Source organism: Phocoena phocoena, chromosome 8 (assembly GCF_963924675.1).
Source record: "Phocoena phocoena chromosome 8, mPhoPho1.1, whole genome shotgun sequence".
Taxonomy (NCBI): domain Eukaryota; kingdom Metazoa; phylum Chordata; class Mammalia; order Artiodactyla; family Phocoenidae; genus Phocoena; species Phocoena phocoena.
The window spans coordinates 61,830,427-61,971,734 of NC_089226.1; the positions used below are offsets into that span (position 1 = coordinate 61,830,427).

At 46.0% G+C, this 141,308-nt stretch overlaps 7 protein-coding genes across 8 annotated transcripts; 1 reads left to right on the forward strand and 6 right to left on the reverse strand.

The window, feature by feature from the left end:
• Positions 1-10,151: 10,151 nt before the first annotated feature.
• On the reverse strand, positions 10,152-13,762 carry RRP8 (ribosomal RNA processing 8). The gene is made up of 7 exons (XM_065883087.1): positions 13,578-13,762; positions 12,008-12,377; positions 11,351-11,804; positions 11,131-11,260; positions 10,866-10,972; positions 10,685-10,781; positions 10,152-10,456 (listed from the first exon to the last, which is right to left on the reverse strand). Exons 1-7 carry the CDS (start codon positions 13,674-13,676, stop codon positions 10,337-10,339), a joined length of 1,377 nt encoding a protein of 458 aa, XP_065739159.1. The 5' UTR covers positions 13,677-13,762; the 3' UTR covers positions 10,152-10,336.
• Positions 13,763-13,942: 180 nt separating this feature from the next.
• Positions 13,943-20,516, forward strand: ILK (integrin linked kinase). Of its 2 annotated transcripts, none has more exons than XM_065881327.1 (13): positions 13,943-13,990; positions 14,445-14,557; positions 17,683-17,848; positions 18,031-18,126; positions 18,314-18,410; positions 18,509-18,592; positions 18,704-18,789; positions 18,923-19,032; positions 19,143-19,270; positions 19,362-19,483; positions 19,583-19,682; positions 19,791-19,921; positions 20,105-20,516. In XM_065881327.1, exons 2-13 carry the CDS (start codon positions 14,469-14,471, stop codon positions 20,252-20,254), a joined length of 1,359 nt encoding a protein of 452 aa, XP_065737399.1. In that variant the 5' UTR covers positions 13,943-13,990; positions 14,445-14,468; the 3' UTR covers positions 20,255-20,516. The 2 variants fall into 2 exon arrangements, with proteins under 2 accessions (XP_065737399.1, XP_065737400.1); XM_065881328.1 differs by having other exon boundaries at positions 13,952-13,990; positions 14,322-14,557.
• On the reverse strand, positions 20,485-21,893 carry TAF10 (TATA-box binding protein associated factor 10). The gene is made up of 5 exons (XM_065881329.1): positions 21,641-21,893; positions 21,347-21,501; positions 21,042-21,106; positions 20,839-20,953; positions 20,485-20,655 (listed from the first exon to the last, which is right to left on the reverse strand). Exons 1-5 carry the CDS (start codon positions 21,870-21,872, stop codon positions 20,566-20,568), a joined length of 657 nt encoding a protein of 218 aa, XP_065737401.1. The 5' UTR covers positions 21,873-21,893; the 3' UTR covers positions 20,485-20,565.
• A 2,353-nt stretch (positions 21,894-24,246) lies between these two features.
• TPP1 (tripeptidyl peptidase 1) lies at positions 24,247-29,303 on the reverse strand. Its single transcript, XM_065881597.1, has 13 exons — positions 29,260-29,303; positions 29,072-29,143; positions 28,669-28,808; positions 27,687-27,837; positions 27,353-27,480; positions 27,074-27,252; positions 26,687-26,885; positions 26,351-26,539; positions 26,042-26,111; positions 25,493-25,613; positions 25,250-25,408; positions 24,956-25,081; positions 24,247-24,782 (listed from the first exon to the last, which is right to left on the reverse strand). Exons 1-13 carry the CDS (start codon positions 29,301-29,303, stop codon positions 24,642-24,644), a joined length of 1,719 nt encoding a protein of 572 aa, XP_065737669.1. The 3' UTR covers positions 24,247-24,641.
• Positions 29,304-30,123: 820 nt separating this feature from the next.
• DCHS1 (dachsous cadherin-related 1) lies at positions 30,124-50,810 on the reverse strand. The gene is made up of 20 exons (XM_065882860.1): positions 49,026-50,810; positions 43,109-43,297; positions 42,787-43,018; positions 42,420-42,656; positions 41,064-42,089; positions 40,649-40,842; positions 40,342-40,438; positions 40,082-40,239; positions 39,047-39,911; positions 38,712-38,951; positions 38,492-38,617; positions 37,490-37,699; positions 35,581-36,459; positions 35,343-35,456; positions 34,960-35,171; positions 34,716-34,870; positions 34,394-34,524; positions 33,995-34,278; positions 33,530-33,668; positions 30,124-33,198 (listed from the first exon to the last, which is right to left on the reverse strand). The coding sequence occupies exons 1-20, from the start codon at positions 50,808-50,810 to the stop codon at positions 30,587-30,589; spliced, it is 9,885 nt and encodes a 3,294-aa protein (XP_065738932.1). The 3' UTR covers positions 30,124-30,586.
• A 33,334-nt stretch (positions 50,811-84,144) lies between these two features.
• MRPL17 (mitochondrial ribosomal protein L17) lies at positions 84,145-85,683 on the reverse strand. The gene is made up of 3 exons (XM_065882725.1): positions 85,470-85,683; positions 85,085-85,153; positions 84,145-84,719 (listed from the first exon to the last, which is right to left on the reverse strand). Exons 1-3 carry the CDS (start codon positions 85,641-85,643, stop codon positions 84,444-84,446), a joined length of 519 nt encoding a protein of 172 aa, XP_065738797.1. The 5' UTR covers positions 85,644-85,683; the 3' UTR covers positions 84,145-84,443.
• Positions 85,684-123,743: 38,060 nt separating this feature from the next.
• On the reverse strand, positions 123,744-131,042 carry LOC136126956 (interferon-induced very large GTPase 1-like). Its single transcript, XM_065882399.1, has one exon. The coding sequence runs from the start codon at positions 131,040-131,042 to the stop codon at positions 123,744-123,746; it is 7,299 nt and encodes a 2,432-aa protein (XP_065738471.1).
• Between the last annotated feature and the right edge of the window lie 10,266 nt (positions 131,043-141,308).

Sequence of the window (141,308 nt, forward strand, 5' to 3'; positions counted from 1 at the left end):
CTGGGGGACAATGCCACAAGGTAGCAAAGATATGGAATAAAGTGAATTCTCACGTGGATGAAGTGAACACTCATTTCCCTGGTGAAGGGAGTATAAATTGAAAACTTTGTAAACAGTCTGGCATTAAGTATTAAAGTTGAGGATATACATACTTTCTGACCAGTTTTCTCCTAGTTATATTCCCAAAGGAAGCATGTGCACACGCGCAGGAGGCACTTGCGAGACTGCTCACAGCAGCATTGTCTGTAGGAACCACAAACTAATCATTAGGCAGTTCACATTCTGTTTCTCTTCCTTCTGGGTACACGGTAGGCTTGGACAGGAGGTATATATGGCAATGAGACTTGTTTTGGCCAATTAAACGGGGCAAAGAGGACATGTGTCGCTTCCAGGGTGAAGCTTTTGGTGCCAGGGTGTGATCTGTCTTGTTCCCTTTTCTCGCCGAGTGATTACGGAAGCATGTATTGCAGTGGAGTTTCATTAGCTTGACCACCTTAGTGACTACGAACAGAGTCCCTGCCAACCTACAGCAATAGTAAAAAATTATCTTTTGTGGGGATAAGCCATTGATATTTTGGGTTTTTGTTTCCTGTAGCATGATCCAGCCCATTCCGATGGATACATAACTCAAATGTACATCAACAGGTGAATCAATCAATAAACTGTGGTTTCTTCACAGAATGGGATCTATTTCTACAGAAATAAAAATGAATGAAATTCAGCTGCACTCAACACATGGATGACTCGCATCCATGGGATGGGAAGAAGCCATACACATGGAAATATATACAATTTGGGTATGGACGCTCAACTGGTAAGACTATAAAGAGAAGCAAGGAAATCAATGTCATGAAAGTTAGGATGGCGGTAACTTGGCAAAGTCAAGAGAAGAAAGTTGGGAGGTGACATAAAAGAGGCTTCTGGGTGTTGACAGCCTTCTGTTTCTTAGTCTAGGTGGCGCGTACACAGGTACCGGCCTTGTGATAAACCATTAGGCTTAACATTTTTGTTTACTTTTCTGTATGGGTGTGTGTTTTGTTTACTTTTCTGATGTGTTCAATTAAAAGGGATTTCAAAAAAAGATTACTAGTCGCTGTAACAACAAACCAAGGGTATAATGGCTCAAAAAGATAGAGGTTTCTTTTTCACTCACGTGAAATCCAAAACAGATGTTCTTAATTGGTGGGTGGCTCTCCTCTAAGTGACGTTCAGGCTCCTCCCACCTTTTGGCTCCGTCATCTTCAACGTGTAGCTTTCAAGGTCGTATGCTCAAAGGCCAAAGTGGAAATAAGATGGGGGACTGTGCATAGGAAAATTTGAGGACCCAAGTCACAGAGGTAACACATCTTAGTTCCACTACCATCCAATTGGCTAGATTCAATCACATGGCCAGACTTAAGAATAAGGGAAGCTGGGAAAGAGTACAGCTAATTTCCCAGGAAGAAGAAAATGGGTGCAAGGAACAGCTGGCAAGTCTCTGCCACAGCATGCATATACCAAAACCACCATCTATTTTGCCAAAGATACACAGGTGTCCAGGGGCACACAACAAACACATTGTGGGGTACAAGAGGAGCAGAAGTATGAATCAGGAATAAAGTAAACAAACAAAATAAAGAACAGGAGAGGGGCCTTTCTGAGCCGGTCCTAATACAGCGCCATGAACATAGAGGAGGATTATCTCAATTCTCAGCATCAATCTATGTACCCAGAACAGTGAGAGTAAAGTCAAGTAGCAATGGTGACAGCAGTGCCATCCTAACCAGACTGACTAAAGTTGACCTTAGATTTTGCACCTGTTCATCCTCCCCTGGCTCCTGTCTGTCCTCTAAGCCTCACTCCCTGGACTTTCCATTAGTTCTCTGAGTAACGTATTGACACCCTTCCAATAATTTTTCTTCTTAACCATCTTATTAAAGCCAAAGTTGTACAGAGCAGATTTATTTTACCTACTGAACTTCCAGAATATGCTGACCTTTCGCCCTTACAGCAGGCACCCTATTTTGTCCCTGGCTTCGGCGGGACGCTGCTGCAGAAAGCCCAGCGCTTACACCTGCCTCCAGCAATAACAGCCAAGCGGCAGGAAGATGACCCTTACCTCCCAAATCTCAAATGAGTGCATCTAGTCGGGGGCACTTATTTTGTACGCAGAACGCTAGCTGCAAGGATTTTAATTTCTCCAGATGGCAAAGAATTTGAGGCAACCAGGCCAATATATAAGTTTACTATGGTGGATGCATATTATGGAGTACTTCACAGCTGACGGAAGCAACAATCTAGATGCATGAGCAGCTACATGGAATAGACTGGCTATTTACCTATTTTCTTTTGGCTTCTACACTCTCCATATCTCCCTCTGCAGCACACCTCCCTCTCAGCCCCCACGTACACACCCTCTGGAGTTGTGTTGTTGCAGCTGTGACTCTGCAGAGTGTATTTCCCAGAATCCACTGGCAGGTGGTTCCATTAGGTTCTGCCAAAGGGATGCCATAGAGGGAAACTGAAAATGAAACATGGGGGGAGAGTCTTCATTTCTGTTTTCCAGTTGCTGTCACAGTATTTCAGCTGCAGACAGTTGTCTCTGGCTACTAGCTTCTTTTGCACTCAGCAGCAGCTTTGCTACACTTCTGAGACACCAGCAGCAGATCAGCTCCCCCCGTGGCAGTCAGACAACAGTCAGACCTTGCCCCCTCACCCTCAAGGCCGTTTCCTTCCTCAGAAGTCCAAGCACCAGGTATGTGGAGGGAGCCTCCCCATGAAGATCTGAGTACTGACCCGTTAAAAGTGGCCCCTTTTCTGAGCTCCTAGTTTCTGGTAATTATTTCCCTTCCTCCCTTTTGTTTTCCCAGGCCTTAGGACATTATCTGATTTCTCCAGTTCTTAATTTTTAATTACATCAAGCATCTTCTTTTGTCTCAGCCTCTATCACTTGTAATCAATTCTCTGCATTAAATGCTCTCTATTTGAAACACTTAGTATGGTTTCTGTTTTCCTGAGTGGGCCCTGATTGATAACATAGATGAATATTAAAAACACAGTTGAGTGATGGAAAAAAAGAAGACAAGATTTGTTGACAATACTCTATAAATAAAGCACATGCATGAGAACAGTTCACATTTTACAAGAATACTTGCACAAGTAAGAAGATGTTAAATAAGGCTGCTAGATATACCTACATAGAATTTACTCTAAGGTAATAAAGCTGATCCAGGGCCCACCAACCTTCCTATTGTACGTGAAGTTAGAAATGCAAGCTTCATTGACGGGAATTTCTAGGAATAGAGAGAAGTTCTCCCCGAAAGGTAAAGAAGCAGCGCTGTCCCCTCCATCCTAAATCAAGCGAGGAGGGCTCCAACACAACCGCTTATAGTCATTTCATGTTTCCAGGAGAGGGAGGGGCCTTATATTCATCCAGCATTACATTCTCTAGCAAGACGCTTGCTACACGCAGAAACTTATAGACCCGGCTCCATGTGGCCACTGGGGTGGAGCCTGGGGCAGAGGCTTCTTGGGAGAAAGTAACCTGAGTCACTTGTGAGGGTCTGGAGCCAGAGAGAGAGATATGGAGAGGTCAGAGTCAGGCTAGCTGGGACAGGACAAGGGGAGTCAGCTGCCGGCGGGGCTGCACTTCTGCTGTTTGGCAGGACAAACATGCATGAGTTTCCCGGGAGCTCCCAAAAAGGTAACCACTCCTAAGGTATTTGTTGGAGCCTCTCCCAGGAGGGTTGCCCGCCAGGGTGAGGGACTTCAGCACTAGGACGCTGTGCATACGCTGTCAGTGTCAGGAGCTGAAGAGCCAAGGGGGAGTGTGGGCTGAGTATTGGAAGGAGGGAACCAAAACCAGTTAGTCCGCAAGTGTCATGGCGGGACTCCAGAGAACCCCAATACCTCACACACTGAGCCAACATTTAAATGCCTGTCTTAGTAGAACACACTGATGAAGCTAAACTAAATCAAAGTTTAGCCTTTGTGCCTCTAACATGCCTTCCCCCATCCCAGTCCTAGAAGTGATAGAGGAGGTAGAGAATGAGTGAAAAAAACAGACCATGAAGGTTTACCCACCCCACTGAGCTGCAGGGAGAACAGCTTTGAATTGGATGAGTTGCTGACAGGCCACTGAGATGTGGGAAGGGGCGGGGGAGACAAATATATTTAAAATAGTAATATTTCAGATTGGTCTCAGCCATGTTATAGGGAATAAATGGAACATATTTACACCAGAGTACTAACAATGTAGAAGGACCCTTGAAGTAAGGCCAAAAAGATAGGGGCTGTGGCTACCTGTGAGACTCCTGAGAAGGGTAATAGTAAGTAGGGTGTCTCTGCTTAATCAAAACACATCATCTTGTGACCATGAGGATCAAGAGTCACACAGACCTAACTGCTAACATCCTTGAATTCCTGAACCAATGCCAACAACCACCAACCATCAGGTTTCTAGTTTTAGAAGAAGAAAAATCTAATTTGTTTAAGATATTCTTTAGGGGGATTTCCTTTTTTTGTTGTTGCTTTTCTTTTGTCACAATCAAAATGTAACTGATAAACTGATAAAATCAGTATCTCAACTTCCTCATGTGAGCATTTTTTTCCCCAGTTAGGAGTCCAATTCATAGGACTGGGGAAGTGTTGACCGGCATCTGGTAAGCTAATTAAATGTCTGAAGCACCCTGAAGGAAACAGAAAGGGTTCTGTGATCAAGACAAGGTGGACAGGGTGGCCAGAGAAGCTATATTAGCCAGGGCATATCATGCTAAACACTAATGCAACAGAGGTTATTCCTTGTTCAAAGAAGTGTGGATATTCTTGATCAAGCAATTCTCCTCTAAGCAGGGACTTAAATATCCAGAGTCCTTCTATGCTCTGACTCCATCTTCAAAACATGTGCTTCAAGGTCACCCTGGAAGGCAGAGGAGGGGGTGGAGAACACGGAGAAGGCTCGTCCACTCTTGAACTGTCTTGGTCTGGTAGTGAAACGTCATTTCTGCTCCCTTTCCACTGGGGAGGACGATGCACACAGCCCCACCTTGATGCAAGGTGCTGGGAAATGTAATTTAACTGTGTGTCCAGGAAAAGGACATTTTGGTGAGCATCTAGCCCGGTTTTTCCACGGAGGAAAAGGTGATGCTGGTGTGAAGATCTGGAAGATGAAAATGAACTCACCAGGGAAAAGTATCCTGAGAAGATGGAGTGGCAAATGTAACGACCCAGAAGTAGAAATGGCTTGGAACACTTGAGGAATGGAAAGAAAGCCTGTGTGGCTGCAGTGTCGTGTGGAAGCAGTGGGTTAAGGTGCAGTTGGAGAGGGAGGCCCGGGCAAGATCACATAGGGCCTGGGAAGGAGTTTGCCTTTTGTTCTCAGAGCACTGTGAATCCCCTGAAGGATTTTCAGCAGAGAAGTGACATATCCGACTTACATTTTAAAAAGCTCACTTGGCTGAGTGGAAAATGAATTGCTCTGGGGACAGGAGTGGAAGCAACTGGACCAGTAAGGTGGTTACTGCAGTAGTCGAATGTCCTAGAACCAGGTGGACAGCCTGGGAGGTCACCAGGGATGGAGGACAACGTAATTAGAGGTCTCTGTGAGAATCTGTAAAGGGCTTCGTGAAATTACGTAAGTGGTTGAGTGACTGGAGCCGAGCTGTGTCTCTGCCAAGACCATGTTGCTTCTTCGGGAACTGTGCTCCCTTAGAACAGTGTTACAGGAACAAAAGCTGGAGCACCCCGATGACTGCAGGGGCAATAAGCCTCTAAAAGGGATGCTGAGGAAGCATAAGCACAGACTGCTAGCCAAACCCAACTTTATTCTCGTCTCTCACCACCCCTCCAACCCTTTTTCATTTAGAGAAAAGCTGCAGCAAGCCTGTGACTTTTCAGCTCATTCTTAGTTCACAGATGTCTCAGAATCAGTTTCAGATACAAAGCCAGTCTCAGATGATTGCAACGTCTAATCCTACGTTACAATAAATAATTTGCACCTATTGTAGCTTTAACTATTTTCGCCTCCCAGCTCTGTCCCACTTAAGTCAAGGAGCCTGCACTGGGGAAGGGAGGAATGGTCTGGATGCTCTCTGCTCTTCTCACCTCCTCTCCACCTAAGAGCTGCTGACTGCTCTGGGCCCAACTGCAGAGAGGAAGGGGATAAAACAGTGCTTGCCTGACTGGGTGTTTCTGTGCCCCACGGGCCTGCTAGATATTTAAAGGGAGCATCGTGCTGTGTCTTTTCTGCAGTCCCCTTTACCTTGGTGGATGCAGCTTTATTCTGGGTGGTTTCCTGAGACTCCCTCCTCAGCCCACATGGCACACTCCTAGCTTCTTTGTGCTAAGGTCTCCTTGCCTCTTCAAATGGTCCTACCGGACAGGACTCGAGACCAGCTGACACCTCCCTCTCCTGCAAGGTGCAAAGGATACACTCATGCATGGCTTACCACGGCAAATTCTGGGAACACAGCCCAATGCAAAAGCAGCAGCACTCCCCTGGCTCCACCCCTGAAACAGTTAATGAATCTCTGTTTGCCCTCCGCATTTCCAGGGCAGGAGTCAGATTCCACGTTCACCATTTCTTGGCTTTAGGAATAAATACCTCAGGCTTCCCAAATGCTCCCAGTGGAATCTCCAATTACACTCTTTCCCACTCTTGTTTACTTCTTACTATGACTGCACTCCTTCATTCTGTTCTCCAATTATTCCTTAAACTGATCTCACTGTTCCTTAAACAGCTGGCATGCTGTTATTTCTTAAAGAAATATATATTATTCTCTCTTCAGTCTAGGCTCTTAACATTAGACACTGAAGCCCAGGCATGGACTTGAAGAACAGCTTGTCCTGAAGCTGACGATGGAGCGGGGGGGACCCAGATTCAGGAAAGTCCTGCTTTCAGAATTGACAGAAACGCAGATAGAGGCTTGGCTGAGTTAGGGGAGCCGGGGTCCTGAGTGAGACCCAGAAAGATGTTCATGTAGGTGGCTGGAGCCAGAACAGGCAAAGAAAGAATCCAAATTTTAAGTAAGGGAGGAAAGCAAAAGAGGGAGGAAGGCAGACCCCAGCTGTCCTGCTGAGCATGATAATAAAGCAGGGAAAATTAATCAAGATCTAGGAATATAAATAACACTTGGGAAACAGAGATTTATCGCCTATAAAAAGGCGATGTGTGCACTACAGTGAGACAGATGCCCTGCTACTCCAAAACATCCCTTAGACTTTATGGCTTGCCTCCCTCCCTGTTATCCCAGGAGACTCCTGTCCCATGGAGCTGCCACAACAGTTGTCTCCCCAACAATCCCCAGTGAATCCTACCAAGCTGGAGAGGACTGTCAGGGTATTTTGTCTTGGCTGCCTGGTAGCCAGCTCCACTCACCAGCCTCACCTCACCCCCAAGATGGAAGTCTCTCTAGTAGGCTGTGTGAACCCTCTGTCCCTTTGAAATTCACGCTATCCCGCCTCTCCTACTCTTTGCAGATCTCCTGGATCTGCCCCCTTCTTCAAGAGGTTGGCACCTGTTCCACGCTTATGTCTACCATCATACTGGAGACCTTCAAAGTCCACGCAGAACCTCTCTCAATACCTGAGGCCTCCATGCATTAACCAATCTCCGGGCAACCTCCCTTGCACACCTCTCAGGCACTCACCCCTATACCTACACTCTAAACTTAGCCATTGCCTGGAGCTGCTCTGCTTCCAATATGAATTATTCAGGCATTCCAGTTTCTGACCACAGTCTCCCATCCTTCTAGGTTACTTGTTCAGTTACCCCCAATGCAACAACCTACTCCTGTCTTTACTCCACTCACCTGTTCTACCAAATTCCATGGTCCAGCATAGCAATCACTTACTTACAAACGGTCTGAAATTCCTTTGCTCGTTTATTTCAATTGCATGGCAAGTTTCCAACTCTGGATGATCCCTCAGTACTCATTTTTTCCACAGCTACACCTAGATTCCTGAGTACGTAGAGAGAACCACAGCATTGGGCTCACTATAAATTCATGAATAATACCACTATAAATTCAAACCCCAGGCCCTCAACACTATGCAGCAATCCTCTCCCTGCTGCGACCTGACCTCTCTCTCATCTTAATAGACCTTTCAACGGCATCTGTCGGCCGAAAACCTCCCCACTCCTTCCACATTAAGAAATTCATTCTCCTGGTTTTACTCCTCCATCTCTGGCCCCACCTTCTCTTCTTGTCCCCTTTATTGGTTCATTTTCCTTTACTCATCCATTAAATGCTCCTGAGAGTTCTATTCCAAGCCACTTTCTCTTCTCGTTCTCTTACTTTGGATACCTTATCTATTCCTATGACTTGAGTTACCTCCTCCGGCTGCTGAGTTTCTGTCCCACTTCCAAGTGAACATCAAGGTACCAAAAACCCAACCTTTTGAATGGCGTCATCAGCCCAACCAGTTGCTCAAGCCAGAAACCCAAGACTTGCTTCAGATTCCTTTCTCTCACCAAGCCGCAATGTCCCACCAGTTCTACTCACTGAAGTTCTCCCAACCACCTCCGCCTATTCCACCGTCACTAGTTCACAGTGCCCTCATCATGTGCCCGAACCTGGGCTCCTGCAACACCCCTGCTTCTCATCGGTCCCACTCAACTGGACCCTGTCATCCTTATCACCTCCTTAGATGGATCTCAAGTGACCAGCTCAGGAATACAAAGATAAAGAGTCGAGAAGACTGCAGCCTAATGCACAAAGCAACTGCCACACAGTATTTAAATGCTGAAATTGCACTCTTCACGTAGCGCTTTGGGAGTGCGGATGAGGAAGTTAGTTCTGCTTTGGGAGTAACGGAGTAGGAAACAACTAGGCTGTTTGGAAGGATGAGTAAGACTCTGCTGATCAGATGAGTATTCAGCAGAGAGAAGCACATACAAAGGTACTGAGCAGTAGCTGCTGGATGGTTCACAGCCCAGTCTCCAAACATGCTCTCTGGCCTACACAGCCTGCCTCAAAACACCCACCTTACTGGAGGCACCCAACTGGCTCAGAGCCCTGGAACCTGTGTCCCAGTGGTCACTCTCAGTTCTTGTTCTTTGAAATAGGTAGAACAGGCTATATCTTTATACCTGGGCCCATGGCAGATGCCTTCTGGAAGGGGCCAAGGACCTATCATCCCAGTTCATCTTCTCCCAGCACTAGCCTTCCCTGCCTATAGCTTTCCTAAGACATGCTGATTTGGGCCCACTACAAGGCAGAAACAACAGACAGACCCTTCTGCCAATGAACAGCCCAATCTCCACCCCAAATAGCATCAATCAGCTGTGATTTATGAAGAGGCCCAGCTCCTTCACCACCCCCCCTCCAAGAACAGCTCACAATCTGTCAAGAATCTCTAAAAATCCTATAAAATAAGCCTGTTGAAAGGCCTACCTTGAGCTCTCCCAGAGTCTTCCTCAGTCAACAAGTCCATTCTTTACTCTTCAGCCCCTAACCCTGCCTGGAGAAGGTCTTTAGAAAGCAGTAATGCTTACGACACACATCAGCCACAGCTACAGTCTATCGTGCACCTCCTGTGCACCCAGCCCTAGCTACAGATTTCCTCATTAACCCACACCACACGACAATCCCATGAGACAAGAATCCTACCATTTTCCAAATGAGTAATACGACATTCAAAGATTAAAAGACTCAGCAATCAGTGGCAGGTCTACCTGATTCCAAAATTTGTGCCCTCAGCCAGACACACACCAGGGCCCTATGGGACAACAGATACTAGGAGTAGTTTGGGCCATACGGCTCCAAAGATGGAGATAAGGATCAGGGGAAAGAAGCACTCAGTACAGGGACAATCAAACCATCTTGACCTAGAAGCCCAGACTGACGTGCTCAGCCAGGATGCTGGTGGGCTACCAGCTGCCCCAGAGCCAAGAAGCAATGCCTGCCCCAGGCCTTCAAGGCCTGGGCAGACCAAAGCTGTAGAAGCTATGGGTAAGCAGAAGGAGCTGATGCGCAAACAGGAAAAGGACAATAGAGGAGAGTGGAGATGCTAGGACAGAAAGCCCACGTGGCTCCTGAGAGATGGAAAGAGGAGCCACACCCAGGGATGCACTGAATTCCAAACCATGTCGTTTCCATGACACTAAGGGCGCATCCCCAATTCCCAGATACTCCTGCGTTCTCACAGTAACTCCTTATTCTTTAGCTAGCCCAAATGACTTCATGCTTCCTGGAACCAAGAAGCCTTCATTAGAGCAGGGCTGAGCCAGGGGTTTCATTACATCTTGTTCTTGGGATGGAGTAAGGGTGGTACCAGGCCCCGGGTCACAGCCTGAGTACTTCAGAGTACTGAGCCTGGAGTTTAAGACTTGCCTCCCCTTTCAAGGGGGGTCCAGAGGTCACCTGCGCTTGTAGAGACAAGGCTGGAGCTTCAGGCCTGAGAGTTGAGCCTTGGGCCCGACCCGAGGAGGCCCAGTCTTTTGAAAGTCAAACAAGAAGAAGTGGCTGTTGGTCAGGTCCTAGGGACAGAAAAGACCCAGTGAGCTCTAAATCCTCACCCCAGCTCCTCAAACCACCTCCGTCCACATCCCGTCCCTGCCCAGAAAGCTTCCCAGGGCTCTCCCACAAGTCATGCCTTCAAGGAGCAAACATCTGTGTCTGATTATGACCTCCATCCTGAACACCACTACTACCCTGAAGGGCCACACATGTGACAAAAATACAGACAGACTTCTTGGGGCCCTCACCTTGGAGATGACCTTGAAGCCCAGTTTGGTGACAGCCCCCAGAAAGGTCCGAACATCTTCAAAGCGGCTGCTGACCTCAGCCACTTTCAAGAGACCCCTGAAAAGGATGGAAAGTTCTGGGTAAATGCACAGACACACGCATGTGCACATATGCATGCATCTGTTTCCTGGGGACTCCTACCCTGGCTTCAGCACTCGATTTGCCTCCTCTAGGAAGTCTCTGATGTTGGTTCCCATCAGTGAAAGGCAGAACACAGCCACGTCTACAGATTCATCCTCCAGAGGCACCTATGGAGGGTGAGAGTATTGTATGAAGCACACACTACGGGGAGGAGAAAGCCAGCACCGAGTGCTAGGGGTGCCGGGCAGAGAGGGCATGTTAGAGATTAGCCCATGAAGTTTGGGCCTAGGGCACAGGCCAGATACGTGGAAGGAGTGGGGTTTACCTGGGCCATGTCACACACAGTGACCCGGGGGTCCAGAGAGGCCAAGTCGAAGCAGTGCACAGGGTTCCGGATACTTGAAGCCAGGCGGCAGTCCCCACAGCCAAAGTCAGCCACCACCAGGGACGCAGGCCTGGAAGTGGAAGGCAGGAACAGCTCACTGGTCTGGTCTGAGCCCGTGACTGACACACCTCGCTTCTCACAATGCCCAACTCCCACTCACCGCTGGTGAAGATCCCTGGCAATGCGGTCCACTGGCTGCAGTGGCCACTTCTTGACTTGGCTCTGGAAGCCACGGTGGTAGAGGAGAAAGGCCTCAGGGTCTTCCTGGAAGAGGCGCTGCGCAGCACTGCTGGGCCCTGAGTACAGCTGTTCATTGAGGTAGCGGAACCGGGCACCATCCAGCCGCTGGGCCATGCGGGCTCGCAGAGCCTCCGCCCGGGCTCCATGGCTGTCTGGACTTGGGGCAGGAGGCACCTCTGTCTCCTCTGCGGCGGCTGTGGCTGGGGCCTGCTCTGGCACCTGAGGAAGCCGAAACTTGTTCTTCTGTCTACGCTTGTTCTTCTGCCGGTTCCGCCACTGCTTGCGACTCAAGGTATGCGGAGGATTAGAGCAAGGGGTCTCAGGGCTTGGCTTGGTGGAGTCATTTGCAGCACTAGAATTCCAGGCTTTGGAACCTGCAGGGAGTGAGATGGGAAGGCATATTTGGGGCAATATCCCCTGAATTCAGAGGCTTAGCAAGAGACTAAACCTGAGACAGAGGTTGTGGCCTAGATGAAAGTACTTCTTATTCCCTAACCCCAAACCTAGTGGTGGCAGATAACCTCTGTCATATTTAGGATCAGCCGATCCCCCCTCCCTGTCCCACATGCACTAATACCAGTTTGGTCAACATTGTCCAGGGGCTGGGCAGGATTTGAAGGGTCCTGTTTCTGGCATTTCCTCTTTCTTTTCTCTTCTGCAGCAAAGTCATTGCCAAGAAGAGCCCCTTTGTGGCACTTCTTCCTTTCCACTTCCTCTTCCTTGGAGTCACTGCTAGGTGGGCCCTGTTTTTGACGTTTCTTCTTCCTTTTCTTCTTTACTTCAGGAGAAGTGCTGGCAAACAAGACCTTTTTTGGGAGTTTCTTCTTTCTTTGCACCACCTCCTCCTCGTCCTCCTCGTCACTGCCAGGCAGACTGGGGGGCTGCTGGGGAATAGATGCTGCCTCCAGGGCCCGTAATGTGGCCAAGAGCTGGCGGTGCTTGGAGCCCTGGGGGAAAACAAGGTATGAGAGCAGGGGCGAGGAGAATGGATGGGGCCTGGAGAATAAGAAAGGAGAGATGGGGACCTCATTCAGACACTGGTTAGAGGCATATGGATTATTCCCAGTCAACTTAACTTGTCATGAAGACTGCCAGACCCTGAAGAACTTTCAAGTCGCCATCCCAAGGAGGGCAGAGAAATCATCCACCCCACTTTCTTCATTGTGCAGATGAGGTAATGGGGTTCCCCAGAGAAACGTTCTCTGCACGTGATTTTCCTTCCAAGCTACAAGATCAAGGCCAGGGACCAGGAGTTCCAACCCTCACGCTCAGGCTTCTACCTCTAACTAATATCTTTTTATAAAAGTTAGGAAGGTTTCTGAAAACAAGAGTAACGGGATCACACGTGTGTGTATTAAAGGTGCCTCCTTTAATAGTTGTAGTGTAGAGAACAAACTGAAAAGGACAAGCTGTAGACAGAGGCCAGTGGCACGGACTACAGCAATGGGTTGAGGGGTTGAAGAGGAGGGAATAAAGCGGACAGATTCCATGTTGGAGGCTGACCGAAGTGTAGAAAGAGCCTGAGCAAGTGCAGCAGCCCTCACATCGGCAAAAGCTTAAAGGAGAAGGTCTGCTGTCTGGGAGGCCATTCTAGGTTGAAGTCCTACTGGGTGGTCCTAAGCCAGGCACTTATCTTGGAGCTCCCCTCAGCACCACCTCCCTTTGAAAGGTAGTACTGACAACCCTTCAACGTCGTTCACTCTTCTCTCTCCAGTCTCCACACAGCACCCAAGGACCTTTTCAAAATGCAAATCTGAAGAAATCATTCCTCTGCTAAAACACTCCACTGGCTTCTCTCTATCTTTACCGTATGCAAAGCTTCTAATCTAGCTCTCCAATTTCTACAGCACCCCCTCTCACTCTCTCCGTTCCAACTACACAGATTATTTCTGTGTAGGTGTGTGACCCTAGCAGAACGTGCTCTCTCACACCAGGGTCTCTGCACGTGCTTTTCCTTCCAAGAAACCCTCTTTGCTTCACTAACTTCTACTCACCAAGTCTCTCTCAGTTCCAACGTCACTTTCTTTCGGAAGTTCCGGGATTTTCGGGCGGTCGCAGGCGCCCCCCTCCCCCTAATACACATGCGGCGCGCCCCATCTCTGGGATCCAGCGGGGTCCGTTCCGAGTGCCCCTGCGGGTCCACTCACCTTGATTTGCGAGTCGGCCGTGGTCCGAGGCCGTAAGGCTACAGACCCGAGGTCCGCGACTACTGGGGCCTCCTCGGCCCACTCCGGCTCCTCGAACATGGGGTTGGGGAGAACGAGGTCGCGCGGTCCACCAGCCTCTCCACGTGCCCAGCCAGTCTCCAGGAGTCAAAGCGCTCAGAGCCTCCAACACAGGGCCGGAAACCAAAGAGTGAAGGCTAAGGCGGCTAGAGCAGCCGGCTCAGCGCCGAAAACCATCGAGTTTAGACACTGGTGGGCTAGAAGGTCAAGGAAGGCGGGCTGGAGGGCTGGGGGAAGGAGGCCCGCGCTAGCCAGAGAGGGCCAGGGGCGGGGCCGGGCGGCGGGCGCGGCCGGACGGGAGTTCCCCGCAGAAGGCTCCTCCAGCCCGAGTCCCGGTGAGTGTGGGAGCACCCGTGCCCCCTCCCCAAGTCTCGAGCTCTACCAGGCGGTCACCCCTCACTCCGCCTACTCCGTTCTGAGTGGGGAACGAAGGCCATCCCCGGGAAGGACCTCCGATCCCCTCCCCCAGGGTATAGGGCGCCTAAACTCCCCCCTCCCCCCAGCTCTGTCCGCGGGTAGGGTCTCTGTGCTTGCTCTCTGACATCCCTTCGGGAGGTACTGCCTCTTAATCACCCCCTACTTCGCCCGACCCGCCTTTCCCTCGCGCCCAGGGGACACAGTACGGGATCATCCCGCTGCCCCCCTAACCCCTTCACAGACCTCCAGTAGCCGGGGACGCAGACCCCCACCCCAACACAAACACTTCTCTCCTTTAAGGGACAAGGCTTGGGGCTCACCCCCCCCCCCTTCCCTGGATCCTTCTACAGTCCCCACGCTTTCCCAATCGAGGGGACTCAGCGCCGGGACGCTGCTATGGACGACATTTTCACTCAGTGCCGGGAGGGCAATGCGGTTGCCGTCCGCCTGTGGCTGGACAACACGGAGAACGACCTCAACCAGGGGTGAGCTGAGGTGGCTGGTGGGGGAGAGGAAGGGTAAAGACATGCTCCTCTCCTTGATGTGGGGTGCTCACGTCTGGTGCGGGCTGCTGACTTTCCTATCCAGTGTGATGAGGGCTAAGCACAGCCAGTCAGCGGGGCAGAGGGTCTCCACACAGGAAGCTGTTGTTTGAGCTGAATCTGGACTGAATAAGAATTTCACAGGCAGAGGCTGCAGAGAACTTTTCTAGCCTCAGTAAACTGCATGGGCAAAAGCTAGGGGGCAAGGGCAAGACACCCAGAAGAGGGTGCCCAGAAATTGTCCGGAGTTCCATATGGCTAGAGGATAGAAGACCTCTGTGGGCTTCTGTGGGCTGAAGCACTGGGTACAAGCGGAGAACGACAGGAGATAAGATTGGAAAGGTCTGCAAGGGTCAGCCAGATCATGCAACAATATTTAGACTATAATAATGCATTTATTCCAAGAACAAGGGTTTAAAGCCATGTAATGATATGATGAGACTGTCCATTTGTTAAGTGTCATCTTGGATGCTTTGTGAAGAGCAGGTGGTGATGTGAAGAGTGGCAGCAGAAGTGGTGATAGCTTGTACTGGAATTGGGGCAGGTAAAAAAGAAAAAAATGATCAAATTCCTGAAATCTTTAGGATAAAGAATTGGTGAGACTTGGTGTGGGAAGTGAGGAAGGTCAAAGATGATGACCAGGGTTCTGGCTTGGGCACTTGGGTAGATGGTGGTTCCTTTTACTGACATGGACAAGACTGAAGGGTGATGAGTTCCACTCTGGACATGTTAAAGTGACAGTACAGTGAAGTGGAAATGTTGAGTAGGCTGTTGGATTTCAAGAGAGCGATATGACTTGGAGACAGATTTGGGAGATATTAGCATGTAGGTGGCACCTGAAGAGGAGGGTGTGAAACAGAGGGGATGAGAAACCTACAAGACCAAAAAGGAGCAACTGGAGGTTGAAGGAGAAACAGGAAAATATGCTAGTAAGGCTTGGAGAAGTGAATGTTTCAACAAAAGGGGAGTGGTCAACGGTACTATAGACTGCTGAGAGGTCAAAGAACTTGAGCACTTTAAAGTAACCACTGAATTTACAATTAATTATATATTTGATGATCTCTGTGAGGGCTGTTTCAGAGGAAAACAGGTGAAGAAACTAGACTAGGTTCCTTCATTTAAAGAACTATACTGAACTTTTGTGCTGGGTGCTAGAGGTCCAGAATCAGACATAATGCTTGCCTTCAAGGCAGCAGCCCTGTGACAGGTTGAATGGGAGGTAGAGAAAGTGAATGTAGACAAGTTCTTTAAGGCTGGCTGAGAAAGGAGGACAAGAAAAGCAGTAGTGATGTTGATTCAGGATGGTGGATTTTAATTTTATTTTAAAATTTTAGTTTTTGAGGTTGGGAAGATTTTATTTTTTAGGTTTGAGAGGTAAGGATCACCTGTCATCTTCATCCAGGCTTTACAGGTTTCCATTAGGCTCTATGCTATTTCTCCATAATTCGCAGTCACTCCTTCCGTTTTTCATATAATTCTTCAAAGGGTGCTCTGATAAAGACAGCGAGCGCAGTTAGTATTTTGTTGGTGGGGTTATAACGGGTCAGGTGAGGTTGTCCAGTGAGCCTGGCATCTAGGAAGACTCAGCAGCCAAAAGGTGAAGGGGTGGCATTAGCGTAACTGGTGCTGGTTTGAGTAGATAGGGCCCAACTGGCTATATGCTGGATATGAAGTGAGGGTGAACTTCCTGCTGGCCTCTTCAGGACTAAAGTTCAGGTTCTGAGGTGACCGGCGGCCTGACAGTGGGCAGAACCCTTGTGCCTATACTCTTGCTCTTGCTCTCAGGCTCTGGCCTGCTCTGGGGCTACAGACTGCCAGAGGCTGATAAGCTGGGGCACAAATTAAAGAGCTGGGATGCAAAACTGACTGATAGGCAGGGGGTGGTGATTGCTTTAGGAAGAGGAAAGGGAAGACCCACCTCCCAGGAAAGGTTTTGGCTATCTTTGGGAGCAGAAGAGGGCAGCTGTGGAGGGAAATCTAAGTTAAAGGCCACACCCACCACCCACATTGGCTGTGTGGACATCTGGGTGGCCCGCGGTGGCGGTTCCAGGCCCCGCCCAGAGCCCGCACACGGGAAGTGACCACAGCACTAAGGCATCCCGAGGCTGCCGGCCCAGACCACGGACTGCCCCCCTGCTCCGCCCCTTGGATCTGCAGCCCAGGACTGGAGGGAATTTCCTTTTATGGCCCCGGGCTGTCAGGCCGGCCTAGCTTCCACACAGTTGGGTTTTTTTTGTTTGTTTTTGTTTTTTGTACATTTCTTTTACTTTATAAAATACAAGTTCTTGAGAAAAGAAAAAAGTCAGATGTAGCTTTCTTTCTAAAGAAGCCATTCTCATTTTCTTGTTTTCTGTGCCCAGGATTGCTTGAGTAGAGGAATCCTGTCTTATGTGGTGGTATCTACTTCATCATGAATGACTTATCAAAAGCATTTCTCCTTTTCATTATAAACCCTTCCAAACCATCATTTTAATTCCATTCCCTTTTTAGATCTTAATTTCAGTATCAGAACCAATCAGTAAGCTTGCTTCCTCTCCCATGAGCTGCGGCTTTCCTTTTCAAACCTACTCCTCCTTCCCACTAACGTGCACTGAACAGCTGCCGTCACTCCTTTCTCTCAAGAAGCTTACAGTCTAATAGACAAGACAGGCCACTAACAGATTTTTACAATCCAGTGTGACAAGTACCGTAGTAGGGGGATGTGCCAGATGCAGCGGAAAATAGAAAGGACCAACAGATGTTGCAAAAGGGGTGCAAAGGAAACCAGATGCAGAATGTTACCATGTAATGAGGGCATGCCAGGGAAGAAAGGCTAGTGGGAGTTGGTGATGGAGACAATGAACCATGTGGATTTGTTGGGATTTCAGGTAGTGGTTGGTTGGGTTTGAAGCTCAGGGGAAGGTCTGAATTGGACAGCTTTGGGAGTTGCTGGCATGAATGAGAATCAAAGTCCTAGAGGTAAAGTTTCTCAGGGAGAGTATGAAGAGTGACTATCAGTTTTTTTTTTGTATCAAAGCCTTTGCCCCCATCCCACCTCCAGATCAATGACCATTGCCCCTTCCTCAAAGGGACGATCATGGCTTCTCCCCCTTGCACTGGGCCTGCCGAGAAGGCCGATCTGCTGTGGTCGAGATGCTGATCATGCGCGGGGCACGAATCAATGTGATGAACCGTGGGGATGACACCCCTCTGCACCTGGCAGCCAGTCATGGGCACCGTGATATTGTACAGAAGGTACGTATGAACCCCTGCCTCTGTCATCTACTTGACGTACCTGCCTGGAAGTCAGCCATAGGCACTATAACATACCATAGGAAGTATGTATACTCTTCTCCCTCCTTGCATGCCTCAACACACATCTCTCATTTGGGACTGACTGTACCTTCTGCCTCTTTCCGTTTGGCCATGGGGACCAGCTGCTGCAGTACAAAGCTGACATCAATGCAGTGAATGAGCATGGGAATGTGCCCCTGCACTATGCCTGTTTTTGGGGCCAAGATCAGGTGGCAGAGGTGAGTACTCAGGCCCAGAGTTCTGGGATGGGTGGGAAGCAAAGTCTGAGCTTGAGTGGGAGATTCTAGGACCCTCAACCCATCCTATGAGTACTGCCCAGTACTCTCGACATTCACAGGGTTTGTACTGCATCTACATTGATGGTTGGTTGTGACTGCCCTCATCACAGCCACCTCTTAATTACAGGACCTCGTGGCTAATGGGGCCCTTGTCAGCATCTGTAACAAGTATGGAGAGATGCCTGTGGACAAAGCCAAGGCACCCTTGAGAGAGCTTCTCCGAGGTCTGTCCCCACCCACCGCTCGTGTCTTATCATGTTTCAACCTATCTCCTCCCACCACACAACAGCTGAGGCCAAGACTGTTTGTCTCTCTTCCCTAGAGCGGGCAGAGAAGATGGGCCAGAATCTGAACCGTATTCCATACAAGGACACATTCTGGAAGGGGACTACCCGCACTCGGCCCCGTGAGTCAGTTGTGAGGGGAGGGGTGGTGATAGAGAATAAGCCTGGGCTCCTGGGGCTGGGTGAGAGGGAGGGTGGTTAGAGGGAAGTACCTGACCTGCCCGTACTCTCAGGAAATGGGACTCTGAACAAACACTCCGGCATTGACTTCAAACAGCTCAACTTCCTGGCGAAGCTCAATGAGAATCACTCTGGAGAGGTGACCCCTGCCCTTGCCCTCCCACCCCCCGACACATTACCTGCTCTGCACTCATTTTAAGTTTTTCCTCCAGTTAGTGGGCAGGAAAGCAGTGGCCTTAGTTAAAGCCTTCTAACTCATATCTGTCCCTCAGCTATGGAAGGGCCGCTGGCAGGGGAATGACATCGTCGTGAAGATGCTGAAGGTTCGAGACTGGAGTACAAGGAAGAGTAGGGACTTCAACGAGGAGTGTCCCCGGCTCAGGTGCGGCAAGGCCTAAACTGGAAGCCTGGGTTCCAAGGAACCCTGCCCAGCACCCAGAGGGAGATCTTTTATGCTGGGTCTCAGCCAGGGACACTCTCTCCCTCTTCCAGGATTTTCTCCCACCCGAATGTGCTCCCAGTGCTCGGTGCCTGTCAGTCCCCACCTGCTCCTCACCCCACCCTCATCACACACTGGATGCCATATGGATCCCTGTACAATGTGCTACACGAAGGCACCAGTGAGTAGGGGATGCCAAATCTCGTCGTGGCGGGGGAGGGGAGAGAAATGTAAGCCTCTCCAAACTATTTAACTCTTGCCTTCTCTTTTAGATTTCGTTGTGGACCAGAGCCAGGCTGTGAAGTTTGCGCTGGACATGGCAAGGGGCATGGCCTTTCTACACACGCTAGAGCCCCTCATCCCACGACATGCACTCAACAGTCGTAGTGTAATGGTGAGGTCACAACTTCGCTCCCGGCCCAGGCCCCAGAAGCCCTTTCCCTATCTAGAATAGGACTTACCTCCTTCCACACAACTATCTTCTCCTCCTCAGATTGATGAGGACATGACTGCTCGAATCAGTATGGCCGACGTCAAGTTCTCCTTCCAGTGCCCTGGACGCATGTATGCACCTGCCTGGGTGGCCCCTGAAGGTGAGTGAGTGCATTATATTGGGAGGCAGAGAAGGGGCAGCTCAGTAGTAATGGAAGGGAAGCAGAGACAGGATAGGCAGCTGGAACAGTTAAGTCCTGTCCTTCCAGCTCTGCAAAAGAAGCCTGAAGACACAAACAGACGCTCAGCAGACATGTGGAGTTTTGCAGTGCTTCTGTGGGAACTGGTGACACGGGAGGTACCCTTTGCTGACCTCTCCAACATGGAAATTGGAATGAAGGTGAGAGCACAACTGGATATACTTGTGTTGGGGGAATGGTGGTGGTAGTGACAATAATTGTAGTGGGGCTGGGCTCTTCCTACGTTTGTTCAAATATACAGAATCCTGTCCTGAGGGCTAGAGGCCGCTCCCCACATGAGACTCAAGTTCTGAGACCCACGTTGTTTTTCCTTGTGCTTGCAGGTGGCACTGGAAGGCCTTCGGCCTACCATCCCACCAGGCATTTCCCCCCATGTATGTAAACTCATGAAGATCTGCATGAATGAAGACCCTGCTAAGCGGCCCAAGTTTGACATGATTGTGCCTATCCTGGAGAAGATGCAGGACAAGTAGGGCTGGAAAGTCCTTGTCCGAACTCCAGAGGTGTCAGGACACGGTTAGGGGAGCACACCTCCCCAAAGCAGCAGGCCTCTGGTTGCCTCCCCTGCCTCTAGTCATGGTACTACCCCAGCCATGGGGCCCATCCCCTGCCCCCATCCCTACCACTGTGGCCCAAAAAGGGAATGGGCTTAAAGCTTTGTCACTTGCCACACGGTGTCTCCCAGCACGGGAGGGATCAGCCCTGCCTGTCACAATAAAGTTTATTATGAAAACAGGCTGGTGTGGGGACAAGGGGATGGACAAGTACATTTAGATTGGGTGGCTCAGGTGAAGTAGTGCGGCTTCTTCACATTGATGCCATACTCGCTGAGGGCAGGGGTCAAGTCCTCCATGGTTAGAGTGTACTTGCGGTCCTGAGGGAAAAGGGAAGAGCACCAACTGAACACAGGAATTCCAGAGTTCAATCCCAGGTGGGTGACCCTGAGTAGGTCTTTCACCTCCCCTAGGGCTTAGTTTCCCTCAAAGGGGTTTCAGTATAATTTAAGCCTCTGCTGCTGTAGGAGGTAATAACTGACTCAACGAGCCTCGCCTCACACCTTGCTCTTGCTTCGGGAACTGCCAGAGGCTGTGCCCTTCATTTTGCAGTGCTGTAGGGCATCGTTGGCAATATCTGAGATGAATTTCTGGGCAGCTAGGGAGATGAGCCGAATTCTAGAGAGAAAAAGATGGTGTGAGAAGGAGGTGGACAACAAACTCCACACAAGCACCCAAGGCTCTAACCTGCCCGGAGTTTACTCACATGCGTGGATCCGAGGCCTCAAAGCCAGCACGGTTCAAGTAGTAACCAGTCACTGCATCGGGGATCTGAGAAGTCAATCAGACGACTGTCAGTGTTAGCCCTGTGTACTGTGGGGCTGAGAGTGGGAGGGTAAGGGAAATGGAGGGCAAGCCTGGCTACCAGGAAGCTCCTCATTTGGGTGGGCAGAAGGGATAAATCACAAGAGCTAGTAGGGGAGTAAACGCAAGAGGACGCTGCAAATACAGGCGGCGTGGCAGAAGCTGACGTGACAGCGGGCCAGCAGCCTGTTCAGGCGGGAAGCCCACCGTAGGCGTGTAATCCTCCAGCTGCATCAGGAAGTCCACCAGAGGCGTGCTGGACACCACCGGCTTCACGTCTCCGTTGGCCGCGCTTGGCAGCACGTAAACCCCGTTAGACATGGCCCCCTCCGGGGGCGCCGCGCCGCCCGCCGTCACCGGAGCTGGAGGAGAACCAGCAAACTGAGACATGGAGGTGGGAGGCGCGGGGGCCCAGCTAGGTCCGCCTTAACCCTCTGCCCTCACCCGCCGCTGGGGCCAGCCCAAGGCGCGGCCCTCGCCCTCACCCGTCCCGGCCCTCACCCGCTCCGCGCCGCTCGGCCGGCTCCCCGGCCCGCGCCGCCACGGCTCCCGTGCCCCCTGCCGCGGCTCCAGCCCCAGGCCCCCCAGCTGTCCCCGCGGGGCTGGCCTTGTTCTCCGCAGCGACGCCGGCGGGCAGCGCGGCGGGGGCCGAGACCGCGGGTGCCGGGCCCGAGGCCGAGGCGGCAGAAGCCGGCGCCGCCTCGGGGTCCGCGCCGGAGCCGCTGCAGCTCATCGGGCCGGTGGGAGAGGCGGCGAACAGAACCGCTTCCGCTTCCGTTCACGTTACGCACGCACCAGGGTTGGCGTCACACGCCTCGCGACTCGCCCCTCCCACGTCACGTTCGCTCCTCCCTTAGGCTGCTCGCCTCTTTCTGCGGCCCCTCCGGCGGCTAGATGACGGAGGCCGACGGGCGGAGACAAAGTGTTGGAGAACCGCGATAGCGCGAACGTTTCTCCTAGGCGGATCCGCTGGGATGGGAACGCTTGAATGTCGAGGAGTCTCTTCCGTAGGTCTGGGACCCCTCACCCAGCCTGACGCCCGAAAACCTTGCTTTGGGGCCCATCGCCCCGACACCTCTCGACCGTTGGTCGCCTGCCAGTCTGCATCCTTCCTAGTCCCTTTATTCAGCCTTTTAAGGGTTTGTAGTGGAGTTGGATAGCCTCTCTCCCTGGCAGCTGCCCAAAGAAGTGAGGGCAACAGGAGAAAGTGCTGCTGCAGATGGGGAGGGAGGTACAGTCCACCCTCCGTATAGGTGGTGAGGGGTGGGCAGTATTGGTTCCAGGACCCTCCCCCAAACCCCCTTTCCCCCTCCCCCCCCCCCGCCCCGCCATGGATACCAAAACCCATGGATGCTCAAGTCCCGTATATGAAATGGCATAGTATTTGCCCTGTATACTTTAAATCATCTCTAGATTACTTATAGTATCTAATACCATGTAAATGCTATGTAAATGGTTGCTGGTAAGTTCAAGTTTTGCTTTTTATAACTTCCTGGAATTTTTTTTTTTTTTTAATATCTTCAATTCATGGTTGGTTGAATCTGTGGCTGTGGTATGTGAGGATACAGAGGGACGGCTGTCTTTCAGCCTGAATAAACAAGATCTGAAAAATCACAGCTAGTGAAAGAGTGGGTTTTTCAATGCAGCAAACATTTATTTAATTCCTATTTGCCAGTCCTGATGAGCTAGGGCCTGCAAATACAAAGTTAAGTAGGACAAGGTTCTAGTCCTCTAGGCACCAATAGTCTTGGAAAGGGAGGCAAAGAGTTAACTGGCCATTTCAACAATATGTGGGGGTTTAAATACTGGAGGTAGACACAGAGCGTACAGTGCAAGGGAGGAAGGGAACTAACAGCTGCTGCCTGTATCTGTGTGTTAGGCATTCTATTAACTTTATCCCATTTGATGATTCCCTGAATATCAGAGGCAGGTATCAATATCCTCACGTAACAGATGAGGAAAAAGCTTCAGAGAGTTGAACTTACTTGTCCAAGGCTCTCGCCTAGTCTATATCAGAACCAAGAATCAAACAGGTTTGTCTTCAAGAATCTAGGATTTTTCTGTCATACCAAAATCAACTAGCTTCAGGGAGCCAAAAGGTTCACACAAGAAGGTGACTTCTGAGCTGACCCTCGAAAGAATTCTGGAAATCAACCAGGCAAAGGGAGCCAGGTGTGATGTTAGGGCCCAGAATATCTTGAGCAAAAGTGAAAGTGTCTGTGGGGAGGGCAGGAAAGGATAAACAATTTGTTACTCAGGAACAAATGGCAAGTAAGGGATTAGGTTTTTAAGTCATGATAAAAAGCCTGAGCTATATCCAGTAATCTTTGAAGGGTCTTAATCAAGTAAATGACCTTACGGGATTTGCATCTTACTCTGGTAGATGGTTTAGGGAAGGGCAGAAAGTAAGGACACTTCTTGCAAGGGCCTCCTCAATTCAGAGGAGAGGGAATATGGCTCAGGGCTAATGTCGTAGCAGTAGAGATGGAGAGAATTCGATGAGTTCTAGATATACTTAGGAAACACAAATGGCAGGACTTGTGGATTGGTAAAGATATATTTAAGAGGTAAAGTCAGCAGGACTTGTTGATTGAAGATGATGATGGGAGGAGTGAGGAAAAGGGAGTCTAGGATGACACTTTAGGTTTCTGGCTTGGTTGGAAGAAGCATAGTGTCATTTACAAAGAAGAAACAGAAGAGAACAGTTTGGGATTGGGAAGAAGGGAGATGAAATATTGAGTATCACACATATTACTTTTGAGGTATCGATCACTGTTGGATAAAAACTCTGATATAGTGAGATGGTGATGGCTGTGGATGCCGGTGATTGATTTGTTCCAGGGTCAATGAGTAGAGTGAGAAGAGCAAAAGACTATGGATGGAGCAATGAGATACAACAACATTCGATGAGGAAGCGGAGAAAGAGAGAGAGGGAAGAAGGAATGAAGGAGGAATAGGGAGTGGTCAGAGGAGAAGTTAAGCCCTGGGCGCTAAGGAAGGAGAGGCAGTAGACTACCGTGACAGCCCACAAAGCAAAGATTGGGAAGTGTCCACTGGATGAAGCAGCAGGGAGGCATTCATTTCTCAGTGTTTCTCAGGGGAGGAAAGAGTGAAAAATAAGAGCAGAGGTCTCATGGCAATGAACTGAGGAGTGAAGATGAAGTGAAATAGTGTACTACACAGACAGTGTAAACAACTGAAAAAAAAAGTTGAAAAAAAAATAAAAGAAGAAATGGAAGAGGGGGCGGTGTGCGGAGGACGCTCCCAAACAGTGCAGGTTATAGCATCTGTAGAGGAACCTGGGCCAGGGGCAGGGGTACCTGAGTATAAGGGAGCAGGTAGCGTTGGGAGTCAAGTCAAGCTCACAGCATTTCTGGGTTAGGGAGATAAGCTGCGGCAGTCAACAGTTGAGGGTTTAGCAGGGCTCCCAACAGTGCAGAACCAGGGACCGAGCCACCGGCTGTGGGGCAGTGGACAGGCCCACTCTTCTAGCAAGAAAGGATCAAGGGTTAATTAGTGTCTTCAGCAGAGCTGGGAAGTTGGGTGTTCCCCAGCCTGTCACAGGATCCCAGCCAGGGCCAGAGCAGAAACCTTGACCCTCCACCTCTTCATTCAGACAGGACTCATGGCAGCCACGTGTTACCTAGGGAGAAGGTGGGCATCAGATCCCGGCTTGCTGATACTAGGAGACTGCAGCACCTCACCTTGTATTCACATTCCAGAGGCTATCCCACCCCATCAGAATTGTCCTCAAGTTCATCTTAGCACTCGACATACTCTTACGTAAGTGGCCACACCCCTGTCTTCCAAACTCACATCAAAGAGTCCTTCCCCATGCTGCTGGTAGAGCCGGGGGTTGAGAAAACCAAGAGGGGGGAGGCCTCTGAGGATTCTGTGTTCATTTATCAGGGATAGGAGTCCCCCAAACACTGGAGTAGAGGCCTGCAAGGGTGAGGGTACAAGTAGAGGTTAGGGGTTCAGAGTGATTGGACTTTTTGGGAGGGATGGATCAGAGGTCTCTGAGGAATCAGGGGTTCTGGGTGTAAGGTCTTGGGGGTGGAGGGTGAGGGTAGTCCCTGGGTGGGGGTTTGGAGCCAGGCTAATTCTCACCGAGGTGCCAGACACCCATGGAATGGGCACATGGTTGCTGACCACCCAGTAGCCATCAGAGAGTGCAGCCACGTCTGGGTAGGCACGGCCGCTGGCATTGAAGTAACTGGATGGTGGCAAGTGGGGACTGGAGCTCAGGTACTGGGCTACAGCTTCCTCCTAAAAGGCGTTCTTGAGTGAGTACCATCTGCCGAACTGAGGATCCCACCCGTCCCCCCTCCATCCACACAAACACACACATACCTGGTATGAAGGCCGTGGGAACACATTGCTGAAGCCGCCACCACTGATATAGTCAACAACCTCATCTGTGACTCGGAAAGGATTCCGGAAGGATGTGCCTCCCACCGTGGTGACATAGGGGCTGAGGACAGAAGACAGCATTCAGATTGCAGGGTCCAAAGGGCACCTCCAAAATGCATGGGGATGGGTGAGTATGGGTCTGGGTCTTGCTGGAGGGACTGGGGAAGCACTCTGGTGAAGTATGTACATGGGGATGACTGAGAGATCTTGGGTCCTCAAAGCATGGCCTGAGGTGACTGCACACTTTTTCCTACGGAACGCCCACCAAATCTCCCCCTAAAATGCCTGGAGACTGAGGAAGTGGAACACTGGGAGCTATGTCCTACTCAGGAGACTCGGGGCCTGCGACCTACAGGAAGAAGAGGGGGGTGCAGGTAAAGTTGAGGGTTGGGCCACAGGAGCACCTGGTGTGATCAAGACAAAGGTTCCAGATCATGAGGACATAGATGAATTGGTGGCCACTGGTAAGTGGTGGGCTGGGGTGCTTACCTGGAGGCAGGGAAGCTGGGACGGAACCGGTGTCTTCCCGAGACAGACCAACACCCAGCCCCACTGTCACCTGGGAGAGAGACCAAGTTTGCCACTCAGTTTAATTGGTCAGAGTTTGGAATGTGGGTTCAGATGTCGGAGAGGAAATTCAAGTGTTAGTCATTACTGCAAGAGGTCAGAGTTGAGGTCAGGTCAGTGGTCCCTGTTGAGTTCAGATTATGAGAGAGAGATCAGGTCCAGGAGTCACTGCGGGGTCAAAGTTCTGAGGCTGGGTGGGTGTGGGAGTCTAAGTTTAGAGTAGGAGGTCACCTGAGGCAAAGAGCAGAGTAAGACCCCGAGCAGCAGCCTTCATGAGCTCGGTGTTGACCCGCTGGATGTAGGCGCTGCTGAGGGAGTCCTCATCATCTCCGTAGCTCACGGTGTGCACGTGTGGCAGGGCTGACTCATTACTGAGCAGCAGGAGCCACTGCAGGAAGGGCTCCTGTGACTCATGCCGGCCTGAATTTTTTTTGGAGAAGAGGGCACAAAGGCAGTCATTTGGGAGGTTGTCAGGATCTCCCTGGAGCTCACGGGATTCCCTTGGGGAAGCAAAGACCACCACTCACCCCCACCTCTATCCCCACCAGCCAGTCCCCTTGGCAGTACCAGGGCTACTGTAGACCCAGGTGGAGATGTTGGCGCCAGCACTCATCAGGTACTCTACGTCTAGGCTGGCCTCGATTCCGGCCTGGCCCCGGCCCTGCTGTCCGACCACACGGGCTACTGATGCCTGGTGTGCAAAGTTCCCACCAAAGAGGCGCATGAACTCAGCCAGGTCTGACTCATGGAAATACTGCTCCAGGAACTATGGAGGGAATCAGAGCAGATATCATGGGTCAGAGGACACAGCCCCGAGGGTCAGGTCAGGGGATACTGTCCCAGATCACAGGACTGGGGGTGAGAGCCCAGGGGTTAGAGTCAGAGAGTCAGCCCCAGGCTGGCCAGGCACCTCGGGGAGGTGGTAAGGACCCTGAGGCTCTCCGCGTGGCTCACCTGGGCACAGGCTTGACTGTTGTTGGTCGTGCCAGAGCCCACGTCTTGTGCCGTCAAGTTGTACCGCTCACGGATCACAGATGGGGTCACCCCCAGGTGTAGGCCAACAGTCCCTGGCCCCTGTGGCTCGGGGCGTTGCCTCAGGGTTGATGTGGGGGGAAAGCGGTGCAGCCCCCCCACTGTGGGGAGGAGTCAGCCTTGAGGAAGAGATCCTTTAGCCTCCAACCCCCCATTTTATCACTGACCCCCCCCCCCGCCACCAAGCCCACTGGGTGTTACCAAAGTCCACGTGGGAGGCCAAGGCCTTCGGGAGCCGGTAGGGACGTGGGGACCTTACAACATGGGTCTCTGCAGGTCCCCCCATATAGTGATGAAACTCAGCCCCAGAGAGCAGCAGCTCTGCTTGTCTGAAGTCAGAGATCAGAGAACAGAGGTCAGAAAGCATGGAACAGAGCTGAGGAGGCTGCCTGGGCATCACGGGGCAGTTAGTCGTTATCTCCCCTAGTGTTTTCACCCACAGGCCCTGGCAAGCTCTCAGCTCCCTTCCACTGCGGTGACGAGTCTTCCTGATGGGATGGTTGGTGCCCTCCATGAGGCAATTATTCCCTCTTACCGGACACTCAGCCAGCAAGTCAGAAAGTCCTGTGTGGTCACTGAGTGGCAGTTCCGGGCTCCAGCAGCCAAAAGCCATTTTTGGACTGTGTGGAGGGTCAGTGGTGATGGCCGGACCAGTTCAGCCACATCCTCTAGGGTCAGGTACTTTCCTGCAGGGATTCAGTAGAGGCTCTCGCCCTCATTCCTTGCTTTTCTAAGTTGCCCTTTTTGAACTTTAACCAGGAGACACTGGAGCTTAACATGATGGCAAGTCGCTGCTCTCCTGTGTGGATCATGCATACACCTCCCGGGTGAACCTCAGACTGCCCCCCGCACCACGAAGGGCTTCCAGCAGGGGAAGCCCACAGTCCAGCTTGACCACTGGAGCAAACCATGGACCTTCTGGAGCATAGTGGGGGGTAAAGTGGGGAGAAGAGTGGAGGGGAAGAGACTGTAGACCAGCGAGGGGGCTGGCAGCAGTCCAGGTGAAAGAGTAATCAGCTGAGTTGGTGGCAACAAGGAATGGTGAGACAGTGGAGTATTTCAGAGCTAGAACCGGCAGCCTTAGGGTCGAATGGAGGAGTACATGAGAGTGAATTTGGTGGGGGGAGGTGAAATTTGAGGTAATGAGCACTATATGTACTGGATGCTACTTCCCCATTTGTCCGGTAGTTGGTAAATAGTAGAGTCAGAATTTGAATCCAGATCTGATCACCAAGCCCGTGCTCTTAACCATACCCACTTTCAGTTTTTGAGCCTGATGAACATAGGTGGAAAGTTTTGGAGGAAAGAATGTGAATTAGTTTTGGACACTCTAGTTCCAATTCACCTTTTTATTCAGAAACTCTTTAATGAGGGTCACTGCCATTCATCTGTCCTACACCACCCCCTCGACAGGCCCCAAGAGCACATCCCTGACATGACCTGCACCGTCCCACACACAGCCCAGTCCTGTGTCCCTTTACTGCATCCCACATCCCGCCCCCAGTCCCATCAGGCACCATAGCGAGAAGAGCCGGGATCCGACACAGCCTGCACCAGCTCGGACAGTCTCTCCAGGTTCTGCTGTCTCAGGGCAAACGTGAGACTCAGCTCTTCCTCAGGGTCCGCACGGCCCAGAGACACCCAGCCTGGTGGCAGCCTGTAGGGTCAGGGGTCAGGCACATGGCCTTCATTAGAGTAGGGATGGGAAGGTTCACCATTAGAACCTAGAACTTGGGGAGGATTCCAGAAGCAGATATGGATCACAGGAGGTGGATTATCGGGGACTGAATCTGGGAACCTGGGAATAAGGCTATGGAGTGGGTACCAGGAGCTGGTAAGGGGGGTGAGGGAGGCTAGAACCAGGAAAACGGGTACAGGAGAGGCCATGGGGTAGGGGTTGTCAGTGCTAAGTCAACTCACGTCCACTGCTGGTCAGGCTCCGGGCTGTAACTGCATTTGCCGGCGACAAAGAGGGCAAGGAGGCCTAGGAGGCTGCAGGGGCAGCACATGGGTTTCAGCAGGAGCTGGACTGTCATTATGTTCCCACCCTCCAACATATACTCCCTCCAACATGATTCCCTTCTCCCAGGGCCCCCCTGATTTCTTACCAGGCTCGGGGGCCCATTCTGCCTTTCTGCAGATCCGCTGTCATGTGACAGATCACATGAGCCCTATAGAGCACCACCACCTCCCGTCTCTGCCTAGAAACTAGTGACGATGCTGGCTCCTCCCTTGAATGGGTGGTCCTGAATGCTGAAGAAGGGGAGGGGCTGCTCCTCGGATTCTCCCTCTGTGGACTGTCAAACACTGGGTAAGCTCAGGGCTCCCCACCTGCTGCCACAATCCAGGACTCACCACAGTGTAGGGGGTGCTTCAGAAAGGCGCTTTGGAGGCCCACAGACCCAGGTTCTTACTAGCTGTACGGAGCCTAGGTTTCTTCATGTAGAATATGGAGACTATTGTGTTAAAAGTGCTCTGCCTCAGAGGGTTGCAGTGAAAATTTACAGAGATAAAGCAGGTGGACCCCTCAGCAGAGAGCCTCACATGGCAAAGGCTCAACAAATGTGTGCTCTTATTACACGCGAGTATATAGGGGCCCCACGGAAAACAAATACACCACGTGGCTGCTCTTGTACCCACCCCCACCTCCCTGAAGACCCTCAGGCCTAGAGCTGGTCATCTCCAAGATCTCTCCCCAGCCAGCCAACCCCTCTCTAGGTCACTGCCACAAGCAAGCCCCTGCTGTCTGCTGTCTTCTGGCCTCCTGCCCACGTTAGAGGGAAAGGTCAACTGCAGAGATGTCATAGCCTCAGGTTGGGCTCGGGCTCCCAGTGCCATCCCCACTCGCTCCCACCCTAGATGCCCCTGTGTCCACCAGCTTCTGTGACTCCTGAGGTGTCCACAGTGTGCCAGGTGGCTTCCCATCATCCCCCCACCCCTACGGCCCCCACAGAACAGAGCCGGACACTGGGTACAAACTGCAGTTTATTAAGGCTCCAGAGTGAGAATTGGCACTTGATTCTGGGCAGGGGCAGGGGTGTCAGTGGAACCCAAAGGAGCTGGGCCCAAACAAGTTAGAGGGACTGCCCCCATTCCCCCTACCCCCCAATAAATAAAGTCTCAGCTCCATCTCAGGGTGCTGGCACAGGGCGAGAAGCCCTCACTGAGGAGGACCCAGGGTGGCTGCCTCCTTCATCATCTTTCTCTCCACACTGGACCCGGCCACAGGTCAGTGCCCAACAGGGCCTCGTGGTGCTGGTGCTCTGACAGGGCCGGGGTGAGACGTGAGACCTGTCCCCACTGGAGGACTCTGGGGTGGGGATCTGGCCTCCCCCGCGGCCAATCATGGTCCGAGGCTGCCCAGGGCAGGCTCAGATGGGGCCTGCATTGGGGACACTGTGCGCATCCCAGGTCGGGGCCCAGCCTGGGCCACAGCTAGATATGCAGCTCCGTGTCATCGGGTGGCTCCAGGCCGGACTCTGCGCTCAGTGCTGAGGCTGAGGGGCCCTGGGCCACCCCAAATGGTGAGACAACAGGTGAGCGAGCAGCCAGAGGAGACAGTGAGGGTGAGAAGCTGGGGGACATGGCAGCTGAGGACAGGGAACCTTCATGGCTGATGGGGGAGCGGTGAGAGGCTGGTGGGAAGATGGCCCGGGTTGTAGCCGTGCTGGCTGGCTTGGGGGGCACAGACTTGGCTCCTGGGTGGGCCACGGCAGTGATGAGGGGTGGTGGGTCAATACGGGGAGCCGGGGGACACGGCCGAGCCTCATCCTTGAGCCGGGCGATCTCTGTGAAGACGCTGGCCAGCGGCTGGAACTGAGGGCACCAGCTCAGCAGGTAGTCCCAGTTATAGCTGCCACGGAGCTCCTCCTCCCCAGCCACAATGGCCGTCAGTGCTCCTGCCACACACGGCTTGCCATCTGCTGGAAAGCCATAGTCCCCAGTGGGTGCAGGGCTTAGGCCACAGCCCCCCAAGAAGGCTGTGGCAGCGGCTGGGGGGCCCTCCTCTCGGTACAGAGTGGCCCCTGCACCCGGCAGCAGCAGCCCTGCCTTGCGGCCCTTATACCAGGTGTCGGGGGCAGGTGGCTCGCAGGATGTGTCACTCAGTCCATCTGCATCCTGCTGGATGCCGGAGTCAGGGCCACGGGCAGCCAGAGAGGAAGCCACACTGGCCACACGGGGGAACTCGTTGATCATGCGGATCTCGTCATCCTCTGCGGCCTCCGCTGAGCCTCGGCCACTTGAGTGTGAAGGGTCCAGGGAGCCACCGCGGGGGTAGGGTCCTCCAGCTCCTGGCCCACCATAGCTGGGGAGAGTCTGGTGATACAGGTGCTCTGAAGGCGGTGGGCTGGGTGGCTCTCGGCCCAGCTTCTGTAGAGAGCCACTGGCCAGGGGTGCTGCCTGTGACATCGGGCCAGGTGCCGCCTCAGCCTTGCGGCTCCGGGCCCGCACCAGCCCTAGGACCAGGGCTGCCAATGCGAGCACCACCACGACTCCCAGGGAGGCCGCCACAGCCCCCACCAATAGCAGGTTGAGGTCAGGTGCCAGGCCCAGCGCAGTGTGGGTGATGTCCACAGTTACGGGCACTGTGGCACTCCGGGAACCAGGCAGAGGCCCCCGTGCTACCACCTCCAGCCTCAGCTCCCGTGGTGCCTCACGTCGGGTCCGGCCCCCACCCCCAGAGGTGCCTGTTCCGCTGCCTGGTGCCCGGCTGTCCACCCGCAGGTACAGGGCACCTGTAGTCTGGTTGATACCAAAATAGGGGGAAGAGGTGGCAAGGGAATAGAGCACCAGGCCATCAGCACCTCCATCCTCGTCTGTGGCCTGCACGTGACCCAGGCTGTGGCCACGCCGGGCACCTTCCGGCACTTGGAAGTGGAAAGCTGGAGCCAAGAATACTGGGTCATATTCATCCTCACCAGTCACCAGCACTGACACAGTGACTGAGGCTGACAAATTCCCAGCATCGGTAGCACCCACCAGCAACTGGAAGCTTCCTGTGTGCTCATAGTCAAAGGCCACTCGTGCCCGCAACTCCCCTGTTGAGCTGTTCAGCGCAAATGCCTCACGGCCCTCAGGCCCTGGCCCAGCCTCCAGCAGGTGGTAGCGGAGCCTTCCGAAAGCCCCAGCATCGCCATCAGTCGCATGCAGAGTAGTCACGAGAGTGCCTGGAGGTTGGTTCTCTGCCAGGCTGGTGCTGAGCAAGCTCAGAGGGAAGGCTGGCCTGTGGTCATTCACATCCTGGACCTCGATGGTCACTGGTGCCAGAGCAAAGTGTGCCCCGGCAGGGTCGGCAGCCCGCACGACAAGCTGATGTCGAGCCTGGGTCTCACAGTCCAAGGGGTGCGCCAGTCGCAAGTCACCCGAGCTCTCATCCAGCTGAAAGAGCCCAAAAGGGTCGCCTGAGCTGAGGGTGAAACGCACAAGGCCATGCGGGCCTGGGTCAGCGTCGGAGGCCTCCACGTGCAGCAGCTCGGCTCCAACAGGTGTGTCCTCGGGTACTGCCACACGGTAGGATGCTCGGGTGAAGACAGGTGGGTTATCATTGACATCCAGCACAGTGACAGTGACCGGCACAGCCGAGCTTCGAGGTGGCTGCCCCCGGTCAGCTGCAGCCACAGTTAGATTGTACTGGGTTAGGCTTTCGAAGTCTAGAGGCTCAAGCAACACCAGGCAGCCCAGGGCCCGGGGGCCTAGTCCATCACCCTCCCCAGTCTCAGCCAGCCGGGGTTCCAGCTGGAAGACTCGGCCCCGGTTGCCACTGACAATGCTGTAGTCCACGGTGGCGTGGGTGCGGCTTCCGTCGGCATCTGTGGCCTCCAGGGTGAGCAGGGTGGAACCAGGGGGCAGATCCTCAGTTACTGCCACACGGTAGTGTGACAATGTGAAGCTCGGGGTGTGGTCGTTCTGGTCCTGCAGCTGCACGTGCACTGTGGTGCGTGCTGCCCGAGCCGGCGTCCCATGATCTCGTGCTTCCAGCACCACGTCCACCACTCCTGGCCCTTCATGGCCCAAGGCCATTGTCCCCACTGTTGTGAACAAGGTCCCTGAGATGAGAAGGGAATGAAGAGAAATATGCCATCAGCAGAGGCTGTGGGTGAGCAGAGTGACCCTTCGAGGACTGGGAAATGGCCTCTGAAGTCAGACTCCAGGGAGTGGCCTGTGTGCTAGGAGATTACAGAGGGGCCTCCAGGACACAGAGAATGGCTTCTAGGCATGCAGTCAGGACAGTGCTTAAAATAGAGACAAAGGGCAGAAAATGTCCTCCCTGGGTCAGAGATCTAGGAGTTAAGAGTTCAGGCAAGAAATTTCAGGAATGAGGTCAAAACATGGCCCAGCACAGTCAAGGATAAGGGGTAGATCCCAGGAAGGACGCACCATTGTTGGGGTCAACACTGAAGCCCTCAGCAGGGGAAGCCAGGTGGTAGGAGACGTGACCATTGGCACCTGAATCCCGGTCAGTGGCAGAGACGGAGAGAATGGCACTGCCTGGGGGGGTGTGCTCAAGCAGCATCACCTGAGGTGTGAGGACAAGGGTTTAAGGCCAAGCGTCCCAGCTGCCCACTCAGCCTGTGTTCTGGAGCTTGGTCTCATGAGCTCTGCTTGGCATCCGTCCCCGCTTGGAGCCCATCCACCCCTTAGAATTTGGATCGTGCACCTTCCCCCATTTGTGGGCACCGGATGAAGAACCTGGACACAGTTCCCAGGACTTATAAGGCTGGTCTTATATCCCCAAAGATCCGTCCCCACGTCAGTTGTGACATCCAGCCCACCTCAGATCCTTCTAGCCTTGTCACTCCCCGCCGTTGTGAACCCTGGGCCCAGAGGTGGGGGCGTCAGTACCTGGTAGAGGGTCTGTGAGAAGGCGGGTGCATTGTCATTGACATCTTCCACGAGCACCGTGAGGTTGGCACGGCCCTCGTGAGGCCCGTCATGTGCCAGGAGCTGCAGGTGGTAGCGGTCATGCTGCTCGAAATCCAAGGGGCCCGTGAGGGAGAGGCGGCCACCATAGCGGCCTACACTGAAGGGATCCTGGGGCCCAGAAGGGCTCAGCACATACCACAGTACCGGTCCTGAGTCCACATCATTCCCTGTTACCTGTGCAATCTCTGAGCCCAATAGTGCGTCTGCAATACATGGGACAAGTGCGTTTGGCGTGGTCCCAGAGGCCCCTGGAGCCCCAGAGTGGGGAAAAGTGCTTCCCTACCGCCCTCTGTACCTCTCACTTTACCCAGTCCTCACCTTCCGACACTCGGAGCTCCCAGGGCTGGGGGATGGTGGGGCGATTGTCATTGGTGTCGATGACCATCACCGTCAGGGTCGCTGAGCCCACCAGGGCTGGGCTTCCTCTGTCTGTGGCCATCAGCACCAGCCTGAACACAGAGCACAATCGGGGTGGGGCCTGGGGATAAGGGAGAACCTTGTGCAGGGATAGGAGGGCTCAGGACAGGCTGGGGGGTGGGGAACTCAAGACGTGGCCTAGGGATTGAAGGGGATTCCATGCGGGGCTCAAAACTGGATGGACCTGGGATGGAGTCTCAGGGTCTACAGACCCAAGCCTCACCGTGTTTCGGCCCAGATCTCACGGTCCAGGATAGCTGTGGTAGTGATAGTGCCTGTGGCTGAGTCTACATGGAACAATCCCCGGGCTGGCTGGGATGCGGCCAGACTGTAGGAGATCTGTCCACTGGGGCCTTGATCCAGGTCATCTGCTTCGACCTGGTGAAAGTAGGAGTCTGCTGGCACTGGGCTGGCCACAGACAAAGTCCGCCCAGCCCTGCCCCCCATCTTCCCGTCACACCCCACACCTGCAGCAGGGGTCCCTCCAAGGGCCTGGACTCAGGCAAGAAGGCCACGTAGTGGGGCCGCAGGAAGCGGGGAGCATTGTCATTGGCATCTTGCAGGGTTAGGGTCAGCACGGAGAAGGCAAAGGCTCCTCCACTCTCCGCCTGCAGCACCAGTCGCAGCCGTGGGTTTGCCTCAAAGTCCAGCCCCTCTGCTGAGCGAACCGTGACGGCTCCTGGAGGGAGGTGGAATGTATCACTGACAGACCTCTTGCTTGCCCTAGAGCCTCCTGTCTGAGGCCCGCTACTCAAGGGCAGCATCTCCCCAACCAGAGACTCCTCGGGCCCAAAGAGGAGCCCCGCCAGGAGCCCGTCCCCTCACAGAGGCCCCTGCTCCCGCCCCTTACCTGTACTAGGCTGGATGGAGAAGGTCCCTTTCTCATTCCCACTGAGAATGCTGTATGTGATGGGTCCACTTGAGCCCCCTGTGTGGATAGCCTTGGGGGAGACAATGGGAGTCCCTGCAGAGGGGATGATATTGGTTGAAATGTGAGCACTAGACTGAGGGAGTCTGGGGACTATTTTTAGTTAGTAACCCCAACCCATCCAGGGGTACAAAGCCGGGAGACATGGTTGGGCACCCACCTGGGGGTGCATTCTCACGGAGCATGGCTTCGCTACTAGCCCGGGGAAAGCGGGGTCCACGCTCAGACTCTCCCTGCAGCCCAACAATGACCACACCAGTGGCAGAGCGAGCTGGACGGCCAAGGTCGGTTGCCACGATGAAGAGGACACGATCCTGGGGACCCAGGGATACAGGGGAGCGGGCCACACGGATTTCACCAGTGTAAGAGTCCACAGTGGTGCCAGGAGGTGGTGTGCCTGCCAGCCGGTATAGGATAGAGGCATTGGCACCAGCGTCACGGTCTTCGGCTCGCAGAGTGGCCAGAGCCAGGGTTGGGGTACTGAGGCTAGGGCCTGGGCGGGGCAGGCGCAGCCTCAGGGGACTGGTGGGGAAGGTGGGCGCGTGGTCATTGACGTCGCGCACCATGATGGTGACAGGCACCGTGGTGCTTAGGGGTCCAGCAGCCGCACCATCCACTGCATTCACGGTAAAGGCATAACTGGGACACTGCTCTCTGTCCAGGGCTGCGGCTGTGCGCAATTCCCCAGAGCTGGGCTCCAGCAGGAAGGCTCCTGCTGCACCTGCACCCAGGTAGTAGGTCACGCGGCCATTGGGCCCAGCATCAGGGTCATGAGCCTGTAGCTGCAGCAGCAGGGTCCCTGCGGGTGCATCCTCAGGCACCTCCACAGAGTAGGCAGGCACAGGGAAGGCGGGGGCATGGTCATTAGCATCCAGCACTGTCACTGTCACGAACAGAGTAGCACTGAGAGCTGGCTGGCCTCCATCCCGGGCTTCTATCTGCAGCTGGAATGCCGGCTCCACCTCCCGGTCTAGTGGCCTCATGGTGCCAAACTCCCCTGAAGCTAGGTCCAGAACAAAGGCTTCTGATGGGTCCCCATCTGCAGAGAAGGGCATGCACACATAAACATACATGTGTCAGCCCATGGGAGCGGGGGTGATTTACAGGCAACCTGGCAAAGAAAGAGAAAGAGAGAGGGAGAGAGAAAAGAGGGAAAGTGGGATAAAGGCAGAGAAGCAAAGAGAAACACAGAAGGTAAAGAAGATACCGCAAAGTAGCTTTTCTAGGAGTGTGGTCTGCAGACCCCAGGGATTCCCCTGAGACCCCTTTGGGGAGTACATAAGATCAAAACTATTTTCATAGTAATACTAAGACATTATATGACTTTTTCATTCTCATCAACTCACAAATGCAGAGTGGGGTCCGGATGCTACGTGACATGTGATGACATCATGACTTGGATGGTTAATGGAATGTGTGTGCTTGTGTAGTCTTGTGTTTCCCAGAATATTCTAGGTAGAAAGTTTAGAGCATAGCTATGTGTTGTTTTCAGAGATTCACTCGTTTTCGCTGGCTTGCGTTCGGTTATACATGCTGCAATCTTTGTAACCTCATTACTGTCCAACAAATTGCTAGTTGAAACCCTAACATTTCTTTGGGCCTGCGCAGAAATACGGCAAGTGGTATATACTTCATTGGCTTGTTTTGCAATGATATTTTAAAATTTTCTCATCTTTAATATCAAATATTGTAAATACTGATATAATTTGTTTACTATATATTTTATATATTAAATTATTATTTCACATTTTATTATATCAATAAATGCTGATATCATATAAGCCAAAGTTCTTTACAGTTCTCAAAAATTAAGAATGTTAAGGGTTCCTGAGACGAAAAAGTTTGAGAACAACTGTTCTACAGGGAGAGACAATCAAGAAAGAAAAAGAAAGAAAAGAAACAAAAAGATAAAAAGAGACGAAGAGGAGATCAAGAACTGGAGGGGCACAGAAATAGATGCTTGGAGACACAGAAACATAAAGAGAAGGAAAAGGAGACCCGGGCACGCTGGGCCTGACACAGGCCAACAAGGAGTACACCTGGGCAAGTGGGTGCGGGAAGGTTCTCACCCAGGATGCGGTACTGCAGCTGCCCGTTGGCTCCCACATCCGGGTCAGAGGCCCGCAGCGTGGTAAGGGTCTGTGGGTCCTGGCCCTCAGGCACCTCCAGGGAGAGATGGGCACTCCCAAAGGTTGGGGCGTGGTCATTCTCATCCTCCACAGCCACTCGCACCGTGACATGGGTCAACAGCGGAGGCGAGCCCCCATCCCGGGCATACACTATCGGGAAGCAAAATCAGTGAGATCCAGCCTGCTCCCATCCCATGGAGGAATCCACACCACATAGTGTTCACCAGGTGCACACAAAAATCAGACTATGTCCCTCTCTCCACACCCCACAAGCACACAGGCACACCTGTCACACAGGTGGTGGTGTGACAGAAAAGGCACTAAGTGAGGCAACAAAAGATCTGAGTTCAAGTCCCAGCTCTGCCATTTCCAAGTTGTGTTAGCCTAAGCAAGTTCCTGAATCGCTTTGGTACTCAATATCCACTTGCTCCTCTGTTAAACGGCTGCAGTGTAATCTGAGGGAACCCTAGAGGGCACAGCTGTGACATTATGCATTCGAGAGTTAGTGTGATCACACTGGTGACAGCCTAGACGTCAGTTCAACTTGCACTCTGCCAAACTCTTGACTCCCCAAAAGGATTAAAAATATATTAGAGGGCTTCCCTGGTGGCGCAGTGGTTGAGAGTCCGCCTGCCGATGCAGGGGACACGGGTTCGTGCCCCGGTCCGGGAAGATCCCACATGCCGCGGAGCGGCTGGGCCCGTGAGCCACGGCCGCTGAGCCTGCCCGTCCGGAGCCTGTGCTCCGCAACGGGAGAGGCCACAACAGTGAGAGGCCCGCGTACCGCAAAAATAAATAAGTGAAATAAAATAAAATAAAATAAATATATATATATATAATAGAAACTGTGCTGTAAGCTTATAAAATGTACTTTGCGGGTCCTGCCCATGTAACACTGCTGTTTACAGCGCCTCAGGCTTTGGGGATCCTGCAAACGCGCACCTGTCAGATTGATCTCCTCCTGCTCCTCCCGATCCAGGGCCCGAAGAGTTGTAAGAACTCCAGTGTCTGGGTCCAGGGAGAAGCTTTCGCCAGAGATGCCTCCATAAGTCACTTGCCCATTGGCCCCTGAGGAGGGGCAGCGTGGGGGAAGATCAGAGGGTGAATATACCCTTTCTTGACCCAGTCCATCCCTCTTTCAACCCATCCCCCCAGGCCTTACCCAGGTCTGGGTCGGTTGCCCGCAGAGTGAGCAGAGATGTGCCAGGCGGGCTGTTCTCACGCAAGAGGACGCTGTACTCCCGCTGTTGGAAAGTGGGTGCCTCGTCGTTGACGTCGGCGACACTGACAGTCAGGAGCTGCGTGGCTGAGCGCGGCGGGGAGCCGTGGTCGGAGGCCACCACAGTCAGCACGAACTCAGCTCGCTGTTCACGGTCCAGGGACCGCACCACGGACAGCGCTCCTAGTTGAGCGGTAGGGCGGGTTGGAAGGAAACCTCAACACTCGCCCCACATCAGCACCCTCCTCGTCCCCACCCCCACCCCCGGCCCAACTCACCGGTACTGGGGTGTAGCCGGAAGTAGCCGTCCCCGCCAGCTGCCAGGCGATAGGACACGCGTGCAGCCTCGCCCAGGTCCGGGTCCCGGGCTACCACGTGCAGCGCTGCGGGCCCCGGCGGCTGATCCTCAGAGAGGCGCACACGTGAGGGCGACGCAAAGACCGGAGCGTTGTCATTCTCATCCGTGACAAAGACGCGCGCGGAAACGCGTGCTGCGCGGCGGCGGCTGGCATTGGCAGGCCGGTCGGTGGCTTCCACGAGCAGCAGCAGAGCGGGAGTGGTCTCCCGGTCCAGGCCTCTCGGGGCGCTGAGCGCCCCGGTGCGTGAGTCCAGGCGAAGCGCGGGCACGGGCGGCTCCTGGCGCAGCAGACGGTAGCGCACGTCGCTGTTGGGGCCCGGGCCGTCGGCGTCCGACGCGCGGAAAGTGTACAGCGCCGCCCCCGGCTCTGGGTTCTCCGGCAGCGCCAGAGCCAGCGGGTCACGCGCGAAGGCCGGCGCATGCTCGTTCTCGTCCTGCACGCGCACCTGCACTCGCAGCAGCCGCGCGCCCGCGCCTCCCGGCCCCTCGGCGCGCACTGTGAGCGCGCGCCACGCCGGGCCCGCCTCGAAGTCCAGGGGCCGCGCCAGGTACAAGCGCCCGGAGGCCGCGTCCAGCGCGAAAGTGCCCTCCGGGTCCGCGCCGCCCACCAGTGTGTAGGTGAGTGCGCCCACTCCCGCCGACTCTGGCGGCGCCACCGAGCCCAACAGAGAGCCGGGCTGGAGGCCCTCGGCAGCTGTCACGGTCAGCACGACAGGCACAGGTGCGGCCGGGTCTGGGTCTGAGGGTTCCGGCGGAGGCGCAGCCGAGCGAGCTGAGGGAAGCACCTGTTGTGGACCCAGGAGGGAGTACGGAATCAGGCGGACCCATGTAAAAGGGAATCTGGGCTGGCCTGCTGAGCAGCAGGAAGGGCGGTCAGAGTGGCCTGACTAGAGGAGAGGGTGCCCACACTGGTGACCAAGGAGACGTGGACAGATTGGAGGAGGGGCAGCCATACCTGCACCAGCAGCTGGAGGCTGGAGCTCCGAGGGGGGCTGCCTTGGTCGTGAGCACTTAGCGTCAGCACATAGTGAGGCCGCTCTGCTCGGGTCAGGGGTGCTGCAGTGAGCAGCTCCCCTGAGTGAGGGTGCAGAGAGAAGAGCTCTGAGCCAGGACCTGGGGACAGGCAGAGGAAGGGCGAGGCCTTGGGTTCCAGAGCTGGGCATGTCATGAGGGCCTGCCAGCACCCACCAACTCCCTTCTCTCCAGCCCCCGTACCAGTTAGCATGTACAGGATTGTTCCATTCTCCCCCTCATCTGGATCCCTGGCCTGCAGAGTTGTCACCAGTGTTCCTGGAGGCACACCATCTGGTACCTGTGGGAACACAACTCATCTACAGTTGTCTCCTTCCTGTTCTTGAGACAACTCGGGATGGAGTTCCCATCACCTATGTTCAGGCAGAGCCCCGTTTTTGCTCTCAAACCTGTTCCAAGACGCAGACTCTCTTACTTACACCTACAGTTCTAAGCGGAGACCCACACACCCTCTTATTTCTTCCGGGCAGAGTACTGCAGCTTCACATACCTGTACGGGGAGGCCCCCACCAGCAGCCCCTGAAGCCTGCAGGAAGGTGGGGCTGTTGTCATTGAGGTCGAGCACTGCAATGTGTATGGTGCCTGTGACACTGCGGGGTGGGCTCCCCCCATCCTGCACCTGCACCAGGAGCTGGTAGCTGCTCTGCCGCTCACGGTCCAGAGTTTGGAGTGTGGTAACCTCTCCTGGGAGTGCAGGACAGACAGAGATCATGTATGGGGTAGCTAGGGATGCAGAGCCTGAGGTCCATGAGAGGCCGGGGTTTGGGGAGTGTGGAAGGGAATGCCCGGGTAAAACTCTAGCTCAGTCCTGGTCCTCATGGCCAGGCTCTGGGGAGCGTGTCTGGGTGCTCACCCAGTCAGAGGATGAGGCTATGGGGTCTCAGATTTTGGGTCCCAGTGCTCACCAGTCTGGGGGTGGATGCGGAAGGCCTTGCTGTCTTCTGACAGCTGTCGCAGGCTGTAGGTCAGACGTCCGTTGGGTCCTGAGTCTCGGTCAGTGGCAAAGACCCGGCCCACACTGGTCCCTGGGGGCTGGTTCTCAGCTACAGCCAGGAAGGTGGGCTCCTCAGACAAGCGGGGACTGTGGTCATTCTGGTTGAGGATGCTGACCCTCACGGTGGCTGTGGCTGTCTGCTGCCCCAACTCAGCTTTGGACCCAGACACTGCCATTACTTTCAGTGTGTATAACTCCTGGGCCTCACGGTCCAGTGCTGCTCGCACCCATAGCCACCCAGTCTGTGGCTCCAGGCCAAAGGGGCTACTTGGCCCATCTGCTGCAAGGCGGTAGGTGACAGGGCCCCCATCTGGTGCCCGAGCCTGCACTTGCAGGACTTGAGTTCCAGGGGTGGTGCCTGAGGGCAGGTCCACACGGTAGGTAGGGCTGTCGAAGTGGGGAGCCAGCCCACGGGTCCCCAAGTCCTGTACCACCACCCGCAGTCGAAAGTGGCTGGTGCGGGGTGGGGAGCCACCATCCCGGGCTTCCAGCTCCAGTTCATGGGCTGGCCCCCCTGGAGGCCCCAGAGGTCCCATAAGCAGTATGTGGCCTGTGGTGGGGTCCACAGTGAAGGCCCCACCACCCCCAGCAAGCAGGGTAAAGGTGACTCGACTGTTAACGCCTGAGTCGGGGTCCAGAGCCCGCAGTGTATAGATGGGAGTCCCTGGGGCAGTGCTTGGCGGCAGCAACACGGTGTCTTCAGGTGCAGGGAAGGCAGGGGAGTTGTCATTCACATCATCCAGAAGCACACGCACCCGAGCTACGGCGAAAGCCGGGGGCACTCCACTGCCTGCCCGAACCTCCAGCTCTAGCACTGGTCCCAGCAGCTCCCGGTCCAGAGCTCGAAGCGTTTGTAGCAGCCCTGTGGCCCCATCTAGGGAGAAGAGTCCTCGGGGATCCCCACCTGATAGGGTGAGGGTCACAGGCCCCAGGCGACCTAGGGAAGAGGAAAGAAGGGTCAGAAAAGAGATGGGGGGCACCTATTGAGTTGGAGCCCAGACTCTGATCCCCAAAAGGGCTAGGCAGTGCCCACACCTGGGCCTTTCGAAGTATTAGGGGGAGGGGCAGGTGTTGGCAGAGAAGCTGGGTGGCACCAGGGTGATATTCATGTACCTGGGGATGAAGCAGAGTGCCTGTACCATGCCCACGGAGGTGGCGGGGATTGGAACCAGAGTGTTTTGTATTGGGGCTATCAGTGGTGTGATACTCGAGGGTTATGTTGGGGTGTCTGGGTATGGCACCAAATGGATATAATGATAAGTGATACCTGATGGATTGTGTGCTTGGACTACACCCACACTGGTGCCTGGTGCCACATCCTCTGGCACAGAAAAGACATACTGTAGTTGCTCAAATACTGGTGGTATGGGAGTTCCAGGCACAATGCTGATGTTGACTCGGGCACTGGGCTCTGCCTGCAGGCCACCTCCATCCTGAGCCCCGATCTCCAGCTGCACCACGGAATTGGCCCGTCTGGCCAAGGGCCAGGCTACCGTCAACAGCCCTGGGAGGAGGGAGAAGAGGAGATGTATAAGGAAACAGAATAGAGCTGGAAAGGTTGGGGGTTGGGGGGGCAGGCAGTATTTCATTTAGGCAGATGGGGAGGCAAGCCCTGGGAATGTGAAGATCCTCACCTGAGTGCTCATCCAAGGCAAACAGTGGGGGGCTATTGCCAGCCAGGATGTGGTAGGAGAGTCGCCCATGGGGTCCCTGGTCAGGGTCATGGGCACGCACCCTCAGCACAGCTGTGCCTGGTGTACTGTGGGCGCTCAGACTGGCAGCATACTCCCGTGGATAAAACTGAGGTGGGTTGTCATTCTCGTCTGACACAAACACCTTCACATACACCATAGACTTGAGGCCTCCCTGGTGAGACATGCAGCCATTAAGTCAGGTGGCCCTTGATTGGCCCTGGTGAATGCCCTACCCCAGTCTGCCCACAGACTGTCCACTCACCCCATCCACAGCTGTCACTGTGAAGTCGAAGCTTGAGGGCCCCTGATCGCGGTCCAGGGTCCGGGTCGTGCACACGTCGCCACTGTGGGCATCGATGCGGAATGGGGGAGACCCCGAGGCCCCAAGTCCGGCACCCAAGGAATAGGAGAGGAGGCCAAATGGGCCACTGTCTGCATCTGTGGCTGTCACCTGGGGAGAGGCTGGGGTGAGTAATGCCCCATCTTTTTGGCCAGAAAAGCCGTAACTAAGTGGCAACTGGAAGGAGCAGGCCCTGGGCCAGTTGGTGCCCAGAGTCTTGGGATGGTGGACACACAGAAGGGACTAGTAGGACACGGGCCAAAATCCAAACCCAGCTCAGACCTCACCACTTGTGTTAGGTTCCTGTGAGACTCTGATCACAACATTTTTGTCAACTGGTCAATATAGAACTTTGTTTTATGTGTGTTTCTGTTTAAAGGCACCTTATTTAATATATATTGTTGGTTCATTAACACTGAATTCATGGCCAATGGCACAACTCATAACTAAATGAAACTTATCTAACACATGTATTTTCTCCATAAGGCACAGCACAGCCTTCTTGTGTTTAGGAAAACAGACAACCCTTCAGCACTACAGTTGGGGACAATTTTATAGAGCAAAATCACCAAACAAAAAGCACAAAAATGCAAAAAACGTGGCATTAAACAGACCACGAAAAGGACCCTTGTTTACCATATAAGAGCTGTAACATGAAGGCAGAGCATTGCCTTGTTCGACCTCAGCCGGGAATGTGCTTGTTGAGAGACTTGAATTTTCCATCCTTCTGCACATGTCTGGGAATGACTGTGAAAGCTCCACGAGTATTGATTCAAGGGTTACAAATAGATTTTAGAGAGTTGGCGAATTCACAAATACAGAATCTGCAAATGATGAGGACCAAGTGTACTTAAAAGGAGAGTGCTAAGGGCTAAGTGCTAAGGGCCACAGGGAGTTAATAACCATGGCCCAGTCTCATCATCACTCCAGTCAGAGAACTGGCTGACCGATAGAGTCATTGAGACTGATGTTATAGGCCTGCCCTTTATTGCGTTTGGTTATAACGTGGGATCTGATTGGTACCCAGATCTGGTAACTGGAGTGATCAGGATCTGCACTATGAACTTATGGGATGTGGCTCATGCACCTTTAGCATCCCTTCATCTCTTAAGCCAACCTCATTGGAAATGAGAAAGGGAGAACTGCAGGTCTATAGGAAAATACTGAGGTCATTGAGTTCCAGGGGCTCCCCAAAACTAAGAAATAGGGGAAGGTTTTCCTGGTGACTTCTCAGGCATCTCCCAGACTGGCTCAGGAAGAGTTTATGACTGGACACCAATGTCAGGAGCCTCTGAACATTTCAGAGCCAGATCAGCAGGAGACACCATTCCAAAAGCTTCTGAGCCTAGGACAGGGCCAGGCACACAGTAGGTACTCTATGTATATTTGTTCATTGAGTAAGCAGACATTCAGATTGCCCTGCCTTACAACAAAAGCTTCTTTCAAACTAAGTTTTATAAATTGGGTGCACATTAGGCCCTCAGTAGTGGGTTAGCTGGTGCAGACTGCTGTAGCTTGTGACAAAGTACTCTTTGTGGCTACACGGGCCTCAGGGTCATGATATGCTGCAAAAGGAAGCTGGAGAGTTCCCCTTTCTTGGCCAGAAAATGTTGCTCAGAGAGAAGCCTAGCCAAGGACTTCTGATCGTTGCCCGGGCCTTTGACAGAAGTGATTTGTGCCATTGTTTACCCTCCTGAGAGACACTAAGACCTTGCCATGCTGAACCCTGGAAACAGCTCCTGCCCCAACTCTTTACTATGGCTGTGGGCCTGGATATCCCAAGAGACAAACTTCCCCCTGGATCAGTCTGGCGGGCTGCAGCACAGCTGCCGCACCATCTCCAGAAGCTGTTAAAGACCTCTGCCCTCTGACCCGCTGCAGGAAGAAAGCAATAAATAGTGGTCAAGAGAAGTTGTCAGGAAGTGACCCCAAAAGGCGCAGGGGCCATTGACTGGAAATGACCAAGGCAGAAGTGAATTTTCTGGCCTGTGCAGCCCCTGCTCAGAGGTCCTAGTGCAAACGCAGTCTCCAGTTTCAGCAGGCTCTCAGCCTTGCTACATAGTCCAACCTTGGTCAGCTCCCACTTCCAGCTCTGCCTGAAAGCTGTAACTAACCTCATCTCTCTCTCCTCTTGTCCCCATCCCACCCCACCCCTAGCTCTCATCACATGCACTAGTGCAAGGAGAAAATAAAGACCCTCATCTGTGAACTCTCTAAAATTCCTAGCAGACCACAAACTTACTTCATCTGCCCCATGCTGACCTCCTTCCCAGGTGTCCCTCCTGCTTTGACACTTTGACACTGTGCTCTCCTGCTTCTCCACCCACTGCTTCCCCACTCCCAGCCTCCCTCCACCTCTCCTTACTCTGTCTGTCATACACCGTTGTTCTCTGGAATCTTTCCTTGGCCTCTTCTCATTCTGCACACGCTCAGGGCCTTCTCTTCCACTGCTGTGGCTTTGACCCTCATCTGTACTTTGACCCAGACCACTCCTCTGTGCTCCAAACTTGTACATCCAGATGCCTGCTCAACATCTCCACTTGGACGTCCCACAGGCACCTTAAATCCAACCTGTCCTAAACTAAACTCGTGATAATCCCAGCCCCTCTCTAATGATTCCTCCATCCATGCAGTTGCTCGAGCCAGAAATGTGTTCTTCCCTTTTCCTCTCTTGGCATATCAATCAAGCAGGGACTAAGTAAATCCTCATTATCCCTCCTACTTGTCTGTTGCTCTCCATCACCATTATCGCTGTCCTGACTTGGGCCTGAGTCGTCCCTCCCCTGGACTACTGTAGCTCCCTTCTCATAGGCGTCTGACCCTCCGATCTGTCCTCCATACCAGGACTTCTCAACCTTGGCATGACTGACATTTTGGATCAGATAACTCTTTGTTGTGGTGCTGTCATGTGCATTATAGGATGTTGACAGCATCTCTACCCACTAGATACCAATAGATCCCACCAGTTGTGACAACCAAAAATGTCTCTAAACGTTGCCAGATGTCCCCTCCAGAGGGCAAAATCACCAGCCGTTGTGAACCACCGCTCTACACTAACTAATAAAAGCACCTTTTGAGAAGACAAATATCATATTATTCCTCTACTCAGATATCTTCAGTGTCCACGAAAGAAAAACGCTCAAACTCCTCGGCTTGGCTTGACTCCTCACTGTCTGGCCTCCTGCAGTCTCATCTCCCACTCTCTCATCTCACACCTTAAATTCCAGAGATACCGAGCCACTTGTAGGCCCTTGAGCGAGTCAGACAAGTCAAGCTCTCCCACTTCTCTCTGCGTGTCACCTCTGCTTCAGCCCTTCCCTTATCTCGTCCCCTCGTCAGCTCCTGCTCATCTTTGAAGTCTCAGCTCAAAGGTCCTTTCTTTTGAGAAAACGTTCGAAGTGCCTATCTGTACCTCATGAATATCCCCATATAGAAGTTTTTATTATTGGAATAAAACTGTTTCTCTGCATATGAATCTCACCTCTAGACTATAAACTCCATGAATTAGGTAGTGGTTACTCAGTCATTACTGTGTTCTGTGTCCCTAATACAATGACAGGCACATGGCAGATACCTGATAAACGAATACTGAATGAATCAAATATTAAGACTTCTTGTAACAGTTATGAACACCCAACGGTCATTTTTACCCCTGCTTCCCTACGATTACTACCAGTAAAAACTCCAGGAAACCACCTGGAGAGATGCCCTCTTGCTTCAGGCACTAGTGAGGAGGGAAGACGTTTGGAAGCCACAGCCCATTGGTCCTGGGCCAAGAGGGAGAGTAAACACATGGGAGAGTGGGTGGGAGCTGGACAGCAGTAGGCAGGCAAGTACCCAGAGTCTGGCCAGACAGGAGGTCAGCCAGGCCTAGGCACTGGCGTGAAAGTCTAGGCCAACAGGCAGCTCCTAGAAAATGCTCAGGGATCTGCTGGACTTCTGAGACATAAAGACTTCAAGCACGAATCTCCTAAGAGACCACCCTGCCTCCAGTCTCCTCTCCTGCATCCATGTTCCATGGGGCAGCCAAAGCAATCTTTGCAGAAGACATATCAGATTTGCCTAGAGCCTCTCAATGGCTCCCTGTGATTTCTAAAATAAAGTCAAAGCTTGTCAGCTGGTCCCTGTCTACTCGCTTGTCTCACCTCCCCATAACTCTTTCTCATCAGCACAGTCGAGGCCAACTTGAACAATGCAGTTCCGTGAACAAATCATGATGTTCTGTAGCTCTTTCTGTGGCCTTGGAGTCCCTGTCCCTACACCCCATGTTATCCACTTGGCAAAGTCTCATTGCTTCTGCAAAGGTCTGCCTCTAGGCTTCCATAGCACCTCATATGCAGCCTGATGCATTACTAGTTACTGGTGTGTCTCCTTGCCTAGACTGGAACTGGCCTGGGAATAAGACTGTTTCCTTTCTTTGTTCTCAGGGCCCAGCAGAGTGCCAGGCTTACAGTGGGTAAGTTAATTTTTGAATGTATCACTTACCATTGATCTAATCTCTCTTTCACCCTTAAAGCAAGTTAGCTTCCAAAAAAAAAAAAAAATACAAAAATGGGACTTCCCTGGTGGTCCCAGTAGTTAAGACTGTGCACTTCCATGCAGGGAGCACGGGTCTGATCCCTGGTCGGGAACTAAGATCCCATATGCTGTGTGGCACGGCCAAAAAACAAACAAACAAACAAAAAAACAATCTGTAGTGAGGAGGGAGGGATGGATAGGTAGAGAACAGAGGATTTTTAGGGCACTGAAACTACTCTCTATAATACTATAGTGTATGTCATTATATATGTCAATTATACATATACTTTATACTTTTGTCCAAACCCATAGAATGTACAACACCAAGAGTGAACCCTAATGTAAACTATGGACTTGGGTGACAGTGATGTGTCTACGTAGGTTCATCTGTTGTAACAAATGTACCACCCTGGCATGGGATGTTGATAATGTGTGAGGCTGTGAGTGGGGGCATGGGGTATATGAGAAATCTGTACCCTCCACTCAATATTGCTATGAATCTAAAACTGCCCCCAAAACATAAAGAAAAAAAAAAAAAACAACCAAATTTGATTATGCCTTTTCTGCCTCAAAGAAGTTCAGTGACCTCTTTTGCCTTCCAAGTAAAGCCCTAACCCTTCATGGCTTGGTGTCCAAGGACTTCTGCAGTTTGGCCTCAGCCTGCCTCTCCAGTTTCATGCTCCACCCATCTCCTCCAAGCCTGACTTGCGGGAAGTGTGTGGCCCCCACAGCCTGTCCAGGGCTCCTGCCTTTTCCTCTGAGGTCTTCCTGCTCTGGACATTGGGATCTCACTGGATACTTCTTGTCTCTCATCCTCGTGCCTGAGCCCAAGTGTCCCATCAAGGCTCAGTTCCAAGGGCAGGGATGGGGGTGTATTCCAGGACACCTCAGCACTAGACTAGGGTTGGAGAGCTCTGTAAATGCTGGCATCTCCCTTGGGGAACAGGAGCCACATGGGTGTGCAGAATCTCCGTCTCTGCCCTGCAGAACAACTTTGAAACTTTAAAGAGTCCTCTCTCATTTCCTGCCACCACAAGACACATTTTCTCTATATCCAATCTTAATTCTCTCAACTGCCAAGATTACCTGGCTCAGCTATTGTACCCTGCTTTCTCATCTTCTCATTAATCCTCACCCTCTGCACAGACTGTGGAGCTCATCGAGTAGGACCGAACCCTCTGGCATATGTCACCATCAACAGATGGCACCTGCAAGGCTTGGTTCCTGCTCTGAGGTCCCCTGTGACCTCCTGATCCACTCCTGCCCACAGAATCATCCTGTGTGTGCGGGGCCGGGGGTGGGGGGGGCGGGGCTTACCCACCTGCAGGAAGCAGGTTCCGGGCTGGGTGCCCTCAGGCAAGGAGGCGTTGTAGAAAGTCCTCTGGAACTGCGGCTCATTATCATTCACATCCTGCAAGGCCACACTCACTGTGGCAGAGGAGATGAGAGGGGGCAAGCCCCCATCCGTGGCCACCACAATTAGCTGCGGCTGTGGTTCCAACTCATAGTCCAGCGAAGCAGCTGTGGTGATGATGCCTGAAGTGGGGTCGATGGAGAACCAGCGGGTGTGGGCACCTGGGGCCAGGCTATAGGTGACCTGACCGTTGGTGCCCTGGTCAGGATCCCGGGCCATCACTCGCACCACGAAGCTGCCAGGCAGCGCAACCTCAGGCAGGGGCTCGGGCCGGTAGAGCTGGCGGTCAAAGGCAGGGGCGTTGTCGTTGACATCAGTGACATGCAGCACAAAGGCAGCCTCGGCTCGCAGTGGGGGTGAGCCTGAGTCTGTGGCAGTAACTCGCAAGTTATAGGCATCCCTTTCCTCTCGATCCAGCTGCCGAGCCACGCACACCAGGTAGATGACGCTGTCCTGGGTGCTGAGCGCAAAGTGGCCCTCTCCACCCTCCAGGGACACATTGACATGGGCAAAGTCACCATCATCTGGGTCTGACACAGAGATTCGAGCAACAAGCTGGCCGGGGGGGGCAGCCTCAGACACTCGGGGGGAGCCATCCGCACTCAGGAAGATGACAGTCATAGAGGGCTGATTGTCATTGGCATCTCGCACGTGCACGGTCACAAAGGCCGAGCCCAGCTCAGGGTGAGCCCCTCCATCCCGTGCCTGTACCACCAGTTCATGGACCCGCCGTTGCTCGAAGTCCAGTGGCCGCTCCAGCCGCAGCAGCCCCGTGTGTGCGTCGATGGAGAAGGGCCCGTCACCCTCGCTCTGCCTCCGGTTGATCTCGTAAGTTACAGCCCCATTGGCACCGGCATCGGCATCGGAGGCATACACCTGCAAGACAGGACTGCCGGGGGCCAGGCTCTCGGACACCACAGCGTGGTAGCGGCTCTGATTGAAAGCTGGGGCATGGTCATTGATGTCCAGCAACGTCACGTCCAGTAGGGCCTGGGCCCTCTGGGGTGGTGAACCACCGTCGTAGGCCTCCAGTTGCAGCGTGTAGTGTGAGCGGTTCTCTCGGTCCAGCTCCCCGGTAACTACGAGCTCAGGCACTGGGGCCCCATCTGGACCGGGACGTGTCTCCAGCCGGAAGGTCTCTCCAGCCCCATCACCAGACAGCGCATAGCCCTGGGTTCCTAGGCGGCCAGCGTCTGCGTCGCGAGCAGGCTCCAGTGGGTAGCGGGTGCCAAGAGCGGTATGCTCGGGTATCTGCAGGACAGCTCGAGCCCGTGGGAAGGCTGGAGCGTGGTCGTTGATGTCAGCCACTCGCACGGTAACTTCCACGGTGGCGCCATCAGGAGTGACTGCAGTGAAGCGGTAGCGATCCCGCCGCTCGCGGTCCAAGATCCGGGCTGTACGGACCACCCCGCTGTGTTCGTCAATGGCCAGGTCTGTGCCCACACCGCTGCCCTCCTGGGCGGAGATAAAGTACATGGGAGGTGCTGCCGTGCCCGCTGGAAGCCCTGCACTGATGTCCCCGATCAGTGTGCCCGCTGGCTGCTCCTCGTCAATCTGCAGGTCCAAGCTCCCAGCTTGGCCCCAGGCGCCCGGCACCCCCGCGCCCAGGAGCAGCAGCAGTGATAGCAGGGGTAGGGGCCTGGGGCTCTGCATGCCTGGGCAAGAAGGTGCAATGCCCCGCTCCTTCTGCATGGCAGGGGCAGTCCAGCTGTGGCTTGGGCTCCAGCTCCAGGCCAGGCTCCGGGCCCAGCTTGATCTCAGGCTTTGGATCAGATCCAACTTGGACCCTGGCTCCAGCTCACGATTCCTGGCCTGGGAGAAGATCGGAAGCAAAAAGGTCATGATGGGGGAGGAATCAACCGTCCAGGCTGGGGTCTAGGCCACACCAGGACTCAAGCATGCTCAGTGCCCCCGCAGGGCCCTTGTGCTGCCTCACACCGTCTGGGCCCCAGGAAGCTCCTCAGGACCCACTCCAGTCTTTACCTGGCAGGTCCCATCCCACTCTGATTCCCGTCCCCCCTCCATCCCCCAGCAGATTGTTTTTTCCTATTGTTCAGACCTAAATGCCTTCAGACTCCCTTCCTTCCATCTGTAGACTTAAACGTGTGGCCAATTCTTTCTCATTTTTCTTCTCATCCAGGATTAATACCTCAATAATCATGTGCTTGGCAACCTCACCCGAATCTCAACGATGTCGTCTCTGCCAGAGCCTTCTACCAACATTTAACTATGCTAAAGTCTCTCTCTCTTTCTCTCTTCTCTCTCTCTCTATATATTATATAATATCTCTCTCTCTCTCTCTCTCTCTCTCTCTCTCTCTTTCTCTCTCTATATATATACCTTTCACCCTACTTCCCTCTCTATTTAACAAGAGATTGAGCACCTATTATGTGGAGGCACTGGAGACACCTCAGGGAATAAAGGAAACAGTCCAGGAATTGGACAAGTAATTAATTAGAAGTGTGATAAGGACTGTGAGGGAGAAGTGCCGGGAGCTGTGAAGGCATAGATATAGGAGGGGCTTACCACAGTCAGGGAGTCAGGGAGTGCTTCTCTGAGGAAGCCACATTCAAGTCAGGATCTACTTAATGTAGGTATTTGCTAGACAATGGTGGGCGGAGAAGGGGGATACAGAAACATTCAGAAGAGGGAACTGAATGGGAGGCTTAGAGTCCACAGTCAAGAAAGGGCTGAGGGTGTCGGGGCAGGTAGGGCACAACGTGTGTGCGGTGCAGAGTGCTGAGGCAGAAGGTACGAAATGGGGCAGGGGCTCGTGGGCCATACTGATGATTCTGACTTTATGCCGGGGACAAATGGAAGCCATGAAAGCATCTTAAGAGTGGGTGCTGCCATATGGCTTACGTCTTGGGAAGATCTCTATTGCTGCCCCTTTGTAAACAAGGATCACATAGATGGGAAGGTTATCTTAGGACAGCCCTTGTAACACACTTGGGGGAGTCCAGGTGAGGGTGAATTGACGGTGAATTGTATGAGTGTTAGCAACGAAAATGGGGAGAAGCAGATAGCTCTGCGGGACGTTTCGCAGGTAGAACAGGCAGGACTTGATGATGGCTTGAGGCAGGGGATGAGGGAGTGGGAAGAGTCACGGATGATGGGCAGATTTCAGGCCTGAACCATCAGCTGGACCAAGGCAGCCTTAACTGGCCAGAGAGAGAGACAGAGAAAGAAATCCAGGGAAGGGCGGTGCCTCTGTGGCTAAAGGAGCCAGGGCTTCAAATGCTGCTGACGTTCAAGAAGGAGGAGGCCTAAAGCCCCATGAAGGCCTTTAAGGACTGAGTGAGAGCAGAATCCGTGGAGACGTTGCCCTCTCTGAAAGGTTTGTTCACTTCCTCCAGTTTCTCACCTCTCACCCCCTCCTCCATCTACACAGAGAGTCTTCCTCTCCTGTGACACTGCTTTCACTAAGCTTCCAGTCATCGCTGTACTCTACATCCGATGGACACATTTTTATCTCCTTGCTGGATCATTCTGGAACACTGAAACACTGATCACTGGCTTCTTGAAGCCTAGCCCTCCTGGCCTCCCATGGTGACCCCCCACCTCTTGCTTCCATTTTACTTCTGTGTCCACTCTTCAGTCCCCTGGGCAAGTTCTTCCTCTGCCCTTAAAAACTGGTGCTCCTCAGGACTCAGTCCAGGGCTGCATGTTTTCCCAGTTACCACACTGCCTGGGTGGTCTTAGCCACTCCCGTGCCTTCAATTCAAATGTATCAGTCATCTTCTGTACCGTCTATTTGCTGATGACTTTACAATCTCCAGCTCTGGAGAGCACTGGAGACACATGTCCAGCCATACAATGGACTTCCTTACGATGTATTCCCAACCTTCACCTCAACCTGATTTTCTTCCTCCATTCCCTTTCCTGTGAACAGCACCACCGCTCAGAAACTCTCCTTGCTTTCCTTGCTTTTCTTCAGTCCTGATTTCCAATTAGTCTTCAAAACCTGACCATCTTAACTAGACATGTTTCGAGTCTGCCCTTTCCTATGTTTTCACACTGTTGCTGTCCCAGTCCAAGCACTGTCATCCCTCTTTTCGATTCCTGCCACAGCCCTTTTACTGGTCCCCATGCCTCCTGGATTGGACCCTCTGATCCATGTCCCCCTGACCAGAGCTATCCTCACAACTCTCACCAAACCAGTCGCGACAAAAGGCTTCCACTGGTTTGCCATCACTGACGGCAGAAAACTGCTGCCCATTATGGACAAAACAATGCAGATGTACCTATACCCAAACTGTCTGCAGTTTCACGGGTTCAGGGACACTAGGTATAGAACTTCTCTTCGCAAGACAAAGCCCAACCTCCTTAATATATCTTACTGACCTGAGCCCTGCCAACCTCTCCACTGTGCCCCACATTCACCTTCCCCCACTGCACCCTGCATTCCAACACTAAACCCATCACCCGATCCTTCCCAACTCCTTGCCTTGTATGTACCATGCTTTTGTCCTGAGATATCCTTTAAAAGTCCTGTCCAATTGGCCATCCCCTACTCAAACTTCAAGATCCCATTCAAACATCCTGTCTTCTGTGGACTCTTCTATGATCTCCCTCTGACCTCCCTGCAGTGCCTACGGTGTCCCCTACTGGGCTCTCACTGCTTTAGATGGACACTGACAATTGCACAGCAGCCCTGATTTGTTCATGTGTCTGCCCATCACACCCCTCCCCCGACACTGAACTGAAAGCTCCTTGAGGACAGCAGCTTGAGGGTCTTAGTGAGTTTCTGGTTCTCCAGCAGTTCCTAGAGGTATCACGAGAGCAGGCAATCAGTGCTGAACAAATGTGCAGAACCTCATAACTGCACACCACCTCCCTCACCTACTGACACAGGGAGAAACGTCCCTGGACACGCCAACTCAGACAACACACACAGACACGTGTGAGCCCGCGCCCCTGAGGCACCGTGGTCAGGAGTGCGGCCGTAGAAATGGCTGCAGAAGTGTGTCCTTTGGTCTTTCTAGATTTGCTCTGCTCTAGGACTTCCTGTCTTCCCAAGGGATGAGAGTTTCTGACCCTCTACTTACACTTCCAACCCCAATGTCTCCCATCTGTGTGAGGCAATGAAAAGAGCTGGGACTCTGGAGTTTGAGCTGGCTTTGAGTCCAATCTGAGTGTTATTTTCCTAATCTATATAATGGCCATGTTAATGCCTACTTTGTGGGGTTTTAGGAGAATTACAGGCAATGGAAACAAGGAGCTCAGAGTTGGGCATTTGGTAGATGCTCTCTCCTCGGTTCCCAACACCATCCTTGGCTTCAGAGTTCTAGGATTTACTAAGACCCCTCTCCCCAAAGCTCAAGTCTGTGAAGTCTGTGGAGCTTCCACATGGAATAACAGATCAGAGGAATTCAGAACAAGAAGGTCAGAGTAAACACAGGCCTGACTCAGAGAAGGGAGAGGCTGTGTGTAGAGAGACGGTGCAGTGGCCAGGGCAGGGATCTAGGCCTAGAGACTGGGTTAGGAGTCAAGGGTTAAGAATTGGTCCTATTCATTTAATCAGTCAGTGGAGAGAAAGCAGAGTGGGGATAATGGATAGTGAGGTCAATGTACTTCTTACATTCTATGTTAGGATTCTTTGTCCCCAACCCAGAATGTCAGCTGTTTGAGGGCCAGGACTGTATCTTATTCACCTTTGTGTGTAGCACAGAGCGTGGCACATAGCACATGATCAACACATTTTCTGAATGAAAGGATGTATGAATGTATGAGATAAAACTCAGGTGAATGATCAGCCTTGAGGAGGAGGGATTCAGGCCCAGGCAGATGTCCCTTCTCCCAACCCGTGTAGACCCTGGTGCCCTCCTGGGTCCCTGTTCAATGCCAACTCCCCCATACACCCTCACGGTGGATGCACAAAGGTGCCTACTCACGAAGTCACAGACCCACACACAGCCAGGCACACAGATGCACAGACTCACATGCAGACAGGCACACTCAACACACACACTCACATGGACAGGAGCTACTCTAACATACACAGAGACACCCAACCTCACAGAGGAGCATGCTATCACTCACACAGATGGGCATGTCCATTCGCCCGGAACCTTCCCCCACCCCACACACACGTGCAGGCACACATGGAAACGCACACAGGCATGCTTTTGCCCACACAGACACATACGCACAGAAAGACACTTTCTCGTGGGCCTCACAGACAGGCGCGTGCGCACGCACACACGCACACACATACACACTCACACCCCCTCCCTCTCACGGACACAGACAAACCACTTTCACCCCTGCACAGACTCACGCTGGCAGACCCGCGCACACACTTGCAGACGCACCCACACGCCGGCATGCTCTCACACACACTGTTGGGGCACTCGTGGTCAGCTCTGTGGCTGCAGCTGTGACCTCGAGGTCCCTGGGGCCTGTCTGGACTATGCTTCATCACTTCCTGCTCCACGGCTTCTAGTTCCAAACTCGAACTCCAGACTCTCTCCCGAGACTGTCTCATCCCCTCTCCAACTCTCTTCTCAGCACCATCTCCCCATCTGTCCACTGTTTCTCACTGCTTCTTCCCCAAGACTTGCTCCTCCTCTCTGTTCCTGTCTCTTTCCCTCTCCAGGTTTGTCCCATCCCTTCCCCCAGACCTGGCCTAAGCCATCCATCTTGTCTCTTTCCCCAATCTGTCCTGCCCCCTACCCAGATCTATCTTCGTTCTCCCCCCAGATTGGTCACAACTCTTCCCCCACCCAGTTCTGCCTTGCTACATGCCCTCACCCTGTCCCAGTCCTGTTACTGTGTCCTCAGGCTCCATCCTGCTCTCCCCCTCTAGCCCCACATCTGGGCCTCTGGAACCACAGCTGGTTCTCATTAGGAGGGGGAGGGGCGAGACAGTTCATTGGGGCCTGCAATGTGATGTCAATCCACCCCCCCCCCCCCCCCGAGAAGGCTGTGCGTCTATAGGACCTGGGAGCAGGGAGAACATGGGAGAGGAAAGAGGTGGGCTGTGGGGGAGTAGTAGGGGGACCATAAGGGAAAGGGTGCTCCAGAAGGAAGCAGAGGAATGGCCCAAGGTGCAGAGGGGAAGCAGGCTGGGGGAGCTGGCACCTCACAGGTCTCCTCCCTCAACTTCCTGTCCCAGAGCCAGGGAGGGACTTAGACCAGAAAGACAACAGGGTGAGGAGGGGGCTGCAAAAGGCAGATTGGCTCAGAGGTGGAGGAAGAAGAGGGTAGCTTTGGTGAGCAAAGGGAGGTGGAGATACAGGGCCAAGCGTAAAGGGGAGAGGAAGAGAGGCGAGAGTTCTCATGGGGGACGACGGGGAGCAAGACTGAGGGAGAGGGAGTATGTATCGGCAAAGCAAAGAGTGAGTGGAGTTCATACAGAAAGGGGAGGCAAGTCAGAGGCAGGAACAGCTGGGCTGGAGAGGTGGGGGGCAGTAAATAAAGGTGGGAGCTAGGGCTGGGGAGTCGGTGGAAGGGGGTAAAGAGGAGAGGAGGCATTAGTAAGGGAGGAAGGAGGAGAAGGCCGACAAGCTGGCTTCCTTGGATGTCCCCGGGACAACCTCATGGATGGGTGGCCCAGGGCAGTGCCCGGGCCTGGCTCTGTCCCTCCTGAGGACTGGTCTCATTAGGCACCTCAGGGAGAGGCCGGGGATGGATGTGAGCAGAGAAGGCAGAGGGAAGGTTTCTTTTCTGGACTGCTAGTGTGCTGGCAACTCATAGACGGTGCCTTATTTAATCATCGCAGCAACCGCGTGAAGAAGGCATCCCACCTTCCACTGAGGAAACTGGGGCTCGGAGTGAAACAACTGTCCTGAGTTAACACAGCCTTGATCTGATCCCAGGACTATGACTCCATACTGCCTGAGATCCATGGAGAAGGGAAAGATGAAGCGAGGAAGACATTTCAGGGGAGAGACCTAGGAAGACAATGGAGGCCTGGAGAAGAGAACCTCTGGGAGGAGGGACACCAAGGACAAGGTGTTTGGAACCCAGGTCAGCAGTAGCGGGACAGAGAGGACACAGAGAAGAAAGATGTGAGGAGGTGAAGTTGACAAGATTTGGCCACCGACCCTTCAGGAAGGGTGAGGGAATGGAAGAGCTCTAGACTGACTCCAGGGTTCTGGCCTGATTACTAATGTGGTGCCATTAGGACACCACAGAAGAGAAGCCATTTTGGGGGTTCCTGTTGGGGTCTCCCCATGGAGGTGTCCCAAACACAGTTGGATTTGCAGGTCTGGAGCTTAGGAGAGAGGTCTGGGTTGGAGATGGATTTGGACCAATCAAGGAGTAACTCATAGCCATGGGTATGGAGATCCATCAGGTAGGACATGTAGAGCGAAAAGAGAGTTTAGGACAGAGCCCTGGGGAACAGTCACATTCAAGGGGCAGACTGAGGAGAGCGTTATTCTTCTTGGAGGAGAAAGACAAGGAGGCCATAGCTCAGAAGTTAAAGGAGGGAGCATTTCAACAAGGATGGAGAGATCGATAGTGTCCAATGCTGCTGAAAGGTCCAGAAAGATGAAGACTGAGAAGTGGCCACTGGTTTTAGCAGTCAGGAGGTCATAGTGATCTTGGGGAGCATCGTTTCAGGAGAGTCCTAAGGGAGCAAGCCTCCTGCAATGGGAACTGATAGAGAATGAATCAACTAACAACTAGCCATAGACCAGATGTCAGTGTCGATTCATTCATCAACACATGCTTACTGCACTCCTAGAAAATGGAGGCAATGTGTCATGGTGAGATAGGACCAGACAGTGCTGAAGACATGGACTCTGGGGGCAAACCAACTCTGGGATTTCTCCCCAGCTTCTCACTTGCTAGCTGTGTAATCTTGGGTGTGCCACTGAAATGCCCAGTGCTTCCATTTCCTCATTTATAAAATAGGGACAGGGACTTCCCTGGTGGTCCAGTGGTTAGGACTTCGCCTTCCAATGCAGGTGGGGGGGGCGGGTTCGACCCCGGGTCAGGGAGCTAGGATCCCACACGCCTCATGGCCAAAAAACAGAAAAACATAAAACAGAAGCAGTATTGTAACAAATTCAATAAAGACTTTAAAAAAAGGGTCCACATAAAAAAAAACAGGGACAATAATACTGCTACAGCGTATATGCAGTTAGAACAGTGTGTTGTACACGGTCAGCACACATAAGCATGAACACAAAGATGCTTGTATGAGGACACAAGCCTGAACTCTTATTACAGTGGTTAAGAAGATGGGCTCTGCTGTCTGACAGACTCGAGTTCAAATTCTGACTCCGCCACTTATAGAGAAATCCTGGGAAAACTGTTTAACCTTTCTAGACCTAAGTTTCTTCTTTTGTAAAATGGGGATTAAAGTGCCTACTTTATATGGTTGATATGAAAGTTAAATGAAAGAATGACAAAAAAAACTCAGCACAGTGGCTGGTACACAGTGAAGGCTCAATAAATGTTGGCTGCTATTGCGTGCCAGACACTCACAATAACCCTGGGGTAAGTGTTATTCCACAACTGAGGAGACTGAAGCTCAGACTAGGTAGCAGAGAAACGTCTGGAACATAGCTCTGATGGACTCCAAAGCTAGTGCTTTCTCTTCCACAATATTGCTTCTCTGCTGGAGGGCTTGGAACAGTCTGATAAACGTTCATTAAGTGGCCAGGCAACCGAACAGGGAAGGAGCCTGAGCAGAGCTCTGCGTAGGAGAGTAACTCCAGCAGTACGTGCAAGGTGGGTCGGAGTAGGAGGTGATCAGTGACGAGTCAGTTACGAGTCCAGGTTGAGGGTCAGGTGGGCATGGTCAGGTGGTTAGAGGGGAAGTGACCAGAGGATGCTTGGAGGTCTCCAGGAGACAAAGGGAAAAATAGGGGAGGTGGGCCCAGGGCATGTGTGTGAAATGATTCACTAATAGATTTATTCAGTAAGTACCTATTGCAGACCTACCATGTGCCAAACACCATACTAGGCACTAGAGACATAGCAGTGACCTGGACAGATCGTGTCCCTGCCTTCATGGTGTTCACGGGTCGGGAGGCCTGGGCAGGGATGGGCAGGGCAGGGTGAGGGAGCTACAGTGGTGGGCAAAAGGAAAAGGAAGGAGAGGGCACAAGTATCTGGGAAGCTGACACAGGGAGGAGCAGGGGCCCGGGTGCCAGGAGTAGGAGGCCTCAGAGTGGTGTATGTGAGTGGGTGTTCGAGGAAGGAGCAGCCCGTGGCACCTCCAGGGAAGGGGGCCTGGTGGAGCAGAGCAGATGGAGAGGCACTGTAGTCCTGTGGCCTGATGGCACGTCACAGCTTCCTCGTCTTCCACTCCCTCCAAGAACCCCAACAGGCATGTGGCCCAGTAGATTTGGATCTGCAAATTTCTGGTGTTTGTTAAATATTTGCTAGCTGAATGAAAGGGAAATAAAGTACAATAGGGGAGCGGAAGAGGATCCAGGAGAAGAGAAGTCCAGGTGAAAGAGAGAGAAGAGGAGAGACAGTAGGGTGAGGAAGGACAACTTGTGCGGGAGGGGAGTGGAAAATGAACTGAGTTAAGTTCATGAACTAGAGACCTTCTGTCTCTAGTGGGTAAGTGGGTGTGTGTGAAAATGTCTCTACTGTGTGGGCAGCTGAGACCAGGGGTCAGTCTTCTGAAGAGTGAATGAGGGTGAGGGAGGTGCTGTGAGGTGCCTCATTCATTCATTCATTGTTCATTGCCAAGCATCTGTAGAGGGATCCGGGGACATGAAGATGAATAATATACAGCCTTGTCATTAAGGACATCCCAGCCCGGGCAGAGAGACAGAAAGCGAAGAGGTAATGACAACAGTGAGACAGGAGGGTCCCAAGCTTGCCTGGTGGTCAGGAGAGACAGGGTTTGAGACTAGAGCTGAGGATGGGAAGGGGTTATCCAGGAGACAAATGGAGTAAAAGGCTTTTCAGGCAGTACGTGCAAAGGGCCAGAAGCATGGAAGAATGCAGTGTCTTCGGGGAACTACAAGGAATTCAGTATGGCTGGAACTTGCAATGTGAGGGAGCTATGGAAATGGGAGAGGGTGGGGAGGCTGGGGGAGCCAGGTCATGACAGACCTCCTAAGCCTCCTTAAAGTAGAGATCTCACCCAAGACAGTGGTAGGACACTAAAGAATGCTGAGCAGGGAATGCCGTGGCTGGATTTGCACTTTAGGGAGATCCCTCTTGCCGCAATGAGAAGACTGGATTGGAAGAGGGAAGAGTAGACGTCTAGGGAGACAAGTTAGGAGGCTCTTGAAGTAATTCATGTGAAAAGATGGTGAAGGCAGTAGCTGAAGCCATGGATAAAAGGGGATGGGATATCAGAGACAGCTGGAAAGGAAGTAGAACCAACAGGTCCCAATGACTTTCTGGGTTATGGGACATGTGGAGAAGGGAGTGGCTACGGTTAATTTCTGGGTTTGTAGCTTGATAACTGAGTGGGGATGGTGGTTTGGGGGAGGAAGGAATGAGGAGATCAGGTCTGGACATGTTAAGGGGCTTATGGACTCTATAGTAAAGATCAGGTAGGAAGCAGACCTGCAGGTCTGGGGGTCAGAAGAGAGGTGGGGAAGAGATAGATATTTGGGAGTCATCAGCTTATACAGATGATAATTAAAGCCCTGGAAATGAATGAGAGAGATGACCAAGCAGGGTGTATACAGTGAGACAGTAAGAAGGTCCAAGCCAGAACCCTAATAAACAGTAACATTTAGGGGCCACCCAAAGGAGCCCCCAAAGCAGACTGAGAAGGAACAGCCAGGAGGTGCTCTGAAAGAGAGATGCACAGATCCCACCCTACTGTATCATCTGCTTTTTTGCCTGTATCCCTTGCCAAGGGTAGGAATAGAATAGTGTCTCCTATTACAGTATCCCCACCACCTAGCAGTGAGCTCATTAAATACTGACAGAATAAAATAGTGGCTCAAAAGGTGTAAGAATGATTCAAAGAGAAAAAAACAGTCAACAATATTGGACCCTGCCAAGAGGTCAAGCCGTTGAGGACTTCTGAAAAGAGCCCCTAAATTTGGCAGGTGAGAGGTCATGTTCTCTTAGGGAGAGCAGTTACATTGTATGGGGCAGGAGTAAATGGGAAGTGAGGAGCTCTGTGCGGAAGACCCTTGCACAAAAGGTGGCAGTGAGGCAAAGTGAGAGAGCGTCTTAGATAGTCAGGTATTACAGGGCTAATGCCTGGAGAGGTATTATAACCTAGAAGGTAGGAGAGCCTGGAGGCTCTTCATGTGCTCACAGGAGGAATGGGTACAGAGAGAGAAACTGGACACATGGATAAGACTCAGAGTAATTTGTCAAGTGAGGCCGAAGGGGGTGGGATCCGCAACAGCCGAGGGAATTCAAACTGGATGGCCTCAATTTTCCGAGTGGCCGACAGACCAGGTGTGTCTGTCATGTCTACTCTTCCTTCCTCCCTTTCCTTCAGCCTCCACATCCATTCTGTCACTGAGCCCTTCTGACCCCACTGCCTAAAGAATTCTTGAAACTATCTACTTCCTCGTCCTCTACTGCCACTCCTCCAGTTCAGACCAGCATTATCCCCTCCTGGGTTCCTGCAACAGCCAACCATCCCTTTCTTTCCAGACTCCTCCCTCCAGTCACCACACTGCTGTCAGAGTGGTATTTATAAGACAGATCTGATCCTATCACACCACAGCTTCAAATGATTCGGTGATTTTCAATTATTCTCGGCTTCCATAAGCTTTCATATGGACCTGCAAGAACTGCATGACCTAACTAACCCTTCATTACCTCTCTCAGACTCTGTGACCTGCCCCTCACATCATGCTACTAGTGCCAGGCTCACTGGGTTGCTTTTTCCCTCAGACATACAATACTTTCTCACATGTGGGCTTTCCATTGCTGCTCCCTAGGCTTGGCATATTCTCCACCCGCTTCACCTCACCTCCACCTCTCCTTTGCTCGGTAGACTCCCTATGTATCTATCAAGCTTAAGCTTAAATGTCACTTCCTTCCAAAAGCCTCTTCTGGTCTCCCTACAAGGGCTCAGGTTTCCCTGCTCTGTGCTGCCATGGTACAGCGTGCACCCCATAGCCTGTAAGCTCCATACAGGCAAGGACCATGTCTATTTTGTTCACCCTTGTAATGCCACCACCTACCACACCGCCCGGCACAGAGTAGGTGCTTAATAGGTGTTTGCAGAATAAATGGTCCAGCGAGTTGACTAATTAATCTGCTGAAAACAATGAGGGATGTAAGGTAAAGGGATGTGAAAAAATAGAAAAAATTTCATCTATTTATTTATGGAGGGCCCAGTTGAGGGTGCAATTTATAGAAGCGTGAATTTATAGAAGCATAACTTGGTGTGGTTGAGAAATCATTCCAGCTAGGGCTGAGACTTTGTGGGATGGGTGGTCTCAAGGACAACAATAAAACGGAACAAAGAGGGGCCAAGGAGTGGGTGAAGTGATGGTCCTGGGCATATAAACTGGAAGGAGAGCACAAAGCCAGAAAGGGGCAGATTAGGACAAAGCAAAGAGGTCAAGGGCAAGGAGTCATTATGAGGTTGAAAAGTAAGTGGAATGGGAGCAAGGGCATCCGGGAGCTGGAAGGACACTGGAGGTTCTGGGCAGAGTGGAATGTAGGAGTTCAGAATTTTAGAGATGGACCAATTATACAGAGTGGTCGTGGGAGGGGAGAAGGTAACAGGAGCTAAAGAGCTCAAGAAACTGTGAGGCTACACTTGGAGGGACACTTGGAACCATGGCAGTGTATAGGGTGAGGGGAAGACTGATCTAGGTCCCCAAGTTTTCAGGGAACTAGAGGGTAAGCCTGGGAAGTCTATGGGTGAGAAGCCATGGTGTGAGTATCGTAAGTTAATGGGAGTTTATTCAGCAGCTGGGACAGCTCAGTCTGTGGTGTGTGCAAGACACCTAAAACTGTGTTTCCTATGGGATATACAAGCGGGTGTTGGTACGGGTGACTGCAACACAGCCTCCTGTTAGTGTCAGGTCTCTGAGACACCTGCTATGTACAGGCAGTCCTGATGAAGTATAACCTAGATGATGGGTTGGCTGTGACAGGGTTACCATTGGATGTATAGTGCTGTGGCAGTGTCTCCGGAAAGGTGCTGGCAGCAATGGTGTCTCCCATGGTTTGTCGTGGCCTTGACAATGATCCTGTGGGAATGTGTTGGCTGCACCATTTCTATCGTGGGTGTATGCTGTTCTGAGAGCACCCTCTGTAAATGTGTATTGGCTCTGACAGTGCTTCCGGGGGGTGTGTGATGGCTGTGAAGGCATCTCTTGTGGATGTGTGCTGCCTGCAACTGTGTCCCCTGTGGGTATTTGAGGAGTTGACATAAGCAACAATATTTTTCTGGCCTATGACCCCATGGCTGTGAGCCCGGCCCACGTCACACTGAGCTCATTGTACTTCTAGACCTCCATTTCCCCACCCCCTCCACGTGGGACCAGGCCCGCAGTGACCTCCCTCCGTCCCCTGCACAGGATTCCCATCCAGGCATCCTGGACACAAACTCAACACCAGTCTGGGTGACAGACCTCCAGTTCGGGCTTCGCCTGTCTCTCCTCTGTTTCTCTTTACTTCTCCCCCCTCAGTTTCTTTGTTTCTGTCTCAGTTTGTCTCTGTCACACACCCATCCTCCACATTCTGACACATGGCTCCCACAGAGGCAGGCAACACACACACACACACACACACACACACGCGCGCGCACGCACACGCACACACACACACACTCCCTCACAGGGACTGGCTCACCAGACACATACTCACTCTGACCCACACACCCTCGGAGTGACACGCACGTACACACGGCCAAACACACACACACACACACACACACACACACAACTCCCCAGTGACACGCACTGACTCACACTAGGCAATGCACTCGCGCTCACATTCACATTCAGAGGAGCACACACACACCCTGCCTACACCCCCGGCACACTCACGCCGCCACACATCCGACTCGATGACACACGCACACAAAGACCCCCAGGCCCTGCCCCCACGCTCACGTTCACGCTCGTCCTCGTCCCGCAGGCCCAGGCCCCCCCTCCCCCATTGTCTCCGGCTCAGAACAAAGCCCCCGGCTCCGTCGCCGCCACCGCCGCCCAGGAGAGGCCGGCGGCCCGGCGGGTGCGGCCGGACGGGCCGGGCGGCCGCGGGCACTGACCTCCGGGCGGCGCGGGCTCCCTTGCCCGGTCCTGGGGCGCCGTCCGGCGCGGTCAGCCCCCTGGGCAGCGCCCGCCCGCGCGGGGCCTGGGGCCGCGCATCGTCCGCCACCGCTGTCTCCCGGCCAGCGAGCAGCTCCGGGCGGGCGGCCGGCCGTCGGTTCGCGAGCACCCGCCCGTCGATCGGTCCGTCCGCCGCCGCCGTCGCCGCCGCCGCCGCCGGGGCGCCGCCTCCTACACAGCCGCCCCGAGGAGGAAGCGAGATTCGCCGCCGCGGCCCCGCGCCCCCTCCCCTCCCCTCCCCCGCCCTCCGCGCGGTAACCCGAGCCCCCGCCCCTCCGCCCGCGAGCCCCCGCCCCCGCCCCCACCCGCGCTCCGCGCCGCTGCCCCCCCAGCGCCCGCCAGTCCTCCCTCCGCCCCTAGACTTCCCGGCCCCAGTCCCCGGCGGGATCCGGCCCCAGCGCTGCGCGGTTCCCGCGTCCCCGTTCTCTTCCCTTCTTCTGGTCCAAGCGCCCTGTCCCCTTCTCCCATCCCGTTCTCTACATCCTCTCTCCTCGTCCCCTTCTCCTTCTCGTCCTGCTCTTCCATCTTCTTTCCTACCCCTCATTCCTCCACCGTCCCCTCTTCTCCCTCACTGCCCTAATCTGCCTCCCAACCCTTTTCTCTCCATTCCCCTCTCCCTTCTCCCTACCCTCTTCTTCTCGCCCCATCTCCCATCCTTTCCTCTCCAGCCCCTTGTTCCCATCCCTTCTCGATCCTTTCTCCTCAGCCTCTTCTCCACACCGGTTCTCCCCATGTCCTTTGCCTGCCCTTCTCCTTTACCTGTCTCCCCACCTCTTCTCTTCACCTCTTTTCCCCCAACCCCTTCTCCCTGTCCCTTTCTCCCTGTCTCTTCCCCTCATGGCTTTCCCTCCCAGTTTCCTTCTGTCATCCCTCTTTCCTCATCCTCTTCTTCCATATTAATCTTTCCATTCTCTCCTCCTGGTCACTTCTGTTTAACCCATGCTCTTTATTAGTTCTCCTTCCCTCACTTCCTCTTTCATCCCAAAGTTGAGGCTCCGGATGGAGGGTTTTGGAACGAGGAGATTTAGGGATGGTGGTCTCACTCAGGGTATACTCCTCAGAAAAGGAAAGCGAGATGGAAACTAGGCAAGGAGGTGGGAAGGGGCTTGAGGGGCCAACTGGCAGAGAAAATGGAAAGAAGTAAATCAGATGGAGGCAGACAGTATTAAAGAACTGGAAGAGTTTTGATCCCTCCTCTTCTGTCCTTCCTGTGACTGAGTATAGGCTGTGAGTCCAAAGGTATTCTGACTTGAGACATGTGCAAATGGTACAAAGAAATCAGGAACTTCTGGGGTGAGAGAACACACTTTCAGTTAAAGCAGAAGGGAGTGTGATTTTGAGAAAGAGGAGTGAAGAAAAGGCTGGAATCCTTGATAACATCCAGGTTTCTGGCTTGGGCAGCTGGGTGGATGGTGGTGACATTCACTGTGTTGGACAAAAGGAGCAGGAGTTGCTTGCAGGAGGCTGACTTAGAAAGATGATGACTTTCAATTTGGGCTGCTAACTTTGAAGTGCCTGTCGGGTAGGTAGGTCTGCAGCTTAGAAGAGTGGTCTGGGATGGACATAAATATTTGGGAGTCATCTGCAAATACCGTATAAGCTTGAATATAGGGTGAGGTTTTCGCTGTTTTGTTTTCCTAAAATCATCCCAAGGAAAGAGGGAGTAACCTTATATTTGAGTCCTTACAAAGTCTCTCATATTACAGGGTTTGCTCTCATTTACTTTATTTTGAACAACAAACCACTGGATAGAGCAGTATGGTATGGTGACTAAGCTTGTGGACTCTGGGGCCAGACTGCCTGGCTTGGGGTCCAGACCCTGCCATTTACAAGCTGTGTGGCTTTTAAAAAGTTACTTAGCCTGTCTCTGCCTCAGTTTTCTCATCTATAAAGTGGGGCTAAGGGTTAAATTATTTAATATATATAAAGTGCTTCGTACCTGGCACATAGTAAGTGCTCCATAAATGCTAACTATTTTTACTGTTTGGGCAAGACCCATTAACCTGAAATGTCCTCAACAATGCTATTTTGGATGCCTGTATAGGTCATTTCCCACAGAATCAATAGTCACAGCTTTGATAACTATTCCTGGTAATAGTCTCACAACTGCAAGTGTTGAATGTTTCTAAATATGCTTTATAAAAAGTGCCTTTAAAAGTAATACTGTAGTACTTGGGAGGGGCTTCTAGGCTGCTGGAAATATTCTCTTTCTTGACCTGAGTGATGTTATATGGATGTTTTACTTTGTGACAATTCATTGAGCCAAACACTTATGACTTGGGCCATTTTCTGTATGAATATTATACTTCAGTTAAAAAAAAATTAACAATTAAAAAGTTTTTTTTAAAAGGCAAAACATTAAGTGACTTTTAGAGGTCATGAATATATTGCAGGATGCATGCCAAACACCAGCTGCCCTAGAGTGATGCAAATGGGGACCTGTGACTTGGGATACAGTTTCCAATGACTGCATCACAAATGGATTCAAATTGTGCTGTGTCCTCTCCGAAATTCTCCATGTAGACTGAAGAGAAGATCATCTGTTCTGGAAAATAGGTAAGATGGCTGAAAAAGTGACCCTCATAATGAGAAAGACGCTGCTCTGGAGAACTCATGTTAAAAGTATGCATTAAATTGTTTATGGAATTATGAGAATGGAAAGAAAGCAATATTTATAAATCAATATATTATTTATAAATATTTCTACTTCATGATGATATGTGAATTTAAATTCACATGTGTATAATTAAGTCCATTAACTGATAGAAGTAAACTTTTGGTTGTTTCATCCTCATCCCTGAAGGTATACAGTTTCAGGGTGATCAAAAAGCTTTCTGGATTTTCTCAGTAGGAAAATGAGGAATCACCTTGGGTTTGGGTTGGCTTATATGGGAAATGTGATAAATGGTAAATGAAGCTAAGGGAGTGAATAAGATTTCTCAGGAACAGCATGTACACTGGGAAGAGAAGGGGGCTAGGACAGATGCTAAGAAGCTCCAGCACTTAAAGGTCGAGGAGAGGAGGCACAGCCTTCAAAGGAGAGTGAGAAGGAGTAGCCAGAGAGGGAGAAGAAGGGGAGGAGGCAGTGCCAATGAAGCCAAGGGAAAGCCAAGGGAAGCCATGGGACAGAGAGTGTTCATCAGGGTTGACTGACACAGAGGAGGCCAGGGAGGCAAGGACTGATACGTATCCATTGGATTTGGCCAGAGGGAGACCACTGGTGACCTTGGGGACAACGGGGTGGGTGGAGAGGTCGGGGTGGAAACTAGTCAGCACTCAGTAAAGGAGTTGGGTAGGGTGGAGGGGGGGACTGAAGACATGGAGTAGAGCCTGTTCTTTAAAGAGGCTTGACTACAGGAAAGGAGAGAGATCTATAGCAGGGGGAGGGGACAGGTGTTTTAGGGGGCCAGAGAGTTTTTCAAATAGGAGAACCTAAATTTTCTTACTTCCTTCTATTTACTGAAGACACATATAAGTGGCCAGCTTTATACTTAAGATACATAGCTAGGATAGGACTAAGGAGCTCACAGTAAGCTGTGAAGACAGATCTGCATATTGGCACTGGGTAGTACAATGATAGAGGAAAGCATGGGATTGTGGGCATAGAGAGGATTCTTAATCTAGCCCAGGGTTGGGATGTCAGCAAATGGTGTCACAAAGATGATGCTGGAACTGGATCTTCAAAGATGAGTAGAATCGTAGCAGAGGGAGAAGTTGGAGAAAGGACTTTCAGGCAGAGTAAACAGCACCATGTTCAAAACCACAAGAGCATGAAAGAAAATAGCCTTTGGCCGTGGAGGCTGGTGTACAGGTGGTAAGTGTTGGTGGTTCCTGAGTACATTGACTTGGCTGGAGTGTAAGGCATACGGGCTGGTGCGAAAGGAGAAAACAAGAAGGGTAAATGGGGCCAAATCATGGAGGATATTACCTATCACGCATATTGTCCAGGCTCTGAGGAGCCATTGTAAGGTTTATTTAATAAGGGAAATGAAAAAAAAAAATAAGGGAAATGGTCAGGTTGTGTGACATCAGCATCACTTTGGCTTCAATACTAAGGATCAAAGGAAAATAGACAAGAGTCAGTTTCAATTGCCCAGCTTGTAATGAGGATCTAAACTAAGCTAGTGGTCGTAGGATTAGAAAAGAGGAGTAAGATATGAGAGAAGTCACAGAGACTACAATTCTTGGTGGCTGACTAGATGTGAGGAGTGGTGGTGCAGGAGGAGTGTAGTGCAAGATGACTTCCATCTTCCTGGGATGTACATTAGTGATGTTACCCATGATGTTTGGGAAGAAAAGGATGAGCAGGTTTGCGAGGAGAGACACACCATAATGAATTTGGTTTTGTGCATGATGACTTTAAGATGTATGTGAGATATCCAAATGAAGATGTCTAGGATGTGGTTGAGTATAAAATTTGGAACTCAGGTGAGCTGAGGATAGATATTTTGGAGACATCAGTCTGTCAGTCTATAGTGGTTAAGTGGAACCATGAGAATGGATGTTGTCACCTCCAGAGAATATGTAGTAAAAAGAGGGCCTGGGCAGCATTAAGGGTAGATAACAAAAGAAGAGCCATGAAGGAGATTGGGAAGAGCAGCCAATGAGGTAAGAATTGAACAAGAGAGTAGTGCCCAATGTGTTATCATAGAAGCCAAGGAAGGAACCAGCTACTAGAATGAGAGTCGTCAGCAGAGTAAAAATACCACAGTAATATGAAGTCTGATAGGTCTCCATTAGACTTTGAAATTAGGATGTGGCGATGATCTTAATGATTCAAAGACAGGAGAGGAAGAAGAAAAAAGCTGGAGGCATCACACTTCCTGATTTCAAACTGTATTACACAGCTATAGTAATCAAAACAGTATATCTGCATAAAAGCAGACACATAGATGAATGGAACAGAATAGAGAACCCAGAAATAAACCCATGCATATGTGGTCAATGTTTTTTTAATATTTAAAAAAATATATTTATTTATTTATTTGGCTGCATCAGGTCTTAGTTGTGGCACACGGCATCTTCGTTGCCACGTGCGGGATCCTGTGGGATCTTCGTTGCAGCACGTGGGAACTTTTTTTTTTTCTTAATTTTTTTTAGTTGCGGCATGCGAACTCTTAGTTGCGGCATGTGGGATCTAGTTCCCTGACCAGGGATAGAACCCGGGGCCCCCTGCATTGGGAGCGCAGAGCCTTAGCCACTGGACCACCAAGTCCCTGTGGTCAATCAATTTTTAACAAAGGTGCCAAGAATACACAATGGGGAGAGGATTGTGTCTTTAATAAATGGTGCTGGGAAAACTGGATATCCATGGGCGAAAGAATGAAACCAGACCCTTATCTGACACCATACTCAAAAATCAACTCAAAGTGGATTAGATTTGAACATTAGGACTCCTAGGAGAACTTCAACATAGGGGGTAAGCTGCTTGACTTTGGTCTTGGCAATTACTTTTTTGGATTTGACACTAAAAGCACTAAAAGCAAAGGGAACAAAAGCAAAAATTAACAAGTGGGGCCACATCAAACTGAGAATCTTCTGCATATCAAAGGAGACTGTCAACAAAATGAAAAGGCAACCTATGGAAGGGGAGAAAATATTTGCAAACTACGTATCAGCTAAGGGGTTAATATCCAAAATATACAAGGAACTCATACAACTCAAGAGCAAAAAACCAAATAACCCAATTTAAAAATAGGCAAGGGATCTTAATAGATCTTTTTCCAAAGAAAATATACAAATGTCCAATAGGCACATGAAAAGTTGTTCAACATCACTAATCATCACGAAAATGCAAATCAAAACCACAATGAGATATCACCTTATACCTGTTAGGATTGCTGTTATCAAAAAAAAAAAGACATAAAAAATGATGGCAACGATGTGGAGAAACAGTGAACCCTTGGACACCGCTGGTGGCGATGTAAACTGGCAAACATTATGGAGTTTCCTCAAGAAATTTTAAAAAAGAACTACCATATGATCCAGCAATTCTGCTTCTGGGTATATCCAAAGGAAATGAAATCACTATCTCAAAGAGATATCTGCACCTCATGTCCATTGCAGCATTATTCACAAAAGCCAAGACATGGAAACAACCTAAGTGTCCATTGATGGACAGATGAATAAATAATATTCATTTATGCTGAATATAAGAAAGAATATAAATATTCTTTCCAGAATAAAGAAAGGATGCTAGTGAGACAGGAGGATGAAGAACTACTACTCAGTGAGTGCAGCAAGGAAAGAGAGAAAGGATGGGTAACAGGAGGCTGAGAGGAGGAGTGGGGAAGGGAAGGATTGAGGAACAGTTGCTGAGAAGTAAGCAGTGGGACCTCGTTTAACACCGCAGGTAAAGAGCTGATGGACAGGCAATGGCTAATGGAGCAAGGTCCCAGAGGAGAGAGGAGGGTCTGAGGAATTAACCATGGCTACGGGAAGGAATTGGTTTTTAACCTAGAGAGGTACCTCCTCCTTCAAGACTGAAAGGGAAGATGGGTGAGGATGCAGATAAGTGCATGCATGAGGGTATGATGGCAGTGCAGAAGGAGGATGGACAGGGTGGGAATTTGAGGCCATCATACCTGGTGATTCCATTCTCTCTGGAGAGGAGTTGGAGTTTGTGAAAAATGGGGCTTGAGGGAGGCAGTATGTTAGTGATTTTGAGGGAAGTGTTAAAGGAATGGAGACACTGTTAAGAGGAATGATGGCCGGTGGCCTTACAGGCTTAAAGGACCATGGAGTTGAGGATGCTGGTGAGAGAACAAAGGGTACAGCCACAGCTATACTAAAGTCTTTGATGAAAAAGAAAGGTCATTTCATGACAACACTGAGGAGGGTAGAGGCTTGAATAACAAGATGGTATGATTCTCAAAGACTGGGGGGAGGTGTGGAAAAGTACTTATGTGTGTTTGGGCCCTAGGGAGCCCCAAGAGTGGAGACAACTTCTCTCTCCTCCCTAGACTTGTGGCAGAATGTGAAGAAATGATGTACTTAAACAAAGCCAACTCTCTTAGAGGAAGTGGAGACTCGGGGGTGTATAATGGGGCTGAGAATTTAGGGGTTTCAGAACAGGAAAGATTGGGAGGAGAGTCCACGATGGAAAGGGCTAAACTCTGGGAAGCAGTGGAAGGACAAATTAACCAGGGGCAAGGAAGGACAGATGAATGTGGGGAAGATCAAATGGAAAAGGAAAGATGACCCAAAAAGCCTGCCTTGTAAATGGTGCTCCTGAGTGACAAGGATGGGAGGCTAACAATTCTCACTGGCTCTGTTATCCAATTGTTCCTTCTTAGTGCATGAGCAGGCACCGGGCAGCATCATTGCTTGGTTGCAGACTGCTCTGAGACTGAGCCCCCCGTTCAAATGCTCATGAGAGACCACAGTCATTAGCACTCTTCAGTAGAGCCCAGCCCTGGAGAAAGTGAGAAGGAGTATTTAAAAAATGGCCAGAGTCCAGCACTGTTTGAGCTGGGATCTTCCGAGACCAAGTATGTTTTCCAGGCTCTGAAGGATTTCAATTCCCTGCAGAGACTCTAGGAAAGAAAAAAGGAGACTCTCAATTCTCTCCCACAGGGCAGGAGCCAGAGAAGGCAGAACCAGATGGAATCTAGAACACAGGTGGAGGGATTAAATGTGCAGAAGAGGAAGGACTCCTATCCTCTGGGATAGGAAGTAAGGAGAGCCAGTTCTCTGAATTTCAGTTCACAGAATGATCAATTTGCTGAAATTCACCAATTTTCTCAATTAACCAAAATTTTGTTTCCTTTAATTATGTGTAAAGTTTACAACAATTGCATGGTTGTATGGATTTTAACTACTTTTGAACATTTCTACAAATTAGCAGTTGACTCATTTGAAGTGTAGTTTAGCTCGGTTTTAGTTTTAATTTATTTGCTGTTTCACTGAAGTCATTTTGCCATGGCTGGCCAAAGTTCAGTGTAATCTAAAATTTTCCTTACTTTGAATCTAAACTTTTGAGAATGAGAAGTTCTTGTGTATTTTGTTCTACAAGTGTTGTGCAATGACTCAAATGTCAAATATAAACAATCTTGCGGGGGGCGGGGTTCTCTCTTTCAAAACATTTTCAATCTAATAATTTTCCTTTTTAAAAACACTTTTTTGTGCACTTATAATTTTAATAGGTATATAGATATGGGCTGAAATATGGCCATACTGTATTTCCATACTGGTTGGTAAATGGAATTAATAGTTACTACAGTAAGTGATAAAATTAATTATATAAGTTCAATAGTTCAAAATAATTGTTCTAAGATCTCATGATGACCATTGATGAATGGGCCTCCTGCCATAGTGATATCGAAGAAACATTTGTAGAATTTCTGCCAGTCTCATTGATGTCACAATAGGATGACTGTACCTTAGGAATATCTCTGCTTATTCTTATCCTTGATTATGTAGTTGCTACTACTTCTAAATAAAGTTTTTACTTCGATTTTATTTATTTGTTTAAGTAACAGTTTTATTGAGATACAATTTATATACCATAAAGTTCATCCTTTTAAACTGTATAGTTCACAGTGGTTTTTAGTATATTCACAGTTGTATATCCATCAACCACAATCAAATTCCAGAATGTTTTCATTGTTCCAAAAGAAACCCCATACTCATTAACAGTTACTCCCCATTTCCTTCTCCCTTCAGCCCCTGGCAACTCATAATCTGTTTTCTGTTTCTGTGGATTTGCTTATTTTGGGTATTTCATATAAATGGAATCATACAATAGGTAGCCTTTTGTGTCTGGCTTCTTTCACTTATCCTATTTTTGAAGTTCATCTATGTTGTAGAATACATCAGTATTTCATTCTTTTTTATGACAGAATAATATTCCATTCTATGGATATATCACATTCTGTTTATTCATTCTTCAGTTGATGGACATTTATTTAGATTTTTTGCCCTTTTTGGCTATTATGAATAATGCTGCTGTGAACATTTGCATACAAGTTTTTGTGTAGACGTACTTTTTCAATATCCTTGGGTATATACCTAGGAGTGGAATTGCTGGTATGATACACATTGTAACTATGTATTATAAACTATGTTCACCATTTTGAGGAAATATTTGAGGAAATGTGGCCAAACTTTCCGACAGCAACTTCACCATTTTACCTTTCTACCAGGAGTGTATGAGGGTTCCAATTTCTCTACATCCTTGCCAACACTTGTTATTGTTTATCTTTTTTATTATAATCATCTTAGCGGGTATGAAGTGGTATCTCATTGTGGTTTTGATTTGCATTTCTCTAATGACTAATGATGTTCAGCCTCTCTTTGTATGCTTATTGGCTATTGTATAACTTCTTCTCTGGCTTCTTTCAAGATTTTCTATGTCTTTTATTTTCTGTGGTTTGAATATTTTCTGTAGTTTAAATATTCTGCAGTTTTGTACACCTAGGTGTAGATTTTTTCGGTGTCTATTTTGATGTCTTCTGAGCTTTCTGGATCTGTGGTTTGGTGTCTGTCATTAATTTCAGAAAATTCTCAGTGATTATTACTTCAAACGTTTCTTCTGTTTCTCTCTCTCTTTCTTCTCCTCTGGTATTCCTATTACATACATTTTGTTATTGTTCCACAGTTCTTGTTATTGTCCCACAGTTCTTGGATATTCTGTTCTTTAAATAATTATCTTATTTTCTTTTAAAAACTTTTTTAAATTGAATGATTCTTTAAATTCTGTAGCGCTTTAAATTTTCAAGTTTCACACACGATTTCACATAATCACATTAAATAACCCTTTTTTTCCCCACCCCTACGTTGCCCCTTCTCCCTCTCGTTTTCCTTTTGTTGCTTGTGCTTTTGGCATTCTATCTAAGAAATCATCATCTAATCCAAGGACAAGATTTACTGCTATTTTTTTAAACAGTTTTGTAGTTTTAGCTCTTACATTTAGGTCTATGATCCATTTGAATTAATTTTTGTTATGTGGTGTGAGGTAGCGGCCCCACCTTAATTTTTTACATGTGGATAGCTGGTTCTATCATTATTTGTTAAAAAGACTTGTCTTTCCTTATTTGATTTTCTTGTCATCCTTGTTAAGAAAAAAATCACTATAAATCTAAGGGTTTATTTCTGACCTCTCAATTCTGTTTCCTTGATCTGCATGTCTGTCCTTATGCTAGTACCACACAGTCTTGATTACTTTGTAGAAGTTTTAAAATGAGGAAGTATGAGTCCTCCCACTTTGTTCTTTTTCAAGATTATTTTGTGTGGCTATTCTGAGTCTCTTGAATTTCCATATGAATTTTAGTATTTCTGCAAAAAACAAAAAAAGCCGCATGACTTTGATAGGGATGGTGTTGAATCTCTAAATCAATTTGGGGAGTATCTGCACCTTAACAATATTAAGTCTTCAAGTCCATGAACATGTGTTATCTTTACATTATTTAGGCGTTTTACATTTTCTCTCAATAATCTTTTGTAGTTTTCAGTGTGTGAGTCTTGTACTTCTTTTGTTAAATTTATTCCTAAACATTTTATTCTTTTTGATGCTATTATAAATGGAATTGTTTTCTTTTTTTCTTTTTTGGATCGTTCTTTGCTAGTGTGTAGAAATATAATTGATTTTTGTATACTGATTGATTTCAGAATGGTAACCAACCTTGTATTTCTGGTGTAAAGCTCACTTGGTCCTAGTGTATAATTCTTTTTTTATGTTGTTGGTTACAGTTTGCTAGTATTCTGTTGGCAAATTTTGCAACAATTATTCATAAGGGATATTGATCTTCTCTTGCAATGTCTTTTTCTGGTTTTAGTATCACGGTAATAATGGCTTCACAGAATGAGTTAGTGCTGTTTTTAACTTTGTTTAATTCCTAGATTTTTTTTATCAGCTTGATCAAATGAGTATTATATATTCATTTTAGGCATCTGAATCCTAAGTTTCTGATATGAGTATCACACACAAAAGTGACATTCAGCAGAGTTTGATTGAAATCTGGTTATACAACAGACCGAATGAGAAGACTCTGGTTAAACTAAAACTAAACTAAATCAAGCTGAAATTAATTGAAAACTAACACTAAAAAAAAAAAAAACCAAAATAAAAAAGAGTGAATCCATAAGGTTATTAAATCTTTCCACACAACACAATTTCTATAAATTTTATACATTATTGATAGAAACAAATTTTTGGTGAGTTGATAACTCTACCAAATAGATTTTGGTGCTCAAAACTAACAATTTATTTTTTTGGTACGTGGGCCTCTCACTGTTGTGGCCTCTCCCGTTGCGGAGCACAGGCTCCGGATGCGCAGGCTCAGCGGCCATGGCTCACGGGCCTAGTCGCTCCGTGGCATGTGGGATCTTCCCAGACTGGGGCACGAACCCGTGTCCCCTGCATTGGCAGGTGGACTCTCAACCACTGCGCCACCAGGGAAACCCTAAAACCAACAATTTTTAAACTTGATAACTTTGGAAAATTTGATGAATTGAGCTTTTGGGAGCATGGTCATTGGGTGAACTGTCTTCAGTGAATAGATTTTCAACTTATTGCCTAGTTCTTAGATATAGATAAAGATCAGGAGGGTAGGGAATTGAGAAGACCATGCCTACAGACTCCTTTTTTTTTTTTCTGGGAAGTAGGAGGTGAAGTTAATTGCTTATACTAAGAGATGAAGATGATACAAAGAGTTTAAGAAAAGTGGAGAAAGTTTGCAGGGGTCAAAGAGATGGTAGGATTGAGCAATCCAGGCTTGTTGTGTTCAGGGCCTGGTTCTGTTGATCCCAGTGCCAGTGGTTGTGTGCTATTGTTTGTTCCTGGGAGCTCTTAGTGATGAGGGCACAGGAGTAGAGAAATCTGGTAATTAATAAGTGGGTGGGAGAGAAAGACATGAGGTTGAGTAGGGGCTGCCATGAGAACAGATGAAGTTGGATTGTGATATCCAGGCTGGGTTGAAAAGGAAGAAAGGCCTGGTATATACAGGGAGCAATGAGTTCAGAGGACTAGAGTTTCTAGAGTTTGAAAATTTGATATGTGTGCAAAGGGAGATCCAGAGGCAAGAAACTGGGTTTAGAGAGTGAGATTCTGGAGGATAAAGCTTCAGGGCTAAAGTAGATCTGGTCGTGAAAGGGTCAAAGGCCTGGTAAACAGAGCGTGCTGGATTGATGGGCTTCAGTAGGAGAGAACAATAAAGAACTATGGGGCCAGAGTCTTTTTTTTTATAAAATTAAAATTTATTTATTTATTTATTGGCTGCATTGGGTCTTTGTTGCTGAGCACGGGTTTTCTTTAGTTGCGGCGAGCGGGGGCTACTCTTCGTTGTAGTGCATGGGTTTCTTATTGTGGTGGCTTCTCTTGTTGTGGAGCACGGGCTCTAGGCACACAGGCTTCAGTAGTTGCAGCACACGGGCTCAGTAGTTGCAGCATGCAGGCCCTAGAACACGCGGGCTTCAGTAGTTGTGGCGTGTGGGCCCAGTGGTTGTGGCACACGGGCTTAGTTGCTCTGTGGCATGTGGGATCTTCCCAGACCAGGGATCGAACCTGTGTCCCCTGCATTGGCAGGCGGATTCTTAACCACTGCGCCGGCAGGGAAGTCCCAGGGGCAGAGTGTTGAATGGGGCATCCAAGGTTGGGATGGTGAGTAAGACTCTGGGCCTAAGACTTGAATGAATGTGTGAGTGATCAGAAGCTGTCTTCCCCCACCTTCACCCCCCGTCAGCCTGGCATGAATGGCCCAGTCTGTTATAAAAAAAGACAGATGTGGGGTAGGGTTCTTAGTGTTACAAGACCCCTTCAGAATTTTGACTTTTCCTGTACTTGCTTTTATCTCTGCTAGCTCCATGTTGACTTCTCAGTCATGTTCGGAATTCCTGATATTTTGTCTGTCTGCTGTAGCCCATCCTGTTAGGTCTGAGACTGACGGAATTTAACGATTCATTTTGTGACTAGCTCTGGGCTATACACTGTGTATGTTTTCTCCTCAAAGGCAGACACGTTCAAACTGCAAGCTTGCCAACTGACTTCCTGTACGTTGGGCCAGCAGGTGCTTTAGGCATCCTGTAGCAGCTAAGGCCAAGAACATCAGGAGGAGATGGTCAACCAAGGTCTCGAGTACATAAAGGTGGAGGAGCCATGGAAGCCACAGTGGCAAACGAGAAAGCTCTCTTCCATCCCCTTTGCCCTCAACACAAGATTTTGGACTTTTCCCTCAAACCTATATAAACCCTTAAGTGTCTTATCTCCATAACTAAGGCCTGGATAAAGTACTCATTATAAAATTGTCTTAGTCTATTTGGGCTGTTATTACAAAATACTGCAGACTGGGTAATTTATAAACAATAGAAATTTATTTCTCATAGTTCTGGAAGATGGAAAGTCCAAGATCGAGGTACTAGCATGGCTGCGTTCTGGTGAGGACCCTCGTGCAGGTTCACAGCCAGCACCTTCTCACTGTGCCCTCTCATGGTGGAGGGAGCAAGAGATCTCTGTGGGGTCTCCTTTATAAGAACAATATTCCCATTTGTGAGGCTTCCACCCTCATGACCTAAGCACCTTCCAAAGGCCCCACCTCCCAATACCATCAAATTGGGCATTAGGATTTCAGCATATGAATCTGGGTAGGGGTGTGACACAAACATTCAGACCATAGCAAAAAATAAATACATTAATCTTCAAAATTCACTTTTTTTTTTTTTTTTTTTGCGGTACGCGGGCCTCCCACTGTTGTGGCCTCTCCCTTTGCAGAGCACAGGCTCCGGATGCGCAGGCTCAGCAGCCATGGCTCACGGGCCCAGCCGCTCTGCGGCATGTGGGATCTTCCCGGACCGGGGCACGAACCCATGTCCCCTGCATCAGCAGGTGGACTCTCAACCACTGCACCACCAGGGAAGCCCCCAAATTCACTTTTTAAATCTCCTTTCCTCTCAAGTTGCTGCCATATCTTCTCTTTTCATTGTCACCAAACTTTTCCAGTTGTCTTTATGGTTTCTGCTTTTGCCCCTCTCAAGAGACTGCTCCATTAGAGGTCAACAGTGAACATCCTAATTTTTAAGTCCAATGGCCAAAGATACTCATTAAACCACTATTCTGGAGGCTGGCCAACATCAGGTTCTAAGAATACAAAAGTCATCTAGTGTCTGTCCTTAGGACCTCAGAATCTGAGGGAGATGTTTTTGACCCCACCTCCCTTGGATTTTGAGACACCAGTGTTCTAGCTGTAGTCCTTCTTTTCACCCTCCTGTGAGGGCTTCTCTTTTTTTCTGTCTGGCCTTTGAATATTGGCTCTATCCTTTTTCTTTTACTCTATATTTTTTGTCTGGGAAATCTCATCTAGTCCAATTGCTTCAATTTCCTCCTATGTGTGAATAGCACATCTGTATTGCTGGCTTACCTATATCTTTTGAGCTCCAGAACAACTGTTCACAAGACAACTCTGTAACATGAATACTTTTACAACAAAGCTCATCACAGAACCTCAGACCTGCTTCTCCTCTGCTACCCTCATTCTCTGTGAATGGAATTACTTCACCCAACTGCCCAAGCAGAAACTTGGTATCGTGCTTGACTCTTAACTTCTTCCTCTACCTCATGTAGTCACACACGATGTCTAGTCTATTCTATCTCCTGTATATCTGTTTGATCTGTTGGCTTCTCTCCTTCCCCCCTGCTTCTGGCCTAGTCTAGCCTTCTCTCAACTCCCCTTGGATTCCTTAACTAGCCTCCTATTCGGTTTCCTTGCTTCTAGTCTTGGCCCCTAACCCATCTTCCGGTCTGATGGAAGAATGATATTTCTGAATTGTAAATCTGATCCCTTTTCTCTCCATTTAAAAATCCTTCGGTGGCTTCCCCTGGTCTTCAGGATAAAATCCAAGCACTTTATCATGTCTTACAGGGTCCTTTGTAACCTGATCTTGCCTGGCTTTCCTGCTTCATTTCCTCCACTTCTTCCTCAAAACTAAATCCCAGCTGTACCAAATTACTTACTTGGAATTTCTCAACCACTCCATTCTGTTTCATAATTCAGTGCACTTCTACCTGCAGAGCTTGCTGCCTGGAATGCCCTCCCAGAGGACCTCTCTACCCAAAGCTTGATGAATGCCTATTCATTCTTCAAGATGCAGCCCTAGCATTGTTTCCTCTGAAAAGTTCCTTATTGACCTCCTCCTTTCTTGGTACTCCAGTATGCCTTGTGCACACCACCTTCTTAGCTACCTGTCTTACTATCTTATACTTATTCATGATCTGTCTCTCCAACTGGCCTGATGGGCCCAGAAGGAGTCATCCCTGTATTCTCTATACTAGCACAGTGCTTTGAATGAAAAAGGACTATGCTTGCTAAATTCATTTGATAATTATTTTTTGAGTGTCTCTTATGTACAAGGAAGACACTGTACTGGGTACTGTGATGAATTTTGCAGGTTCTCTTTCCTCTCTGTAAGGCAATTTCTCAGTCTCCTTCATAGATTCTGCATCCTGTCTGTCCTCTAATGTCTGACCTCAGTCTCCTTTCCCTCTACATATACACTCTGAGTCATCCCATCCATTTCCTTAGCTTTAATTGCCAAGAACTCCCAAATGTCTTTTCCCGGCGAAGAACTCTTTCCTAATCTCCACATGCTCCCAGGCATCTCAAACTCAGCACATACAAAACTGAACTATTTTTCCTTTCTTTTGTTTCTTTTGGGATAAAAGGAAAAGATAACTGTAGGAAAGCTTCTGAGACCATTTTAAGGAAAAGAAGTTAGAAATTAAGTCAGAACAATGGTATTGAGTTTTCAATGACATCTCTAGGTACAGCTTTTGCATTTTCATCTCCTTGAAGTGAAGAGCAGTAAAACTTTAATGCTGTGCTTCCCATGCTGGGCTACACGGTGGTGTGCCAAGGCATATGTGAAGGCACAGCATAAACAAGGCTCATCTTCTTAGAGCTTAGAGCATCAATTTTGATAGAATTGTGTGTGTATGTATGTGTGCAATGTACAATATTTAACTTGCAGGAACTAAAAACATTACTTTTATATTAAACAGATATACTGTGGAACAGAATGCAAAATATCAGAAAAGGTGAAACTCCTTTCCTCAAAATATAAGCACGCAGACCATTTTTATTATTAGGGTATCTCAAATTTAACTACCGAATTCATGTTCCTGAGTCAGAGAGCTACAGTATGGCCCCACATTTAAGGGCACGGAGAGGAAAACCTTAAGGGTACAGACGTTACCCAGTAGTGAACAATGGGGAATCAGTGTTGCAGGAAGTTCATTTTCAGATGAAGTAAGAGGAAACTGGGGAAGGGAGGAGTTAGTAAACCTAAAATGCAGAGCTAGGCTGAAGAACTTAGTACAACAGACATTTATAGATGCCTATTTCGTTCCATGTTCTCTACTGGGTAGCCCAAGAGTTGATTAGGTATGTCCCCTACCCTCTAGGAATAAATCAGCTAGTTATGGGTGCTGAACAATGTAATTGTGCCATCGCTACAATGATGTACGTGTGAAACTGGACCACTGGAAAAGTCCCTAACTTAGCTTGCAGAATTCAGTGAATACTTCTCAGAAGAGGCATCAGATCAGCTTTTGGCTATGTCTTGGAAAATGTATAGGTATTTTCTGTCTGTAGGTAGGTTAGAAATATTTCAGGAAATTGAAATGTGTGGGAAATGAATTAGACACATGCTTACATTCATGACTGTCATTAAGAACACTTAAATCCCTGGAGAGGAAGGAGCCCATTTCTTCAGTCTTGGTATACTCAGCAGGGTAGCTTAGCACTGTCCCTGCACACAGTACCATGTTTATGGTTTTATACAGCTAAGCCAGGGAGCTGACTATGTCATAGACAACATGTAGCTTACTCCTCCTCATTTAATAAACATATATTGAATCAGGTCCAGTGGTAGGTATAGAGTTACCCAGAAGAATGAGTCCCAGTTCCTGGCTTTGGGAGCTCAGTTGAGTGAAGGCGTCAGTCAAGCAGACAGGCTACTGTAGTAGAGTGTAATGAATGCTTTGACAGACATATGACCCAAGGGCTATTACTGCACCCAGGAATGGACCTAGCCCCATCTGGAGGATGATGTGGAGTTTGGAGAAGGCCTCAAAGCAGTGACTTTGAGTAGAGATTTGAACGACTTGTAGGAGGTAATTTGAAACAGGGCAAGCACAATAGTAAAGGCACCATCATGCAAAAAGGTATGATATATTCAGAGAATAACAAGTTAATTTGCTGTGAAGGGTGGTAGCAGGTAATGGTAGGAGACGAGCCTGAGAGGTGACTGAGACCAGGCCATAGATGGCCTTTGTGCCATGATAGAAGCCTGGATTTTATCCAGCAAAGGTAATGGTGAATCACTGTCATGCTGGTTTAGATCAGTGTTTCTCAGAGAAGGTTGTAAAACATTAGTGAGTTGTAAAATCAACTTAGTGAATTGGGACCATCATTTTAAAAAAGTAAACTAGAAGAGTAGACAATATCGATGCACACGATATTTGTACAAATAAATAATGTTTTGTGATGCTCTTGTTTCAATTATGTATATACATGTCATTTCGTGTTCTGATGTGTTTTTTGATCTGTGGGTCATAGTAAAAAAAATTTGGGGAAACAATAAAGATTCAACAGTACAAAATAATTTACCAGATTACTTTCAGTAGAAATTAACAGAAAACTCAGGCACAAATGGGAGTAGTCACTAAAGATTCTTACTATATGGTATCTTTTAGTTGTTCTGACCTACCACTCTAAGTGTCATCTTCAGCCTAGAGCCAGTTCCCTGTGTTTATCAGAATAACAAGCAATCTTACTCTTATCTAGCGGAGTAGAGCCTGGATTCTCATTGCCTCAAATTATTTAAGGCCTGTCCATCCCTGAATCCATCAATAGCTAGGGGATGGAAGTAGCAGGACTGCCTTAAACTAACCTGGGGTGGATGTTTGGGAATTAACCCACTGCAGGGAATTGTAATGCAATGTGGTAAATCCAGTGCATTATGGGAATACCATAGTGGCACCTAGGGTCACAAAGTAATGAACTTAGGTGTGGAGATGGTCAGAGCAGTCACCCAGGAGATGCCAAAAGTTTGTGTACCAGGCAGGTAGGTAAAAGGGGGAGGGGTTTTCTGGGTGGTAGATGAACAGAAGGTGTTAGGGAAAGACCTGCATAGGGAAACAGTCAAAATAAGGCCTTCCAAGCCTCTGGAGCATAAAATTAGAGGCAAGGGAAGAAGTTGGAGCAACGAGCAGGTGCCTACTCACCGAGGGGAGACATGGTAAGGAATCTGGACTCTCCCTACAGGAAGAGAAGAGCCACTGGAGATCAAGCAGAGAATTAAGATAGCAAATTCCTATCACCATGGCTGCAGTGGGGAGGAAGGCAAGTTAGGAAGTTATATTTCTGGGGGCCAGGAGGAAAAGCTGTGAGAGTCCAGCCATAACTCACCTGTTACCGTTACTTAAAGATGTGGTTTTAATTTTAAGGAAAGAGCTTTCTCTAGGAGTCAAGGATGACTCCAAGACATCTGGCTGAGGTGAATGTTCGTACCAAAAAGACAGAAAGAGGGCAAATTTTTTTAGAGTAGCATTCAGAGTTGTAGGTTTATTCAATAAATGTTTTGAGGGCTTCCCTGGTGGCGCAGTGGTTGAGAGTCTGCCTGCCGATGCAGGGGACACAGGTTCGTGCCCCGGTCTGGGAAGATCCCGCATGCCGTGGAGCGGCTGGGCCTGTGAGCCATGGCCGCTGAGCCTGGGCCTCCGGAGCCTATGCTCTGCAATGGGAGAGGCCACAACAGTGAGAGGCCCGCGTACAGCAAAAAAAATAAATAAATAAAAAATAAAAATAAATAAATAAATAAATAAATGTTTTGAGTGTCTACTATACGTCACTCAAAATATAATGTCAGAAAGAGCTTTCTCGCAATAGTGTGAAAGACCAACTGGAGTAGAGTAAAAGAGATGAGACCCCTGTTGGGAGCAGATGAGTCTCAGACTAGGGCAGCTGTACTGAAATAGTACCAGAATAGCTCTGTCACTGAAGCTAATATCTGTCTGCTAGACCAGTGACCCCTCCACCCACAGCCTTTTTATCTCAGACAATGGATGGGTTTGGTGGGCCAAACCCCCTCTGTAGGTCTGGCCTAAGATAAAAATCTGTTTTTTCCACTTTACTAGAAAGATGGAATTTGCTAGGCCTTGCTATCACGTGTTCATGCAGGGACGATAGCTCCAAGTCTTCCCACGACTATCACCCCTGTCAAGCCTGAGTGTGAGGGATGGGCACCTGGGCCAAATCTGGCTTCACAGTAACTAGTGCACATAAAGGAACTTCCTACTTTTCATATGCCCTGACCATTCTAAGCCGGATGTCCTTTTTCTGAGTTCCCGGAGAGGCCCGGATTGAAAACTTCCAGGAAATTCCCACAGGTTTAACTTCCTAATCTTCCTCCCACTTCAACCCTCTCCTTCACCCTTCCATTCCCACCCCAAGAGGAAGGAGCTTATCCTGGAGTCAACACCCTCTGCTGAACACTTCCACTCCCTTGGCCAGGGTGGTGGTACATCTGAGTTCTCAGGTCCTCTCCTCTGAGGCCTATTTGGGGCTTGAGGTGAACACTTAAGGGTGATATGTGATCTTGTCCAGAAACAGAGGAATGGAACCTTGAAGGTTCCTAGAGTACCAGATTATTACAGAAAGTTCACTTCTAGATGTTCACCCTCCCACCCGTCAGGAGGTAATCCTTCTCTAAGAAATCCCTGGGGCTCAGTCTCTATGCTAGATATCAAAACTCAATCACCTCTGGGGGCTAAGTTTGGAATTACAGGATACATACCCCATATAATCTAGCATTAAAAAAAACAAAACTGTGCTAACCCAACCCAACCCAGATTTAAGAACCAGAAACATACACCATGAATTTACTATCCCACACAGACCAAGCATGTGGGTAGTTCTCATTCTCCAGAAATCCCAAGGGGAGGGGAAAAGAAAATCAGTTTACATATAGTCATACACTGAATTTTATCTGTTGTGCAAAGAGAGGGTTATCTGGCTCCCAGAAGGTTTTGGGCTCCAATCAGACAGTTCATTTTACAACTCAAGATCCAGTTCTTCTTAAGAGATTAAAAGAGCTCCCAAGGCCTGTGGATCATGGGCACTGATGAGGGCCACATACCCTTTGGCTCCAGTTAAATCTCTGGTGTTTGAACTGTGTGGGAGCTGTGGGTGCTTGCTTCCTGATCCTTCCGCAGCCCCTGAAGCAGCTGGTTTAGGAGTGTGAGGTTGCTGTCTCTGTGAGGAAGGGGCAGGGGTGGAAGGCAGTTCCCTTTATACTCGATCACTGCCATCTTGGCCCGATCCTGCTTATTCCGGTTTGGGATCTGCAGCATTCTCGTGTAGCCCCCATTCTGACCTTGGTACCGAGGGGCCAGTACGTGAAACAGCTTTGGGATCAAGTCTTTCTCCTGGAAGGGGAGAGTTATCCAGGAGACAGCAGAGTCAGGCACCACCGCAGAGATATTTAACTTTCAGCACTCCCAAAGGTAGGGTACACACACACACACACACACACACACACACACACACACACCCCTTCCCTCACCCTCTGATGTGGTAGAGTCAAAGTTACACAGAGTGGATCAGTTACAGGCAGTTGTGCAGATTGAGATTCACACTGAATTCAACTTAGGACACAGATCTCTAATTTAGTTCACATTTGTCCATAAGCGTGTGCCTTATCTTCATTCTGCCCAGTTCCCTTTCCTCTAACAACCCCCTCCCACTTAGGGAGCAAAGGATGAGATTTGGGAGGCAGACAGGTTGCACTCACCGTGAGCCAGAAGTCAGCCATGCGCATGGCTCGTTCGTTGGTGTCTCCCAGCTTCCCATAGTCGATGAGCTGTGAGGACATAACATCACTGACCCAACCCGAGCAAGAAAGGAGGCCATCAGTCTTACTCCTTAAATGCCGGACTGCAATCTCCTCATTTCATACACTAGCAAAGCAACTCGCCAATTCAGGCAACCTCTAACTCCGCAGCCCTAACCAGTCTTCAATGAGAGGGGCCGGAGGAGTAGGTTCCGCTCACTGTATCAGGGGAATCAGCCTTCGGGCACAGCTTACCAGGGCGGTCCCAATTCTTCCCCAACTCCAGCCGGGATCCCGCCTCCCCAGGCCAGACCCGCGAGAGGAACAAGAGGGTCCCGCCCCTCACCTTCTCCGCGTAGCCCCTCAGCTCGTCCACGCGTGCCCATGACGCCTCGATGCGTTCGTGTCGCACCAGTCCCGTGAGCAAGTTCTGCAGCAGGTGGATGCGGGACTCGGGACCAAGGCCCAGGCGGCGGAATACGCGGCCGTGAGAGATGGCAGCGGCGACCGACAGCCGCATGCTCCCAACTTCTTCCAGCCCCTGTGAGGCCGGAACTGGAAACTCCAGGGGAGAGGGGGCGGAGAGGCGGAGCTTAGAGGACGCATGCGCCATACATTGGTGCGTGGTGGACGTGTTTGCGCATGTGTATCAGAGCCTGCCTCGTTGGCAGACTGGGGGAGGGCGGGGAAGGGGCGTTGACTTCTTCCAGAGGAAGCGAGCCTGGCGGGGTTTGGACCCTGGGAACGCTCCCTGTCGGCCGGGGAACCAGGCGCCCCCTGGTGTGGAGTGACCCGGCTGTCGGGTTTCACTGGTGCTGCGTCATTCGTCTTGTGGCCGGTAGGGCGCTGGCAAGGTCCGCCTGGTGTCGGCTAGAAAAGTGAGTACCTGAGGGGAAAGTGCCTGGCGGGGTCCTGGTCCCTCAGGCTGGCTGCCCTGCCCTCCCTGAGGCGCGGCGCCTCCCCCACCCTGAGCGTGTCATTTTTAAAAGAAAATTGTTTTCAGTGGTAATGGTGAAATGAGTGGGATAACAATGATATGAAAGAAACGCAGATGGTGAAAATTTTCTTTGGTTTAAGTTGTTGACTGAAAAAAAGCACAACATAAAAGTTGAGAGTTATGTTTTATTTGTCAGACAAAACTGAGGACTTAAGCCGGGGACACAGCAGCTCAGATAACTCTGAGAGGCTGCTCTGAAGAGGCAAGGAGTGGGGTCGGGGTGGGGTGGGTTCCAGGATACATAGGAGTTTTTGCAGCAAAGACCAGGTAGTTGGAGCATCAAAAGACTGCTGTTCATAAAAGAAAACCAGATATCTCAAGTTAAGGAATTTAGCGCTTTTCTATGCACGAGACGATGCAAGAATCTGGGCTCACTGAAATCATTCTTTTGATCTGCACCTCAGCTATTTGGGACCAGTATCCTGTGTTTTCTCATCCTGAGTCTCCTCAGGGTGTGTTGTCCGGGGTGGCTGTAGTGGCTGATGGCTGCAACATCCTTTGTTTACTGATAATGGCAGGTGGCATTTTTAGTTCACAAAGTACATATAATCATCCCGGTTCAAGAAGAATTACTGCACTCCAAGGAAAAATAATGGACTAATACTTTTAAATTACATCAGTGTGTTTTTTATTTTAAACCGGGGAAACCATACCTATGCATTTATGTGTTAAGTAATGAACAGTAACATTATAGTTTCTGGTTTTGAGTCTTCGTGTCTGCCGATTTGCAATGACCTGGTCAAAATTGCTCTTAGTTATGGATTCAGATATGTCCCCCCAACATAAAAGATATGCTAAGACCTACCCCACCCCCATATAGCCTGCATCTCCCTCACCCAGTACCTCATGATGTGACTTTATTTGGAAATAGGGTCCTTGCAGATGTAATTAGTTAAGATGAGATCATACTGGATTAGGGTGGGCGCCTAATCCAAAGTTACTGATGGCCTTATAAAAAGAACACCTGTGGAGAGACGGAGACCCACAGAATGCCATGTGACCCGGAAGGCAGAAATCAGAGTTGCCTAGTTGCAAGCCAAGGGTTTCTGGCAAACATCAGAAGCTAAGAGCAAGATATGGAACAGATTCTTCCCTAGGTCCTTCAGAGAATGCATGGCCGAACTGACAGGTTGATTTTGGACTTCTAGCCTTCAGAACTACAAGACAGTAAATTTCTGCTCTGTTTGTGACACTTTGTTACAGAAGCCCTAGACACATATTCATGTTTGTTAGAAAGCATATTTAGATTTGTCATTCTGTCTTCCTCTCAGGTGACCAGAGAACACCTCTTGCTAATTTTAAAAAGTTTCTTTTGTCTGAAGCAACATACATGCAAATAGGAAAAGTCTTAAACATATGGATTTGTTGGCAGAAATTTATACAAACCACACTTCACAATAAATTCCAGAAATTACAATACTGTCTGTGTCTTGTTTCTTTGGGATCGATTCTTGCAGCTTTCAGTTATCTCCACATTTCACTGTAACATCGTCATCAGAAAATTCATCATGAATTTCAACTGGTAAACACTTGGGAAGATTTTCTTCTTTGCAAAAGTCAGAGAAAATGAACATTGACACTGGTGTTATTTGACCTATTGCTTTAAAAAAGAAATGTCCACTTGGTCAAAATGTATAGCATCAAACATTGTCCATATTTATTTTTTTGGTTATGTGAGGCTGATCTAGGGTGGCCTCAGCCTGCAGCAGCTTGAAGCAGGGTTTCGGTTACTGGCCAGTGATTGAGGTCGGGTCGCGGTGGTGAGAGCGCCGAATCCTAGCCACTAGACCAATGGTCAGTGACAAGGCCCTGGCCCTATGGCTTTGCAGAAAAAGAATTCCCACAAAGATGGAAAGTAGTGAAACAAGTAAAGTATTAATTAGGAAAAAAAGAAGTACAGTACGTGTGGATAGACACATGGGTGGGCTCAGAGACAGGGTTGCGCCCTTGTGGCAGTTTAAATCACTTATATGGGGCATTTCTTCTGTGTTTCCTTTGGCCAATCATTTTGGTTTGTCTGGTTCAGAGTCCATATTGGGTGTATCTCGGGATCTTCCCATGTATGCACACGCATCTCTTAGCCAAGATGGATTCTACCGAAGAGGCCTATGGGTAGTGAGCATCAGTTGGCGTCCGTTAGCATCACTCCCCTTTTGGCCTCCAAGGAACCTTTCTGCGCATGTGTAGTCGGGGAGGTCTCCTGACACCGAGAATGAGAAATATGTGGTCTCTTACCTTCTATCTGGGCAGGGCCCAGCCTCCTCTCTCAATTGTCTTGTTATTTCCCTCTTGGAGTACTGGTCCACAGGGAATGAACTTTGACCGTTTGCCCCTGGGGTCCCATCTGTCTCCTGCTTCAAGATCATCATCTCTTGTTTGTTCTCCTGGCAGTATTCAAACTCTTTGTCTATGTCAATTTCTTTACATTTTGTTGGTGCATAGTTAATGGCTTTCTCTACAATTTTTGAGGATTGATGTTCAAGAAGCCATTTTAAACCTTGGTGTCTTACTGTATGTTGTTCAAGGCATATTCTGGCTGTTTGTAGATACTTTTGTGTCTGGTTGATCTCATCTGAAACTTCACCTTAAAACAAAAACAACTCAGGAAAGAAAAATCTCATACAACGAGGATTGTTTATTTTAAATTTATAGTTTTAGAAGCAGGGCTATATTCTACCACAAGGGTTGGAGGTACAAAATGTGCCTCAAGTGAGCTTGAAAGATCACAAATTGTTATGAATTTATCAATACTATGAAAAATAATACATGTGGCCGAATCTGACTGTGTAACTGATAGTTTTCCAAATTAACTTGTGTGTGGAATAAAATGTTTCAGTGGATTAGTTTCAAAAAGTGATAGTTTGAAGCTTACATGTATTTTATTTTAACGCAACAGTAACCATATCAATTGTTTAGAACTTAGACCAACAAAAGATTTTTCTTTAAGGGTTATTATATCACTAACACTGTTTAGCATAGTCATGCAATGTGATAAAAATAAGATTGACTTTTAGTTAGTTTTATTACGATTTTAAAATTCTTTACAGAAAATTCACCTCCTTATGCTTGCATTGGGCCAGGCTGCATCTACCTCCCAACCCTTGGTGCCCGCTGGCTTTGAGAGATTTTGGGACTAGGATAATTGCTTTGGTGTCAGAACTATTGTAAATAGAAAAACAAGCTTTCTCCTTTACTCTGAAATAACTGCATCCTCTTCTACTGATGGCTTCATGAAGCAATGTCCTGGGAGCCTGTACAGGGAGCTCAGCAAGTGCTCAATCAGGGATTTAATGATGATAGTGAAAAGCAATTGTCGATTGGACCCCAAGCCAACTTTTTTTTTTAATTAGGTTTATTTTATTTATTTATTTATATTTTTAAAAAGATCTTTATTGGAGTACAGTTGCTTCACAGTACTATGTTAGTTTCTCTTGCACAACAGAGCGAATCAGCCACATGCATACACATGTCCCCATATCTCCTCCCTCTTGAGCCTCCCTCCCATCCTCCCTATCCCACCCCTCTAGGTCATTGCAAAGCACCGAACCGATCCCCCTGTGCTATGCTGCTGCTTCCCACCAATGGACTGTTTTACATTCGGTAGTGTATATATGTCCATGCTACTCTCACTTTGCCCTAGCTTCACCCTCCCACCCCATGTTCTCAAGTCCATTTTCTATGTCTACCTGTTTATTCCTGCCCTGCAACTATGTTCATGAGAACCTTTTTTTTTTTTTAGATTCCGTATATATGTGTTAGCATACAAGTATTTGTTTTTCTCTTTCTGACTTCACTCTGTATGACAGACTCTAGGTCCATCCACCTCACTACAAATAACTCAATTTTGTTTCTTTTTATGGCTGAGTAATATTCCATTGTATATATGTCCCACGTCTTCTTTATCCATTCATCTGTCGATGAACATTTAGGTTGCTTCCATGTCCTGGCTATTGTAAATAGTGCTGTAGTGAACATTTTGGTACATAATACTTTTTGAATTATGGTTTTCTCAGGGTATACGCCCAGTAGTGGGATTGCTGGGTCATATGGTAGTTCTATTTTTACTTTTTAAGTAACCTCCATACTGTTCTCCATAGTGGCTGTATCACTTTACATTCCCACCAACAGTTCAAGAGGGTTCCCTTTTCCCCACACCCTCTCCAGGATTTATTGTTTGTAGATTTTTTGATGATGGCTACTCTGACCGGTGTGAGGTGATACCTCATTGTAGTTTTGATTTGCATTTCTCTAATGATTAGTGATGTTGAGCATCTTATCATGTGTTTGTTGGCAACCTGTATATCTTCTTTGGAGAAATGTCTATATAGGTCTTCTGCGCATTTTTGGATTGGGTTGTTTGTTTTTTTGATATTGAGCTGCTTGTATATTTTGGAGATTAATCCTTTGTCAGTTGCTTCATTTGTAATTATTTTCTCCCATTCTGAGGGTTGTCTTTTCATCTTGTTTATGTTTTCCTTTGCTGTGCAAAAGCTTTGAAGTTTCATTAGATGCCATTTGTTTATTTTTGTTTTTATTTCCATTTCTCTAGGAGGTGGGTCAAAAAAGATCTTGCTGTGATTTATGTCATAGAGTGTTCTGCCTGTTTTCCTCTAAGAGTTTTATAGTGTCTGGCCTTACATTTAGGTCTTTAATCCATTTTGCATTTATTTTTGTGTGTGGTGTTAGGGAGTGTTCTAATTTCATTCTTTTATATGTAGCCGTCCAGTTTTCCCAGCACCACTTATTGAAGAGGCTGTCTTTTCTCTATTGTATATTCTTGCCTCCTTTATCAAAACTAAGGTGACCATATGTGCATGGGTTTATCTCTGGGCTTTCTATCCTGTTCCATTGATCTATATTTTTGTTTTTGTGCCAATACCATACTGTCTTGATACGTGTAGCTTTGTATTACAGTCTGAAGTCTGGGAGCCTGATTCTTCCAGGTCCATTTTTCTTTCTCAAGATTGCTTTGGCTATTTGGGGCCTTTTGTGTTTCCACACAAATTGTGCAATTTTTTGTTCTAGTTCTGTGAAAAATGCCATTGGTAGTGTGATAGGGATTGCATTGAATCTGTAGATTGCTTTGGATAGTATAATCGTTTTCACAATGTTGATTCTTCCAATCTAAGAACATGGTATATCTCTCCATCTGTTTGTATCATCTTTAATTTCTTTCAACAGTGTCTTATAGTTTTCTGCATAAGGGTCTTTTGTCTCCTTAGGTAGGTTTATTCCTCGGTATTTTATTCTTTTTGTTGCAGTGGTAAATGGGAGTGTTTCCTTAATTTCTCTTTCAGATTTTTTTTCATTAGTGTATAAGAATGCAAGAGATTTCTATGTATTAATTGTGTATACTGCTACTTTACCAAATTCATTGGTTAGCTCTAGTAGTTTTCTGGTAGCGTCTTTAGGATTCTCTATGTATAATATCATATCATCTGCAAACGGTGACAGCTTTACTTCTTTTCCTATTTGGATTCCTTTTATTTCTTTTTCTTCTCTGATTGTTGTGGCTAAAACTTCCAAAAGTATGTTGAATGATATTGGTGAGAGTGGGCATCCTTGTCTTATTCCTGATCTTAGTGGAAATGATTTCAATTTTTCACCATTGAGAACGATGTTGGCTGTGGGCTTGTCATATATGGCCTTTATTATATTGAGGCAAGTTCCCACTATGCCTACTTTCTGGAGGGTTTTTATCATAAGTGGGTGTTGAATTTTGTTGAAAGCTGCTTCTGCATCTATTGAGATCATATGGTTTTTATCCTTCAGTTTGTTAATATGGTGTATCACATATATTGGTTTGTGTATATTGAAGAATCCTTGCATTCCTGGGATAAACCCCACTTGATCATGGTCCATGACTCTTTTAATGTGCTGTTGGATTCTGTTTGCTAGTATTTTGTTGAGGATTTTTGCATCTATGTTCATCAGTAATATTGGCCTGTAGTTGTTGTAAAGCTGGTATTGTGGTGCTGAATTCTCTTTGCTTTTGCTTGTCTGTAAAGGTTTTAATTTCTCCATCGAATCTGAGTGAGATCCTTGCTGGGTAGAGTAATCTTGGTTGTATGTTTTTCCCTTTCATCACTTTAAATATGTCCTGCCAGTCCCTTCTGGCTTGCAGAACCTTATGGGGATTCCCTTGTATATTATTTGTTGTTTTTCCCTGCTGCTTTTAATATTTTTTCTTTGTATTTAATTTTTGATAGTTTGTTTAATATGTGTTTTGGCGTGTTCCTCCTTGGTTTTATCCTGTATGGTACTCTCCGTGCTTCCTGGGCTTGATTAACTATTTCCTTTCCCATATTAGCGAAGTTTTCAACTATAATCTCTTCAAATATTTTCTCAGTCCCTTTCTTTTTCTCTTCTTCTACTAGGACCCCTATAATTCGAATGTTGGTGTGTTTAATGTTGTCCCAGAGGTCTCTGAGACTGTCCTCAGTTCTTTTCATTCTTTTTTCTTTATTCTGTTCTGTGGAGTTATTTCCACTGTTTTGTCTTCCAGGTCACTTATCCGTTCTTCTACCTCAGTTATTCTGCTATTGATGCCTTCTAGAGAATTTTTAATTTCATTTATTGTGTTGTTCATCGTTTGTTTGCTCATTAGTTCTTCTAGGTCCTTGTTAAACGTTTCTTGTATTTTCTCCATTCTATTTCCAAGATTTTGGATCATCTTTACTGTACTTACTCTGAATTCTTTTTCAGGTAGACTGCCTATTTCCTCTTCATTTGTTTGGTCTGGTGGGTTTTTACCTTGCTCCTTCACCTGCTGTGTGTTTCTCTGTCTTCTCATTTTGCTTAACTTACTGTGTTTGGAGTCTCCTTTTCACAGGCTGCAGGTTCATATTTCCTGTTGTTTTTGGTGTCTGCCCCCAGTGGCTAAGGTTGGTTCAGTGGGTTGTGTAGGCTTCCTGGTGGAGGGGACTAGTGCCTGTGTTCTGGTGGATGAGGCTGGATCTTGTCTTTCTGGTGGGCAGGTCCATGTCTGGTGGTGTGTTTTGGGCTGTGTGTGACCTTATTATGATTTTTGGCAGCCTCTCTGCTAATGGGTGGGGTTGTGTTCATGTCTTGCTAGTTCTTTGGCATAGGGTGTGCAGCGCTCTAGCTTGCTGGTCGTTGAGTGGAGCTGGGTCTTAGAATTGAGATGGAGATCCCTGGGAGAGCTTTTGCCATTTGATATTATGTGGAGCCGGGAGGTCTCTGGTGGACCAATGTCCTGAACTCGGCTCTCCCACTTCAGAGGCACTGGCCTGACACATGGCCGGAGCACCAAGACCCTGTGAGCCACACGGCTCAGAAGAAAGGGGAGAAAAAAAGAATAAAAGAGAGAAAGAAGGAAAAGAAAAGAAAGTTATTAAAATAAAAACTGAAAAAATTATTTTAAAAAAATTTAAAGTAATAAAAAAATAGGAAAGAAAGAAAGAGAGCAACCGAACCAAAAAACAAGCGCTAAAAACTATACTAAGAAACAAACAAACAAACAAATAAAAACCCAAGAACAGAATGGCAGAACCCTAGGACAAATGGTAAAAGCAAAGCTATACAGACAAAATCACACAAAGAATCATACACATACACACAAAAAGCGAAAAAGGAAAATATATATCATTGCTCCCGAAGTCCACTGCCTCAATTTGGGATGATTCGTTGTGTATTCAGGAATTCCACAGATGTTGATTGTGGAAATTTGATCCACTGCTTCTGAGGCTGCTGGGGGAGATTTACCTTTCTCTTTGTTGTTCACACAGCTCCTGGGGTTCAGCTTTGGATCTGGCCCTGCCTCTGCATGTAGGTCACCTGAGGGCATCTGTTCTTTGCTCAGACAGGACCGGGTTAAAGTAGCAGCTGATTATGGGGCTCTGGCTCACTCAGGCCTGAGAGAGGGAGGGATATGGAATGCAGGGCGGTCCTGCAGCAGTAGAGGCTGGAGTGACGTTGCAACAGCCTGAGGTGCGCTGTGTGTTTTCCCGGGGAAGTTGTCCCTGGATCCCGTGACCCTGGCAGTGGTGGGCTGCACAGGCTCCCGAGAGGGGAGGTGTGGATAGTGACCTGTGCTTGCACACAGGGTTCTTGGTAGCTGCAGCAGCAGCCTTAGCATTTCATGCCCATCTCTGGTGTCCACGCTGATAGCAGTGGCTCACGCCCTGCAAAGTAGCTGTTTTAAGAAAACTCAGTAAGCTACAGAAAACTCAGAAAGACAATGATGAAATAAATCGAAAGACACAGATAAATGGAAAGATATCTCATGTTCATGAATTGGAAGTATTAACACTGTTAAAATGTATATACCTCACAAAGCCATCTATAGATTCAACATAATCCTTATTATAATTCTAATGGCATTTTTTCACTGAAATAGTCAAAAACAATCCTAAAATATGTACAGAATCACAAAAGATCCCCAATACCCAAAGCAATCTTGATAAAGAATAACAAAGCCAGAGGTATCACAATTCCTTACTTCCAACTATGTTATAAACCTATAATAATTAAAACAGTATAGTACTGGCATATAATAGACACATAGACTAATGAAACAGAGCAGAAGAATACTCTGTATTTGTGGTCAATTTATATTTGACAAGGGAGCCATGAATACTCAGTGGGGAATGGATTGTCTCTCCAACAAATGATGCTGGAAAAACTGGATAAAGAAATTAGGCCCTTATCTTACACCACTCACAAAAATTAACTCAAAATGGATTAAAGACTTAAAGAGAACCTGATAACGTAAAACTAAAAAAAGTAAACATACTAAAGAATCGCCTTGACATTGTTCTTTGCAATGATTTTTTTGGATATGACATCAAAACTTAAGCAACAAAAGCTGAAATCAACATGTATGACTATATCAAACTAAAATGTTTTACACAGTAAAAGAAATAATAAAAAAATGCAAGGTAACCTTCAGAAAGGGAGAAAATATTTGCCATTCAAATATTGAATAAGGACCTGCTAATAAAAATATGTAAAAACTCGTACAACTGAATAACAAACCCCTAAAAATTTCAGTTGAAAAAATGAGCAGAGAAGCTAAATAGACATTTTTTCCAAAGAAGACAGTCACATGGCCAACAGATATATGAAATGATGCTCAACACTAATGGTCATCAGAGAAACGCAAATCAAGACCACAATGAGCTATTACCTCACTCTCAGTAGAATGGCTTTCATCAAGAAGACAAGATATATATATATATCTTATGATTAAGGTTTACTTTATTTTTATTTTTTTTACATCTTTATTGGAGTATAATTGCTTTACAATGGTGTGTTAGTTTCTGCTTTATAACAAAGTGAATCAGTTATACATATACATATGTTCCCATATCTCTTCCCTCTTGTGTCTCCCTCCCTCCCACCCTCCCTATCCCACCCCTCCAGGCAGTCACAAAGCACTGAGCTGATCTCCCTGTGCTATGCGGCTGCTTCCCACTAGCTATCTACCTTATGTTTGGTAGTGTATATATGTCCATGCCTCTCTCTCGCTTTGTCACAGCTTACCCTTCCCCCTCCCCATATCCTCAAGTCCGTTCTCTAGTAGGTCTGTGTCTTTATTCCTTTCTTACCCCTAGGTTCTTCATGACATTTTTTTTTCTTAAATTCCATATATATGTGTTAGCATATGGTATTTGTCTTTCTCTTTCTGACTTACTTCACTCTGTATGACAGACTCTAGGTCTATTCACCTGATTACTAATAACTCAATTTCGTTTCTTTTTATGGCTGAGTAATATTCCATTGTATATATGTGCCACATCTTCTTTATCCATTCATCCGATGATGGACACTTAGGTTGTTTCCATCTCCCGGCTATTGTAAATAGAGCTGCAATGAACATTTTGGTACATGACTCTTTTTGAATTATGGTTTTCTCAGGGTATATGCCCAGTAGTGGGATTGCTGGATCATATGGTAGTTCTATTTGTAGTTTTTTAAGGAACCTTCAGAGATAACACGTGTTTGTGAGGATGTGGAGAAAAGGGAATCCCAGTGTTGATAGGAATGTAAATTGGTTCAGCCACCATGGGAAAGAGTATGGAGGTTCCTCAAAAATGGATAAAAGAACTACCATATTATCTAGTAACTCCACTTCTGGGTATATATCTAACAAGTGAAAGCAAGATCTTGAAGTGATATATGCACTCCCATGTTTATGACAGCATTATTCATAGTAGCCAAGATGTTGAAATAGCCTAAGTGTCAGTCAACTGCTGAATGGATAATAAAGGTATCTATCTATCTATCTGTCCCTATCCATCTATCTGTCTATTTCCATGAGAAAGAATGAAATCTTTCCATTTGTGACAACATGGATGGACCTTGAGGGCATTATCCTAAGTGAGATAAATCAGACAGAGAAAGACAAATATTGTAGGATATCATTTGTAGGTAGATTCTAAGAAAGCCAAACATGTAAAAATTTAGAGTAGAATGGTGGTTACCAGGGGCTGGTGACTGTGGCAATTGCGGAGACGTTGTTTAAGGGTTCAAACCTGCAATCATTAGATGAATAAACCCTGAATATCTAATGCTTAGCATATTGTAAACAGCAATACTGTATTATAAACTTCAAAGTTGCTCAGATTCTAGATCGAAATTGTTTTGACCACAATAATGAAATGGTGATGATGTGACATGACAGATGCTTTAGTTAACTCTTCAGTGGTAATCATGTTATGGTATGTAAATGTATCAAATCAACACATGTTTATACCTTATATTTACAAAAAAAGACCCTGAATAGCTAAAACAGTCTTGGGCAAAAAGAAGAGAGCTGGAGGTATCAGAGTCCCTGACTTCAGACTATACTACAAAGCTACAGTAATCAAAACAGTATAGTACTGGCACTAAAGCACACACATAGATTGGTGGAATAGAATAGAGAGCTCAGAAATAAACCCACACACTTTTGGTCAAGTAATCTATGACAAAGGAGGCAAGAATATACAATGCAGAAAAGACAGTCTCTTCAGTAAGTGGTTCTGGGAAAACTGGAGAGCTACTTGTAAAAGAATGAAATTAGAGATTTTTCTCACACCATATATATAATAAGCGCAAAAGGATTAAAGACCTAAATGCAAGACCGGAAACCATAAAATTCCTAGAGGAAAACATAGGAGGAACAGTCTTTGACATAAATTGTAGCAATATTTCCTAAGGCTAAGGAAACCAAAGCAAAAATAAACCAATGGAACCTAATTAAACTCAAAAACTTTTGCACAGCAAAGAAAGTCATCAACAAAATGAAAGACAGCCTATTGAATGAGAGAAAATATTTGCAAATGATATGACCAATAAGGGGTTCATATTCAAAATATGTAAGCAATTCATACAAACTCAACATCAGAAAAACCAGAAGAACGGATGAAAAAATAGGCAGAAGACCTGAATAGACATTTTTTCATAGAAGGCATAAAGATGGCCAACCAGCACATGAAAAGATGCTCAGCATGTTAATCATCAGGGAAATGCAAATCAAAACTTCACATCTGTCAGATTGGCTGTCATTGAAAGGAACACAAATAACAAATGTTGGCAAGGATGTGGAGAAAAGGGATCCCGTGTACACAGTTGGTGGGAATGTAACTTGGTGAAGCCACTGTGGAAAACAGTATGGAGATTTCTCAAAATACTAAAAACAGAATTACCGTTATTTAGCAATTCCACTCAGTATATAGATGAAGACAATGAAAACACTTTTTAAAAAATACATGCACCCTGGTGTTCGTAGTAGCATTATTTACAGTTGCCAAGATATTGAAGCAACCTAAGTGTCCATCAACAGATGAATGGAAAAGATGTTTCACGTATACATACACACACACACACACTCACACACACGATGGAATACTACTCAGCCGTAAAAAATAATCAGATTTGCTATTTGCAACAACATAGATGGACCTGGAGGGTAACATGTTTAGTGAAATAAGTCAGACAGAGAAAATCAAATGCTGTATGTTATCACTTACACCTGAAATCCAAAAAATAAAACAAACTGATTTATATAAGAAAAAGAAACATACTCATAGATGTAGAGAATAAACTAGTGGTTACCAATAGGTGGAGGGGCAAGATAGGGGTAAGGAATTAAGAGGTACAAATTACTATGTATAAAATAAATAAACCAAGTATATGACATTGTGCAAGCCAAAATTATGGAGACTGTAAAAAGATCAGTGGCTGTCAAGGGTTGGAGAGAGGCAGGGGAGAATAGATGGAGACAGCATTTTCAGGGTTAGCGAAACTTTTTTTTAATAATGTGTAATGTTTTATCATATCGTTATACATTTGTCAAAACCCATAGACTGTACAAAACAAGAGTGAGCCTTTAGTTAATAATGGAGTATCAGTATTATTTCATCATTTGTAACAAATGTACAACACTAAAGAAAGATGTTAATAAAATGTACGGGGTGGGAATATATGCAACTCTGTACTTTACATTAAATTTTTTGTAAATATAAACAGGTCTAAGAAGATAATCTACTAATTATTTATTAAATACTTTATTAATATGAAAGTTGGCAAGCCGGGAAAAAAGAACACAAACCTTGTGGTTCAAGTAGAAATCACATAGTAAGATTGCAAACACAAATATATCACTAATCATATTAAGTATAAGTGCACTGCATGTTTCAGTAAAAGACAAAGATTATTGGAATGAATTAATAAAGCAAATCCAACTTTTGTTGCTATTGACAAAACTAACATATCTAAAACATAAGGATAGAGAATGTGTGAAAGTAAAGGATGGGAAAATTCAGACACCAAAAGAAAGCTAGAGAAGCTAGTTATATTAATATCAGAGAAGTAGAAATTAACTTGAAAAGCTTCCTGTAACACAAGTTCTTGAGTTGTAATGATAAAGGTTTTTCACAAAGAAGATGTAACAGTTTACATAAATATCATCTAATAACATGGCCTCAAAGTAAAAAGCAAGTCATCCAGTTTCCAGTCTGGCATGTAAGAAGCTTGGAAGTCAACACTCCATCCTAACAACAACTAAAATGCTGTACAAACTGAAAAACCAACAACTCTTCTTAGATATGACAGATAAATGAAGTCACAAGGCAAAAACCGCTGCCCCCCAAATTGTAGAGACAGATAGGCAAATGTAGAGAATCATGACTTACTGGAGGTGAAACTTAGGAGGAGAAACCTCCATGAGGTAGGAAAACCTAAACTGTAATTGACAAATTGCTCGGGGCTCTGTGGACAAGTCTGAGTGTCAGAAACTCCAAGAGGACCCTGTAATAGAGGCTCTCCATACCTTTATTTTATCTCCAGGAGGTTGACCAGGTTCTCACAGTGAATGCTGGAGAAAAATCCACTTGTGCAGAGGGAGGGGGAAAGTAACCATTTTGAAATATTTCAGAGCATTTTGTTTTTCTTAATAAGGCCTGTCCTGAGGGAAACTATATTTTCAGACTGTAAACAATTAGAAGTTTTTTCAGCGTTGAACTGACCTGGGGAAAGTGAAATACCCAACTCCTGTTTACTCTAGCATTCCACATGGGGAAAACAAAATACCCAAGTACAGCCTACTGTAGCCTTCCATGAGGGAGAAGGGAAATATCCAACTCCAGATCACTCTAGGCATTATCTCCCACCCACAGGGATAATAAAGCTAGGAGAAGCATTTCTGAAGTTCACAGTACAGAGACACAGGCTCACTAAAAGACTGAGACCCAATCACCAGATTATAGCACATTTCCCCTCCCCTGTACCTCATCACCACATTATTAATGACCTATTTACAGCAGTTTCCTTTACCCAGTACATTATGTCTGTCAAGAAAAATTATAAGGCATACAGAAAGACAAAACAAAACAGTTTGAGGAGATGGAGCAAGCATCAGACCAAGACTCAGACATGGCAGGAATGTTAGAATTATCAGATTGGGAATTTAAAACAACTATGATTACTATCCTAAGGCCTCTAATGGATGTAGTTGAATTCATGCAAGAAAAGATGGACATTGTAAGCAGAGAGTTGGAAATTCTAAGAAAGAATAAAGTAGACATGCCAGAGTTAGAAACGCAGCAAGAGAAATGAAGATTGCTCTTGCTAGGTTCATTAGTAGACTGGCAACAGCCAAGGAAAGATTCTCTGGGCTTGGGAGTACTTCAGTAGAAACTTCCAAAACTTGAAAGCAAAGAGAAAAGAAGACTAAAAAAACAAACAAACAAACAAACAAAAAACCCCACCAGAATATCCAAGAACTGTGAGATCACTATGGAAGGTGTAATATATGTATAATGAGAATACCAAAAGGTGAAAAAAGAAAGAACAGAAGAAATATTTGAAGCAATAATGACTAAGAAGTTTGCCAAATTTGTCAAACACTGAACCATAGATCCAGGAACCAGAACACCAAGAAGGATAAATGCCCCATCCCCAGACCTCACCAAAGCTTATCATATTCATACTGCTGAAAATTGAAGACAGAAAAGTTAAAAATTTGCCAGAAAAATGAAAACCTCACCTATAGAGGAGCAAGATAAAAAATGCATCTGAGTTCTCCTTAGAAACCATGCAAGCAAGAAGAGACTGGAGTGAAATATTTAAAGTTTTGAGAGAAAAAATCCACTGACTTAGAATTGTGTACCCTGAAAAATTATTCTTCAGAAGTGAAGTAGAAATATTTTCAGAGACATCAGAAACTTAGATCTGTATAAAGAAAGGAAGAGCTTTGGAGAAGAAACAAAGGTTAAAAAAAACAAAACTTATTTTTATTTAGTCTTAACTGACCTAATAGATAAATTTGTTCAAAATAAAGAAGGAAGGGGGCTTCCTTGGTGGCGCAGTGGTTGAGAGTCCTCCTGCCGATGCAGGGGACGCGGGTTCATGCCCCGGTCCGGGAGGGTCCCGCTAGCCGCGGAGCGGCTGGGCCCATGGGCCGTGGCCGCTGGGCCTGCGCGTCCAGAGCCTGTGCTCTGCAGCGGGAGGGGCCACAACAGTGAGAGTCCCGGGTACAGCAAAAAAAAAAAAAAGCAGACATAGAGAATGGACTTGAGGACATGGGGAGGGGGAAGGGTAAGATGGGACGATGTGAGAGAGTGGCATTGACATATATACACTACCAAATGTAAAATAGATAGCTAGTGGGAAGCAGCTGCATCGCATGGGGAGATCAGCTCGGTGCTTTGTGACCACCTAGAGGGGTGGGATAGGGAGGGTGGGAGGCAGTCGCAGAAGGGAGGGGATATGGGGATATATGTGTACGTATAGCTGATTCACTTTTTTATACAGCAGAAACTAACACAACATTGTAAAGCAATTATACTCCAATAAAGATGTTAAAAGAAATAGCAAGAATATATTTAATTATGTATGCTTATGTATACATCGTTTTTAAGTATAGGTTATGAATGCTTATTGAAAGTGAAATGAATTGGTAGCAGTGATATAAGGGACAGAAGGTCAGAATTCATATTGTCTTATTACAAGGTACTTGCACTACCCATGAAGCACTATAATGCTCTTTAAAAGTGGGTTTGTGGGGCTTCCCTGGTGGCGCAGTGGTTGAGAATCTGCCTGCCAGTGCAGGGGACACAGGTTTGAGCCCTGGTCTGGGAAGATCCCACATGCCACGGAGCAGCTGGGCCCGTGAGCCATAACTACTGAGCCTGCGTGTCTGGAGCCTGTGCTCCGCAACAGGAGCGGCCACGACAGTGAGAGGCCTGCACACCGCAATGAAGAGTGGCCCCCACTCGCCGCAACTAGAGAAAGCCCTCGCACAGAAATGAAGACCCGACACAGCCAATAAATAAATAAATAAATAAATAAATAAATAAATAAATAAATAAAATAAGTGGGTTTGTGTTGCCTTGGAAAACATGACTAAAGCGTAACTGAGGATTGTGTTTCTCTAGCCTGGCTTCTCACTTGTATCATAAAGGTGATGGCCCAGACGTTAACTGTTCTGAGTAGCATGATCTGTTATTGTTCATCTGCTTTCTGGGATGGGTATACAACCTATTTACTCATTACGTTTTTCCCACTATCCCAACTAACAGTGTCATGCTCCCTCTTCCTCTACCAGTATGTAGCCTAAATCCAAAAGGAGAAAGCTGGATCACCTATTTTTCCCCAGTCATACACATTTTGTTAAGCCATTTCAGAAACCATAAGAGATGACCTGTTTTCTCTAGTATACTCATCAATTCTGACACATGGAATAGCAAATAAAACTGATTTATATGATGCCAATGTCTTTGTACTTCCGCGCTTTGGAACAAGCACATTTCCAAATAGTCAGCTCCAGGAATGTTAAAAGGTCCTCAAAATATTAGGAATAATATCATCTCTGGTAGTCATTTTTCCTGAGGCAACAGTAAATAAAAATTTAACCATTCTTGGATATAAGTGTATTATTCTTTTCCTGAATAACATGCAGATGAGTAGCATATTAATGGCTGACTTTAAATTAATCTTGATTTCTCTATCATGCAGGCCTAAAACTCACTGTAAGGGATTTCGGTTTTTTTCTTCAAGTGACAATTTCAAGCTTCCTAAATACTCACACAAGTCTTTTTTCTTAGGAAAGAAAATAAGGCTAACCTTGGCCACTGTAGGCAGCTGATAGTTTTCATATATTGCCTGAAATATTTCATACTTAAAAATGAAATTCTTCCTTAAAATATCACTGTAATATACTGCATCAGCATTTTTCACTCATTTTTCAATTTTGTAAACGCCTTTTATGAAAATATTTCCCCAAATTTAAAAAATCATTTCTTTGTGTCGTATAACAAAGTAATTTTATGTTAAATCCATGTATTAAGGGGTTTAGTCTTAAGTATATTTACTAATCAAAACTTTTAAACAAATTTGTTAACAAATTTGTTAGTATTAATAGTATTCTAATTTTAGAATTAGATTCTAATTCTAATTAGTATTAATTAATTAATTAATACTAATTAATTCTAATTAGTATTAATAGTATTCTAATTTTAAAAAATTGTACCAAAGACTATTTAATGAAAAGTGAGTTTCCTTACCATCCCTTATCCAGTCCCTTAGGCAACCATTGATAGCAGTTTAAGCATTCTTCCAGAGGTATTCTATGCATATCTAAGGGCATCTGTCTATATCTCTTATTTTAAAAACAAATGATGGCATATAATATTTGCTGGTTTGCATCATGTTTTTTTGTTTTGCTTAACATATCTAGTTTATAATAACTTACAGTGTAAAAAAATACACGAAATCTTTAATGACCTAATGTGAAAACTTTGCATTTGTCTTTAAATATGTAATGGTTTATTTTTATAATTTTTGTGTCATACGGTTCACAAGCCATATGTAAATAGACTTTACTATTAATAGCAAAACCAATTTGGATAGAAAAAAAATGAATTTGGATTAGTTGTATCTTTCAGAGAATAGAAGCAGAGGGAGTACTTCTTGACTCATTTGATGTGGTTAGTGTTACCCAAATACCAAAACCGGACAAGTCAGATCAAAAACTGATAGCTAATATTTCTCATGCACATATGAAAAAAATCCAACAGTGTATAAAAGGAATTATACACCACAGCCAGTTGGGATTTATCTCAGGTATGCAAGGCTGGTTCAGAATTTGAACATCAATTAATGTAATACATCACATCAACAAGCTAAAGAAGAGAAATAGCATGGTCCAATAAATAGGTGGAGAAAAAGTGTTTGATGAAATCTAACATTCATTCATTATCAAAACTCCTGGCAAACTAGAAATAGAGGGGAACTTCCTCAAATTGATAAAGCATACCTACAAAAATCTTAATGGTGAGACACTAGGAGCTTTCCCCCTAAATTCCGGAACAGTCAAGGATGTCCCCTATCACCACTCCTGTTAAGCATTTTCTAGCTAATGAATTAAGATAAGAAAATGAAATTAAACATATATAGATTGGGAAGGAAGAAATAAAACTATTTGCAGGGGACATTACTGTCTGTAGAAAATCCAGAAAAATCAACAGCAACAAAATCCCTGGAACATAGAGAACCAGGGAAGTCCCTGTTGGAAGATTTTTAATCACAGTTTAAATTTCATTACTTATGATTGGTCTGTTCATATTTTCTGTTTGTTCCTGGTTCAGTCTTGGAAGGCTGTATTTTTCTAAGAATTTGTCCATTTCTTCCACATTGTTCATTCTTTGGTATATAGTTGCTTGTAGTAGTCTCTTATGATCCTATGTATTTCTGTGGTGTCAGTTTTAACTTGTCCTTTTTCGTTTCTAAGTTTATTGTTTTGAGTCTTCTCCCTTTTTTTTCTTGATGAGTCTGGCTAAATGTTTATCAGTTTTGTTTATCTTCTAAAAGAACCAGCTTTTAGTTTCATTGATCTTTGCTATTGTTTTCTTCATTTCTTTCTTTTAAAAATTAATTCATTCATTATTTATTTTTGGCTGCATTGGGTCTTTGTTGCTGTGCACAGGCTTTCTCTAGTTGCGGCGAGCGGGGGCTACTCTTCATTGTGGTATGTGGGCTTCTCATTGTGGTGGCTTCTCTTGTTGCAGAGCATGGGCTCTAGGCACACGGGCTCAGTAGTTGCGGCTTGCGAGCTCTAGAGTGCAGGCTCAGTAGTTGTGGTGCATGGGCTTAGTTGCTGCATGGCATGTGGGATCTTCCTGGACTGGGGATCGAACCCATGTCCACTGCATTGGCAGGCGGATTCTTAACCACTGTGCCACCAGAGAAGTCCCTATTTTCTTCATTGCTATTTCATTTATTTTTGCTCTGATCTTTGTGATTTGTTTTCTTCTACTTACTTTGAGTTTTGTTTGTTCTCTTTCTCTTACTACTTTAGGTGTAAGTTTAGGTTGTTTATTTGAGATTTTTCTTGTTTCTTGAGGTGGGATTGTATTGCTATAAAATTCCTTCTTAAAACTGCTTTTGCTGCATCCCATAGGTTTTGTATCATTGTGTTTCTTTGTCATTTGTTTCTAGGTAATTTTTATTTCCTCACTGATTTCTCCAGTGATCCATTGATTATTTAGTAGCATATTGTTTAGCCTCCATGTGTTTGTGTTATTTACAGGTTTTTTTTCCTGTAATTGATTTCTACTCTCATAGCGTTGTGGTCAGAGAAGATGCTTGATAACGATTTCAATTTTCTTAAATTTACTGAGGCTTGATTTATGACCCAAGATGTGATGTATCCTGGAGAATGTTCCGTGTACACCTGAGAAGAAAGTGTATTCTGCTGCTTTCAGATGGAATGTCGTATAAATATCAATTAAGTCTATCTGGTCTAATGTGTCATTTAAGGCTTGTGTTTCCTTATTCATTTTCTGTTGGATGATCTTTCCATTGGTGTAAATGAGGTGTTAAATTCCCCCACTGTTATTGAGTTACTGTCGATTTCCCCTTTTATGGCTGTTAGAATTTGCCTTATGTATTGAGGTGCTATGTTGGGTGTGTAAATATTTACAATTGTTATATCTTCTTCTTGGATTGTTCCCCTGAGTATTATGTAGTGTCCCTCCTTATTTCTTGTAATAATCTATATTTTTAAAGTCTATTTTGTCTGATATGAGTATTGCTACTCCAGCTTTTTTTTGATTTCCATTTGCATGGAATATCTTTTTCCATCCCCTCACTTTCAGTCTGTATGTGTCCCTAGGTCTAAAGTTGGTCTTTTGTAGACAGTATATATATGGGTCTTATTGTATCCATTCAGCCAGTCTGTCTTTTGTTTGGAGCATTTCATCCATTTACATTTAAGGTAATTATCGATATGTATGTTTCTATTACCATTTTCTTAATTGTTTTGGGTTTGTTTTTGTAGGTCTTTTTCTTCTCTTGTATTTCTTGCCTAGAGAAGTTCCTTTAGCATTTATTGCAAAACTGGTTTGGTGGTGTTGAATTCTGTTAGCTTTTGCCAGTCTGTAACGCTTTTAATTTCTCCATTGGATCTGAGTGAGTCCCTTGCTGGGTAGAGTAATCTTGGTTGTAGGTTTTTCCCTTTCATCACTTTAAATAGGTCTTGCCACTCCCTTCTGGCCTGCAGAGTTTCTGCTGAAAAGTCAGCTGATAACCTTATAGGAATTCCCTTTTATGTTATTTGTTGCTTTTCCCTTGCTGCTTTTAAGATTTTTTCTTTGTATTTAATTTTTTTTGTTGTCATTGCGGTATGCGGGCCTCTCACTGTTGTGGCCTCTCCCATTGCGGAGCACAGGCTTTGGATGCACAGGCTCAGCGGCTATGGCTCACGGGCCCAGCCGCTCCACGGCATGTGGGATCTTCCCAGACTGGGGCACGAACCCATGTCCCCTGCATCGGCAGGTGGACTCTCAACCACTGCGCCACCAGGGAAGCCCTATATTTAATTTTTGTTAGTTTGATTAATATGTGTCTTGGTGTGTTTCTCCTTGTATTTAACCTGTATGGGACTCTCTGTGCTTCCTGTACTTGGTGACTATTTCCTTTCCTATGTTAGGGAAGTTTTCAACTATAATCTCTTCAAATATTTTCTCAGAGCCTTCCTCTTTCTCTTCTTCTCCTGCGACCCCTGTAGTACGAATGTTAGTGCATTTAATGTTGTCCCAGATGTCTGTGAGAATTTCCTCATTTCTTTTCAATCTTTTTTCTTTATTCTGCTCTGCAACAGTTATTTTCACCATTCTATCTTCCAGCTCACTTATCCGTTCTTCTGCCTCAGTTATTCTGCTATTGATTCCTTCTAGTGTATTTTTAATTTCAGTTATTGTGTTTTTCATCACTCTTTTTTCTTTAGTTCTTATAGGTCCTTGTTAAACATTTCTTATATCTTTTTCATCTGTTCCTCTGTTGTATTTCTGAGATCTTGGATCATCTTAACTACCATTACTCTGAATTCTTTTTCAGGTAAATTACCTATTTCCTCTTCATTTTTTTGGTCTTGTGGATTTTTACCTTGCTCCTTCATTGGTGCATATTTCTCTATCTTCCTATTTTGTGTAGCTTACTGTGTCTGTGGTCTCCTTTTCACAGGCTGCAGGATCATAGTTCCCATTGCTTCTGGTGTCTGCCCCCTAGTGAGTGAGGTTGGTCCAGGGGCTTGTGTAGGCTTCCTGGTGGGAGGGACTGGTGCCTGCACTGTGGTGGGTAGATCTGAATCTTGTCCCTCTGATCGCCAGGGCTGTTTCAGGTGATGTGTTTTGGGGTGTCTGTGAGCTTAGTATGACTTTAGGCAGCCTGTTGATGGGTTGTGTGTTCCTGTCTTGCTGGTTGTTTGTCATGGGGTATCCAGCCCTGGAGCCTGCAAGCAGTTTAGTGGAGCCAGGTCTTGATGTCAAGATGGAGACCTCAGGGAGAGCTCCTGTTAATTAATATTCCCTGGGGCTGGAAATTCTCTGGTATTCCAGTGTCTTGGTCTCAGTGCCCTTACCTCAGAGTCTCAGGCCCAACCCCTGGCCTGGGAACCAAGACCCTGCAAGTTGCATGGTTTGGCAAAAAAAGAAAAAAGAAGAAAAGTAAAGAAAACAGGCAAAGAAAACCGAAATCAAATGATAAAAACAAAACCAATCAAAGAAAAGAAAAAAAGAAAAAGAAAATCAAGAGAACAATATAACAAAGAAAACAACCCCAAAACAAAAACAAACAATAAAAACAAAACTAACAAAAATGAAAAACAAAAAAGAGAACTAAAACAGAAAGCAAACTAAAAAATAAAATGCAAAACAAACACACAAAATCCATCCAAAATAAAACCCCTAAGAACAAAACCAAAAACAAGAAAAAAAACAGAAAACAGCAGAAAAGTCAAGTCATAATAGAAAAATAAAAAATATATAATATATATATTAAAAAATTGAAAAAAGAAAAGAAAAATAACTAAGAAATAAAACAGCAGACAAGAGAACAAAATGAAACAAAAAGAGAAAACAAAACAAAAAAATAAGAATTATTATATTTTCCTGAGGACTGTCAGTGTCCTTGCCCCCCCCACCCCAGTCAGCCACATCCAAACCCCACCTCCCCAGAAGGCCTTCCAATACCTCTAGGTAGGTCTCTGGATCCACTGTGATCACTGTGGGAGCAGCTCAGACTCTGACCTGGCCCAACTGTCATGTGCACTCTCTCCAAAGTCCACAGCTTCCAAAGTTAGACTAGTCTCAGTTGTGGGAGTTCTCATCCATTCAGATATTCTGCAGATGCAGGGTTTACCAAGAGGATCATGAGGATTTATTTTGCAGCTTGTGCAGCTTCACAGAGAGATTTGCATACCTCTGCCTTAGTCACATAGCCCCTGGGGCTCAGCTTTGGTTTTGGCCCCAGTTCTGCATGCAGGCTCCCCTCAGTAGTCTGTTCCCCACCAAGGTGAGAGGGGGCAAAAGCAGCTGCTGATTGGGACACTTAATCATTCAGGCCTGGGAGGGATAAGGTGGACACAACTGGGGCATGCGTGAAGTTCCTGTGATGGCAGGTACCGGCAGGAAGATGCAACAGACTGGGACATGCTCGCTCTGGTGGGAGTTCCAGTGCCTGGGGAGGCAGGGGTCATCGGGCGGGGAGGGGGTTTGCAATGGCAGCCCCGCCCCTTGGGCGCCACTCAGCAGTCATGCCTCATTTCCAAGGCAGACTACACTTCCTCTTGGAGCATTCCCAGCCATGGAGCCCCTCACTCCTGTCCCCTTAGGTTGTCTCCGCATAGCCAACAGCGGTCCTCTCCCTGGGTCCACTATCCTAACCCCACCTTTTAGAACTCAGCCCCCGCCAGCATTGGCATCTTGCTGTCTCAGGCTGGGGCACCCAGGGCTGATTCTGGAGGAGGCTTTGGTGTGGGCAGTGCATGCAGGCCCTGTGTGTGGTCAAAGGAGGCTTTGGTGGTGGCAGCGCTCAGGACCCTGGAGTCTGTGCCAGCGGAGGAGACCTTGGCTTGAGGGGCGGGCCATTTGCTTGGAGTATCTTCCTCCAGCCCTTTATTTTGAACCTATGTTTATTTTTAGAGCTGAAGTGAGTCCTTTGGAGGCAACATATAGCTGGGTCTTGGATTTTATTTCATCCAGCTACTCTGTGTCTTTTGATCGGTGATTTAACCCTTTTATATTTAGGGTGATTATTGATGAATGAGAACTTAGTACTACCATTTTATCTTTTGTTTTCTGATTGTTCTATATAAGTTCTTTATTCCCAAGCTACCTTAAAAATTGTTTCTTTGTTATTGACTTTTGACAGTTTAATATGTTTTTGAGAAGGTCTTTTTGCATTGCAGTAATTAGATGTTCTCTTAGCTTCATGGATTCATACATCCAGTTCCTTCCCCAGATTTGACAACTTCTCAGTTATTATTTCTTTAAATGCACTCGTTTCCCTCTCTTTTCCTAGGGGATACCGTTATACTTATGTTGCCTTTCCTAATAGAGTTGGATAGTTCATGTAGAATTTCTTCATTTTGAAAAATTTAGTTCTCTTTCCTCTTCTACCTGTATCATTTCTAGATTTCTGTCTTTGAGCTTGCTAGTTCTCTCTTCAATACAGTCTGTTCTAATGCTTTGTAGTGTGTTGTCTCATTTCTTGAGTCCTTCAGTTCCAGGATTTCTGTTTGGTTGTTTTGTAGATTTTTAGTCTCTTTGGTAAATTATTCCTCTGTTCATTAATTTTATTCCTGAGTTCATTGAACTGCCTTTCTGAGTTTTCTTGTAGCTCATTGAGTTTCTTTATGACAGCTATTTTGAGTTCTCTGTCAGTTAGAACACATTATTTTGTGTCTTTAAGTTTGGTTTCTGAAGAATTGTCATGTTCTTTTTGTTATACTATGTTACCATGGTTTTTCATGGTGCTTGATGAGCTGTTTATCTGCTGGTGCATTTGAAGTAGTGAATACCTTTCTTTAGGCGGAGCTTTTTTCACTTGATTCTAATGACTCAACAGATGAATAATTAGAGCACTTCCTTTTGTTTTTCAGTAGGTGGCACTATAGCAGAGGTTTCTGGTTTCTTTTACCTGAATTACCCCTGGTTAAATATGAGTGTCTACACTTTACACCCTCTATCTCTGTCAGAGATTTTGTCCTGTGCCGTTGTTGTTGTTTGTGCCTCCAGGGTTGCCAGTGACTTGCTGCTGCCAGTGCTGCTGTTATCGATGGTGTTGCCACATGGGACACTCAGATGGCAGTTACCTCTGTTTTACCTGGAGTCATCTGGTTCATAGGCTCTGTTATAATAAGGAAAGGTGGGGAGAAGCTGGGTTTGTGGGTGCCTCTGCCATGTCCACGGTTGTCAGGTTTGTGGGTACCACTACTGCAGGTGGGGGAGTGGTGCAGAGTCATGGATACTTCCACTGCTGGAGAGACAGGGTGTCAGGCTCTACTGTTGCTGCTGCCCAGTTCCCTGTGGCTGTAGGCATCGTACCTGGGAAGCTGGAGTCTTGTGCACTACTCCCCTCTTGCTACTGGGTTCTCTGGGGCTGTGGGCTCAATTGTTGTATCTGGGGGTCCAGGATTATAGGCACTACCTCCACTGTTAACCTGGTCTGCCTCCTCTATGTTTTCTAGTTCACCCACATTTAGATGTACGGATGTGTGGAACTCTGGCATCCTAGTGTGTTAAGCAGAGGAAACTTTGTTGAGTTAATGAATATTTTACTGGTTGTAAATTGAAGGGAAGAGACAGAGGGAGTGTCTCATGCTACCATGATGCTGACATTACCTTCTTCTTCAGCTGTTTTAGTGGTTTTCAGTTGGATTGGCCTGTACCAGTAGATGGCATGAATTTCCCCAGTGAATGTGAAAATTATGATTCTCCTAATAGTATTTGCAGAGGCTAATTATGAGAAGGCAAGTATACTCATCAGATGGGCTGCTCTACTGGTTACCCAGGTACTTAGATTCTCTGTGTGAGGAATCCATGGCCGTTGCAAAGGCTGGAGGTTATTTGAGAGCATCAGTCTGTTTCTGTGTCAGTCCCTGATACTGCCTTTGGAATTTTTCATATGACTCTCTTATTCTCTTTAGTGAGAGAATTTTTCTTGTGGCTTTATCCTAGACTGGAAGGCCACAGCTCTGATTCCTGGGACTGGTTCAGCTTTTCTGTAGCTCTTTAACTTTCACCCTGAGCATATCATGAGCACTACAGTTCCCTGATCCAGCTGTCTGTGGTCTTAGGGATTTTTCAGGTATTGTTGGAAAAATTTACATAAAAACAAACTTCCTTTTTCACATATACTAAGTTTCACATGTCTATACCTATCTGTATAATTTACCTATATCTCTACATATATGTGTATCAGGTTTCATGTATATATATATATTGCTGTCAGTTAGAGGCCATGTACTTTACATTGCCTAGAAGTTTCTCAGCCTTTTTAGTCCACTGGAAATTTTGTTTGAAATGCACTATTTGTTTGAGCCATCTACATTAAAGGAATAGAAAACTAAGTAAAATAATTGTCATGAAAATAATTGAGAAAGGTGTCAAAACATTGTCTGTGTCATTCTCTCTTTCCTTACAGAGTGGAATGAGATAAATGAATTAGGCCCAGATAGTTAAAAAGGGAATTCTATTAGACTTCAAAGAAAAGTAATGCCAATGACATAAGAACAATTCCCAGACTTAAAGAGAGAAGGAAATCCTCTAAATTATTTTACAGATTCTGTTGTGATTAAAAGTGACAGCTATGGAATCAGACCACCTGTATTCAAATTCTGGTGTCATCATTTACTAGCAGTATGATGTTAGTCGAGTTATTTAACCTCCTTTGCATCAGTTTCTTTCTATTAAAAAGGGGATAAAAATAGTGCTTACATGTTGTTGTTGTGAGGTATAAGTGAGTTAATACACCTAAAACTCTTTGAATGTTTGGTATAGAGTAAGTCTGTAAGAGATATGTGCTACTGTTATTGTTGTTGCTATTATTATTATTACTACTACAAACTGACAAAAATATTCAAAATAAATGTACATATTAATCTCACTTATAAATAATTGGGTCAACATTCTAATTCCAGTTAGCAAATAGAATACACAAACATTACAAAATAAAATACACAAGTGCGAAGTATGGCTTGTTCACGATTAGGAAATATTATCTTTTCTGTGGATACAGAAAATGCATATAATAAAAACACATATCCATTTATGAGTAAAATTCTTAATAGTGTAGGCATAGGTAGATACTTCTATAGAATGGTAAAAATACATATCTCAAATAAGAAACCCATGTCATCTTTAATGGTGAAAAGCCAAAAGTATTTTCACTAAGGCTAAGAAAACAAAGATACCATTTTACTATGATACTACATCCACTTTACTTAACATTGTTATATCTAAGCAAATTAATGCGACATGATAGGAACAAAAAGACTTAATACAAATTGAGAAAGTGGGTGCCTGCTTGTTTGCAAATGATAAAATAACAAACCTGGAAAACCAATGTAATCAATTGAGAACCAGAGAATAAGTATAATAAAATTATTCTGTTATTTGGTATAAGATTAATATTTAAAAATCAATGTTTTAGAGCTTTTATCAATATCAATTATAAATGATTTTTTATATGTAAAAAATATGTGGTCAGTAAATATAATAGAAAAGTTGATTTCGTATGCAATGGTAACTGAAAAGAGATAACAATTTGGGCTAGATATAATGAGAAATGTACATACTACTGTTCTGGAGAAATATCTAAAGCCTTTGGCTGGTACATAAAATACTGAATAAATGAGATACATTTTTCTGAGGAAGCTTTTTTGCTGCAAAGGAATATATTGTTCTTAAATTTAAGTATACATTTAAGTCAATCTCAATAAATATGTAACATTTATGTTTGGAATTAGTCAAGTTGATATATTCAGAGAAATACATGAATGAGCAGTCAAGGAACTTAGAAGATAGAAGATATAAGCTTGTACTATTCTTGCAAGATATTCACAAATAAAGGAAACTTCATATTTAAAAAGGGTTTGGTACTAATACTCGAAAGTCCATAAAAGGAGTCATATTGACTATGTTTATGATTAAAATTTTATTTAAAATGAGTGACAAAAATTGGATTATTCAAAAACTACATGGCCATAAGAAAATAATATTGACCCTCTACCTTATTTATTTTACCAAAATAACTTACAGTAAAGTACAATTTCAGGACTTCCCTGGTGGCGCAGTGGACATGGGTCCTCCTGTCAGTGCAGGGGACATGGGTTCAAGCCCTGGTCTGGGAAGATCCCACATGCTGTGGCACAACTAAGCCTGTGTGCCACAACTACTGAGCCTGCGCTCTAGAGCCCGTGAGCTACAACTACTGAAGCCTGCGTGCCTAGAGCCAGTGCTCTGCAACAAGAGAAGCCACTGTAAGGAGAAGCCAGTGCACCACAACAAAGAGTAGACCCCGCTCACTGCAACTAGAGAAAGCCCACGCACAGCAATGAAGACCCAATGCAGCTAAAAAATAAAAAAAATTTTTTAAAAGTACAATTTCAAAAAAGTCCAAAAATTGATAAATATACTAGAAGAAAATGAAATGTTTTATTATTATTCTTGTTGGTGTTGTTATTATTATTGATATGGAGAATGCCATTCCAAGCAAGAAACAACCATATACCAGAAAGGAAAAGATATGTACCTGTGACTACCTAAAACTCATTTCTGTAAGTTAAGAAATGCATTATACAAAGTCAAAAGAAAGGTGTCAACTGTAAAATATTTGCAACCCCTATGTGAGAAAGAGTACGAATTTACTTAACATATGAAAGGTCTTACAAATAAATAATCAAAAAAATGAACAACTCGAGCTTCCCTGGTGGCGCAGTGGTTGAGAATCCGCCTGCCGATGTAGGGGACATGGGTTCGTGCCCCGGTCCGGGAAGATCCCACATGCCGTGGAGCGGCTGGGCCCATGAGCCATGGCCTCTGAGCCTGCGCGTCTGGAGCCTGTGCTCCGCAATGGGAGAGGCCACAGCAGTGAGAGGCCCGCGTACCACAAAAAAAAAAAAAAAAAAAAAAAAAGAATGACTCGAGAGAAAGAAGCAAATGACAACAACAGTAAGCAGAAAGAATAACAAAGTATCAATAGCTTGTAAATAAGTGAAAGGATCCTAAAGTTACTAACAATGAAATAACAGGAAATTTAAAAATGTGAGATACTATTTTTAAAAAACTTGATGATTCAAAGGGGTTGGTGAGCGTGTGAAAACAAAGACAAATGATGTGTTAGATACTGCAGTATCTGTGAAAATTAAAAATTACTTTTTTGTTTAATTTATTTATTTTTGGCTGCTTTGGGTCTTTGTTGCTGTGCATGGGCTTTCTCTAGTTGCGGCAAGCGGGGTCTACTCTTCGTTGTGGTGCACGGGTCTATCTTTGCGGTGGCTTCTCCTGTTGCGGAGCACGGGCTCTAGGTGCTGTGCAGGTTTCAGTAGTTGTGGCACGCAGGCTTAGTTGGTTCGCGGCATGTGAGGTCTTCTCTGACCAGGGCTTGAACCCATGTCCCCTGCATTGGAAGGTGGATTCTTAACCACTGTGCCACCAGGGAAATCCCAAAAATTACTTATTATATGATTCAACAATTTCTACAACTTAAGTGAAAACTATTCTTCAGATATATTCATCATTGCAGCATTTTAATTTTTGTAATAGTCAAATTAGAAGATAAGCCTAAATGACCATCAGCATCTGGTTAAATAAAATATTGTGTATCAATGAAATCAGTGAACAGAATGAAGCAGCTCATATGTGTTGGTAATGAAAGATTTCCAAAATAATTTAAGTAAATACACGTGTGAGGGGGTTTTAACGTCAGTTTGGTCCTTCAAGAAGCAGACGCCAAGATGGGATTAGACATGTAAGAGATTTATTGGATGAAATGCCTGTGAAAGGTATAAGAGGAGAAAGCAATGAAAGCAAGGGAATCCTTCAGACCACAATGCTGGTCTGACGCCTGAGAAAGGAGAGAGGGAAAGAAGGGTTTGGTAAAAAGAGTCTCAGACCACAGTGAGTTTAGAACAAATCCTGGCCAGGCCTATAGGGAATCCTGAGCAATGATTGCTAGTTGAAGGAACTCCATGATGAGCAAGATTGGGCTTTTCCATGCTGAGTCATTGAGGGCAGCCTGGGGGAGGTGTGGCCTCGGTGTGAATGCCCTGATAGATCCAAACAGGTGGGCAGTGGAGGCTCTCAGTTACCTCTACTCACAGAAGTTTTTATTGAATGAGATCTAGGTGGTGCATCTTCATGACCAGCAGAATCTAGTTCTTATGCCGTATAGATTTACCTTCCAAACATGTTTGGAGGGCAATTCCTCCTTGTTGTCCATGGGCCTCTCTTCCTGAGGAGAAACTTAGAAGAGGAAGGTTAGAAGTGAACTATAGCCTATATTGCTTCCTTTGGTCTTGGGGGTGTAACCATGAATTCTAGCTTTCCCTTATCCTCAGCTGTCCGGGTACCATACCTGTGGATCAGGCATTTTGTACATCTCCAGATAGTGGTGCTAATCAAGGCTCTGCATACAGGAAAGGCAAACGCACACCCAGAATAGGTATCAATCCCCATGTTGACGAAGTGTTGGACCTTGCAGGATGGAAGGAGTAAAATGAAATTGACTTGCAAACAAGCATCTATTTGGACTTTTTGAGAATAATGACATATTGATGGTTCAGCATAGGTCTCTGTTGTTGGAAGTTGGACATTGAGAGGCAGCGTTAGCTAGATTAGCATTGGTTCCTGTTATTGCATCCATGCATAACCTATGTATCTACTGTCCTTACCATTTCATTTATGTGCCTATCATGCCAGTTCTTGGAGGGTTGATGAGGAAGAACAGATAATATGAACTGGTTAAGTCATTTTTCCAACCTGGTTGTTCAGTGTCCCTTCAGTGGTGGGTGTTTTCTGGTGGGCACGTGTGATATAAAGTTCTTCACACTTGGTGCCCACTGCTGTATGTCCATGCACGTGCTCTACCCAAAAGCTTCTAATTTCTTATTGGCAACTTCCTAGGAATTTGTACATATTCTCACCTTATGCTACTTCTCTTATCATACAAAGCCAATGACTAGGAGCAACATTTGCAATTTTTCCATTTGGGAAGATATTTTTTTCCTCTCTACTGCTTTTCAAGGCTGTTTACAAATGTGGCTTTAATGCAGCTACCATCCATTTTTAGGTTGTACACTATGTGAGGCCAACTTGTCCATAAATCGAGCTTGAGCTTTTTCTTATTCCTTTAGATGTTTGGATGTGACCCCCATAAAGCTATAGATGTGAGCTGGGGGAGGGTTCTGGGTGCAACTATGGTAGGTGACATGGGGGTTGGGGCTACCTGTTCATGATTAATAATGCCCTCTGTTCCTGAACAAACTTGATCTAGGATATACCATTTGCATCTTACCATGGATTGCTGCTGGGCCTTTCTAACAGTAAGCCTTGGTGGGTCCAACATAACCCAGCTCAAAATGGGCATTTTCAGTCACATGATCAGTTTGTGCCTCATGGTCAAGCATTCCATAACTACCAGGAATCAGTGACAGACCAGGAGCTATTTCTCAAAAGGCATATAATTCTCTGGTGCAGATGACATGGCCTTACTCCAGAACCCCTGCTTCATGATTCTCTTGCTGGGGCCTACCATAAACAAAGCATAAACAAACTTTTTCTATAATGAGCCATAGAAAATATCTGAGACTTTGTCAACCATATGTTCTTTGTTTCAACTACTCAACTCTGCTTTTGTAGTGTGAAAGCATCTAGAGACGATATTCAAATGAATGAATATGGCTGCATTTTTATAAAATATGTTTTCCAAAAATGGTGGCATACTAGTTCAACCCATGGGCCGTGGTTTGCTGATCCCTGGCATGAACTCCACAGCGACTCTTTTATCATAATTGACACCTCCAACCCCATAGGGTCTGCTGGATCATATGGCTCAGCCTTTGGGCAACTTGCACCACAGCCTGAAACTATTGGAGAATTCTTTCCTCCTCTAGACCCCATTCAAAGATAGTGGACTTCCTTGTCACCTGATATGGACCAGAGAAGTATTCCTAGGTGTGGAATGTGTTGTTTCCCCAAATCAAAGAGGCCTACCAGGTGCTGTGCTTTATTTTTTATTGTAGGAAATACAAGATGCAGTTATTTGTCTTTTAATTTGGAGGGGATATCGTGACCATTGGACCCTTAAAAACTTTTGTTATGGCAGGTCCCTGAACCTCTGTAGGGTTTGTTTCCCATCCTCTGGAGCACATGTCTTAACAAGGCTACCAACTTACTAGCCACCTCTTACTTTCCTGGTCAATTGGCATGATGTCATCATATAACTGATCAGTGTGATATTCTCTGGGAAGGTCCCCTTTCTTTAGGATTGTCTTATGACAGAAAGCAGGAGAGTTAGTAGAGCCCTGGGCCAAAACTCTAAGTAAATATATTTGTCCGTTTCATGAATGTGAAGTGTTTCTAGTAGTCTCTTACCACTGAAATAGAAAAGAATGCATTTGCCATATCAGTGGCAAATACTATCTTAGCTCTAGCAGTAATACCTTGGCCAGTACAGAACCTGCAGTAGGGGCTACCATTGGATAAGCTAGCAGCAATTTACAAGAAATTTTTAGGATCCAACTGTTATTGCAAGAGACACACTGGCTAATTAAATGGAGACATGGTAGGGATAACCACCGCTTTAGGTTTTTGGGTTTTTTTTTGCAGTACACGGGCCTCTCACTGTTGTGGCCTCTCCCGTTGTGGAGCACAGGCTCCGGACGCACAGGCTCCGGACGCGCAGGCTCAGTGGCCATGGCTCACGGGCCCAGCCACTCCATGGCATGTGCGATCTTCCCGGACCGGGGCAGGAACCCGTGTCCCCTGCATCGGCAGGTGGACTCTCAACCACTGCACCACCAGGGAAGCCCCCGCTTTAGGTTTTTAATGGTGGTACTAATCTTTGCCATCCCCTGTGTTGTGATTTTTTAAAGATTTATTAACTTGCCAGAGTGGAGGGCAATTTTGAAGACTTCTGCTTAGGCTTTCTCATTATTAAAGCACTTACCTCATAGGACAAGAACCCAATTTTGGGGTTAGTCCAACTGCCAAGTTTGTCATTCCTCGATTATACATTCGGGGACTGGGGACAGACCACTCTGTGGGTCTGTCAACCCAGTGGACTGAATGTGAGCTTGACTTTAGCCTAGGAAAGACCCCATTTATTACCTAGTCTCCAGTTATGAATAATCATACTTCGTTTCTCTAGATGTCAGTGTCAACTCAGACCTTGTGTCTAATAATTCTCAAAATGTCTGGGTATTCCCCTTTCCCCAGTGCATATTTATCTGAATAAATATATGTAGGTCTCTTTAGGGATGATTATAATATATATTTGCCACAGTGCTGCAGGGTCTTTAATCCTGGGGACTCAGTCATCTTTTTAGTCAGTGTTCTTTGTTTTTTTTTTTAGTCAGTGGTTTTGAGAATGGCTGTAGTGAGTGACTAAGGGGGATAGAAGTAGATCAGAATGGTAATAGGAGCTGCATCACATCACATCACATCATATCACATCACATCACATGGGGCCTTGACGAATCTTGTGATGACTGACTTTCACACTGAATGAAAACTGGAGATTTCAGGGTTTTGAACAAAGGATTAAAATGATCTAGCTTACATTAAAAAAAGCTTTCTGACTGCTATGTTGGATGTTGTTATGGTAATCTGTTAGGAGGCTATTGAGCCTCAGTGCCTGCAGTGGAGTGGTGGTAAATGGCTAGATTTTAGATATATTTTGACAGTAGATTTAACAGGATTTATCAATGAATGATTGGGTGAGAAGAATTATGGATGATTTAGAGTATTTTTTGGCCCAGGGGATTGAAACAATGGATTGACCTTTAAGAAGAGGAAGCCTATAGATAAGAGCAGGGTTTGAGTGAGGGGATATTTAGAATCCAGTTTTGGGCATGTTAAGCTTGAGATGTCTTTGAGACATCCAAGTGGAGATGGTGAGTCGGCATGTATTCGACATTTAGTGAGAGGTGTGGTGAGACAAATGTATTAGGAGTCATCAGTGTACAGGTGGTATTTAATGCAGTGAGGACTGGTGACCCCTTAAGAGAGAGAGAGAGCCTAGATATGGAAGGAAGACCCAAGATTGAGCCCTTGGGGTATATTAGCATTGAGAGACTGATAGAAGTGGAAGAAGCAGTAAAGAAGAGTGACATAGGAGGAGAGAAGCAAGAGTGCAGTATTCTCAAATCCAAGTAAAAGAAGTGTTTCAGGGAGATGAGAGGGACAAAATGATGCTGGTAGGTCATGTATATGACTGTGAATAAAAAATTGGATTTAGCAAAGTGGAGGCCATTGATGACCTTTACTTAGTTGATGTCAGCTGCATTTTCCCTGTTTGAAATACCAGCATCATCTTTGATTTCTCTCTTTTCCTTCGAACTGTTCCACTTCCAACTCCAGTATTTAGTAAGCTTGTCCTCAATTGTACTTAAGAGCCATGATTCATCACCTACATTGGGGTAAATACCATTCTACATGCTGAGCATATGGAGATGAACAAGACATGAACTCTTTTTCAGGAATTTACAGCTGAGAATGTGGTACAGGCATAAACACATTTCATTGTAATGGAAATGATAATAATTTTAATAACTATAGTAATTTCTTCTTTTGACATGACTTGTTGCTTTGCTGCTGCTGCTACTAGTACTACTACTACTACTACCGCCACCTACTATTATTGGAACTATATATGCTGTGCCAAGGATATCTCAAGAAATCCTTAACACTTCTATGAGGTGGCACCATTTTATGGATGAAAATGAAGCAGAGACAGGTTGAGAAAGTCATTCAAGGTCACACAGCTACTAAATGGTGGAAGTCCTATTCAAAACCGAACAGTCTAATTTTCGAGTTTGTGGTTGTTAACTAGAATTGAAAGATGACATTTTCTACCTCTCAAAATTTTCATACTTACTAATTTATTCCCTCACCTTAAGTTACATTCCCCCTCTTGCTTACCCTTATTCTTTTTTTACTGGGATGGCTTTTCTAATAAATCAATTGTGTGTGAATCCATGTCTCGGACCTTTTGAATAACCTAAGACATATTATCTTCTATGCTGTTAAAGAATTGTGACAATGACTTGTCTAAGTCTTTGACTGATGGATTAGTTTTTGAAAGAGGTATGACTACAGATAAAGTACTGTGGGACATCAATATATCGAGATTCATTTTGAGCCATAAGTTATAACCACATTTATTGAGAACTTACTGTATTCTCAGTTGTGATTTCCCAAGGGGTCCTGGTTGAATATTCCTGCCGATGAACCTCAGATGAGACTATCTCAACCCATCAGTATGTTCCTAATAAAATGCTACTCAAATGCAAAGGAATAAGGAACTTAGGAGTGGTAGTATAACATAATAATAACTTACACTTATAAAGTACTCTGTGTTTGCTTCTGTCTTAAATGTTTTTTAAATAGGAATTCATTTATTCTTCCCAGTAGCAGAATGAGAAATGCACTCTTACAGACAGGGCACTTGAACAAAGAGAGGTTAAACTGCCCAAGATATCACAGTTACTACTATTGCAAAGATATCAGTACAGTCATTATCATGATACTATTATTGGTAGTGCTCACACTTTCCTTCTCTGTTTTGTCTATTTATGTGTCACAGCACTACTAGAAAGGGCTAAATGGCTTTTTTAGACCTTACTGAAGGGTTAGACTGATTAAAGAGAATGATTAAAGATAATTACAAATTTGAAGGAAGGGGAGAAATTAAAAGTTTTATGTTTCATATGTCTTTTTCCATAGTCTAAGGGAAAAGCATCCCAAACCTTAAGGGGGCCAATTTTTAGGCACACCTCATTTTAGTCAGCTTGGGCTGCCGTAACAAAACACTACAGACCAGGTGTCTTAGACAATGGAAATTTATTTCTTCCAGTTCTAGAGCATCTAAGGTCAAGATGCTGGCTGATTTGGTTCCTGATGAGAGCTCTCTTCCTGGCTTGCTTTATTACACATATTGCAGTGTGCTCATATGATCTTTCCTTGATTCATGCTCCTGGGGAGGGAGAGAGGTATCTCTGATGTCTCTTCTTATAAGGACATTAATCTCATCATGAGGACCCTTCCCTCATGAACTCATCTTACCCTAATTATCTCCCAAGGCCCCCTCTGAAATCGCACTGGGGGTTAGGGCTTCAACATATGAATTTATGGATGACAGAAATATTTTATCCATAACACACCTTATTCAATTGACCTTCCCGTATTTATATCCTCTCTCAGAGAGAGAGAGAGAGAGAGAGAGGGAGAGAGACCTAAGTGAAAATCTTTTTAGTGCAAATTTCCAGCTTCATTTAAGCAACTCACCTCTTATTCATGTTATTTGATCTTGTCTTAGAATCCAACACCCTCCTAGCCCCATCCCTGCAGGCCTTGTCCTCTCTTGCTTAACTTACTCTGGAAATCCCCAAAGTCTATTGATGTGGTGACCCCCAATTCCTGTGTTTCCATGATCCCCACTTTCAGTGACTCTGAGAGATCTGTTCCACTGACCATGTGAACTATACCTCTATTGACCTTACAACTCTGGCCATCTCTCATCTGTGACCTACACTGGGCCCATCATCTCCCATTTTTGATGACCATATGATTCTCATCCCTACTGACTCCATTCACCCTACTCCACTGTTCCTAAGATCTCCCTCAGTGACCTCAACCCACTGACCCTTTAATCCTTACCCTATGCTGATGGCACTTTACCCTCCACTACTATCATAGAAAACCACATTTACACATAGCCATCTTCTCTCATTCCCAACTTATGTCTAGCCATTTTGGGTTCTTGACGCAGCCTCTGAATTTCATTTAATAATCACTCTACTTAAATGCCTGAGGAATTTATCAAAAAATTTATTTTTTTATGCACAACAATTTGGCGTGAAAAATCAAAGTTAATATATGATATATAATACTTTTTAGTTAAAAGTTTTAATGGATTCATTAAACAAATATGAAAGGCATTCAGCGAATGTTAACATTGCACAGTTATCAAGGATGCAGCTATGTCAGAAACAGGTGCTATATTATGCATGGGTTCTGTTTTTATCACTATTTCGACTTTATCCTACTAGTTCCAACTCTCAGTGAGGCTATTTTTTTAGAGAACAAAAGGGAAACCCTACTGTCCAAGAACATCTGTTTTCCATATAATTTTTCTGTTCCAGGATTTCTTCTGGAAACATGGTCATTTGACCTGAAACTGAGAGTATGCTTGAAGCCTTGGGGCACAAAGATAGCAGAGTGAACGCTCCTGTCTCCCGGCTCTGAAGATCCAAGTCCTTTGACTGCTCTTTGTACTGTCTGTTTTCACTGGCTATGGACGGGTAGACAGTGTACCCTGAAATGGAAGCCAATGGATGCCCTTATGTCAGGCATGAATAATCTTTTTTCTTTGCATCAGGATTCCTTCAGATCATCAGCTTTGAGAACCTAGCAAAAGTCATTGCTTTAGAAGGTAAAAGTTTGCAGAAGGGAGATTTCCTTCCCCTTTCAGATCTTTGGTTGGCTTCAGCATGTACTTCATTTTTATTTCTGATCATGACCCTATGGCTCAAATACTGTGAAAAGTCACAAGGGTGCCTGATTTGGAGATAAGCATTTTCTTACCTTTTAATATGTAAAAAGCATCTCTTATTGAAATATCACCACACAAAACTATATATTTTTTGATATTTTAGTCTTGAAGGAATAGTTTTTTTTAATCATTAATGATTAAATGATCATGGCTTAATCAAATTTGACCTTGTCCACAGCCTTGATTAAAATGGCCCTTTTTACCTTGTCATAAATCTTGTTCCATTAACCAGTCCTTTTCAGACTTGTACATAGCTCTAGGCTTTGAATACCTAAGCTCCTGTGAATTTTTTCTTTTCCTTTTTTATAAAACATGCACAGGCAAGTGCCAAGGCACCAGGGAAGAGGAGGATGATGGTTAAATAAGAAAAAGTTATTTAACTTCTATTTTCCATATTTTTTGAATAATGTTTCCAGAATTGATGCAGGCTCTATCCTGGTCAAGTTTCTGGTGTTTTTTTTTTTCATTTCCTATAACAGGATATCCCTAAAAAGCATTATATTTGGGAATTGGGAATCATGAATTTTCCATGAATGTTTTTGCATTCAAGCATTAATAACTCTTCCTCACAAATTTCTGAGGGTAAAAAAAATACACTTAGAACTGAAAAGAATTTGTAGATTCCAGTCAAGAACTGTATATTGGTTAAACTGTGTAGTTATTCTATAGAATTTGTGGCAGTCTGCAATGATTTTAACTTCCCTCTATGAAAATGACTTTCTTGTGACTTTAAATAACATTATATATTTAAAAATAAAAAATAACATTCAGAATAATAGTTTAAAATATGAAGTAGGTATTTTAAATGGATTTTATTTGATTTTATCATGTACTCATATATTTTAGTAATCTGTTTTTAAAGCAAAAGGAATTGAGGCAAAGAAAAATGAAGTTCTTTCTCATCAAGTCTTCAACTCTTGCCGTTAACTGATTTAGTTTTAGATGTTTCAATTGAAAAAATTGATATAAGGGATGTTTTCCTTATGAGTGGGTGATATTTTAGCCTTCCTCAGGTAATGTGCCTCCTTTGTTCAGATAGTGGGGCTGTTTTGTGGTCATTGAGTATTAATTTTTTTTCAAGTCATTAAGCACATCCTGTTTCGTAATTTTGTCCCATGCATCAGGAATTTTACCTTTACCTTCAAATCTTTTGAGATATTTTTCTTGTAGCTTTAATCTGAAGTGGCAGACAAACCATTTCCAGTATGGCTGGGTGGATGTGTCTGGGGTGATACTCCACCTGGCATATTCCCCTCCTGCCTGTCGATAGTTCTTATATGGGACTTTCCTGCCATCTCCCAAAACCAAAACACAATCACTTGATACCAAACTGGTACAGCAATCAATGACAAAATGGTCTGTTTTGTACCACCTTCCTCCACTGACAGCCTGTGGACGATGGAAGGGAACACTGTGGTCTCCATCATGCATAGGGATTGTGTTTGTACAAATTGCTCTACAGCAGGGACACTGTTCCCAGCAGCCACAGAGATGTTCAGTGAGCATTTTCTGGATTTCAGGAATGATTTCTTCTACAAACATATACAAATCATTCTGTTCTACTCTCTTCATTTCAGGATCCAAAGCTTTACTCATGGCTTCTTTGAGAAAGTCAATATCTTTTATCTCCTGGTGTTCAATGCTTATCAAGTCTTTTCGTGGAAAGATCAAGTTACTCCCCAGGTGATCACAGAACAAATCCAACCACCCAGACACAGTGCTGCTTTTATCTTTAGCTACTGCTGTAGATGCCTGAATAGCTGAGAGGATGGCATTCTTGATTTCATCTGAACTTATTTTTAAAAATGTCTTCATTTTTTCACTTCCTTTGTCAGAACAATATCTTTTAATGTGGTTTTCAATGTAATTCTTAAAATATGATTCCGGATTATGAAGGTACTGCCAACAATTATCAAAATTTTCCTCTTCTGCCAGAGAGATGAGAATGTGTTTCTCCAGGTTAGCCCTGTTTCCATTGAATGCCGAGCAGGTGGCTTGCATGTCCCCAGCAATTTTGCGGGCCATGTTTTTCTTTATGGTGTTGGAGACAGCAGTGGTGAGTTTGTGCCACAGAAAATCAACAAATGTTTTAATTGAGGTTGCTCCCTGACAAGAGATCTTAAAACTCATGAAGAAATCATCTTTCTTGCTTTCCAGATAGTTTACAGGATCATTTGCTCTCTTGAATTCCTTGTGCATATGATGAAACTTCATTGATGCTCTTTGGAATAAATACAAGGCTAAGTCTATTTCATATTTTCTTGTAAATGTGTATCTTTCCTTAGTGGGTGCACATTTCACCTCCTCATCTATTATTCTCAGGATTTCATAGAAATAAGCTGGATTGTAATCATGCTTTTGCCTACAAATGTTGTTAATAGTTTCATTAACTTTTGAAACAATGCGGTTAGTAGTCATATTTATGGACTCTTTGTCCTGGACCTCTAATGTCATTGTAACTAAGTTCAGATATTTCTTGTTCATTTTGATATGTTTTTCATATTTGATTTCAAAGTTTTCTCCATAATTTTTATTCAGTATGCTTGCCCTGTCTTTCTCCTTTTTGAAATAATCCAAAAGGATGTTTTCAGAATCCACTTCAATTTTAGGCTCTGCGATTGGAGAGTGAGTTGAGGACAAATCATAGACCCATTTTTTCCAAAGTGTGTTGAATTTCTCATGTAGCTCTTCCTCACTCAGTTGGGTGCCCTTTACAGTTAAAGCCAACTCTCGGCTTTTTTCCAATAATTCCTTTTCATAACCTGATTTTTTGTTATGCAGTTTTTCTTGATTCTTTTTAAAACTAAGAAGTTCTTTGGCTTTTCTTTGGCTGTCTAAAATGAATGCCTCTTTAAGGATTATTAGCTTATTTTCAAAATTTCCTTTCCACTGTACCAGCACTTCACTATCTGGGTCTTCATTAAAATATTTTTCAAGTTCTTGCTTGATGGCCTCATATTTCTCTGTAACTGGAGCCTCAATTGTGTGTGTTTCGAGTGTCTGGATTTTTTCATTCTGAATCTGGTTGATCAGCTGGTCCTGTATGCTCAGCACATGGCTCCTCAACTCCCATGTCCAGTAGTTATACATGGTTTCCAGTTTGCTCATGGCCATGACCTCTCGGGTATTTCTGAAACTGAAAATAAAGTTTTCATTCAATAGTGCTCTCCACAAATCTTGAACTCGGAATTTTACATCTGATATCTTCATGATGCTTCCCCTAGATTCCTGTTGGGCAGTCACAAGAATTCTGCTTTTCAGTTCTTGGACATTGTGGCTATAACGAGGATTGGGAGGGGCCATTGGGGGATTGCCATCCCAGAGGTGAGCAAAGTAGTAGACGTGGGTATTAACATCAAACTTAATGACATCACGAAAGCGGGTTACATCTGAGCACTGCTCTTCTTCAGCTGCTGTTGCTGCCATTTGGTCCAGTCTCTGCTCTAGCCGCCTTCGTCCTTCCATAGTTTGGTCTTTAGCTGTAATTTCTCCCACATTCTGATGAACAAAGAGGCAACTAGGAGATATTTTTACTTGTTTCATCCTCAGAAAAGCTTGGACAACTATTTGTAGAATATCTTGCATTTCTGATGGATTTTCCCCAAAAATATTGATCAGAGTCAAGTTTCCAAGTCCGATGACAAAGGTTGCCAACTCATTGTCACGATTCCGGGACTTGTTGCTGAGTTCTGGGGCCCGAAGTCCTTCTGTGTCCACAACAAGCACAAAGTCAAAGCCAAGTTCCTTTGCGAATGTCTCCTCCACCTTCAGAAGCTGCATGTAGGCCCCCCGGGTACACCTCCCAGCACTGACAGTGAACTGCAGCCCAAAAAGTGCATTCAGCAGGGTGGACTTCCCTGAGCTCTGCAGGCCAAGGACAGAGAGAACAAAGAGCCGTTTGTTTCCAAGTTTCTCAGAGACCTTGTCAAAAACAGCTGTCACCCACCTCAGGGGCACATAACAAGCATCCCCATCCATTAGCTCAATGGGAAAACCAGATAGCATCAGATCTGCAGCAATGTGGGGAAGGGAGAGAAATAGGGTATCTTTCATGGATGAAGCTTCTTCCAGAGCTTCATAGATCTGGCCAACTTCTCTGAGAAGTTGCTCAATTCCCAAGGTGCAGTCACTAATCTCTCTGGAGATAACTTCTATCTCATTTTGCAAGCCTTTCAGAGAGTTGCTCTTTGGTGCCTCTTGCTTTCCTTTTTGGACCAGTGACCACAAGGCCTTTTTCTTCTCATTTAGTTTTTCCAAGTGTCCTGCAGTCAAATTGTCTAAAAACACACTCAGCCATTGCAAGAAGTAGAGTTTGGTGTGAGTTTCTGAATGATTTTGGAGAATTTCAAGGACAGAATGCATTAAATCGTTGAGAGGAAAGGCTTTTCTCAACTGTTGACATCGTATCATTTGTTTATCTGTCTCAATCTCACTCTTGTGTTGTTCAATGCTTCGATTCCCTTTTTCTCTCAGATGATAGAGTTCTTTGTCCTTTTTACACCAAAGTTGCCACAGTTTTCCCTGAAGGGGTAGTAAATTTTCCTTCATCTGAGGTATTTCCATTTCTCCCAGTAGGGCCATTAGAATCTCTGCCTTTTCTTTGGCTTCCTTGCATTCTCTCTGGTCTTCATCAATAAGCAATCCTTGCTTGCGAGCAATTTGGGCACAGTTCTCCAAGCTGAGTGCAGTGTCAGAAAGCTCTAACAAACGTCTGATTGTAGTTGTGAGCTCCTCTATTAATTCTGCCTCATTTCTGTTCCTGACCCCAATTCTCACTCTTGGGCCAGAGTTATTTGCCACGTTTTTTTCTTTATCATCAAGCAAACAGATTAAAGTTTTTGATTTCTGACACAGGTCATGGACAATTTTTCGGGTTTCTTTATTGTCATCAGAAGTTGACATGAGGACCACAATGAGAGAAGAGACCTCCTGCAAAAAGGCAAGTTGCTTCTCATGTTCCTTTGCATCTCCATGAAGATTGATGAAGGTCAGGCAGTTGTCAAACCTGTCCTGATCTTCACCCCCAGGACAGAACCAGGCAACTTCCACCACACCTCCCATCAAGAGACAGTCTTTGCTGCTCCCTTTGCAATGTCGGTGAAAAAAGACATCATGTTTCCTTTTACTGAGAAGACAGTTCATGATCTGAGATTTGGAGGCAGAGAAGCCATTTCCAACTCTAATAAAAGACACAATGGGGGTAGAGACATGACACATCTGCTGATTTTTGTAATTGTCCTTCTCCTCTTTTATTGATTTCCCTGTTTGCTGCCAGCTCCTCCTAATTTGACTGAGAGACCAGAGAGAGAATTCAATTTGAGCATTGCAAGGATTAGGTATGAGAAGGGGGAGGGCAAACTGACAAATGGAAAGTTTGGCCAAAATGTATTGTCTGGCAAAATCATCTGCACAGTGAAGAATTGCCATCTGTATATCCATAGGGTGAATGTAGGGCCTGGCATTAGTGGTTGCTGAAGGATTAGTGGTGCTATTACTGTCTTCAAATAGATCTTCATATGGATCAAAAGCCTCCTTTTCTTGATTTGAGGTGCTTGGATAGACTTGCTTCTCTGTGTATTCATCATCCTTAATGATCAGGTATCTCAGCCCATAATCCAGCATCAGTAGCTTCTGTAGGAAATAGAAGGGAAGCTCTCTTTCAGAGCAGGGCTGGGTGTTGTACACAGGATTCTTGTAGATCATATGGAAGTTAGCTCTGCTCATCATTTTTGGGTAGTAATGTTCTAGGCCTAGACGCTGGAGTATTTCTAGGAAGGCTCTATTTTCAATGACCTCCCGTTTGTTACTTTCATTATCATGTGGTTCATGGGGCTGTTTCTTTCCATGGAAAAGACTTTGCAATTGTTTTTTCACATCCTCCATTTGCAATGAAGAGACGGTGACCTCATAATCCCCATCAATGAGCAATCTCAAGTCTTTTTCTAGGTTTTCCCAATCATGATCTGCCCCAGGTTTGGTGAGGACATGTACAACTTCTTTAGACAAAGATTGTCCCATGTGATGTCTTACTAATGCCAAGCGTTCTGTTTTCTCTTCTGGAGAAGCAACTTTGATGCCAAGTGTAGCTGTCAGACCTGTGAGCACCAGGAATGCCTGAGCCTTGTAGTTGCAAATATTTTTGAGCTCTTGGTATTTATCTAGGGCAGTTTGCATTTTATCCAGTAGGAAGTCTAACTCATCACACCCAAGGAGATACTGAAATGTATTGTTTACCGCATGATATCCTGCACCAGCTGCAATCAAAAGTAGCAAGATGTGTGTGTCTGGCTGCCCCGTTTCTTGGAGGTATCTCAAGAAGCAGCCAAGAGACAAGCTGACCTCGTAAGTCACCTTGCTTTGAGCTTCCTCCACTGATTCTGTGGATTCAGACTTGGCCTTTACTTCCATAAGGTCATTCTGGTTTTTTTTAAAGATTTTAATTAATTCAGAAAATTGGGTGATATTGACATTCTCTTCCTCTGGTTCTGACTGAAATATCCACTGCATGATGGAATGAGCCTGAGGAAAGTTTGTCACTTTGTAGATGTGAGGATCCAAAAGGCTGCACAACTGAGATTTAATAAATTTAGTTTCATATATGGAATACTTTTTGCAGAAGTTGACAGTGTCTAACAGAAAATTCTGCAGACCCCTATCTGTGAGGCATATATTAGTCCAAGTGTTATAACTTTTTATTTTTTCACTCAATCTTTGCATGAAATTTATCAGCTTTTTAAGCTGCTCTTCAGGATCAGATACCTCCCAGGATTTCACATCCTCTAGGAAAAGCCTAGCCTCCTTCTCAACACTCAGTAATTCTTCTCCCTCCTGGATCTGGGCAGTAAGACCAGTCAGAGCAGTGTAGCTGTCTTTCAGGCAGTTAGCTACCTGATGAGGATCCTTAAAATCGCTTCGGTGGCTGGTGAGGATGATGTCCCAAACGGGCACCAGCTGAATTCCCCGGTCAATGACACACCAGGTTTGATTATTGGCAACTAGGCCAGCTTTCCACTGTGAAAGGCCATTTGCTTCTGGTGGGCCACCTGTCTGGGCCACAGATAATTGGACTTTGGTTTGGAGATTTTGAAAGGTTGTTCTCTGAGAGGCTGTTTTTGAATGAGAGTCTGACACATCCACACCTGCAGCAACATTCACTCCAAAGCCACTGTAGCTGCCCCTTATGTAAATATCCAGGGCCTCTGCAGCTTGCTGTTTCACTTCTGCCAGCTGCTCACTTTGGAAGCCCTCTGAAATGGCTTTCCACCAGTAGATTCCTCCCAGGTGCAGAGGGCCCTGGTTAGCATGAGAGCCAAACCTGTGGAAGAAGGCTTCAGTCCTGCGCCTCAGCAAGGGAAGTTTGTCTGGGTCTTCTGGCTGACGTGAAAGGTCTTCAATGCATTTCAATTCCTGTAGAGCAGCCTTGGAGAGCTGGAGCTGGTCAGTGGGAAAGTGGCAGGAGGCCAGTGGGATGTAGCTGAACTTGGTTGAGCAGAAGTAAGAGTGCTTAGAATGTGACTGTTGGGTTTCCTTGGATTCTGAATGTTTGCTCTGATTCATAGCAGCTTCCAGGCTAAATCCCCAACCTCCACCCTTTGCTGAGGCAGTTACACTGAAGCCCAGCTTCTCTACAGCCTGGATGAACATGGATTCTTTTTGAGAAGATGTAAATTCCTTTGTTTCCATCCGTGTACTCTGCTCAGGGCCACGGAGTGAGAACTCCTTGGGGACACCGAGTAGCTCCTCTTTCTTCTCTGTCAGGCCCCTTTGATCACTGGTTTTGTAAATTCCCTGAAGGGCTAGTCCTCCAGATGCATGTCGCACCAGCTCTCTATCTGGAAGGTTCTTCCTGTGAGACAGTGTCCCCTCCATAAGTTTGAGTTGTCCCAGCATGTTTTCCATGATGTCTCTTAGGGACTTTTCGGGACGTGGCCAGAACTCTTTGGGGATCTCCATTGCCTGCATCAGCTCTGCTTCCTTTTTCCTCACTGCCTCTTCCTGTCGCTGCCTCCCTTCTGCCAGCATCTCTCTTAGCTCCTGCAGTGCCTGTTCTGCCTGCTTCTGCCTTTTCTTTATTGTTTCCACCTGAGACTCCTGTAACTCTGAAAGAGTATTTGAGTATGACAGGTTAAGCAGCTTCTCCAGGGCCCTTTTCTCCCAGGGATGTTGTGCCTGGGATTGCAGCTTCTGGAGTTCTTTTTCTTCTAGGTGTTGTAAGGCTTGGGCACAGGTCACACCCAGGTGTTCCTGCAGCTTGGGCAACCAGTACTCAACTGCCAATCCTACTTCTCTCAACATCTCTTGGAGATCTTGCCCATTTTTGTCTCTGAGCAGGAGCTCATTAGGGGTAGACTCTTCTGTGTCCATGGCTGTGGGACGAAAAGACACTCATTTAGCCTTTGGCATGTTAATATACAGAACTCTGTAATTAATTTGAAGAAATCTGATGCTTTTCTATACACTAATAATGAACTATCAGAAAAATGATCTTGTGATGTGATAGAGGTGTTAGCTAACTCTATGTTGGTAATATTGCAATATATAAATGTATCAAATCAGCATGGTGTATACCTTAGACTTATGCAATGTTATGTGTTAATTATGTCTCAGTAAATAAATAAAATGCACTTCTTAACTGGTTTCTACTTGTCACTCACTTCTTACTCTTCATCTGACACTAGTTAATAATATCTTTGTATTATGAATAACTTTTATATTATGAACTGTATATGGATTATGAAGATCTCTTTTCTACTGATGCCATCTTAATGTGTGGATGTAGGACCAAATGTTCTAGTATTCAGTGTTTCCTCAGTGTTATGTTTTTCTCCCCAGTGCCTTTGGACATATCTTTGGGCAGCAGATGAAATGAGATTTTACATGTCGCAACTTCACACATTATTCAGGTTTCCCCTCTTTTAGGAATTCCTGTCCTACTGAATGTCACTATCATACTTCTGTGTCAATGGGTGTCCTACTCATCCTTCTTCCTCCTGACATGAATGCAGTTCACCATGTCCTTTCAATTTATCCATTTAAATCTCTCTTCAATCTCAATTCTTTTTAATCCCCTACCAGCTCTCCAAAAGATTTTGCCTTCACCTTGTCTTTATTGGATTTCTATAATTGTCATCTCATCTACACTCATTCTTATTTTGTGCTTTCCATCTTCCCCAATGTCACTAAAATTTACATCTAGATTTATGGCAGACTCAGAAACTCAGAACAACTTTTTCAACTGAAGATATCTAAAATATCTAGATAAATTTTTAAGACAGATTCTTTGGAGCCTCAAGGAATTTACTGGATAGTGAAGTAATATCTGATGGAAGAGGTAAATAAATTTTAAGCAACTGAAATATTTCCACTACAAATTAAAGCCAACATTTAAGACCTTGGCATACACCAAGGAGAGCAAATAAATTCACAATCAGACATATCATAGTGGAACTGCAGAAAATAAAACAAAACAGCAAAAACAAAGCATTTAGAGAAAAACAGATTTTATCTTCAAACAACTAATAATTAGAGAGAGGGCTGACTTCTCAGCAGCATTGATGGAAGCCAGAAGCCAGTGGAATGGAATTTTAAATATTGAAAGAAAATAGCTGACAAACTCGGATTCTATACAGAGTTAGATATCCTTAAAGAGTTACGGTGGAAGAAAAACTTGATTGAAAAGAACACGTTGACAGAGTCTGCTACTTGGAAATGCACATTGAATGAACTACTAAGGCATGTTTTTTCAGGAGAAGGAAAATATCACCAACAGGTCCTTGCAGTATTTGAGAGGAGGGTCAAAGATTCTATTGATTTTGGTGCCATTTGTTAAGTACAATATATGTTGCAATTTCTAATATAATGTCAAACAGAAGAGTAACTGTCAAACTAACAGAGAAAAAATGAAGTAACAAAAACACTTGATCATAGAGCTTATCAAAATTTGTGGGCTACACTGAAAGCAGTGCTTGAGGGAAATTTACATTGAATGCATATGTAAGAAAAAATTATCTGAAATCAGTAATCTAAGTTTCCACCTTAGGAAATGAAGAGGAAATTAAATTTAAATAAGCAAGAGAAAAGAAATAATGAAAACTAAAGCAGAAACCAATAAAATCAAAAACAGGAAATCAGTAGAGAAAATCAATAAAACCATAATTTGATTCTATGAAAATACCAACAAAAGTGATAATTCAGACTATGAAAAGAAAGAGGGAAGGCACAAATTACTAATACTGGAAATAAAATAGGGGTTATGAATATGAATCCTACAGACATTAAGAGGATGAAGAAAAGAGTACTATGAACAACTGTTTGCTCTCAAATTTGATAACCTAGATGAAATGCACTAGTTCCTTGGAAGACAACAAGCTATCATAGGTTACATGAAAGGAAATAGGTAATCTGAATAGGCCCGTGTGTATTAAAAAAAATTGAATCAATAATTAACAACCCATCCAAAACAGAAAGCATCAGTCCCAGTGGGATTCACTGGTGAATTCTACCAAACATTTAAGGAAGAAATTGTACCAAATATGTACAATCTCTTTCAGAGGACAAAAGCAGAGGGAATACTTCCTAATTTAATTCATGAGGTCAACATCACCCTGATGCCAAAATCAGTCAAGGACATTACAAGAAAGAGAACTATAAACCTATATCCCTCATGAAAAAAAAAGTAACAAATTAAATCTAATAATGTGTAAAAGAATAATCCACCACAACCAAGTGGGATTTATCTCAGGTATGCAAAACCGATTCAACATTCAGAATCAATTAATGTAATACACCACAACAGACTAAGAAGAAATATCACATGATCATATCAATATATGGAGAAAAACTATTTGACAAAATCCAACACCCATTCATTATAAAAACTTTCAGCAAACTAGGAATAGAGGGGAACTTCTTGAAATTGATAAAAAGACACTAACAAAAACCCTACTGTTAACATCACACTTAATGGTAAGAACCTAGAAGCTTTCCTCTTAAAATGGAATTGGTAAAGGAATCCCGTTTCATCACTCCTATAACACATTCTGTTGGAAGAGTTAGCTAATAAGATAAGAAAAGGAAATAAAAATATACAGATTGGGAAAAAATAAATAACACTGTATTTGTTTGTAGATGACATGATCGTCTATGTAAAAAATGCCAAAGAATCAACAACAGAAGAATCTCCTGGAACTGGTAAGTGAATATAACAAGGTTGCAGGATGCAAGGGTTAACTTACAAAAATTATTGTTTTTTTATATGCTAGCAATAAACAATTGGAATTTGAGATTAAATACACAATATCATTTAAATTAGCACCCTCAAAAAAGAAATACTTAGGTATAAACCTAATAAAATATGTTCAAGATCTATATAAGGAAAACCACAAAACCCTGATGAAAGAAATCAAAGAATATCTGCATAAATTTAGAGATATTTTGTGTTTAATATTAAGACCAATTCTTCCCAACTTAATCTATAGAGACAATGCAATCCCAGGCAAAACCCAGCAAGTTATTGTGTGGATATCAACAACTTGATTCTGAAGTTTACAAGGAAAGCAAAAGACCCAGAATAGCCAACAAAATACTGGGGGAAGAACAAAGTCAGAATACCGACACTCCCAGATTTCAAGACTTACTGTGAAGCTATGAAGGTGCTTTGTGACCACCTAGAGGGGTGGGATAGGGAGGGTGGGAGGGAGACGCAAGCGGGAGGAGATATGGGGATATATGTATATGTATAGCTGATTCACTTCGTTATAAAGCAGAAGCTAACACACCATTGTAAAGCTATTATACTCCAATAAAGATTAAAAAAAAATAAAAGACAGTATGGTACTGGCAAAAGGAGACAAATAGAATTGATGAATGGGCTAGAAGATCCAGGAATAGACCCACACAAATATAGTCAACTGATCTTGAGAAAGGAGTCAAGGTAATCCAATGGAAGAAAGGATAGTCTTAACAAAGGGTGCTGGAATAACTGGACGTCTGCATGCAAAAAAATGAATCTAGGTACAGATCTTGCACTCCTCGCAAAATTAACTCAAAATGGATCATATTACCTAAATCTAAAATGCAAAACTATGAAACTCCTAGAAGATAACATAGGAGAAAATATAGGTGACCTTGGGATTGACGATGACACTTTAGATACAAAATCAAAAGCATGATCCATGAAAGAATAAGTTGATAAGTGGACTTCATTAATTTTAAAACTTCTGTTGTATGAAAGATGCTGTTTAATAAAAAAAAGGAAAGATAAGCCAAAGCCTGGGAGCAAGTCTTTGCAAAATATATATCTAATAAAAGGCTGGTATCCCAAATGTACAAAGAATCCTTAAAATACAACAGTAAGAAAACAAGCAACCCAATTAAAAATGGTGCAACATTTTTGAACAGATATTTTAACAAAAACATATACAAACGGCAAATAAACATGAAAAAATGCTCATCGTCTTTGTCATTAGAGAACTGCAAATTAAAACAACAAGATGCCACTACACACCAATTAGGATGGTTAAGAACCCTCATACATTGCTGGTAGGAATGCAAAATGTTACAGTTACTTTGGAAGACTGGTTGGCAGTTTCTTACAAAAAACCAAAACAAAACCCTGTACTCTTACCGTATGATCCAGCAATGAAGCTACTTGGTATTTACTCAAATGAGTTGAAAACTTAAGTTTACACAAAACCTCCCCATGATGTCTATAGAAGCTTTATTCATATTTGCAAACTTGGATGCAAACAAGAGGTCCTTCAGTAGGTTAATAGATTAACAAACTGTGGTACATCCATACAATGGATTATTATTTAGCAAAAGAAGAATTGAGCTATAAAGCCATGAAAAGACATAGAAGAACCTTAAATCACATTGCTATGTGAAAGAAATCAGTCTGATAATGCTACATAATTTATGATTCCAACTATATGAAATAGTGGAAGCCAAAACTTTGGATACTGTAAAAAGATCCGTGGAAACCAGGGGTTGTGGAGAGAAAAAAATGGTGCCAATAGACTTGCTTGATGCAGGGTTGCCACAAACCTTCAATTTGTAATAAAACACAATACCCATGAAGTGCAATAAAATGAGATATGCCTAAGTACCTATTAGAATGGCCAAAATCCAGATCACTGGCAACTCCAATTGCTGATAAGGGTCTGGCATGAAAGAAGCTCATATTCATTGCTTCTGGGAGTGCAAACGGAATAGCTACTTTGAAAGTCAGTTTGGTTCATTCTTACAAAACCAAATATTCTTTTTCCTTATGATTAGCAATCATGCTCCTTGGTATTTACCTAAATTATACCTCACAAAAGCTGGCACACAGATGTCTATAGCAGCTTTATTTATAATTTCAAAAACTTGGAAGTAACCAAGATATCCTTCAATAGGTCAATGGATAATAAACTGTGGTACATCTAGACAATGGAGTATTATTCAGTTCTTAAAAAAAATGAAAAGAATGAAGTGAAATTAAATGAAAAATGAGAAGACATGGAGGAAACTTAAAAGTATATTTCTAAGCGTAAAAAGCGAGACTAAAATGCCTACCTACATACTTTATGATTCCAACTGTATGACATTATGGAAAAGACAAAACTATGATGTCAGCAGAAAGATGAATGGTTACAAGGAAAGAATGAGTAGGAGGAGCACAGAGGATTTTTAGGGCAGTGAACCTATTCTGTATATTTAAGGGTTCATTACACTTCATTAGACGTTTTTCAAAACCCATAGAATGTGCAAGACCTATGTAAACTTCATACTCTGAGTGATAATTGATTTTTCAATGTGGGTTCATCACTGTAACGGATGTGCCACTTTGTTGGGGGATGTTGATAATGCAGGAGATGACACGTGCGGGGGCAAGAGGTATATGGGAAATCTCTGTAACTTCTGCTTATTTATGTGTAAACCTAAAAGTGCTCTAAAAAATAAGTTCAATAAAAATAAAGCAAAGTTTACAGAATTACTTGGTGAAATTGATAATCCACAACTACTTTGGGAAAGGTTTAGTATTTAGTATGTTTTTTGGTACCTGATAAAACAAACTAAGAAAAAATAAGTAAATACAAAGAGAACTCGAACAATATGATTAGCAACCCAACCTAATGTCCCCATGTAGAACACTGCTCACAACATGTTTTCATTGTGTCGCTAATGAGTTGTAGAAAGCCTTTAGGCTGGGCAGGGGACAGCCACGTGTTTGGGGATTGTTGGTGGATAGTTGAGGGGAGAGGAGAAGAAAGTTGAATACCTGGATGAGGGCATGAAGACATGCATTTGGAGAGCCAATCTAGGGATCAGCCTAAGACAGAGATGTGGTCTTCACCAGCCAGAACTCCCCATGAAGTTGGATCAAAACAGGATGTCCCAATTGCACTCATCACCTGATTTCCAAACCTCTCCCTCCTTTTGTTTTCCCATCACACTCATCCTATTTTAATTTTTCCAGTGTCTCAGGTTCCAAATCATCACCTTTGACTTCTGTCTCTTTTTAGCTCACTACAGTCAGACATCATATTCTCAAATTTTTCCATCCAGTTCAAACCCATGTACATATCATAGACTATGTGCCAGGTGTTCTGCTCAAAAATGGGGTTATAGGCATGAATAAGACATGGTCAGAGAGGGTTCTGCATCAGTCTAGGAGGAAGGAAATGATGAGAGTAGTCTAGGAGGAGGGAGAAACAGAGCTTTAATTGGAGCCCTAATCCTCATTAGATGACTTTACTTCTTGATTCTCTAGAGAATGCATAAGGTGTCATGAAATGTAGATAGTTCTGATGCTAATCATGGGAATCTTTTGAGGCACTCCTCATTTGTTTCTAACTTTTCTAGTTTCTCTTAGAGTTGCGTTTGGTTTTGGGTGCCCACTTTCTATCTGTGATCCAGTTCTTTCACTTTGTACTTGGTGTTGGTGTTTGGTGGTGTTGGATTAACTTCTGTGGGTAGGAATATGTCTCATACTAATTACAGACTCATTTCCAGTTCTGGCTCCTGTCTAGATTCACCTTTAGACCACATATATCCCCCAATGCTAATGAGGGGAGAGTGGTATGGGCACATTTGTTTTCTGGACACCTTATTTCATAGTTTTCCATCTATAACTTTTCATTTTTGGGCATCTACTATATATTGGGCATAGATTATCCTATATATCACCTGTATCAATTTTCTCATGAGTCTATTACCTATTCCATATACACACTGCCACTGGGCCTTCATCTTTGCTCTGGTATATTCAATAATTTTTTTCCTCTCTTGTAATTCCTTTTCCACATTGCATCCAGAGTCATCCTTTTGACATCCAAATTTAAATCATGTATTGTTTTGTTTAGAAAACTGAAAATTCTACATTGTCTCGTGATAAAATTAAAATGGCTTATCATTCAAGGCCTTTATACTTTAACAAGAATCATACTCTACCGTACCTTTCACAACCACTCCTTTTCCTTTTCCTAATACTTACCTCACTCTCTCCCTTAAAAACCACACTCTGCCATCTTCCTTCATTCTCATGGCATTCTTGACTCTAAATATTACCCTGGATGAGCCTTTCCTCCCCACCATTTCTGCCAGGGGTTCTATATTCCTTCTGCCCTAATTCAAGTTTCTCCTTATTTGTGAAGCCTTTCATTAATCTTTAGGTTGAGTACATAGCTCTCTTTTCTGTGCTATCAATAGCACCTTGTACTTATATATATATTATATAGATTTTCCAACTGTTTTTTTTTAAAGCTTTTTTTTAAAAATTTATTTTTGTCTTCATTGGGTCTTTGTTGCTGCACACGGGCTTTCTCTAGTTGTGGCAAGCGAGGGCTACTCTTTGTTGCAATGTGCAGGCTTCTCATTGCGGTGGCTTCTCTCATTGCGGAGCACAGGCTCTAGGCACGCAGGCTTCAGTAGTTGTGGCACGTGGGCTCAGTAGTTGTGGCTCCCGGGCTCTAGAGTGCAGGCTCAGTAGTTGTGGCGCACGGGCTTAGTTGCTCTGCGGCATGTGGGATCTTCCCAGACCAGGGCTCAAACCTGTGTCCCCTGCATTGGCAGGCGGATTCTTAACTACTGTGCCACCAGGGAAGCCCTCCAACTGTTTCTTAAATTACCTGTTTAGATCGTGTACTCCCCTTCTTCCCACACTTGTAGCTATTATGCATCAACCACCATGTCAAATTCATGTTTTTATCTTAAGAAGTCTTATAGTCTATCCTTGTGTCTCTGTTTTTAGTCTCTGCTCCTTTTGACTTTTTTCATCGCTGTTTCTTTTTCAATCTCTGTGTCAATTCTTATACCCCTTTCTCTTCCATTTCCCTTCTTTCTTACCAACTTGTCTCTTTAAGCCAAGCTCCTGTTTTCAAATTGTTCCAGAGATATGTGCATATAGAATGGGTTCTTTCCCTGAGTCTCTTAGAATTAAGGCTGACTGCTTTTAGTTTAGGCTTTGGCTTCCTGTGTAGCACAGGGTCTGATTTAAAAATAAGATAAGGAAGCAAAAAAGAAAGCAAAACTTTTTACTGTGTGTTAACATTTGTTATCTTGCAAAGACTCAAGGATCTTGAATTATGTGTTTAATAATGACTCAAGTTTAAAAATTATCATAAAAAGAGGACTACTGATTATAAGGTGGGTTGTCCTGTATGGGTCTGAGCGTGAGTGCCCCTGGGTGGGGCATCACACATATAAGCCCTATTCATCACCCAGCTGTCAGGGTCAGCCCTTCCTTCACTCCTACCAACTGCTGTGGAAAGGCTTTCAGTTTTATTTCTCTCTCTCTCTCTCTCTCTCATTTCCCAGAAACAATAGTTTTTTTTTTTTTTCTTTTTAAGTCAGCAGTGCCTTGGCAATGATGGAAAACTTTTCCACATAAAGAAATGTTGCCATCTTATAGATCCTGTCTCAACTTCATTCTTGCAACAGAATTTTAATTTTATCTAAGTTGCTTTAACTTCCTAGAAATAAACATTTCTGCCTGGCCAGTGCTGTTTTTACGTACTGTGACCCTAATTATAACTATAATTATGATGTCTAAAATACTAGAGCCTGAGAAACTTTGCTTCATGCATATTCTTCTACAAAGGCTTGACTTAGAATATTATTTGACATTTATCATGTGGTGATACTGCAGTCTTTTATTACTTTGCCTGCTGAAAGGTGCCTAAAATCTTCTGGAGCTCTGATTACTGAGAGTTAGAGTGGCTAAGGGTCTATCTTTTGTGAGAATCTCTCATTGAGATCAGAAATGGCTTAGGTGTAGGGGAGAAGAATAGTTGATAAAAGGGTTAGAAAAGAATCCAAGAGCGTTTTTAGGGAGGAATAAAATCTCAATCATAGGCCTTCAGTTCTCGGCTGGGTTGGGAGACCTTTCTTATAGACATGCTCTCAGTGCTTTCTCAGAGACCTCTGTAAACCTCTGTTATGCCCTCAGTGACCATATTTCATGGTATGATGGAACCAGCCTATACTGACTAATGAGAACCAAATGTCAAATGTTCAGGAATTTTGTAAGGCAGTTATTAAGCACAGCCATTATGAAAAATAAATTACATAGGAGCACATCCGCAAGTATGAAAGGATAAGTAGCTCCAAGGGCGCATCCTTCTACTGAAACAATAAACAAGCAAGAGAAAAAACATCAGAATCAACTTTGTTGGAAATCTGGAAAATAATCAAAGGTCTATAGTAACCAAGTATCCGCTGATCAAGAAAAAGGCAACTTAAAAATGGTAGGGGAGTGTTGTGGCATTTTTACTTGCCTTTGGGCCACCTTCCTCCCCTGCCTGAGGGAATCTTGAAGATATCAGCCCACGTTCCCATTGTGAGACCCTTGTCCCTGATTTCAAAGGGAGAAGAGCAGACCTTGATCTCAGAGAATTGTGTTTGTCTATTTGGAGCCCTCTGGGGACTATCTGAAGGACTGATGAAAGGCAGTTTTGTGTAGCACAGAGCTGCTTCAGGGCACAAAAGCAGCCAAGTGGAGGGCATTCCTTGCAAACAAGAAAGGTAAATGGAAAACCCCTACTGTCTGGGGGAAGATGTTAAGGTTGAGACAAATAATAGACATGCTGAAACTTGGTAGGAAAGACTGGTGAGAGAGATGTTGTGTGGAAGTGGAACAGTAAAAAGTTCCCTGTGTGTAGGATTTATACCTCTAAATGATCCTTAGGTTCAGAAGCAGAAAGTGAAGGCTAAGGCAGAGTTGTAAAGGGCCAGGTTAAGCGTTGGAGGAATGCTAAACACTGAGCCAGTATGCAAAGCGAGGTGTTTTTTGTTTTGTTTGTTGGTTTGTTTTTTGTTTTGTCTTTAGGCAAAAAAATCTCAATCAACACATAAGCTCATGATAAGCTAAAGAACACATTTCAGAGAGCGCAAACCACAAATATCTTTAGAGAAAAAGGTAGCAAAGTACTAAACATATAACCAAAACCCACAGGAACAAACCAAAACAAACCCTGAGCACAAGAAAGATTATGATTTCAAGTGTTACTTTATTATAACATTCAAAATGTTCAGTTTTCCACAAAACAAATTTTAAAACGTGCAAAGAAACAAGAAAATATGACCCATTCACAGAAAAATGAATAGAAACTATCATGAGGAATCAAGTCATAGAAGGTATTCAGCAAGACC

Excerpts from the sequence above, each read along its gene's own strand:
- MRPL17 (XM_065882725.1), bottom strand. The coding sequence starts at position 85,643 with ATGCGGCTGTCGGTCGCCGCTGCCATCTCTCACGGCCGCGTATTCCGC. Across the intron at positions 85,154-85,469 it reads TGAGGGGCTACGCGGAGAAG|CTCATCGACTATGGGAAGCT; the intron begins GTGAGGGGCGGG and ends ATGTCCTCACAG. Across the intron at positions 84,720-85,084 it reads TGGCTGACTTCTGGCTCACG|GAGAAAGACTTGATCCCAAA; the intron begins GTGAGTGCAACC and ends CTCCCCTTCCAG.
- TPP1 (XM_065881597.1), bottom strand. The coding sequence starts at position 29,303 with ATGACAGCGGATCTGCAGAAAGGCAGAATGGGCCCCCGAGCCTG. Across the intron at positions 27,481-27,686 it reads ACTTGCTGGCTGAGTGTCCG|ACAAGCAGAGCTGCTGCTCT; the intron begins GTAAGAGGGAAT and ends CTCTGACTTCAG. Across the intron at positions 26,886-27,073 it reads ACAGTCAAGCCTGTGCCCAG|TTCCTGGAGCAGTATTTCCA; the intron begins GTGAGCCACGCG and ends TTCCCTCCATAG.
- RRP8 (XM_065883087.1), bottom strand. The coding sequence starts at position 13,676 with ATGTTCGAGGAGCCGGAGTGGGCCGAGGAGGCCCCAGTAGTCGCGGAC. Across the intron at positions 11,261-11,350 it reads GCCAGGGATCTTCACCAGCG|GCCTGCGTCCCTGGTGGTGG; the intron begins GTGAGTGGGAGT and ends TTCCACTTCCAG. Across the intron at positions 10,973-11,130 it reads CTGTGTGTGACATGGCCCAG|GTGCCTCTGGAGGATGAATC; the intron begins GTAAACCCCACT and ends CACCCTCCATAG.
- TAF10 (XM_065881329.1), bottom strand. The coding sequence starts at position 21,872 with ATGAGCTGCAGCGGCTCCGGCGCGGACCCCGAGGCGGCGCCGGCTTCT. Across the intron at positions 21,107-21,346 it reads TGGAGGATTACACGCCTACG|ATCCCCGATGCAGTGACTGG; the intron begins GTGGGCTTCCCG and ends TTGACTTCTCAG. Across the intron at positions 20,656-20,838 it reads GTTCCCGAAGCAAGAGCAAG|GACCGCAAGTACACTCTAAC; the intron begins GTGTGAGGCGAG and ends CTTTTCCCTCAG.
- DCHS1 (XM_065882860.1), bottom strand. The coding sequence starts at position 50,810 with ATGCAGAAGGAGCGGGGCATTGCACCTTCTTGCCCAGGCATGCAGAGC. Across the intron at positions 40,843-41,063 it reads CCGCATCCACCCCCAGACTG|GAGAGGTTACCACACTCCAA; the intron begins GTGAGCACTGGG and ends CTGCACTCCCAG. Across the intron at positions 40,240-40,341 it reads AATCCTGTACATGCTAACTG|GTCCTGGCTCAGAGCTCTTC; the intron begins GTACGGGGGCTG and ends GCCTGTCCCCAG.
- LOC136126956 (XM_065882399.1), bottom strand. The coding sequence starts at position 131,042 with ATGGACACAGAAGAGTCTACCCCTAATGAGCTCCTGCTCAGAGACAAA.
- ILK (XM_065881327.1), top strand. The coding sequence starts at position 14,469 with ATGGACGACATTTTCACTCAGTGCCGGGAGGGCAATGCGGTTGCCGTC. Across the intron at positions 18,593-18,703 it reads GACTACCCGCACTCGGCCCC|GAAATGGGACTCTGAACAAA; the intron begins GTGAGTCAGTTG and ends CCGTACTCTCAG. Across the intron at positions 19,922-20,104 it reads ACATGGAAATTGGAATGAAG|GTGGCACTGGAAGGCCTTCG; the intron begins GTGAGAGCACAA and ends TTGTGCTTGCAG.